Source organism: Heptranchias perlo, chromosome 18 (genome assembly GCF_035084215.1).
Source record: "Heptranchias perlo isolate sHepPer1 chromosome 18, sHepPer1.hap1, whole genome shotgun sequence".
NCBI lineage: Eukaryota > Metazoa > Chordata > Chondrichthyes > Hexanchiformes > Hexanchidae > Heptranchias > Heptranchias perlo.
Genome location: NC_090342.1, coordinates 12,005,297 through 12,149,475, shown reverse-complemented (window position 1 = coordinate 12,149,475; position 144,179 = coordinate 12,005,297). Strand labels below are relative to the sequence as shown.

The following is a 144,179-nucleotide window of genomic DNA, read 5'->3' as shown; positions in this document are numbered from 1 at the left end:
TCAAACCCTTTCATAATCTTAAAGACTTCTATCAGGTCACCCCTCAGTCTTTTCTACAGAAAGGAGCCCCAGCCTGTTCAATCTTTCCTGATAGTTATAACTTCTCAGTTCTGGTAACATCCTTGTAAATCTATCCAGATTTCAATACAATTATTTAGTTGACAGCCACCAAAATGAAGTTGGGAGATGGACATAGGAAGACCGAGGAAGGACTTGGGGTTAAAAACTTCTCTTTTGTGCTTCTGGCACATAGTGTGAAATTGTCCACTCCCAGTCTGTGATAGTCCATTAACGAAGTGCAGAAAAATGGAATTGTCATTCCTTGGTTCTGTAGGCAGAATGGACCAACGAGAAGTGAAGATTTTAATGAGGTTGCAAAAGTGATTGACTTAGAGAGTGAGAAGAGGTGTAACACTTACTGTTGACAGATAGTCATGACTCAAAATTTTGACCTTGGAAATTAAGTGTGAAATGGACAAAAGTACCTGCTATAGACAAAACTAATGTATTATGTAAAGAAATAAATTGCATTTATATAGTGCTTTTCATCCCAAAGAACTTCACAGCTAATATAGTCACTGTTGTTATGTAGGCAAAAGCAACAGCCAATTTGCTCACATCAAGCTCTCACAAACAACAATGAGATAATTTACTAGATAATCTGTTTTGATGATGCATTGTGAGGGATAACTATTGGCCAGGACTCCTCCCCATTGCCTCAAATAGTGCCATAGGATTTTTTTTTACATGTACCTGAACAGGTAGAAAGAGGCTTGGTTTAATATCTCTTGTGAAAGACAACACCTCTGACATTTCAATGCTCCCACAGTACTCCACTGAAGTGAGATTACATGCTCAAATCCTGGAGTGAGACCTGAACCAATGATCATTGGACTCAGAGCTGAGAGTGCTACCTCTAAGTCAAACTTACAGACTTAAGGTATAATAGTGTCAATTTGGCTTAGTTTAAGCACGAGAATACCAGGGGTGAGGGACTTTAGTGATGTGGAGAGACTGAAGAAGTTGGGATTGTTCTCCTTAGAGCAGAGACGGTTAAGGGGAGTTTCAGTAGAGGTGCTCAAAATGATGATGGGTTTAGATAGTATAAATAAGGAGAAACTGTTTCCACTGGCAGGATCATTGGTAACCAGAGGACACAGATTTAAGATAATTGGAAAAAGAACCAGAGGGAAGATGAGGAGAATTTTTTTTACGCAGCGAGTTGTTGTGATCTGCCTGAAAGGGTGGTGGGAGCAGATTCAATAGTAACTTACAAAAGGGAATTGAATAAATACTTGAAAAGGTAAACTTTTGCAGGGCTAGGGGGAAGGAGCAGAGGAGATGGACTAGGAGATGGCTCTTTGAAAGATCCTGCACAGGCATGATGGGCTGAATGGCCTCCTTCTGTGCTCTATGATTCTATGTCCTGCAGGTCTTGAGGGCATATTTGCTGTTTGTGGGATCTTGCTGTGTTGACCTATATAACAAGTGAGGATGCTTGGAAAGTAATTAATCGGATGTGAAGTGTTGTGGGGTGTCTTGAGGATGTGATAAGGCTCTAAATAACAAGTTCTTATATGTTTGTGTATACACACACACTCAACTGTCGTTTAAAGGTAATACATTACGTTTTCCAGTGATGGGTTTGTACACCGAGCTGCCTTGATTAGGCAGGGACTGGGCAGCCTTTGTGTGTTCTGCTTAATCTATGATATTCTTGTACTTAAAACAGTGAAATCCCAGAAAAGGGGGGAGGAGTGGGAGTGGAGGGGACACACAAATAATAATAAAAAAAAGTGCCGGTTGCCGAGGCAGTCATCATCGTAGCGTCACAGCTCCTCTAAGCACTAATCAAATCAATCAGGGAAGGAAAAAAAAAAGAGCACACACGCGGAAAAAGGGACGGCGCCTGACATCACCGGCCATCGACTTTACGTGGCACAGGTAAGGTGTGGGAGTCAGGGGCTGGTTTGGGGAGCAGTGATATGGGGAGGGAGAGAATGGGGGCGACCTCAGGTCTCTGTCAGCCTGCCTGGATCCTTATACTTCAGGTCACCGTGGGGAGGATGTGAGTTTCATCTCCTGCTTGTAATATCAGTGAAGGTGGAGGGGGTTAGCATCAGTCCGGTGGGCTGAGCGGGGGTCTCGCAGCTTTGTTTTAGGAAATATAATTTCCTGATGTTAGGTGCTGAGAAAGGGGCGGGGGGGGGTGGGGGTTGGATGCATTAGATATTGCCAGTGATAAACGACCGATGATTCGGTCTGTGTTACACAAAGGGACCTTGAAACCATCTGCAGTTTAGTATCTCCCCTGCTCCGGATTAATTATTCAATGTGTGATGAGCACAATGTTTATTTCGTTGGGTCGGCTGTGTGGAAGCTCGGGTTATATATAAGAAAGGAAAAGCCCCCTTATCATTGGGAGGATGATAGATTCGAACATGTTACAGTTTCTCCCAGCCGGTGTTTGTGTGTGTGTGTGTGTCTGGGAATGAATGGACGGGGTGGAGCCTGCTGTATGCAAGCATGTGTTTTGCCACTGACTTCACTCAGCTACAGTGTCAGAGTGGGAAGGGCTGCAGGCCAGAGATCTGGTTTGTTGGTTCCAGGATGGGATCATGTGGTTCTATCCCATCGCTGCTCCATCCTCTCGTCTCTCCATGGTTGTGGGGAAGCAGAAACCTAATAAATACACAGACACGAACCTGGCTGTTTGGATGCTTTGTTTTTTTTTCTAGGGGCACCGCGGAGATTTACAAATTATGCCTAAACTATTTTAAATGTGTAATATAAATAGAACAGTTAGCAGTGAAACAAATAAATATCCCCTTCCAGTAAGGACATCTTGCGTGTAGTCTCTTTGCATTTGAGTTATCCTCCCGCGTCACTATAAAGTCACGTTTCATTGTGACTTTATCCCATGCACTTCTCCCTTTGACCCAGTTTTTGTAGTATCATCATTAACAGTATACACGCCGCATGATGACTTTGCTGTACTTTCCCCGTTTGTTTGCTCGTCTCCCACGCAGTAGCTAAATCACAAAACATGTGAACTAAGAACTGTGCTGTATCCCCATTAAGCTATTTCAGTTCAACACAATTTTGACCAATTATATAGTTGCCATTATGTGGAGGTGCCGGTGATGGACTGGGGTGGACAAATGTAAGGAGTCTTACAACACCAGGTTATAGTCCAACAGCTTTATTTGAAATCACAAGCTTTCGGAGGCTTCCTCCTTCGTCAGGTGAGTGTAGGATTCCATAAAGGTACAGCATATATAGTCATATATAGACTATATATGCTGTACCTTTATGGAATCCTACACTCACCTGACGAAGGAGGAAGCCTCCGAAAGCTTGTGATTCCAATAAAGCTGTTGGACTATAACCTGGTGTTGTAAGACTCCTTACATAGTTGCCATTGTACAGTCATTTTTTTTGTTCTCTGGATTGATTTGTGAATGAGTGATTTAATGGTTTTATTATAAAGGTTTGCAGATCGGCTATTTTTATATAAAGTTTATTTATTTTAAAACTCCTTTTCCAAACAATTCTAATTCATGCAAAATATTTTTGAGCAAATCATCTCTGCTTATTGTCAATACTGAACAAAAACTTTACTTGTTGGCTTGTGCTGGTGTTTAATTTTTGTGTAACTGATATATTGATTTGCACTTATCCAGTGTAAATGTTTCAGATAAATAGATAATAATGTTGCGTATATTAAAGCAATGTAAATATCTTTAAAGGAAATGGTCTCTCATCAGGGTGATTGGAAAGATATCTTTAAAGGAACTGGTCTCTCATCAGGGTGATTGGAAGGCTATGGGGCTTTTGATGCCCACAGAAAGAAAGAACGAAAGGCTTGCATTTACATAGCGCCTTTCATGACCTCAGGATGTCCCAAAGCACTTTACAGCCAATGAATTACTTTAGAATAGTTACTGTTGTAATATAAGAAACATAAGAACGTAGAATCAGGAATAGGATATTTAGCTCCTCGAGCCTGTTCCGCCATTCCGCCATGGCTGATCTGTGACCTAACTCCATATACCCACCATAGCCCCATATCCCTTAATACTTTTGGTTAACAAAAATCTATCAATCTCAGATTTAAAATTAACAATTGAGCTAGCATCAACTGCCGTTTTCAGAAGATAGTTCCAAACTTCTACCACCCATTACATGTAGAAGTGTTTCCTAACTTCACTCCTGAATGTCCTGGCTCTAATTTTTAGGCTATGTGCCCTCGTCCTAGTCCAAGACTCCACAACCAGTGGAAATGGTTTCTCTCTATCTTCCCTATTAGTTCCCTTAATATGTTGAAAACTTTGATCAAATCACTCCTTAATCTTCTAAATTCCAGGGAATACAACCCTAGTTTGTGTAATCTCTCCTCGTAATTTAACCCTTGGAGTCCAGGTATCATTCTAATAAATCTATGCTGCACTCCCTCCAAGGCCAATATATCCTTCCTAAGGTGAGGTGCCCAGAACTGAACACAGTACTCCAGGTGTGGTCTAACCAGGGCTTTGTATAGCTGCAGCATAACTTCTACCCCCTTGTATTCTAGTCTTCTAGATATAAAGGCCAGCATTCCATTAGCCTTTTTGATTATTTTCTGTACCTATCCATGACATTTTAAAGATCTATGTATATGGACCCTTAAGTCTCTTTGGATCTCCACTGTTTTGAGCTTTTCACCATTTAGAAAATACTCTGATCTATCCTTTTTAGGTCCAAAGTGGATGACCTCACACTTGCCTACATTGAAATCCATTTGCTACAGTTTTGCCCATTCATTTAATCTATTAATATCTAGCTGTAATTTTATGCTTCCATTTACACTGCTTACAATGCTGCCTATCTTTGTGTCATCGGCAAACTTGGATATGTGGCTCTCTATCCCATCATCTAAGTTGTTAATAAATACAGTGAATAGTTGAGGCCCCAACACAGATGCCTGTGGGATACCACTAGTCACATCCTGCCAATTTGAGTACTTGTCCATTATCCCTACTCCCTGTCTCCTGCAGCTCAGCGAATTTCCTAACCAGATCAATAATTTGCCCTCAATTCCCTGAGCTTCAACTTTAGCTAACAGTCTCTTATGAGGGACTTTATTGAATGCCTTCTGGAAGTCCATATAAACAACATCCGTAGACATTCCCTTGTCCACTACGTTAGTCACCTCTTCAAAAAATTCAATCTGGTTCATCAGACATGACTTACCCTTTTCAAATCCATGCTGGCTCTCTCTGATCAGCTGAAAATTTTCAAGGTGTTCAGTCACTCTATCCTCAATTATAGACTCTAGTAATTTCCTGACAACAGTTGCTAGGCTAACTGGTTTATAAGTCCCTGGTTTCCAGGCAAATGGTATGTTGGCCTTTATTGCAAGGGGTTTGGAGAACAAGAGTAATGAAGTCTTGCTACAATTGTACAGGGCTTTGGTGAGACCACACCTGGAGTACAGTGTACAGTTGTGGTCTCCTTACCTAAGGAAGGATATACTTGCCTTAGAGGCAGTGCAGCAAAGTTTCACTGGGTTGATGAGAGAGTTGTCCTGTGAGGAGAGATTGAGTACAATGGGCCTATACTCTCTGGAGTTTAGAAGAATGAGAGGTGATCTCATTGAAACGTATAAGATTCTGAGAAGGCATGACAGGGTAGATGTTGAGAGGCTGTTTTCCCTGGCTGGAGAGTCTAGAACTAGGGGGCATAGTCCCAGGATAAGGAGTCGGCCTTTTAGGACTGAGATGAGGAGAAATTTCTTCACTCAGAGGGTTGTGAATCTTTGAAATTCTCTATCTCAGAGGGCTGTAGATGCTCAATCATTGAGAATATTCAAGGCTGAGATAGATAGATTTTTGGACACTAAGGGAATCAAGGGATATGGGGATTGGGCGGGAAAGTGGAGTTGAGGTCAAAGATCAGCCATGATCTTATTGAATGGCGGAGCAGGCTCGAGGGACCATATGGCCTATTCCTGCTCCTATTTCTTATGTTCATTCTTTCACCTTTCTTGAATGGCGGAGTGACATGTGCAATTTTCCAATCTAAATGAATGGTTCCAGAATCGAGAGAACTTTGGAAGTTTATAGTTAGGGCATCTGCAATGTTCTCACCTACTTCCTTTAAACCCTGGGATTGAAACCATCTGGTCCTGGGGATTTGTCACTCAAGTGCCATTATTTTCTTCATTACTGTTAATTTGCTTACATTAATTATGGTGAGTCCCTGTCCCTGATTCAAAATTGATTTCCTTGAAGTGTCTGGCATGCTATCCTCTTTACTGTAAATACTGACGCAAAGTAATTATTTAACATGTCTGCCATTTCCTTATTTTCATTTACAATATCACCTTCTTATCAGTTTTTAAGGGGCCCACATTGCTCTTGACCACCGCCTTTTTCCAAATATAATCGTAAAAAAGTTTTGTGTTGAATTTGATATTCCCTGCAAGTTTCTTTTCATACTCCCTTTTCGTAGCTCTTACTATCTGTTTTGTCACCCTTTGCTCTTCTTTGTATCACTTCCAGTCGCCAGGATCAGTGCTATTTTTGTATGCTTTCTCTTTTAGTTTTATGTTGTACCTTACATCATTTGTCGTCCATGGCTATTATTTTTGGCAAGTAGAGCTCTTGCCCCTTCGGGGTATAAACTGGTTCTGTATCACGTTAAATTCTTTTTTGAACACCTCCCACTGATCTTCTGTTGTTTTACCCATTAACAGATTTGCCCAGTTTCTGTTTCATCCCATTGAAGTCAACCATACCTAAATTTAGACTCTTAGTAGCTGATACGGGTTTCTCCCTTTCAAACACAATGTTGAACTCGCTCATATTATGATCTCTACCAGATAAATGTTCACGCACCATTAGGTTGCTAACTAAATTTGGCTCATTACTCATCATTAAATCTAATATGGCCTGCCCCCTTGTTGGTTCTAGGACATACTGTTGCAAAAAGTTGCCCTGAACACACTCAAGAAATTTGCTATCTTTCTGACATGAGCTCGTCTGCTTATCCCAATCTCTATGAAAGTTAAAATCCCCCATTAAAACCACTCTGCCTTTGCTAAATGCTTGTTTAATCTCTGCATTTATACATTCTGCCACTTCACAGCCGCTACCAGGGGGCCTATACACAACTCCCACTACAGTCTTAAATCCTTTTCTGTTTCTCAATTCTACCCATAAAATCTCCTCTGCCTGCTTACCTCTCGTTATATCCTCTCTTATCATTGAAGTAGTTTCATCCTTAATTACTATGGCCACTCCTCCCCCTCTACCAGTTTTCCTATCCTTCCCATAGACCTTACAACCTGGTAGATTCAATTCCCAGTCCTGACCGTCTTGCAACCATGTCTCAGTAATGGCTACCATGTCGTACCCTCTAAATTGAATATGCACCTGCAATTCATTCAATTTGTTCCTTATACTCCGTGCGTTTGTATAAAGAACACTTATTTGGGCCACACACCCGAACCCGTCCTTCTGCTCTAATGTTGTTTTTCTCTCACGTTTCTTATTTCTCTCTCCTGATTTAATTACTTTACATCTTTTAGTTTTCCCTTTACTTATAGTGCCTAAAAATTAATTTCTGACTATTACTCTACTCTCTTCCTTCTCATTTGTTTTAGAATTAATATTTATAATACCTTTTCCACCTGAGCCCCCCTCCCTCCCCACCATTTACTAGTTTAAAGTCCTTGTGACCACCCTATTTACCTTTTCTACTAGGACCCTGGTCCCAGCCGGGTTCAGGTGAAGCCTGCCCCAATGGTACAGTTCCTTCCCATCCCAGGACTGGTACCAATGTCACATGATATGGCACTCCTCTTTCCCACACCACTCCTTCAGCCACGTAATCAGCTTATCTCTACGCCAATTTGCTTGTGACTCGGGTAATAATCCAGAGATTATAACCGTTGAGGTCCTGTTTTTTATAACCTTTAGCTCCTAGTTCCTGGTACTCTCTGAATAGGACCTCTTGTCTACTCTTTCCTATGTTGTTGATCCCAACATGGACCACAACGATTGGATCCTCACCCTCCCTCTCCAATATCCTTTCAATTTTCCTTTAACAATTCCATGCTGGCTTTCATTTATCAGTCCATACTTTTCCGAGTGCCAATGAATTTTGTCCAGCCGCAGCCAATTTACACACAGCAAGGTCCCAGAGGACTGGAGGATTGCAAATGTTACACCCCGTTCAAAAAAGGGGAGAGGGGTAAACCTGGCAATTAAAGGCCAGTCAGCCTAACATCGGTGGTGGGGATCTTTTAGAGACAATAATCTGGAACAAAATTCATTGGCACTTGGAAAAATATAGACTGATAAACTGGTGAACGGTTGTTTTTCAGACTGAAGGAAAGTATACAGTGGTGTTCCCCAGGGGTCAGTTTTAGAGCCACAGCTCTTTTTGATGTATAGTAATGACCTGGACTTGGGTATACAGGGTATAATTTCAAAGTTTGCAGATGACACGAAACATGGAAATGTAGTAAACATTGTGGAGGACAGTAACAGGCTTCAGGAGGACATAGCCTGATGAAATGGGAAGACACATGGCAGATGAAACTTAATGCAGAGAAGTCTGAAGTGATGCATTTTGGCAGGAAGAATGAGCAATATAAAATACATGGTATAATTTTAAAGGGGGTGCAGGAACAGAGCGACCTGGGGGTGCGCATACACAAATCTTTGAAGATGGCAGGATAAATTGAGAAGGCTGTGAGAAAAGCATATGGGATCCCGGGCTTTATTAATAGTGCATAGAATACAAAAGCAAGGAAGCTATGCTAAACTTTGACAAAACACTGGTTAGGCCTCAGTTGGAGTATTGCGTTCAATGATTGTCGAACAGTATAGCAACAGTAACTCTTTCCTCCACTGGGCAAGCTGCATGTTTAGACAAGTGGAAGAGCTCTGGTTGAGGAGCGGATTATGTCGATTGTAATTATCTCTTCTGTGGGCTGGTGCATATGATTTTTGTGATGGTTGCTTTAGTTGTCATGGCGCTTTTGGTGCCAGGAGTGCCTCATGATGCTTCAATTACAGTTGCTGTTTGGAGGCCCAAGGCTAATTTGTGGAGGCAGATAATTAAAACTTGAAAATTGTGTAATGAAATGACATGTTTTTATAGCTATAGAATGTTTGTTACATATGTCATCATATTAGAAAAGAAACATATACAGTATTTTCATTATAAATGTTAAGGAAATGTAATCTTGTATGCTATTTCTTGAATGAAATGCCTTACTTGGTGCTTGTAGATTTAAATGTTATTTGAGGCACTTAACAGTATTAATACTGCTGTCACAAATTTCAGAGCCATTAACCCAACCAGAGGCTCAATGGAAGAATGCTCTGCCAGATTTCCACTCCATTCTTTTTAGGTATTACTGAGCCTTGGGTGTGACTCTCCTCTGGCACCTCTCTCAGTCTAGTGATTAAATGTAACTTTCTCCCTGGCATTTTTCCTGAAGTCATTGAATCACACGCTGTCAGGTTCACTTAGTGCAGAACATCATGTTCAGCTGCTCACATGTCTTCAGTGAAGTCATTAAAAAAGGCTCGGCACTCTGGGAACTCCTTAATAACACATAAAATGGAAGCCTCCACCTCAGCATCCCCATCTGTCCTTGAATATTGTGTCCATGGACTTTTTGGATACATTAATCAATTTCTTCCGTGTTATGCCTAATTTGCAGTCAGTTGCATCACTTAAATCAGATATAAGACCATAAGGATCTTTAGGAATAAGAAAAGACCCAAATATGAATGCCCTTTTTTATTCATAGATCGAGCCACCTGCCAGCCTTTTTACCATATCCCTCAATGTCTCCCCTCTTTGAAAATCAATCCAATTGTCTGTAGAACCCATTATACTAGTTGCTTAATTGGGCTTGTTCTGCACCTTTATTATTCAATGTGCATTCATTCCATCATATGCCAACTCACGGGGAGTAACTTTGACTTTGGGCGATAGTGTAACATGGACAATATCGGATCAGCCGCTCGTTCTACATCTCTCCTGGTTTTGCATTGAAGTCAGTGGAAGTGAAAACTGGGAGAGATGTGTAACGGGCGGCTGATCTCATATTACCCAATTTACACTATCACCCAAAGTCACAATTACCCCCACTGTGTTTGAAGTGTTTTATTTGGGTGAAAAAGTTCTGCCCAACTTCTTCCTTTTGATTTTTTTAAACTCATGTCCTCTGAATAATTCACCATGGTCAATATTGTCCATTTCCCTTATAACCCTTCCAAATGTAATGAATATTACCAAGGTGTTGGTTAAAACTTCACTGCTTTCAGTCTACATTTCCTTTAAAACTCATGGTACAGGTTGGCTGGACCAGGCACTTGATTTTCAAAGCCCCCAACCTTTTCCAACTTTTTTGTGACCATATCCCTTGTTACTTGCATACCTTCTGACTTTCGTCTGCCCTTTCTGAGCATTGGATACCTGACTGTAACAACTTTCAGTTCTCTTCCTGGGTAAAGACAGATGTAAAGTAAATATTTAGTAACTCTGATATTTCTTTATCCCTGGATTTTAGATTGCCACTACCATTTTAAAGTAAACAAATGCTTGGCTTACTGCATATTTATATGTTTGAATACTGACTTGAATATTGTTACTTGAGACATTCTCAGCAATTTTACATTCCATTTCTCTTGGCCTGTTGATACTTTTTACTTGCTTTTGCTCCTCTTTATAATTTTCCCAGTTCTCTTGCCTGAAAGAGACCCTGTAGTTTTGAATACTCTCCGCCTGTCTCCAGTGCTAATCTTGAAATCTCTGGAGACAAGCTTAATACCAGTCTAGCAGATTCACCATCTGCTCTCTTTCTCTTTCTCCCTCTTTCTCTCTCTCTCTTTCTTTCTCTCTCTTTCTCTTTCTCTTTCTCTCCTCTTCCCTCCACCTCAGCAAGTGAACAAAAGCAGTAATTTTATAAAAAATAACAACATTGCCGCTTATTCTTTAATCTGAGTAATTTCTTTCTATTTTACTGCTGGTCATGATGAAGGTGAGACTGGATATTTAGGATTCACAATCTATATACCGATTATTTTTTGGGGGATGGCAGTGTTAGAAATACAAATCCTCATGCCTTGAATCTTTTTATCTTTGTTCCTAAAACTGTAATAAAAATAATCTTTACACACAGTTTCATGGAGCGAAGGGGTTTGGAGAGTGAGTTGAGAAGCACAAAGCTTAAATCAAATTCATTCCTGCAATTTAGATAAGCAGCAATAGGTTCTGACCAAAAAATACATCAAGTTAAAATGTTAGTCTGGTCAGATGTCACTGTGGATGGAGAAATGTTCCTGGCCTCGTCTTAAATCTACTTTATAAATCTAGCTAACATTTGAAATACGTGGACTGTCATTTTTCCAGATGCGGCACAACCAAAAACAAATGCAGAATTTGAAAGCCGCAACTAAAAGGAAACACTCGAAAAGGGTTAAATACAGAAGCTACTCCTAACTTCCATGATGACTGACATTTTCGTGGTTTGGGTTTTAAATCCCATTCTTTGCTTTCAGCCATCATGTAATGATTCAGTTTCCTAGTGTGAGACACTGGGGTAGAAATTCATCTCTAGCCGATAGCGCAAAATAAGTGGTATGGCCTTGACCACCTGTTATACTTCAGTGGAACTGGATATTGACCGGGGAATATAACAGGTGTCCAATGTGATGGCACCCATGTTGCACTGCCGCCTCAGACGGATTTCTACGCCACAATGTTTATATTGTACTGATTCCTGGGTTATTGCTCCCGTTCTATTTCACATCTCGGGTTTTACCCTTGGATATAGAAATGGAGTTTCTTCAAAGTGGAGTTGAGGTAGAAGATCAGCCATGATCTTATTGAATGGAGGAGCAGGATCGAGGGGCCGTATGGCCTACACCTGCTCCTATTTCTTATGTTCTTATGTTCTCATAGTAAAGGTTCTAATTTCATGATAGACTCATTTTACAAAAGGTGTGCTTTCTAAATACAGCAGCATCATTTCAGCACAAGTGATTTACACTAAGTGGGACTAAATTGAATTCGAAATGTCTAAAATATTTACATTACAAAGGAATAAGTGATTCAAAAGGCTGTTATCAGCTGCTATGTGCTCGATTAAATAGAAACATTGTTCACAAATAAGTAGAATGGGAATGCTACAACTAGGCTGATACTAAACAAACACAGTTATGTGTTATTTTACATTAGGACACCGTGGAACGAGTGTTGGCACTGTTATTTGTGATCACACAGTTGTAAAACCTTGATATAGTCTCCAGCGCATTGATTACAGAATTCATGCTACAATCTAATCTATAAAGAAAGAAAGAACTTGCATTTATACAGCAACCTCAGGACGGCCTGAAGCACTTCACAGCCACTGAAGTACTTTTGAAGTGCAGTCATTGTTGTTATGTAGGGAAATGTGGCAGCTCATTAGTGCACAGCAAGGTCCCACAAACAGCAATGGGATAAATGACCAGGTGTTGGTTGAAGGATAAATGTTGGCTAGAACAACGGGGAGAATTCCCCTGCTCTTCTTCAAATAGTGCCTTGGGATCTTTTATGCCCACCTGAGAGGCCAGATGTGGCCTTGATTTAACATCTCATCCTAAAGGCACCTCCGACAGTGCAGTGCTCCCTCAGTACTGCACTGAAGTATCAGCCTGGATTTTGTGCTCAAGCCTCTGGAGTGGGGCTTGAACCTTCTGACTCAGAGGCGAGAGCCCTACAACTGAGCCATGGCTGACGCTGATTACTGGTCAGCATCATCATGCAATGTTTTAGATTCACCGGAACCCCACTATTTAAAAAAAGAGGGAGAGAGAAAACAGGGAATTATAGACCGGTTAGCCTAACATCAGTAGTAGGGAAAATGCTAGAGTCTATTTTAAAGGATGTGATAACAGGACACTTGGAAAATATCAACGGGATTAGACAAAGTCGACATGGATTTATGAAAGGGAAATCGTGTTTGACAAACGTACTGGAGGTTTTTGAGGATGTAACTGGTAGAATAGATAAGGGAGAACCATTGGATTTGGCATATTTGGATTTTCAGAAGGCCTTTGATAAAGTCCCACATAAGAGGATAGTGTGCAAAATTAAAGCACATGGGATTGGGGGTAATATACTGGCATGGATTGAAAATTGGTTAACAGACAGGAAACAGAGAGTAGGAACAAATGGGTCTTTTTCGGGGTGGCAGGCGGTGACTAGTGGGGTACCGCAGGGATCAGTGCTTTGGTCCCAGCTATTCACAATATATATCAATGATTTGGATGAGGGAACCAAATGTACTATTTCCAAGTTTTCTGACAACACAAAACTAGGTGGGATTGTGCATTGTGAGGAGGATGCAAAGAGGCTTCAAGGCGATTTAGACATGTTGACCGAGTGGGCAAATACATGGCAGATGTAGTATAATGTCAATAAATATGAAGTTATCCACTTTGGAAGGAAAAACAGAAAGGCAGAGCATTATTAAATGGTGATAGATTGGGAAATGTTGATGTACAAAGGGACCTGGGTGTCGTTGTACACCAGTCACTGAAAGCAAACATGCAGATGCAGCAAACAGTTAGGAAGGCAAATGGTATGTTGGCCTTTATTGCAAGAGGATTTGAGTATAGGAGCAAGGATGTCTTACTGCAGTTATACAGGGCCTTGGTGAGACCACACCTGGAGTATTGTGTGCAGTTTTGGTCTCCTTACCTAAGAAAGGATATACTTGCCGTAGAGGGAGTGCAGCGAAGGTTCACCAGACCGATTCCTGGGATGGCAGGACTGTCGCAAGAGGAGAGATTGGATCGACTAGGCCTGTATTCACTCGAGTTTAGAAGAATGAGAGGGGATCTCATTGAAATGTATAAAATTCTGACGGGACTAGACAGACTGGATGCAGGGAGGATGTTTCCCCTGGCTGAGGGTTCTAGAACGAGGGGTCACAGTCTCAGGATACGGGGTAGGACATTTAGGACTGAGATGAGGAGAAATTTCTTCACTCAGAGGGTGGTGAACCTGTGGAATTCTCTACCACAGACGGCTGTGAAGGCCAAGTCACTGAATATATTTAAGAAGGAGCTAGATAGATTTCTAGACACAGAAGGCATCAAGGGCTAAGGGGAGAGAGCAGGAATATGGTATTGAGGTAGAGGATCAGCCATGATCATATTGAATGGCAGAGCAGGCTCGAAGGGGCGGCTGGCCTACTCCTGCTCCTATTTTCTATGTTTCTATGGAAGGTACACTTAAGGTTCTGCCAAGAGTTGTGCACAGATAAATAATCAATATCAAATTAGTGATAAGTGCTAAGTGCTCTTTAACTTGTGTGATAAACCATCACGGCTCATTAATGACTTCACCTTTGAGAGTGTTAGACTCGCAAAAGACCTGTTGCAATACATTATCGATGGTATACTATCTGTGACAGATCAGTGATCTGTCTTGTTTAGGATCATAAAAGGCTCTGGGACTGAAAATGCTGGGAGTAAGTGCGATGAAACGGGCAATAGTGACCTCTGCTCCTGATTCCGCTGGAGTGTCCAGGGTTGGGGAGAAGTCACATCATTGCATGGCTTTGGCAGGCACCTGCGGCACTCTGGGCACCTCTTGGGCACTCAGAGAGGAGGGGGAGCATGGAAAATACAGGACCAGATGGCCATGTGGAGTGGCCATTGGAGGATCCCCATCGGAAGTGCAGGCAGGGAGACCAGTCGGCCCCCTTGACGGGAGATGCCAATCTGGGCAGATGCACCCATGGTTTCTGTGGTCTTACAGGCCATGACCTGGGCCTGACGACTCCAGTGGGCCTCACTTATGCCCCTTGGCAGACCTAGCATCTAGATCACTGGGCGGTAGGGAGGCTAGCACCGAGAAAATTGCTGGAGTGGGAATTACCCCCTCCCTCCCCACCCCAATCCTACCCTTTCCGACATTGTGGGCAAAGTTTAGGCCAGAAATAGGTTTGGCCTGCTCAGACCCTTTTGGGAATTGGCGGCAATGGGAATCTAAGTGGAGCTCAGGGGGTTACCGGGTTCCTGTCCTCATTGGGCTTGTTACAACAACTTGCGCCATGAATTCACCTTTTGGGCTGAGGATTTTGGGCCCCTCTATTTCTTTATGGGAATTTATAGAAATTACAGCATAGAGGGAGGCAATTCAACCCATCGGCCTCTGCCAATCTGTGTTGTGATCACTTCATTTTGATTACTGCTTGCTGGAAATAATGTGCCTGTGTGTACATGAGGCACATATTATCTGCCTGATGTGCTGAAGCCACTTCAAAAGGGCAGGCAAATCGCCTTTGTGAAAGTGCGCCACTTAACGGGTGTTAGATGCAAAGTTCACCCAGGTGTTAGGAATGGCTAATATTGATCAGCGGGCCATTAATTGGTTGCATCTGACGATGGCCTTTGCAATTGTCCGAATCAGGGAGTCCTTGGCTATGTAATGACATATTACAATAGGAAAGCCAGTCGGGCCTGCCTTTAAAACCTATCTGTGATTGACAGCATTTTTTAAATTGCAAAGGATAGTCTTTGAACTTTTTTGTCCCAGTTTCAAAGTAAAGGGCGGAATGTAATTGGGTCTGGTAATATTATTTCTATAGTTTCCTTTTCGATCAACTGATGCATGGGCTGCGACACACTGAGGGTTCTCTGAGATTGCCTTTCTCATGCAAGAGTGTTTCGCGAAGGATGCAAGTTGTTTAAAGGATTGCAAAGTCAAAGGATTTTCAACTTCTATTATTTTGAAACAGAATTGTAATCTAGCAAAGTCTGCTTATTTGCTCTTACTTTTATTTTAGAATAAACCTGATTTGTAGTTTGTAGCCTGTGATCTGAGGGTCTGTCATAATGTTATTTTCCCATCAGTTGGAGATCAGGAGCTTATGTTGGTAAGTCCATATTATTTCTGGTGTGTACCTCCATTAGAAAAAGGTTCATTGTTCACCCTGTGGCTTGTTGTCCCAAATTACTTTGAGTATAAAGTCTTGTTTGTTTCAAAGGGAGCTTGAGCTTGGTCTTGCCTGTGGAAACAATTCTTTGCCTTGGACATGATAAAAATATCTAGAAAGCGCATAAATTATAACAATTACCCTCTCTTTCCCAAATGTCATGAAGATGTGATTAGCTAAATTCCCAGTTTATTGTGCTCTGCTAAAAGTAAACAGGAAGTTATCATTTGTGTTTATATGATGCACAGGTCCCAACCTCCCTTTTTTTGTCAGCTGTGGCTCAGTGGTAGCACTTTCACCTCTGAGTCAGAAATTGTGGGTGCAAGCTCCACTCCAACCTGACTCTTAAGTGCAGTACTGTGGGAGTGCTGCACTGTCGGAGGTGCTGCCTTTCAGATGAGACATTAAATCGACGTCCTATCTGCCCTCTCAGGTGGACATAAAAGATCCCACGGCACTATTTATAGAAGAGCAGGGGAGTTCTCCCCGGTGTCCTGGCCAACATTTATCCCTCAACCAACGTCACTTAAACAGATTATCTGATCATTATCACATTGCTGTTTGTGGGACCTTGCTGTCCACAAATTGGCTGCTGCAGTTCGTACATTATTGAACTTCCAAAAAACAAATGTACTTCATTGGCTGTAAAATGCTTTAGGATGTCCTGAGGTTGAGAAAGGCGCTATATAAATGCAAGTTTGGTCTTCTTTGTTTTAATAAACATTTTTTTCCCTGTTTATCACGTGTGCCCACTGTACCACCATGGGCCCACTGTACCGTCGTAGGACCCTGTGCCCTGTACCGTCTGCCCTGTACCATGTGCCCTGTGCCCTGTCTCAATCAGGAGATTATTTCCAGCTGATTGTTTCTCAAGTCGAATCTCCTGATCTTGAGCAGCATAATGCCTTCAGTTTGTTAATTATTTTGCTCAATAACCACACTAAATTACAGGTTAGCGACTAATGAAAAGAGGGAATGATTAATTTATTGTGCATTGTGCCTATGTTTTTTACTACTGGCAGGAGTAGGTGTGGAGGCGTCCTGAGAGACCTGCTTCAGAGCTGCCTGTGATTTAATTGACTGCTTACCTCAAATGTGCGGCAAGCCCATAGGGTCCTGACTGTGTGTCAGGAATAGCATGTCTGACTTTGGAGATCTGCTTACATTCAATCCCTTCTCCTATCATTTATCTTCTTGCAGATTGCGCTGCAAGTAGGTCAGTTACAGCAGCCGACTCTACCAGCCTGGAGAGCACTGTCATGGTGCAAGGGTTCTCTGCCCTGCAGACTGCCGTTCAGCAGCACAGCAAGGTCCAGGGTGCAGTGGTTACTCAGGTGGAACATTTCTCAGCATCGCAACCACTGATGATGTTGAAGTACACTCTCCATGACAAGAAAGAAAGATACATACATTTCTATAGCGCCTTTCACAACCTCGGGATGTCCCAAAGTGCTTTACAGCCAATTAATTACTTTTGACATGTAGTCACTGTTGTAATGTAGGGAGACCTCACGGCAGCCAATTTGGGCACAGCAAGGTCCCACAAACAGCAGTGTGATAATGACTAGATAATCTGTTTTAGTGATGTTGGGTGAGGGATAAATGTTGGCCAGGACACCGGGGAGAACTCCCCTGCCCTTCTTCGAAATAGCGCCATGGTAACTTTTACGTCCACTTGAGAGGGCAGATGCGGTTTAACGTCTCATCCGAAAGATGGCACCTCCAATAGTGCAGCGCTCAACATTACTGGCTGGCTTCAACATGCTGGGAGACGGGCACCAGAGAGGGAGTGAGGGATTCAGAGACATTGCGACAGTGCCGTAATCTACTCACCTGACGAAGGAGATAATCTCCGAAAGCTTGTGATTTTCAAATAAAACTGTTGGACTGTAACCTGGTGTTGTAAGATTCCTTACATTTGTATTAGAACATGACAGTGCACGACATGAGGACGCAGCCTCCAATGGAGGCTTGTGGCCCGAAGCACAGGAACAGGCTGTAACATCACTGCCAGTCCCTTGTTTGGTGCTGTGTCAGGGTACCTCCTGACACCATGAGGCCAAAACAACACAGTTACTTAACAGGGCCTCCATTCAGCAGCAAGAAAGGATTCTTCAGCTTTCATCTCTTGCCCCTTCCACATCTGTGTCAGGTTATTTACCATGTACTTCCTCCCTTCAATCTGCAAAACTCTGTGAAAACCTGTCTCTGGGCTGGTGCCTGCTTTCTGGCAACCAGATTCAATTGGTGATGACACTGAGTGCTGTGATGAGGCTTGTTGGCAAGAGAGCCTGACTTGCTGCTCTTGGCTTAATGGAATATCAGTAACAAAGAGAAAGGGCCACATAAGTCACTGTGCATAGTTAGGAACATAGAAACAGGAGTAGGCCATTCAGCCTCTCGAGCCTGTTCCATCATTGAATTAAATCATGGCTGATCTGTGTCTCAACTTCATTTACCCGCCTTGGTTCCGTAACCCTTAATACCCTTGCCGAACAAAAATCTATCGCTCTCAGTTTTGAAATTTTCAATTGCCCTAGCTTCAAATAGCTTTTCGGGGGAGAGAGTTCCAGATTTCCACTACCCTTCGTGTGAAGAAGTGCTTCCTGACATCACCCCTGAATGGCCTAGCTCTAATTTTAAAGTTATGCCCCCTTGTTCTGGATTCCCCCACCAGAGGAAATAGCTTCTGCCTATCTACCCATTCGCCACCTTAAACATCTCATATCAGGCACATTGTTGCTGCGTTGACAGTACATGGAACATTTTGCAGCATATCTGCAGGACCACATTAGCACAGAGAAGGTATGCAATATTAATGCAGGTTTATACAGAAAACAGAACTCATGACCGAAACTACAGAAAAGTCTCCCAATAGAAGCAGGATTACTTCCCCAGCAAAATGTGGTGAGTGGAGGATAGTTGCATAATACAAATGATGTGCATAAAATCAACCCCAGTCACTTACAGCAGTGCGGTCTCTGGGTAATTCCCCTTCAATCATGCCTGATCACCTTCATTCTGGCCGGGAGCTTATGGTGTCAATCTGTGCAGCCTTATACTTTAACGAAAGTATTGGATGAGAAGGGGAGAGGACTTGCATTGAAGCAAGAGCCAAACCACCGGGAAAAATGTTTTCAGGCACACATGCAGGTTAAAACAAAGTGGAAGTTGAGAAGATTAATGACTTGCTGTTTTCCTGCTTTGTGCATTCAATGCTGATTGTTTAAAATAAAACAGAAGCAGAAATGTGTGAGGTTCAAAACCCCTTTAACAAAAGATATTTGAAGGAAAAGGTTAACTGTACCCCCTTTAAACAAAGACATTTGAAAACACAGTAATGTAGTAAACCGTGTTCTCGCAAATCCTGTTTCTCCCTCACTGATGCTGATGGCATTGGAGGAGTATTAGTTTCGGGATTGAAGACATTGTACTGTGGATAGATAGCTGGATTATTAAATGAATAAGCTAGATGGATAATATTGAGCTTAAAGTGTTGTCAGGCTTTCAAAACACACAGGCTTTTGGAAGCCCAAGCTTTTCAACACAGCAGGGGGTAATGCAAGAAAAGGCAACAAAGACATACATCAAAGGCTTCTGATCAGGAAAGCAATGATAGGTGTGAAGAAAACATGGGCCTCTCATTCCCATGTAGTAATCTGTTCCAAAGAACTGGGATTTGTAAAACATCAAATAGTATTACACCCAGCATATGGTCAAATGGTATAAGGAATGGATTTGAAGCCACTGAAGCAATCAAAATTGGAGACGTAAGGACCATTAAGAATGTTTGTGCACAGAAATGAAAGGGGCTATCTCTACATGAAAGGCCATAAACAGAGATAGTAAAGGGGCCTTTTACAACACATCATTCGAGCACATGGTCTTTTCTATATCAAAGGGTCTCCAGTCACATGATCAAAGCTTAAACTGTCAATCATTGAAGTATGTTAATGTTCGAAGCATAGCAACAGGGAGCGATTGGACAAAAAGAATGACGCTCTCCAATCCTACATCCTATTGGTAAAAAAACAATATAAAAAGACTTTGAGAGAAGAATGGTCTCTTCTCTTCTTCACCACCCGGCAGTCACAAGGAACGCAGTTGAACTTCACGCAAGAAGAGGACCTCGAGTACTGAAGAGCTGATTAACCTTCAGGCCCGATGAGCAAAAGCCTTGGTTTAAAGGTTTTATATGTATTAATGATTTGCCTGATGTGTGTATGAATTGTTAAGTCATTACATAATAATGTTGCGAATTATTAAGTGTACAATGGGGATTTTATAGAGGAAAGCCATATGTATGGTTTGATTTTGCTTCATGAATGCTCGTATGAATGATAATATCATTAAATAGTTACTTCTGATTAACGAAACTACCGTGAGTGAGGGTGACTTTCTTTGCTCAACAATTCGTCCAGTGTCCATGAATCACAGGAAATAAGGAATTCCCTACAAATGGTGCAAGTTGAATTAGATTCCACAAAAATTTGATGGCAACACTGAAACTGAGCTCAGGCACAGCACATCTCAACTGCCAGAAAAGGGAATAATCAGAACAGGTGACTTCATTTCTCATCAGACAGAATTTGTTTAAAAAGTGAAGCCGTAGTGCTGGAATGTTCAAGGTTCAAGAGAGCTGTGCCTTTTGTTTGTTAACTTTATCAGCGGTGATAGTGAATAACATTGAGATCCCGTGTTTAGAAGTGCATTATTGGTAACCAACAGATCTTACAGTCACAAGTTTGTGGAAATGGTCATGAGGTTTACAATAAAGAAACTTTACAGACAGTAGTATTTAATTACAAGATCACAAGATATTTTGGAAGAAGGAAGGACCTCTGGCCCATTTTACCTCATCCTATCACATGACCAACTCTATCATCTCCCTATTGCAGGACCAAGCTGTTTCTTAAATGAGCCCCACGTGCTGCTCTCAACTATATTGATCACACTCTTTGGAAAAAAAAACTCATGTCTACTTTAAACTTACCCTTCACAGTGCTGAACTTATATCCCCTTATCCAGCTGCCTTTGTGTATCTGAAAGTATTGTTCCTGGTTTACTTTCTCTATCTTGTTAACTATCTTAATTACCTCCAAAAGGACTCCACTGAAAGATCTTATTTCAAGGCTGAAGAGTCCTAGCTTATGTAGGCACTCCTTTTAATTCACCCTTTTAACATCAAGGATAAGCCTAGTTTCTCTCTACACTGCCCTTCATCTCTGGATAGCCCTCCTCCCCTTTTATGCCATAGCAACAAGAACTATCTGCAATTCTTCAGAGCACTGTACAACTTCAGGATAACTTCTGAGGATGCAAACTCAATTGATTTGATAATATAGCCCCCAATCTTGTTCACTGTTTATTGCCAACTTGTATTATGAATGACAAGTCAATCAATGCCTCTAGGCTCTTGAACTTCCCCTTTGGCTTGTTCTATCGCACACAAAGTGTATATGTATTTTTACTTTCCAATATCCAGTACTTTGTACTTGTCTGTATTGGTCTTCATTTGCCGCCGATTAGCCCTCATGCATAGTCTACCAAACTCTTTGTAAAATCCTGGCTGCTTCCTCTGAATATGCAGTCCCCACCCCCAATTTGGTGTCATCTATTTATTTAAAGCACCTTGCGCTGAGACTATGAATACAGACCATTTAGGTCTACCAGGAACAGCATGAATCCCTCAGGCATCCTCTTAATATTCCGCCCCCCCCCCCCCCGCCAGCATCCCACCATCCCATTTTGACAAAGCACCCCTTACAACTACCATCTTCTTCCTTTTGTTCAGCCAGACATTTATTAGATTACATTTATACAGCTGCCCTTTCATCCTACTTGTTGCCCAATTATTGAGGTCCAGCTAATGGGTCTGTACATGGATGGTCCTGTTGCTCTTCCTGAATATGGGAGCTATACTTGTCAATTTCCAGTCTCTTGGAACCTCACCAGTGTTCATTAACTCCCTCAAAATGAATGTCAGTACTTTATAAATCTGCTTTCTTTTCTTCCTCAGTACCCAGGGATATAGTTAACTCGCCCTGGGGAATTTATTGACTTTTAGCCGCTAGAACTTACCTGGAACATCTGCTTTGCTTATATGAAAGTCCTGGATCACACGGCATGAGTTTAATATGGGCTGGTATATCGTAAATGTGATTTTATTCTTGAACATTTTCTCTGCCAAAGTTCTTCCATCAACTATTCTCCTGAAGACATTGAACCCTTGCTAGGGGCACGCAGCTATATGTACCAGGCACCCTCTGGTGCCTCACCTTGGTCATTATTCATTTAGCACATTCTAAATGATCTTTAGAGCAGAATAGCAACATGTGATGCACTATGAATTTATGAGCTGATAGATGTTTGTCAGTGTAAAGTACAAAGTCAGGGTCATCAAGTAGAGGGTCACCTATTTCAGTGCTTGTAGTGCTGATTACAGCAAACCGATATTTGAAGAATTTAAATTCCTTAAAATGGGATGATCAGGCCAGATTGAGAGTTGAGAATTGGGTGAAGAGGGAGGACCAGTTTCTAACTAAAAGTGTAGACCCTTGTATACCTACATTTATTTTTTACATGGAGAATTCAAACAGCAAGGAGTTGAAGAGCGCAATTTCTACTTGTAAATCCTATATATATGTATATATATATACCACCTATTTCTGTGGAAAGCCAAGGTCTCAGATAATACCTTGTTGCTTCCCTGAATATCTAACGTGTAAGCAGAAATGAAAATTGACTTTCCTGTGGACTAATCCTGTTGCGTACATTGATGTGTAGCGTGAAGTTACGATTTTTTTATTGGCTTGTTATTGAATAGCTGGTGCTATTTTATTACAAAATGTAGCAACTAGGACAGAACCATCTGACAGCAATTTAGTTGCATGACACCGCCTCTGTATAAAGGGCTGTTGAAGGTTAGGAATGAATGATTGTGTTAGTTAGTATGTGACTGCATGAGTGTCGCCAAGTGCCAGAAGGAATTTCACCAAGTCAGCCAGGAAAACCGCATCCCTTACTCTTCTAAAAATGTCAAGAGGTCAGGTGCTAGGTTTTTGCTTAAATGTTTCCTTTGGGGTAATGCGATGAAATGACAGTATATTCAAGACTGTGATCGATAGATTTTTGGACACGAAGGGAATCAAGGGATATGGGGATAGGGCGGGAAAATGGAGTTGAGGTAGAAGATCAGTCATAATCCTATTGAATGCAGAGCAGGGTCGAGGGGCCATATGGCCTACTCCTCCTCCCATTTTCTATGTTCTTATGTTAAATTTCAGAGCTTCATATGATTTGCAAAATAGAAAATTAAGTCTTATGGCATGAGATTGTATGTTAAAGCATAAAGTTAGTGTATCATTAACAGATTTAGAAAAGGTTGCAGATGGGAGAGGGATCTGGTAGCAATAACAAAGCCTAAAGATAAAAGAAACCGGAGATGAGTGTAAAGGTCAGACCAGGATAAGGAATAAAGATAACATAAATGCTCAAGGAACAAATACAGTTATAAAACACAAGTATCAAAGGACTGTTAAAAATAAAGTAAAAGGAATAACTATTAAAGGTGAATTAAACTGCTTGTACAGCAATGTACTCAGCATCCAAAATAAAACGGGGGAACTGGACAATAATCCGAGGCGAGGAACCAGATGTAGTAGGAATAACTGAAACATGGCTACATAGAGAACAGGACTGGAACTAAATATTGCAAGTTGTAACATAACCAGAAAGGATAGGGATGGGAGAAGCTGTACTGATTAGAGATAACATAATGGCAGAATAAAAAACTAACAGAAGCATAGAAACAGAATCCATACAGATTGAAATAAAAGACAAGAAGGGATCGATCACGCTAATAGGGGTATACAACAGACCACCTAATAATAGTGGAAAGAAGGTGGAAGAAGAAATATGTAAGCAAACATGTGAAATGAGTAAAGAACATAGAATAATAATCATGGGAGATTTTAACTACCCTCAAATAAACAGGCAAGAAGAGGTAGGTAAAGGGGTACAGGGAATGGAGTATTTCTAATGTGTGCAGGACTTCTTTCTTACCCAGTATGTAAAAAGCCCGCTGCTGGATCTAGTACTAGGAAATGAACCTGAACAGATGAGAGAAGTAAGCATAGGGGAACATCAGACTGATTCCTGTGATGGCGGGATTGTCATATGAGGAGAGATTGAGTAGATTTGGCCTGTATTCTCTAGAGTTTAGAAGAATTAGAGGTGATCTCATTGGGGCTGAGTGGCCGGGTCCTGCTCCTACTTCTTGTGTTCTTTAGATTTGAGGTTAGGATCAGATCAGCCATGATCTTATTGAATGGCGGAGCAGGCTCGAGGGGTCGATTGGCCTACTCCTGCTCCTATTTCTTATGTTCTTGTGTTCTTATGAAACATACAAAATTCTTACAGGGTTCGACAGGGTAGATGCAAGGAGGATGTTTCCCCTGGCTGGGGAATCTAGAATCAGGGGTCACATTCTCAGAATAAGGGGTAGGCCATTTAGGACTGAGAGGAGGTGAAATTTCTTCACTCAGAGGGTGGTGAATCTTTGGAATTTTCTACTCCAGAGGGCTTTGGAGGCTCAGTCATTGAGTACATTCAAAACAGAAATCGATAGATTTCTAGATATTAAAGGCATCAAGGGATATGGGGATGGTGCAGGAAAATGGCTTTGAGGTAGAAGATCAGCCATGATCTTGTTGAATGGCGGAGCAGGCTCGAGGGGCTGGTTGGCCTACTCCGGCTCCTATTTCTTATGTTCTTATCTAGGCAATAGCAATAACAACATAATAAGGTTTCAGATAAAGATTGAGAAGAATATAAATAAGACAAAGACCAAAGTAATAAATTGGAAATAAAAATGATTTGAAGGGGATGTGAATGGAAATAGGAAAAATAAGCTGGAAAAATTTACTGACAAACAATGAAATAGAGCAGCAGTGGGAAACATTTAAAACGGTGATCAATAGCATCCAGGAGAAATATATCCCACTAAAAAGCAAGAACAAACCAGCCAGTAATGACACATCAGGGATGAATTAAAAAAAAGGGCAAAATTGAAACTAAAGAAAAAGGTATACACTAAGTACATAGACAACAAAGAAGAGGATGACAAAAGGGAATACGAAAAGATTAGGAAAGAAGTCAAAAAAACAATGAGGAAGGCAAAGCAAAACTACAAAATTAAATTGTCAAGGAATATAAAAAGAAATAGTAAAGTATTCTACAGGCACATAAATAACAAAAGAAAAATCAGGATAGGGAGAGGGTCACTAAGGGATACACAAGATAAACTCAGGTAATGGCAGTGAAATGGCAGAAATATTAAATAATTACTTTGCCTCAGTATTTACCAGGGAGACTAACAAGGTGGGCATGACATTAGAAGAAGAGATCAAGAAAGATATAAAGAAATTTAAGATAGAAAGGGAGGAGATAATCGATAAACTAATCAAACTTAAAGAGGATAAAACCCCTGGTCCAGATGGATTGCAGAGGCCACTTACATATATTACATATATATAAAAAACTTCATTGGAAAAGGGAATAGTACCAGAGGACTGGCAGACAGCTAATGCTATTCCTATATTTGAAAAGGGAAATAGAACAAGTCCAAGAAACTATAGACCAATTAGCTTAACGTTGGTGGTAGGAAAGATAATGGAATCCTAACTCAAAGATGTAATAGAAAAACATCTAGAAACCAAAAATATAATAAATAGTCAGCACAGATTTCAAAAGAGAAGGTCAGGTAATGCAGTAGATGTAACATATATGGATTTTCAAAAGGCCTTTGATAAGGTACTGCATAGTAGATTCATGACTAAGCTCAGAGCATGTGGAGTCAGGGACTAGCTTAGTGGTATAAACTGGGCGACATGGACATGTTGGGCCGAAGGGCCTGTTTCCATGTTGTAACTTCTATGATTCTATACCAGAATGGATAGCAAGCTGGCTACAAAACAGAAAAGAGAATAGGGGTTAAAGATAGTTGCTCAGACTGGTAAAAGGTGGGAAGTGGTATTCCAAAAGGATTGGTGCTGGGAATACTGTTCACCATTTATATAAACTATTTGGACTCGGGAATCAGAGGTACAATTTCAAAATTTCCAGATGAGAAAAGAAAGATTTGAGTTTATATAATGCTTTTCACAACCTCAGGATGTCCCAAGTTCTTTACAGCCAACGAAGCACTTTTGAAGTATAGTCACTGTTGTAATGTAGGTAACGCAGCAGCCAATTTGGGCAGAGCAAGGTCCCACCAACAGCAATCATAGTATCATAGTACATACAGCTCAGGAGGAGGCCATTAAGCCCATCATGCCTGGGCCGGCTCTTAGAAAGAATTATCCAATTAGTCCCATTCCCCTGCTCTTTCCCCATTGCCTGTAAATTTTTTCCCTTCAAGTATTTATCCAATTCCCTTTTTTGAACGTTACTATTGAATCTGCTCCCACCACCCTTTCAGGCAGTGCATTCCAGATCGTTACAACTCGCTGCATAAAAAAATGTTTCCTCGTGTCGCCTCTGGCTCTTTTACTGATCACCTTAAATCTGTGTCTTCTGGTTACCAACAGATTCTGCCACTGGAAACAGTTTCTCCTTCTTTACTCTATCAAAACCATTCATGATTTTGAACACCTCTATTACATCTCCCCTTAACCTTCTCTGTCCTAAGGAGAACATTCCCAGCTTCTCCAGTCTCTCCACATAACTGAATTCCTCATCCCTGGAACCAATCTAGTAAATCTCTTCTGCACCCTCTCTAAGGCCTTGACATCCTTCCTAAAATGTAGTGCCCAGAATTGAACACAATACTCCAGCTGAGGCCTAACCAGCATTTTATAAAGGTTTAGCATAACTTGCTTGCTTTTGAACTCCATGACTCTATTAATAAAGCCCAGGATCCCATATGGTTTTGTAACAGCCTTCTCAATTTATCCTGCCACCTTAAAAGATTTGTGTATGTGTACCCCCAGATCTCTCTGTTCCTGCACCCCCTTTAAAATTGTACCATTTAGTTTATATTGTGTCTCCTCATTCTTCCTACCAAAATGTATCACTTCATAGTTCTCTGCGTTAAATTTCATCTGCCATGTATCTGCCCTTTTCACCAGTCTGTCTATATCCTCCTGAAGACTGTTACTGTCCTCCACATTGTTTACTACATTTTCAAGTTTCATGTCATCTCCAAACTTTGAAATTATATCCTCTATATCCAAGTCCAGGTCATTAATCAAAAAGAACAGAGGTCCTAATACTGACCCCTGGGGAACACCAATGTATATTTCTCTCCAGTCTAAAAAACAACCGTTCACCACTACTCTTGGCTTTCTGTCCCTTAGCTAATTTTGTATTCATGCTGCCCTTTAATGCCATGGGTTTTAATTTTGCTAACAAGTCTATTATATGGTACTTTATCAACTGCCTTTTGAAAGTCCATATATACAACGTCAATTGCACTACCCTCATCAGCCTTCTTCATTATTTCATCAAAGAACTCAATCAAGTTAGTCAAACACGATTTTCCTTTAACAAATCCATGCTGACTTTCATTTATTGGCCCATACTTTTCCAAGTGCCAATTAATTTTGTCCCTGATTATTAACTCGATAAGTTTCCCCACCACCGATGTTAGGCTGACTGACCTGTAATTGCCAGGTTTATTCCTCTCCTCCTTTTTGAACAGGGGTGTGACATTTGCAATTCTCTGGCATCATCCTCATATTAAGGAGGATTGGAAGATTGTGACCAGAGCCACCCTTACTTCCCTCAGTAACCTAGGATGCATCCCATCTGGACTAGGTCACTTTGCTACTTTGAGTACTGCCAATCTTTTAAGTATCTCCACTTTATCTATTTTTATCCTATCCAATATCACTACTATCTCCCCCTCTACTGATACAATGGCAGCATCCTCTTCTCTATTGAAGACGAATGTGAAGTGTTCATTTAGTACCTCAGCCATGCCCTCTGCCTCCACAAGAAGATCTTTTTTGTCCCTAATCGGTCCCACCCTTCCTTTGACTACCTTTTTACTATTTATATGTTTATAAAATACTTTTTGTTTCCCATTTATTTTCATACTCTCTCTTTGCTCCTCTTGTTCCCTTTTTTTGACCTCCTCTGTACGGTAATATGATAATGACCAGATAATCCTTTTTTAAAATTATGTTGCTTGAGGGATGAATATTGGCCGGGACACCAGAGCGAACTCCCCTGCTCTTCTTCGCAATGGTGCCATGGGATCTTTTATGTCCAGTGAGAGGGCAGACAAGGATTTGGATTAACATCTCATCTGAAAGACGCCATATCTGACAATGCAGCACTCCCTCAGTAAAGCACTGGAGTGTCAGCCTAGATTATGTGATCAAGTCCCTGGAGTGGGACTTAAACCCACAACCTTCTGAACCAGAAGCGAGACTGTTACCAACTGAGCCACGGCTGACACCAAATTGGGGGGTATAGTTAATACTGAGGAGGACTGCGACAAAACACAGGAAGACATTATTAAACTTGCAGAATAGGCATGTGATTAGCAAATAAATTTCAATATAGATAAATGTGAGGTGGTACATTTTGGTAGGAAGAATAAGGAGGCCACATATTTCTTGGAAAATAAGAGTCTAAAGGGGGTAGAGGACTAGAGGGATCTGGAGTTACAGATACACAAATCGCTAAAAGTAGCGAAGCAGGTTAATAAGGCCATAAAAAGAGCAAATAAAGCACTGGGATTCATTTCTAGTGGGACAGAATTGAAAAGCAGGGAAGTTATGTTAAACTTGTACAGCACCTTGGTGAGACCACACTTAGAGTTCTGTGAACAGTTCTGGTCTCCATCTTATAAAATTTATATAGAGGCATTGGAGAAGGTGTAAAAAAGATTTACTAGGATGATACCAGAACTGAGAGGTTACACGTGTCAGGAAAGATTGAACAGGCTGGGGCTTTTTTCTCTAGAAAAGAGAAGACTGAAGGCTGACCTGATGGAGGTCTTTAAGATTATGAAAGGGTTTGATAGGGTAGATATAGAGAAGACGTTTGCACTTGCTGGGGAGACCAGAACTAGGGGCCATAAATATAAGATATTTACTAATAAATCCAATAGGGAATTCAGGAGAAATGTCTTTACCCAGAGATTGGTTAGAATGTGGAACTCACTACCACAAGGAGTAGTTGAGGCGACTAACATAGATGCATTTAAGGGGAAGCTGGATAAACACATGAGTGAGAAAGGAATAGAAGGATATGTTGATGGGGTTAGATGAAGAAGGTTGGGAGGAGGCGCGTTTGGAGCATAAACACCGGCTGGACCTGTTGGGCCGAATGGCCTGTTTCTGTGCTGTACATTTTGTGTGATTCTATGTAAAAATGCTGGAGAAACGCACCAAATCCATTAACATCTAAAAAGTGATGAGACGGGTTAATGTTTTTGGATGTAGATCCTTCAACACCTGAAATATTATCCTAGTTTCTCCTTTCAGGTGCTGACACACCCGCTGTGTAGTTATAGCTTTTTCTGTCTTCATTTCAAATCGGCAGCATTTGTAGTTTATCTTTATTTAGAGGATTCAACTATTTTCAGTAGAAATTGGCTGAGTAAGTCACCATAGGGTGTGATTTTAAACACCAAGAACGGGTTGGTTGGGGGCCGGTGGGAGTTGAAAATAGTTGTTTTTTGGGTTGCGACCGCAACCCGGCTTTATTTCCAGATTTAACGTCGGCGAGAAAAGTACAGGCTTCCCACGGGGAATGCAAAGTCCAAAAATTTTGCAGTTGCGACCCAAAAACTATTTTCAACTCCCACCTGCCCCCAATCCACCCATTCTTGGGGTTTAAAATCACCCCACCATGTGTCTGTGAAGATTGCCGTGCCTGCTCTCAGGCCTGTGGCTTGTAATATTTTTGCAAAGTCACAGTAATTTATATACTGCAACCTTTAATAAATGGTGATGACGACAACTGGCATTTACCTGAAGGCATTGTTAACTGCCAGAAGGGTGATCCTGCTTCTGTCATTATGATCATTGTGGTTGTGATCATCCAGGTTGCACATACAGAAATGAACTGGCTCAGTGTTCTTCCAGTTCTGTGGAGCTGGCCGTTGTAGACATACTGGGGACTAAATTGGGCCACATAGTGCCCGTATTGTAGGTGCTACGCGGATACCTAAGCACCCCACCCCCAAAATGGCGTGCGAGATGCGCGTGCACATATCTGGCATGACGTGCGCAGGACGCCATATTGGTAAAGGCGCTTCTTGCGCACCTAACAAACACCGGAAGTATGTAGAGTAGGGAGATAATGACGTAAATCAGTGTGCAATGCTGATTTGAAGCAGGCGGTGGCATTTCTGAACTCCCCACTCCAGCTTACACACTGTCCTAACCTCACACAGCTGAACAGGACTTAAAGGGCATGAATAACCCCCCACCAGTGCTATTTAAAGGGAGCATGCAGGAGTTACAGGTTAGTTGCTGGATTAATTATTCTGTCTGCTGGTACAATTGTGGGTGTTTGTTGAAATTTCCTATACTTGGAGAAAGTTGCAATATTCTATAGAGAGCGGTCTGGCTGGTCTTACAGTACTGTTAGTGGCATTTAAAATAGTGTGCTCACCAAAGCTGCTTCCAGACATGGGTGACTTGCTAGGGCTTCCTTTGGGAATTGAACATGACTGGGAGCAGGCAGAGAGGCCACGCAGAGCAGGACAAGCTGCCAGAAGAGGGAGGAGGAGGAGGAGGAGGAAGAGTCAGAGGAGGAAGTGGAGGAAGAGACAGGGGGGCAACAAGGTAGACAGGCCCTGTCTGCCAGGGCTCTGCGTGATCAAATGATTAATGAGAAATACCAGTAACATCAACGACACCTCCCCATTCACCAACAGTCTCACACTCCTTACCTTTCCTCTCCCACATGACCATCAAATCTCCCTACATTGCTTCCTCCCTCAGCTCATCGCAGAAAACCAACACCAAATACAAATTCTTAACTACATTTATAGATTTACCCATCAAATGATTCAAACAAACTGATGCAATTCACCCTTGTGCATCCCCTTAGTGCCTGTCATTTGTGTGCCTTTATCTTTCCTAGTGCTGCTACAAGGTGCATCCCCAGTGGCTGGTGCATGGTTGGTGGAAGGCTGCTGGCTTTCAATTGAAGACAGTACAGATGTCCGTGGAGGAAAACCTCGAGCAGCTCTGGGCCGGGATGGCCTTGCTTCAGACTGCACCATCTCGGCCTGGGCTGCAGCACTCTGGCCTGGTTGGCTGACAGGCAATGCCGTGGGCAGTGGCAGAGTGGCAGGAATGCTGTCATCCAGAGAGAGGACAGCAGGTTTGTCTTCCGTGGTGCCTGCCACTCTCCCAGGACGGCGCCTCAGCAATCCTGGTGATCTGCTGGAGAACAGATTGCTGGACTGCTGTGATGCCCTGGAAGCCCCGTTCCACAGTGGAATCCAGAGCCACGATAGCAGCAGTCTGAGCTTCCAAAGCAGCAGTCAGACCTTGGATGGCAGATGTTTGTGCTGCAATGGAAGCTGTGACATCGGTCATCAGAAGCTGCATCATGGTGGGTTTCACAGGTGTGCTGATAGAGGTGACCACCCGTTCCATGCAGGAAAGGTTTTTTTTTTATTCGTTCATGGGATGTGGGCGTCACTGGTGAGGCCAGTATTTATTGCCCATCCTTAATTGCCCTTGAGAAGATGGTGGTGAGCCGCCTTCTTGAACCGCTGCAGTCCATGTGGTGAAGTTTCTCCCACATTGCTGTTAGGAAGAGAGTTCCAGGATTTTGACCCAGAAACGATGAAGGAACGGCGATATATTTCCAAGGCAGGATGGTGTGTGACTTGGAGGGGAACGTGCAGGTGGTGTTGTTCCCATGAGCCTGCTGCCCTTGTCCTTCAAGGTGATAGAGGTCACGGGTTTGGGAGGTGCTGTCGAAGAAGCCTTGGCGAGTTGCTGCAGTGCATCTTGTGGATGGTACACACTGCAGCCACAGTGCGGCGGTGGTGAAGGGAGTGACTCTTTAAGGTGGTGGATGGGGTGCCAATCAAGTGGGCTGCTTTGTCCTGGATGGTGTCAAGCTTCTTGAGTGTTGTTGGAGCTGCACTCATCCAGCCAAGTGGAGAGTATTCCATCAAACTCCTGACTTGTGCCTTGCAGATGGTGGAAAGGCTTTGGGGAGTCAGGAGGTGAGTCACTTGCTGCAGAATACCCAGTCTTTGACCTGCTCTTATAGAATCATAGAATCATAGAAGTTACAACATGGAAACAGGCCCTTTGGCCCAACATGTCCATGTCGCCCAGTTTATACCACTAGGCTAGTCCCAATTGCCTGCACTTGGCCCATATCCCTCTATACCCATCTTACCCATGTAACTGTCCAAATGCTTTTTAAAAGACAAAATTGTACCCGCCTCTACTACTGCCTCTGGCAGCTCATTCCAGACACTCACCACCCTTTGAGTGAAAAAATTGCCCCTCTGGACCCTTTTGTATCTCTCCCCTCTCACCTTAAATCTATGCCCCCTCGTTATAGACTCCCCTACCTTTGGGAAAAGATTTTGACTATCGACCTTATCTATGCCCCTCATTATTTTATAGACTTCTATAAGATCACCCCTTAACCTCCTACTCTCCAGGGAAAAAAGTCCCAGTCTGTCTAACCTCTCCCTGTAAGTCAAACCATCAAGTCCCGGTAGCATCCTAGTAAATCTTTTCTGCACTCTTTCTAGTTTAATAATATCCTTTCTATAGTAGGGTGACCAGAACTGTACACAGTACTCCAAGTGTGGCCTCACCAATGCCCTGTACAACTTCAACAAGACATCCCAACTCCTGCATTCAGTGTTCTGACCAATGAAACCAAGCATGCCGAATGCCTTCTTCACCACCCTATCCACCTGTGACTCCACTTTCAAGGAGCTATGAATCTGTACTCCTAGATCTCTTTGTTCTATAACTCTCCCCAACGCCCTACCATTAACGGAGTAGGTCCTGGCCCGATTCGATCTACCAAAATGCATCACCTCACATTTATCTAAATTAAACTCCATCTGCCATTCATCGGCCCACTGGCCCAATTGATCAAGATCCCGTTGCAATCCCAGATAACCTTCTTCACTGTCCACAATGCCACCAATCTTGGTGTCATCTGCAAACTTACTAACCATGCCTCCTAAATTCTCATCCAAATCATTAATATAAATAACAAATAACAGCAGACCCAGCACCGATCCCTGAGGCACACCGCTGGACACAGGCATCCAGTTTGAAAAACAACCCTCTACAACCACCCTCTGTCTTCTGTCGTCAAGCCAATTTTGTATCCAATTGGCTACCTCACCTTGGATCCCATGAGATTTAACCTTATGTAACAACCTACCATGCGGTACCTTGTCAAATGCTTTGCTGAAGTCCATGTAGACCACGTCTACTGCACAGCCCTCATCTATCTTCTTGGTTACCCCTTCAAAAAACTCAATCAAATTCGTGAGACATGATTTTCCTCTCACAAAACCATGCTGACTGTTCCTAATTAGTCCCTGCCTCTCCAAATGCCTGTAGATTCTGTCCCTCAGAATACCCTCTAACAACTTACCCACTACAGATGTCAGGCTCACTGGTCTGTAGTTCCCAGGCTTTTCCCTGCCGCCCTTCTTAAACAAAGGCACAACATTTGCTACCCTCCAATCTTCAGGCACCTCACCTGTAGCGGTGGATGATTCAAATATCTCTGCTAGGGGACCCGCAATTTCCTCCCTAACCTCCCATAACGTCCTGGGATACATTTCATCAGGTCCCGGAGATTTATCTACCTTGATGCGCGTTAAGACTTCCAGCACCTCCCTCTCTGTAATATGTACACTCTTCAACACATCACTATTTATTTCCCCAAGTTCCCTAACATCCATGCCTTTCTCAACCGTAAATACCGATGTGAAATATTCATTCAGGATCTCACCCATTTCTTGTGGTTCCGCACATAGATGACCTTGTTGATCCTTAAGAGGCCCTACTCTCTCCCTAGTTACTCTTTTGCCCTTTATGTATTTGTAGAAGCTCTTTGGATTCACCTTTGCCTGATCTGCCAAAGCAATCTCATATCCCCTTTTTGCCCTCCTGATTTCTCTCTTAACTCTACTCCGGCAATCTCTATACTCTTCAAGGGATCCACTTGATCCCAGCTGCCTATGCATGTCATATGCCTCCTTCTTCTTTTTGACTAGTGCCTCAATCTCCCGAGTCATCCAAGGTTCCCTACTTCTACCAGCCTTGCCCTTCACTTTATAAGGAATGTGCTTACCCTGAACCCTGGTTAACACACTTTTGAAAGCCTCCCACTTACCAGACGTCCCTTTGCCTGCCAACAGACTCTCCCAATCAACTTCTGAAAGTTCCTGTCTAATACCATCAAAATTGGCCTTTCCCCAATTTAGAATTTTAACTTTTGGGCCAGACCTATCCTTCTCCATAGCTATCTTAAAACTAATGGAATTATGATCACTTGTCCCAAAGTGATCCCTCACTAACACTTCTGTCACCTGCCCTTCCGTATTTCCCAAGAGGAGGTCAAGTTTTGCCCCCTCTCTAGTCGGGCCATCCACATACTGAATGAGAAATTCCTCCTGAATACACTCAACAAATTTCTCTCCATCCAAGCCCCTAATGCTATGGCTGTCCCAGTCAATGTTGGGAAAGTTAAAGTCCCCTACTATTACCACCCTATTTTTCTTGCAGCTGTCTGTAATCTCCTTACATATTTGCTCCTCAATTTCCCATTGACTATTTGGGGGTCTGTAGTACAATCCTATCAAAGTGATCTCTCCCTTCTTATTTTTCAGTTCTACCCATATAGACTCAGTGGGCGAACCCTCGGATATATCCCCTCTCACTACTGCCGTGATGTTCTCCCTAATCAAGAACGCAACTCCCCCTCCTCTCTTACCTCCTGCTCTATCTTTCCTATAGCATCTGTACCCTGGAACATTGAGCTGCCAGTCCTGCCCCTCCCTTATCCATGTTTCAGTAATAGCTATAACATCCCAGTCCCATGTACCCATCCATGCCCTGAGTTCATCTGCCTTGCCCATCAGACTTCTTGCATTGAAATAAATGCAGTTTAATCTAGACTTCCCTTGGTCTTTGCCCTGCTTTCTCAGACCATCTGTCCGGTCATGTTCTGTACACTCTCCCTTACTGCCTTTTGTTTCTGTCACCATTTTATTTCCCACTGACTTCCTGCATCGGTTCCCATCCCCCTGCCACATTAGTTTAAACCCTCCCCAACAGCACTGGCAAACACTCCCCCTAGGACATTGGTGCCAGTCCTGCCCAGATGCAGACCGTCCAATTTGTACTGGTCCCACCTCCCCCAGAACCGGTTCCAATGGCCCAGGAATTTGAATCCCTCCCTCTTGCACCATCTCTCAAGCCACGTATTCATCTTAGCTATCCTGTCATTCCTACTCTGACTTGCCCGTGGCACTGGTAGCAATCCTGAGATTACTACCTTTGAGGTCCTACTCTTTAGTTTAACTCCTAACTCCCTAAATTCAGCTTGTAGGACCTCATCCTGTTTTTTACCTATATCGTTGGTGCCTATATGCACCACGACAACTGGCTGTTCACCCTCCCCCTCCAGAATGTCCTGCAGCCGCTCCGAGACATCCTTGACCCTTGCACCAGGGAGGCAACATACCATCCTGGAGTCTCGGTTGGGTCCGCAGAAACGCCTGTCTATTCCCCTTACAATCGAGTCCCCTATCACTATAGCTCTGCCACTCTTTTTCCTGCCCTCCTGTGCAGCAGAGCCAGCCACGGTGCCATGAACCTGGCCACTGCCACCTTCCCCTGGTGAGCCATCTCCCCCAACAGTATCCAAAACGGTATACCTGTTTTGGAGGGAGATGACCGCAGGGGAGCCCTGCACTGCCTTCCTACTCTTCCTCTGTCTGTTGGTCACCCATTCACTATCTCCCTCAGTAATTTTTATCTGTGGTGTGACCAACTCACTGAACGTGCTATCCACGACTTTCTCAGCATCGCGGATGCTCCAAAGTGAGTCCATCCGCAGCTCCAGAGCCGTCAAGCGGTCAAACAATAGCTGCAGCTGGACACACTTCCCGCAGGTGAAGGAATCAGGGATACAGGAAGGAGCCCTGAATTCCCACATCTCACAAGAGGAACATGACACGGCCCTGGGATCTCCTGCCATGACTTAACCCTTAAGTTAGCTTAACAACAACTGCAATGTCAAGAGAAAAAAAAGGAAAGAAAAACTACTTACCACTCCCTTTAAGGAGTTTACTCCTTTAAATTGTTCTCAATTTAGAGAATGTTAACTACACTAGGGACCTTGATTCACTAAAAAATAAACGCTACTTCCTATAAGACCTGCAGACCTTCCCTTTCCTTTTACTTCAGTTACTGTCGATAAGTAGAAATACTCACCTGAACCTACTCACCAATCAGGTGCCTCCCCTGTGTCGCGTCCCGATCTGATTCCTGACGTCACTTCGAACTCGGTCGCAGCTCGGCTCGGCTCCTCTCAGCTGTTCTCAGCGCTCTGAAATCCCGCCTTTTATCGGACGCTCCCTCCGCTCGGCTCGGCTCCTCTCAGCTGTTCTCAGCGCTCTGAAATCCCGCCTTTTATCGGACGCTCCCTCCGCTCGGCTCGGCTCCTCTCAGCGCTCTGAAATCCCGCCTTTTACCGGACGCTCCCTCCGCTCGGCTCGGCTCCTCTCAGCTGTTCTCAGCGCTCTGAAATCCCGCCTTTTATCGGACGCTCCCTCCGCTCGGCTCGGCTCCTCTCAGCTGTTCTCAGCGCTCTGAAATCCCGCCTTTTATCGGACGCTCCCTCCGCTCGGCTCGGCTCCTCTCAGCTGTTCTCAGCGCTCTGAAATCCCGCCTTTTATCGGACGCTCCCTCCGCTCGGCTCGGCTCGGCTCCTCTCAGCCACAGTATTTGTGTGGCTGGTCCAGTTAAATTTCTGGTCAATGGTGACCCCCAAGATGTTAATGGTGGGGGATTTGGCGATGGTAATGCCGTTGAATGTCAAGGGGAGGTGGTTAGACTCTCTCTTGTTGGAGATGGTCATTGCCTGGCACTTGTCTGGCACAAATGTTACTTGCCACTTATCAGTCCAAGCCTGGATGTTGTCCAGATCTTGCTGCATGTGGGCTCGGATTGCTTCATTATTTGAGGGGTTGCGAATGGAACTGAACACTGTGCAATCATCAGCGAACATCCCCATTTCTGACCTTATGATGGAGGGAAGATCATTGATGAAGCAGCTGAAGATGGTTGGGCCTAGAACACTGCCCTGAGGAACTCCTGCAGCAATGCCCTGGGCTGAGATGATTGACCTCCAACAACCACTACCATCTTCCTTTGTGCTAGGTATGACTTCAGCCACTGGAGAGTTTTCCCCCTGATTCCCATCGACTTCAATTTTACTACGGCTCCTTGGTGCCACACTCGGTCAAATGCTGCCTTGATGTCAAGGGCAGTCACTCTCACCTCACCTCTGGAATTCAGCTCTTTTATCCATTTTTGGACCAAGGCTGAAATGAGGTCTGGAGCCGAGTGGTCCTGGCGGAACCCAAACTGAGCATTGGTGAGCAGGTTATTGGTGAGTAAGTGCCTCTTGATAGCACTGTGGACGACACCTTCCATCACTTTGCTGATGATTGAGAGTAGACTGATGGGGCGGTAATTGGCCGGATTGGATTTGTCCTGCTTTTTGTGGATAGGACACACCTGGGCATTTTCCACATTGTTGGGTAGATGCCAGTGTTGTAGCTGTACTGGAACAGTTTGGCTAGAGGTGCGGCTAGTTCTGCGCAAAGCCCTGTGCCAAGTTGGAGCTGGACTTCTCTATGCCCCTTGACATTGTGCACAGGCTTTCTAGCAGGCTTTCCAGTGCATCAAGCATTTGGTTGTCTCTCCTCGTTCTTCCTACCAAAATGTATCACTTCACACTTCTCGGCATTAAATTTCATCTGCCACGTTTCCACCCATTCCACCAGCCTGTCTACGTCCTCTTGAAGTCAATTACTATCCTCCTCATTGTTCACTACACTTCCAAGTTTTGTGTCATCTGCAAATTTTGAAATTGTGCCCTGTACACTCAATCCAAGTCATTAATATTAATAAGTCATCAAGAAAAGCAGTGGTCCTAGTACCGACCCCTGGGAAACACTACTGTATACCTCCCTCCAGTACGAAAAACAACCATTCACCGCTACTCTATTTCCTGTCACTTAGCCAATTTCATATCCATGCTGCCATTGACCCTTTTAGTCCAAGGGCTTCAGCTTTGATTGCAAGCCTATTATCGGCATTTTATCAAACGCCTTTTCGAAGTCCACATACACTACATCAACCACATTGCCCTCATCGACCCTCTCCATCACCTCATCAAAAAACTCAATCAAGTTAGTTAAACATGATTTGCCTTTAACAAATCCGTGCTGGCTTTCCTTAATTAATCCACACTTGTCCAAGTGACTATTAATTATTGTTTCTAAAAATTTCCCCACCACCGAGGTTAAACTAACTGGCCTGTAGTTGCTGGGTTTATCTTTACACCCTTCTTTGAACAAGGGTGTAACATTTCCAATTCTCCGGTCCTCTGGCACCACCCCCGTATTTAAGGATGATTGGAAGAATGTGGCCAGTTCCTCCGCAATATCCACCCTTACTTCCCTCAGCAACCTAGGATGTATCCTATCCGGACCGGGTGACTTATCTACTTTAAGTATAGCCAGCCTTTCTGGTACCTCCTCTTTATCAATTTTTAGCCCATTCAATATCTCAACTTCCTCTTTTATTGTGACTTTGGCAGCATCTTCTGGTAAAGACAGGTGCAAAATACTCATTTAGTACCTCAGCCATGCCCTCTACCTCAATGCGTAGATCTCCTTTTTGGTCCCTAATCAGTCCCACCCCTCCTCTTACCACCCGTTTACTGTTTATATGGCTATAGAAGACTTTTGGATTCCCTTTTATGTTGGCCGCCAGTCTATTCTCATACTCTCTCTTTGCCCCTCTTATTTCCTATCTCATTTCCCCTCTGAACTTTCTATATTCAGCCTGGTTCTCATGTATTATCAACCTGACAGATTTCCTGCTTCATCTTACTCTCTATCCCTTTCATCATCCAGGGAGCTCTGGCTCTACCTTTTCCCTTCGTGCGAATGTACCTAGACTGTACCTGAACCATCTCCTCTTTAAAGGGCGCCCATTGTTCCATTACAGTTTTGCCTGCCAATCATTGATTCCAATTTACCCGGGCCAGATCTGTTCTCAGCCCACTGAAATTGGCCCTTCTCCACTCTTGAGTATTTTTACTCTAGAGTGCTCCTTGTCCTTTTCCATAGCTAATCTAAACCTTATGCTACTATGATCGCTGTTCCCTAAATGTTCCCCCACTGACACTTGCTCCATGTGGCCCACCTCATTCCCCAGAACTAGATCCAGCAATACATACTTCCTCGTTGGGGCGGAAATGTACTGGTCAAGAAAGTTCTCCTGAACACACTTCAAAAATTCCTCTCCCTCTTTGCCCTACAATCCTATGCACAACTGACATCTAATTATTGCTTTCAGGATAGAATTCTTGTCATTTTACAAAGATGACTGGCATGTTTCCCGAGAATTAAATTGAATGCCCTTCAGGTACAGTGAGACCAGGTAATTGGGAAGGCAAATGGAATATTGGCCTTTATTTCAAGCTGGATGGAGTATAAAAGTAGGGAAGTACAGGGTGCTGGTGAGACCACACCTAGAGTACTGCATACAGTTTTGGTCCCCTTATTTAAGGAAGGATATACTTGCATTGGAGGCGGTTCAGAGAAGGTTCACTCGGTTGATTCTGGGTATGGACGGGTTTTCTTATGAGGAAAGGTTGAGCAGATTGGGCCTGTACTCACTGGAGTTTAGAAGAATGAGAGGAGATCTTATTGAAATGTATAAGATTCTGAGGGGACTTGACAGGGTAAATGCTGAGAGGATGTTTCCCCTCATGGTGGAATCTAGAACTAGGGGGGATAGTCTCAGAATAAGGGGTCACCCATTTAAGACGGAGATGAGGAGAAATTTCTTTTCTCACAGGGTTGTGAACCTTTGGAATTCTTTGCCCCAAAGAGTGGTGGAGGCTGAGTCATTGAACATATTCAAGGCTGAGTTAGACAAATTTTTGATCAGCAAGGGAGTCAAAGGATATGGGGAACAGGCGGGAAAGTGAAGTTGAGGCCAGAATCGGATCAGCCAAGATCTCATTGAATGGCGGAGCAGGCTCGAAGGGCCAAATGGCCTACTCCTGCTCCTATCTCTTATGTTCTTATGACAGATCTGAACAGATTTGAAGGCACATAGCTGCCTCCTCAGATTTTAAGTGACTGCAGATTTCTTTTTGATTCCGGTTATCTTTTCTGTGTATGAAAAAGTAAAATCAGTAACAAGCTGTAATCTAATCTGTGATCACATCATATTGTAGATAGTTACTCAAAGCCTTGATTTACAAAGGAATTGTCTCTCTATGTGCCTCCCCATTACCTCACTCCCACCTTTTAAAAGCTTCCTCTAAAGCTACTTCTGCGACCATGCCTTGGGTCCCCTACCCTCCTAATTCTTCTTCTGCTACCGCGCAGCGCCTGTTCCACCTCTGTCAATCGCATTGGGACATTTACTACATTGAGGCACTGTGTGATGTGGAAGAAGCTGGAGTCAAAACAAACCAGGATCCAGAGTGGTTGGAATCGACAGGTTTTCAAAGAGTCAGTCTGTTCAGATAATCGGAGGGTTTTGTTTTTGCATTAAGAACATAAGAACATAAGAAATAGGAGCAGGAGTAGGCCAATCGGCCCCTCGAGCCTGCTCCGCCATTCAATAAGATCATGGCTGATCTGATCCTAACCTCAAATCTAAATTCATGTCCAATTTCCTGCCCGCTCCCCGTAACCCCTAATTCCCTTTACTTCTAGGAAACTGTCTATTTCTGTTTTAAATTTATTTAATGATGTAGCTTCCACAGCTTCCTGGGGCAGCAAATTCCACAGACCTACTACCCTCTGAGTGAAGAAGTTTCTCCTCATCTCAGTTTTGAAAGAGCAGCCCCTTATTCTAAGATTATGCCCCCTCATTCTAGTTTCACCCATCCTTGGGAACATCCTCACCGCATCCACCCGATCAAGCCCCTTCACAATCTTATATGTTTCAATAAGATCGCCTCTCATTCTTCTGAACTCCAATGAGTAGAGTCCCAATCTACCCAACCTCTCCTCATATGTCCACCCCCTCATCCCCGGGATTAACCGAGTGAACCTTCTTCGTACTGCCTCGAGAGCAAGTATGTCTTTTCTTAAGTATGGAGACCAAAACTGTTTGCAGTATTCCAGGTGCGGTCTCACCAATACCTTATATAACTGCAGCAATACCTCCCTGTTTTTATATTCTATCCTCCTAGCAATAAAAGCCAACATTCCATTGGCCTTCTTGATCACCTGCTGCACCTGCATACTAACTTTTTGATTTTCTTGCACTAGGACCCCCAGATCCCTTTGTACTGCAGTACTTTCCAGTTTCTCGCCATTAAGATAATAACTTGCTCTCTGATTTTTCCTGCCAAAGTGCATAACCTCATATTTTCCAATATTGTATTGCATCTGCCAAATCTCCGCCCACTCACCCAGCCTGTCTATATCCCCTTGTAGGTTTTTTATGTCCTCCTCATTCTCTACTTTCCCTCCCATCTTTGTATCATCTGCAAACTTTGATATGTTACACTCGGTCCCCTCCTCCAAATCGTTAATATAGATTGTAAAGAGTTGGGGACCCAGCACCGACCCCTGCGGAACACCACTGGCTACTGGTTGCCAGTCTGAGAATGAACCATTTATCCCAACTCTCTGCTTCCTGTTAGATAACCAATCCTCCACCCGTGCCAGAATATTACCCCCAATCCAGTGATTCTTTATCTTGAGCAATAATCTTTTACGTGGCACCTTGTCGAATGCCTTCCGGAAGTCTAAATACACTACGTCCACTGGTTCCCCTTTATCCACCCTGTACGTTATGTCCTCAAAGAACTCAAGCAAATTTGTCAGAATTGCGTCATGATTTGGATTGTACTTGTATTTGTAAATGTGGTATATTTCACAATATATAATTTGTATACAGAATAAAAAGCACAAAAAAGATCTGTTGAAAGAATCCGATATGTTATATGTTACGTTCAGATATTTGATATTGTACTGCACTAGCCTCTTGTAGCCATTGTTTGAAGGAGGAAAACTCAGTTTTATCCTAGCTGTAGCGTGATTCAAAATATTTAGCCCACCTTACTAAATGGGGCAAATAAAAGACATTTAATGAAGAAATATTACTGTATGAATTTCTGCTTAGAAATATATGTTCGTCTGCTGAGACAGCTTATTTAGTAATTGGACCATATAATGGTGTATACTAAACCGCAAGGACCAGAAAAGTTCCAGACAGGTCCTCAGTCCAGTTGATCTCAGCTGAGACGGTGGTGGGGATGCTACAATAGTCTTCAGTCCCCTCTGGGCTGGAGGGCAGCGGATTTAACAAACCAGCTCCTGATTGCCATCCACTGACCCCATTCAAAAAAATACGCTGTGTTGGATGGGAGTGTCCCGGGCTGTGATTCCCTCCCTTTTGTTTGGGCTCACAGGTGAAGATTGGATTGAGACGGCAACTGTGGAACTAATACCCTCAACAGGAATCACTAACTTCAGGAAAAGGAGGAGAAATTCAAGCAGAGCAGGGTGAAATGTGATTTATTTGCATTGACAAAATCTTAAATTTTAAATTTTGTGTACAGCGACGGTTTGAGTCATGTAAAATAATTTTTCAAGTCCTTGAGATGGCACGTTTGACTCCGAAGGTGAATTCTGTGTCCTGTAGGATTGTCAGAGAACAAACTGCAGCAAGATCTTGAACGTTACTGAGGAAGGTCACCTCTAGCAGGGCTTGATATCATTTGGCAACATGTAATTTTGTTAATGAGCATGAGCAGACAGCTGGTGACTGTAGAATATTCATAAGTGTGTGTGGGGTAATGAGATCAGCCAGAGCTGTATTGATTGGAGCCTCATGGAAATGAATGTGCTATTGCATTAAAACAAGTGTTGTCTTTTCTCCACTGGGCTTCCTCTCTGGCTGACCTTGCAACTAAGTTAATCTTCTGTCCTATCGGCTGTTAGATCACAGTTTATATTGACTCTCCAGTGCTTGTCACTAGACTATATAAATTTATTTAACTTTGAAGTGAAAACTGCGCGTGTCTAAATGTCTCATCTCGAGCCTCAGTGTTCTAATTTATCTGCAGTTAAAATGGGAGATTAAACAGTTTACCCAAAACACTGATCGGTCCCAACAGGGCTGGTTTAAGTTGGCTGGCAGTGCAGCTTTTCTTCTTGTTGGATTTTCTCTTGCATCTCCTAAAGCCGTGGACACATTTTAATTTTCAGGAGTAATTTCCTCAATGGGACAAGTTGTTGAACATGCTATTACTTCAGTGATTTAAGTCGTGGCACATGCAATCAGATAATCCCTTGACTGACGTTGCACAACTCCTCCTACTCTGTGTGTGTTTATATTGAACCACGCTAAGCAGAAAATACCAGTCTGCTTTTCATGTTGTTACTATACTCCTTGCATTTAAACAGCATCAAATCAAGTGTACTCTTAATAACGCTTAACAAAACAACTACCCCTGAAAAGGCTAACTCAGAGAAACCTCTTGAACTTCTAGAAGTGCACACAGGTTTGACTTATAGATTTGGTAAAAAAAGATTTAGTTTAAAATTTTCTTTAATTGCAACCTCAAAGAAAAATGACCTTGTTTTGTTTCTTCCAGTTAACCAAGAACAAGAAGTCCAAGATGCCACCACCAATATCAAATGCCCAGGAATACATTCCCCCAGATGGTGGTTGGGGATGGGTTGTGGTCTTTGCAGCATTCATCTCAATTGGATTTTCTTATGCGTTACCCAAAGCTATAACTGTGTACTTTAAGGAGATTCAGGAGATCTTTGACACCTCATACAGCCAGATTGCATGGATCTCTTCAATGACACTGGCTGTTATGTATGCTGGAGGTAGGATAATGAACTTCTACTATATTGAATGCTGCAACTAGTTTGCACCAAGTGTTTCTACTGTGAAAGGAAAAAAAACACTTTATATATGTGTAGCCGAAATACATATATGAATGTTCTGAAATTATAGAAAGGATGCACATTCAACAACAACAACTTGCATTTATATAGCACCTTTAACATGGTAATCCATTCAAAAAACACAAAATAATATGGAGTGCATATAGACCAAAGATAGGGCAATTGACACACCCATCTTTGACGTGTATGCAATACATAGGGCAGTATATATAGTTTTAAAGTAATTTTACATTTTAAGCACACTTAGAATTAATGGTTGTAGAATGATACTCCTGTGAGGTCGGGTTAGGTTGTTCTTCTTGCGTTTTCAGTATTGGTTTGAACCTGTTAATTGTCCCAGTAACTAATAATGTTGCCCTCGTTGCGTCTGATCTGATGCGTCTGATCTGATAGGCCTGATATTAATTCTGCTTTTGCTTTACTGCGTTGTCACCAGCAGCAGCCTGGATTCTGGTGGGAGCAATATTGGGTGAATGAAGCAGTGTGGAGAACTAGTTCAAGAGGTGGCATTTATCCTGCCACTGACAACAACAAAGCTGGAGCTGGCATCCCCAACGGCTTGTCCCACTGGTCAGCAGTGACTTGTCCCGCTGGCGTCCCCTGCGGCCTGTCCCGCTGGCGTCCCCTGCGGCCTGTCCCGCTGGCGTCCCCTGCGGCCTGTCCCGCTGGCGTCCCCTGCGGCCTGTCCCGCTGGCGTCCCCTGCGGCCTGTCCCGCTGGCGTCCCCTGCGGCCTGTCCCGCTGGCGTCCCCTGCGGCCTGTCCCACTGTCCGCAATTTTTCCTATCCCCAGCTTGCCTTAATATGCATTATCTATATAACCACACCTCAGGCATTGATTTAATTCAATATATAACTGAACAACTCTCTTGATTATAAAAGCTGGGGTATCTTAAACAAGTCCTTTCCCCAAGGCCAATTTATTATGCTCTCATTACACTTAGCTGCTCTGTGCAAAAATGTTCTTATTTATCAGGCATTCTGTAATCGTAGATGCATTTAAGGGGAAGCTAGATAAACACATGAGGGAGAAAGGAATAGAAAGTTATGCTGATAGGGTGAGATAAAGAGGGGTGGGTGGAGGCTCCTGTGGAGCATAAACACAGGCATGGAACAGTTGGGCCGAATGGCCTGTTTCTGTGCTGTACATTCTGTGTAATTTATTACTTTCCACAACATGAAAAGGAATTTTTTTTCAGCTATCAGTTATATATAACCAGAAGAAATTATTAATTGCTCTGTTTTATTGCTGGTTTATGTGATGTACGTTGGTGGTTTATTTGTTGTACAAGTTACATTTTAACTTAAATGAGGTGTTTGATAAGTCCATTCTTAACTTATCCATTGTGTCCAACTTTACCTGGCCAACTTTAAATTTGTTCTCAAGCCTACGTCTACTGGTTGGAAGCTAGGTAGAAGGCTCTTGTGTATTACATCAAGGTCAAGTAGAGGCAACTGTCTAATTAAACTTGTTTAATTTAGAGCAAAGTATTCTAAATGCGCAGCACAGTTTGAGAGGACAGAAAGGGAATGGAGCACTGCTAAGAGATTTTTTTCTTAGATAACACAGCTGGGAACACAGGGAGGAAAAGGGGTTGATTTGGGATTGCTGGCAGATAATCCGGAGGTCCACTGTTCTTGCAATATTTATATTGAGTAATGAATTTCCCCATGGGTTAAATCCATTGCTATTTGCCCTTTATAACAACATCTCCATAAAATTAAAACAGGCCAGCTGATGGAATTAAAACCAGAGGACCCTCAATTTCTGTGGGTGTTGTTTGATCTCCCACTGTAACTTGGTTGGAAGACTGGTGAAGCCCCCGTAAAAATGGTGTAAACAGCCATTCACACCATGGGCTCAATTTTAAGAGTGGCGGATGGCAGTAGGGGTGGGGGTGGTCAATGGGTGCACGGCAAACCGGAAAAATAAAAACTTACCTTTCCCCATGCGATTGCGAGATCATTGATGCTCATTAATCTTGTTTCCGGGTTTCGTACCCAGCAGCCAGCCTGATTGACAGGCTGGCTGCCGACAGGAGCTACAATGCCAGGTTGGGGGGGCGGAGGAAGAGAGAGAGAGAGAGACGTCATCTGATGCTACAAGAGACAGTGGGGTTGGGGCGAAGATCGGGGCGGGGGGTGTGGGACATCGGAGCAGGGTGGGGGGAGACCTCGGAGAGACATCAGGGGGGAGACATTGGGTGGGGGAGACATCGGTGGGGGGGAGACATCAGGAGGAGAAATCGGGGGGGGGGGAGAGACATCGGAGAGGGAGACATGGTCGGGGGAGGGAGACATTGGAGAGGGAAACATTGCGGGGGGGGGAGATATCGGGGGGAGGGAGACATCGGGGAGACATCGGACATTGGAGCAGGTGGGTGCAGGTGACATTGTTTCAAAGGTAGGTTTATTTATTTTTTTACGTTGTGAAATGTTATTTTATTTCATTTACTTTATTTTTGCCTGATCCGGCCCTTCAATTGGAAGCCGTGAGAAAGCCACCCAGTTAAGTTGAAAATCATTTTAACTACCTCGTGCAAGAAATAAAGTACCTTAAGTACCTCAGAGGTGCATTTGCTTCTTTAAATCTTTAATTGCCGGCGGGACTTCCAGGCTCAGGAATGGCGCGCGCACCCAGATGCGTCTTTGTGAGACGCAGAAGTCGGCATGTTGGAGCCGGGTTTGTTTTCAGCTCCTCATTTCCCCGATTTTCGTAGCCCCCCTGCCCCAATGCACCCGCACTTCCAAATTAAAATTGAGCCAAGATCTCTGAGTTTCTGCTGGTCTTCCGAAGAAGTTAAGTTGGAAGCCCATAAATAGCCCCAAGGAATTTCAGGGCCGAGATGTTTGGGATGTGGGTGAGACTGGCAAGGACGCGTTTATTGCCAATCCCTCGTTATCCAGAGAAAGTGGTGGTGGATCTTTTCCTTGAACTCTTGCAGTCCTTATGCTGGTGCTCCCGTGATGGTGTTAGGCAGTGAATTCCAGGATATTCCAGGATATGTCCCAGTCAGTGTGAGTTGGAGGGGACTTGGAAGGGAACTTGGAGGTGATGGTCTTCTCAAGACATTGCTGCTCTTGTCCTTCTCGGTGAAAGAGATTGCAGGGGAGTGTGCCAGTGATGGAGAGGGTGGATATTGAGTCCAGTAGTAGGGGTGTTGATAAAGTGAACTGCTCTGTCTTGGATGATATTGAGCATCTTGAGTGTTGTTGAGGCTGCACCCATCCAGGTGAGTCATGAGTATTCCATCACAGCCCTGACTTGAGCCTTCTACGTGATGGAGAGGCTTTGAGGTGAGCTACTTATCACAAAGTACTTAGCCTCTGTCCTGCTCTTGTAGCCATTATAGCTTCTGGTCATTAATGACCCCAGCATATTGATGGTGGGGAACTTAATGATGGTGGTGCTGTTGAAGGTCAGGAGGAGATGGCTGGGCTTTCTTTTGTTGGAAATGTCTATTACCTGCCACTTTTGTGCCGAGGATGTTTATTGCTTCTATTAGCCTAAGCTTGGATGTTGTCCAGGTCCTTCTGTTGGCTGGCATGGACTGCTTCATTATCAAAGGAGTTGTGAATGGAGCTGAACTCTTTGGAATTATTGGAATCATCAACAAACAGCCATACCCCTGATCTTATGACAGAAGGAAGGTCGTTCCAGATGCCAGCGTCATAGCTGTACTGGAGCAGCTTGGCTAGGGGAGCGGCTAGCTCTGGTGAACATAGTGGTTATGTCACTGGACTAATAATCCAGAGGCCTGGACTAATAATCCGGAGTCATGAGTTTAAATCCCGCCACGACAGCTGGGGAATTTAAATTCAATTAATTAAATAAAAATCTGGAATTAAATACTCGTATCAGTATCGGTGGCCATGAAACTACCGGATTGTCATAAAAACCCATCTGGTTCACTAATGTCCTTTTGGGAAGGAAACCTGCCGTCCTTACCCAGTCTGGCCTATATGTGACTCCAGACCCACAGCAATGTGGTTGATTCTTAATTGCCCTCTGAAATGGCCCAGCAAGCCACTCAGTTCTAAAATCTCGCAAAAAAAAGTCATAATAAGAATAAAACCGGACAGACCACCCGGTATCGGACCACTAGGCACCGGACACGACAACGGCAAAACAAGCCCAGTCGACCCTGCAAAGTCCTCCTCACTAACATCTGGGGACTTGTGCCAAAATTGGGAGAGCTGTCCCACAGACTAGTCAAGCAACGGCCTGACATAGCCATACTCACAGAATCATACCTTTCAACCAACGTCCCAGACTCTTCCATCACCATCCCTGGGTATGTCCTGTCCCACCGGCAGGACAGACCCACCAGAGGTGGCGGTACAGTGATACACAGTCAGGAGGGAGTGGCCCTGGGAGTCCTCAACATTGACACCGGACCCCATGAAATCTCATGGCATCAGGTCAAACATGGGCAAGGAAACCTCCTGCTGATTACCACCTACCATCCTCCCTCAGCTGATGAATCAGTCCTCCTCCATGTTGAGCACCACTTGGAGGAAGCACTGAGGGTAGCAAGGACACAAAACATACTTCTAGGCGGGGGACTTCAATGTCTATCACCAAGAGTGGCTTGGTAGCACCAATACTGACCGAGCTGGCCATGTCCTGAAGGACTGGGCCTGCGGCAGGTGGTGAGCGAACCAACATGAGGGAAAAACTTACTTGACATCGTCCTCACCAATCTACCTGACGTAAATGCATCTGTCCATGACAGTATTGGTAGGAGTGACCACCGCACAGTCCTCGTGGAGACGAAGTCCTGTCTTCACACTGAGGACACCATCCAACGTATTGTGTGGCACTACCACCGTGCTAAATGAGATAGATTCAGAACTGGTCTAGCAGCTCAAAACTGGGCATCCATGAGGCGCTGTGGGCCATCAGCAGCAGCAGAATTGTATTCCAGCACAATCTGTAACCTCATGGTTCGGCATATTCCTCACTCTACCATTACCAATAAGCCAGGGGATCAACCCTGGTTCAATGAGGAGTGTAGAAGAGCATGCCAGGAGCAGCACCAGGCGTACCTAAAAATGAGGTGCCAAACGGGTGAAGCTACAACTCAGGACTACATGCATGCTAAACAGCGGAAGCAGCATGCTATAGACAGAGCTAAGCGATTCCACAACCAACGGATCAGATCAAAGCTCTGTGGTCCTGCCACATCCAGTCGTGAATGGTGGTGGACAATTAAACAACTAACGGGAGGAGGAGGCTCTGCAAACATCCCCATCCTCAATAATGGCGGAATTCAGCACGTGAGTGCAAAAGACAAGGCTGAAGCGTTTGCAACCATCTTCAGCCAGAAGTGCCGAGTGGATGATCCATCTCGGCCTCCTCCCAATATCCACACCATCACAGAAGCCAGTCTTCAGCCAATTCGATTCACTCCACGTGATATCAAGAAACGGCTGAGTGCACTGGATACAACAAAGGCTATGGGCCCTGACAACATCCCAGCTGTAGTGCTGAAGACTTGTGCTCCAGAACTAGCTGCGCCTCTAGCCAAGCTGTTCCAGTACAGCTACAACACTGGTATCTACCCGACAATGTGGAAAATTGCCCAGGTATGTCCTGTCCACAAAAAGCAGGACAAATCCAATCCGGCCAATTACCGCCCCATCAGTCTACTCTCAATCATCAGCAAAGTGATGGAAGGTGTCGTCGACAGTGCTATCAAGCGGCACTTACTCACCAATAACCTGCTCACTGATGCTCAGTTTGGGTTCCGCCAGGACCACTCGGCTCCAGACCTCATTACAGCCTTGGTCCAAACATGGATAAAAGAGCTGAATTCCAGAGGTGAGGTGAGAGTGACTGCCCTTGACATCAAGGCAGCATTTGACCGAGTGTGGCACCAAGGAGCCCTAGTAAAATTGAAGTCAATGAGAATCAGGGGGAAAACTCTCCAGTGGCTGGAGTCATACCTAGCACAAAGGAAGATGGTAGTGGTTGTTAGAGGCCAATCATCTCAGCCCCTGGGCATTGCTGCAGGAGTTCCTCAGGGCAGTGTCCTAGGCCCAACCATCTTCAGCTGCTTCATCAATGACCTTCTCTCCATCATTAGGTCAGAAATGGGGATGTTCGCTGATGATTGCACAGTGTTCAGTTCCATTCGCAACCCCTCAAATAATGAAGCAGTCCAAGCCCGCATGCAGCAAGACCTGGACAACATCCAGGCTTGGGCTGATAAGTGGCAAGTAACATTCGCGCCAGACAAGTACCAGGCAATGACCATCTCCAACAAGAGAGAGTCTAACCACCTCCCCTTGACATTCAATGGCATTACCATCGCCGAATCCCCCACCATCAACATCCTGGGGGTCACCATTGACCAGAAACTTTACTGGACCAGCCATATAAATACTGTGGCTACAAGAGCAGGTCAGAGGCTGGGTATTGTGCTGTGAGTGACTCACCTCCTGACTCCCCAAAGCCTTTCCACCATCTATAAGGCACAAGTCTGGAGTGTGATGGAATACTCTCCGCTTGCTTGGATGAGTGCAGCTCCAACAACATTCAAGAAGCTCGACACCATCCAGGACAAAGCAGCCCACTTGATTGGCACCCCATCCACCACCCTAAACATTCACTCCCTTCACCACCGGCGCACAGTGGCTGCAGTGTGTACCATCCACAGGATGCACTGCAGCAACGCGCCAAGGCTTCTTCGACAGCACCTCCCAAACCTCTACCACCTAGAAGGACAAGAGCAGCAGGCACATGGGAACAACACCACCTGCACGTTCCCCTCCAAGTCACACACCATCCTGACTTGGAAATATATCGCCGTTCCTTCATTGTCGCTCGGTCAAAATCCTGGAACTCCCTTCCTCACAGCACTGTGGGAGAACCGTCATCACACGGAGTGCAGCGGTTCAAGAAGGCGGCTCACCACCACCTTCTCAAGGCCAATTAGGGATGGGCAATAAATGCCGGCCTCGCCAGCGACGCGCACATCCCATGAACGAATAAAAAAAAAAGGTCTTCAACATTACAGTTCTAATGTTGCTGGGGCTCATAGCCTTTGATGTGTTCAGTGCATCTAGCCACGCCTTAATATGACGTAGACTGTGACATCTCTGATAGGGACCTTGGGAGGAGGCTGCGTACTTTTGGCTGAAGACACTTGCAAACACTTCAGTCTTAACATTTTCACTCACGTGATGGACTCCACCATGGTTAGGATGATGATGTTAATGGAGATTTCTTCTGTTAATTCTCTACTGGATGTGGTAGGGTTATAGAGTTTTGCTCCGATTTATTGGTTGTGGAAATCCATAACTCTGTCTATAGCCTGCTGCTTTTGGTTGTTTTACCTTGCAGGTAGCCCTGTGTAGTAGCTTTGCTAAGCTGGTACTTCATTCTGTTGCTCCAGTCATGCCCTGCTACATTCCCCATTGAAGCAGGGTCAATCTCCCTGCTTGAAGGATGAGGGATGTATCGGACCATAAGGTTACAGATGGCAGTGATACAATTTTTCTGCTAATAGCCCACTGTGCCTCACTGATGTTCAGTTTAGCAGTTGTAATGCCATATTACATGACGGAGGTTGTCCTCACTGTGGAGATGAGATTTTGTCTTCATGAGGACTGTGAAGTGGTCGCTTCTACTGATGCTGTTGTTGGTTGCCCCACCACACAGCCATGCCAGTGGTGGTACTGCAAAGCCATTCTGCGCCTTTATCCACAGGAGGATTTGAAGAAGGAACAATAGATAGTGCTCAGCAGGAGGTCTGCTTGACATTGTTTGATACTTTATGGGATCCAGAGTCAATGTTGAGGACACACAGGACTACACGCACCTAACTATGCACCACTGTGGCAGCACCTCTGGTGGTTTTATCCTGTTGGTGTAACAGGATATACGATGGAGGAGTCTCCAATATTGGCTGATAGATTTGATTCTTTGAGTTACAACTATGTTGGGCTATTGCTTGACTAGCCTGTGATATAGCTCTGCCAAATGGCCACCAGCACCAGAGTTAGTGAGGAGGACTTTGCAGGGTTGGTTGTGCTGAGATTGCCTAAGACTTGTCCTGATCTGTCTGATTTCCTCCCCACCCCCAACCTTATTTTTGAATTTGGTTGTGATTGTTCATAACTGAGAGGTTGCTCGGCCACATCAAAGAGGGAGTGTGGGACTGGAGTCATGTATAGGCCAGACCAGGCCGGTTCCCTTCCCTGAAGGACATTAGTTAGGTTTTTGCAACCATTCATAAGCTTTTGTGCTTATTTATCCTGGTGCTAGCCCAGAAATGACCAGATTTATTGAATTATATTGCACATCCCATGGTGAGACTTGAACTCATGACCTCTACCAAGCCATACATAATAAATTGCATGCTTTTTCCTAAAGCCTAAATGTGCCAAAACATCTGGGAATTCATGTTTTTAAAAATTGCATATGGCTGAAAAAGAGATAATGAAACCTATTCATTGTGAAATCCAAGTAAATGCCTTTTACAGCAGTTCGATTGTAACCTGTTTATGTGTTGCTTACAAAACATCATAAAGACATTTTTAGGATCTTTTCTGCAGGACATAAAGGAGTAGATTTTCAACTTGTCACCCAAGTATGGAAATGAAAAGCAAGCAGTTTCTATACCGGGCGGCTGATCTGCCCGGCCAGTTTTATACTTGGGCGGTCATTTGAAAAGCTATTCCAAAGTATATTTCTCTTGGTATGTCTTGAAGATGCCAGTATAAGTAGCTTTTATTTTGTAGGCTGTATTTTCTTTTTTTCTATGTATAAGCATTATAATGAATTACATGCCTTTTCCCAGAGCGTTTTTCTTCTGGGATTTGACTTTGATTGTTTTAAAGTTGTATACGAATGATATTGTAAGGAATTCATGACATTTTGGAAGAGATTTCAGAACAGAATTTTCTCTTGCCTCTTTACATCCTAGCGGATCTACAAAAAAAGTCCTTTTCCCTCAGTAAGCGATATAGAATACAAACGTTACTTAGTGTTTCCATCGAGCTCCATAGATTGCTTTTCTTTTAGATACTTTTCCAGAGAGCAATTGCAAAGGCAAAAACATCCCAAAGTTCTGCATGAATCAAATCCAGGAGTAAACTGCAGAATTCAATCTGTCAAGCACAAATTAGTCTGGAGACATTTGTCATCTTAATAGTATAGTTGGGAAGCTGGGAGTCCCACATAGTCCTATAGTTTTTCAAATTGTCTTATTAATAGCAGACTTATATTGAAGAAGAAAAGAAAAAAAGTACTTGCATTTATATAGCACCTTTCACAACCTTGGGACGTCCCAATGAAGTACTTTTTGAAGTGTTGTCACTGTTGTAATGTAGGAAACGCGGCAGCCAAATTGCATGCGGCAAGCTCCCATAAACAGCAGTGTGATAATGACCCAGATCATCTGTTTTTTTAGTGATGCTGGTTGAGGGATGAATATTGGCCAGGAGTCCGGGAAGAACTCGCCTGCTAGGGACACTAAGGGTGAAAAAGTACTCCCGTGTTGGCCCACTCTGTTCGCTCTCTGCACACAATTCAGAACTTCCTGTCAGGACCAGTGGCAGGATATGAAAGAGAATTTTATGCTTAAGGTCAAAAGAGGGGGGACAAATGGAGAAATTGGAGAGGGCAGAGAAGAGATTTTATTTGGAAGGTGGTAAGTTAAGAATAGGACACTTGCTTCAATTTGTAGTTTCAGACATGATACCTGCTGGAATGAAAAGCTTGCATTTGCTACAAAACCTGAGGGGTGAAAGATTTAAAAATATCTTAACGCTGTCACCTTCTCATCTATCTATATAACTTTTAGTCTTTTTCTCGTGTGATATTACAAATTTAGGAGCAAAATTTGAAAGTGATCTGGGGGCCCTGATTGACAATAAATTGAGGCTATCGCAACAATGCTCGATGACAGTGAGTGAAGCAAATCAGATGTTGGGATGTATTAAAAAGTCACTATTGAGCTGAATTAATGAGGTAATCCTACCACTTTATAAATTATTGGTGTGCCTGCACTTAGGATAATGTACGCAGTTCTGGTCACCACAGTACAAAAAGCAAATCGCAGCTATTGAAAGGATCCAGAAGAGAGCAACCAGAATGATTGAAGGGATGGAGGGATTGGATTATGAGGAGCGATTATGTTAATTGGGCATGTTCTCACTAGAAAAGAGAAGACTCTGAGTAGTGATACGATTTCTGTTTTTAGGATTCCAAGGGGACTAGATAATGTAGACCATGACAAGCTATTTCACCTTGTCCAGTACAGTAGAACCAGAGGACATGAACTGCACTTGAAGAGGGGTAAATTCAAAACTAATCTGTGGAAACAATATTTCAGTGAGAGAGTGGTCAATCTTTGGAACAGATTCCCTACGGAGATGGTGGAAGCAGTTAGTATTGATTCATTCAAATGCAAATTAGATGCATTTCTTCCTGGGACACAGCATATGAGTAATTTGAGACATGACATGTGGTAAGTGTAGCATACTTGGGAGGAAAAAAGTGACTTTGAAAGACTTGCATTTGTATAGCGCCTTTCGTGACCTCAGGACATCCCAAAGCACTTTACAGCCAATGAAGTACTTTTTTGCAGTGTAGTCACTGCTGTAATGTAGGAAACACAGCAGCCAATTTACAAACAGCCAGCTCCCACAAACAGCAATGTGATAATGACCTGTCTTTTTTTTAGTGATGTTGGTTGAGGGATAAATGTTGGCTAGGATACTGGAGAGAATTCCCCTGATATTCTTCAAAATATGCCACAGGATCTTTTACATCGTTTCTGAGAGGGCACCTTGGTTTTAAGGTCTCATCCAAAGGACGGCACCTCCGACAGTGCAGCACTCCATCAGTACTGCACTGGAGTATCAGCCTGGATTATATGCTTAAGTCCCTGAAGTGGGACTTGAACCCACAAACCTTTGGTGATTCAGAGGCGAGAGTATTACCCACTAAGCCACAGCTGATTTTGGACCTATGATTCTGAAAGCTCTCCACCATTCGATTGATTGTTACGATTAGTCAACAACTCCATTATCATTGCATCTTGCAACTACCAGGGTGGTAGAAGCCGAACTAGATGGACCTTGGTCATTCTCGACTAGCAATTCCTATGTTTCTGTGCCACCAATATTATTTACAACACAACTGTAAAGTAAATGGATTGGGTATTAACCCATCTGTTTATTTGTATAAATGAGGTGGCAGAGCACAAGGTAAACACTATTTCAACATCCACTAGTTTGTATTCTCCCATCTGTGGCATAAACCATTCCATGAGGGTGAAGGGTGTTTAGTACATCTCCCACCTCCCCCCACCTTTAAAATATTACACTTAGGGAAGGAATTGGGAATAGGACACAGAAGCCAAGAGCCTGGTTGTTGCTTATCGTATTCCCCTTCTGCCAGAGACAGCTCATCAGGTGAGGCACTGCCTCACCTAGAGTGTGGTGCGTGTTGTGCAAGGGGGGAGGTGGTGCCACTGTTGGCTAGCAGATCAGGTCCTGGTTGAGCAAGGTGGAGGCAAGCAGTGGGGGCCGTGCTGGCTCGGAGCCAGAACTGGAGGCCGGAGTGGGAGAGAGAGGCCTGGGCTGTGAGATTAGAGGGCTGGAGGTTTACGATATACATATCAGGATGAATGAGTTGGCTTCACCACAGTGATTATTGGCTCCCTCTCCTCCTGTTGGTTTAGTGGTTTCCCTCATACTCTTTTCTTTGACCTTGCTTTATTGTAATGAAAGATCGCTATGGGCAAGAAAATAAAACGCATTGTGTATGCATGAAGGGCCCGTTGCTATGGTAGCATGCTGGTTTGGTTATACATATATAGCTTTGCCTCACCTGTCAAAAAGGTCACCAGCCGCCATTACCTTCTGCATTCCTATGCTTTTAGGGCATCAACCATTTGGGATATAGAGCAGGAGGAAGGAATAATACCAGCCAGAGGTAATGGTGCAAATTCTCCATTCAAAGGAGAAATAGAACCCCTTAGGTAGGACCAAACACAATTCACATGAACTCTCTAAATCACACAGCATAGTTAGAGTTTGTTTTTTGGTTCACTTTTGCCTTGTTTTGCTCCTTCCAATGTTAGCACTGTCCTAACAATGAATTATTCGTGTAATGGTGCAATGGGGGAAAAAAAATAACAAATGGTCATATTATTTCTGTTTCATATTCTCATACAATCTTGTTGCCCATCTCAGTACTGAAGTTTGTGCCAGAAATCACTGTAATATATTGAGATTATGCTGAGGTTTCCAGATTCACTTGAGGTTTCAATAATTGATACTTTAAAGGGCCTTTTTATCTACATGTTGGGGCCTGCATTAAAATCACAGTTTGTATTTCCCTCCTCCTGTTTTAAAAGCATTTAGGTGACTGTCAGACACTGAGTTGGATTTTCACACTGTCTCTATGGATGTGCTCACTTGTGGAATTGCACTAAATTATATTTTACAAGCTGGTTTGATCTCTCTCAGTATATGTGTTGGGATCCTAATTTAAATTATTGTGCTCACAGTTTAAACGCATTCCGCGTCTGCATGAGAAACCTGAATTTTATCCATCTACTTCACACCCTCAAGATAGAGTGTGTTTTCAGCAAATTTACACTTTATATTTTTTTGTCTGGCAAAGTCTGCCTTGTAAGTTAAATTTTTAAATGTCTTCATGAAAAAAAATGTTTGGCAAACCTTTTATTGGTTGGGGAGTGAAAAGAGCCAGTCAAGCGGAATATCATTTGCACACGTTACATAATGATGTGACGGTGTGTTTCAATGTCATTTATATCATTGCATTGTACTTTGTAAGGTTTCTGAAACACTTATTCATGAAGATGGTGTTGTTTAATTAAGCTGTGAAAGCATATCGTCCTTTCACCGTGGTGACCTGTGAGTTATGCTCACTCTGATGAGGTAAAATTCATTGTCCTTTTTATATTATGAATTGCTTCCATTGGAAATGGCTCCCTGATATGCAGTGTTATCCTTGCTGCTGAAATCTGCCCTAATGGCACGTTGCACGCATGAATCCCGTGCTTGCGCAGTTGACGGATAGTTGCATTTGCAGCTTCGTCAGGTCTAGTCGTAGACCATCCCTGATGCCAGGGAAATGTCCTTGCAGGCCAACAATCTTGAGGTTGTTGTTCTTGACCTGTGTAGGCAGCCTGGGTGTTGCTTCTGTTTGTGGGGTAACGTAAAATGGTGGGTCCTACCTTACTGTGAGCCACCTCTGTGGTAAGAAGCGCCTTAGGAAACCCCATCTCCAGGGGCTTCTGATAACACTGGCCTGGCTATATTTATATTGTAGGGTTGCCTCTGATGGAGCTAAATGGCGTCACCAGTGAAATGAGTTGGGGCACTTTCTAGTTGTTGTCTTATGAGTTACAAGTCCACAACACTAAAAATAATAGGGATAAAATAATGTGTCAGCTGTAGCTACACGTTTTGGTAAATTTAAATGGGTGTCAATTTTCCTTGGAGGATTTCTAAATAGATTAAAAATAGCAGTGAATAACACTAAAGACTAACGAGATTTTATTCATTATGAACACCTTCAGAATACATAGCTCTCTGAATCCTGGGAAGCCTGATTGGTTTTGAGAGTTTGGGCATTGAATAAAATCTTGGAGGCAGTACTTATAAAAGGCACTGTCTGCTATTTATAAATAATGGGCCCGATGTTAGCAGGGCTGCGGGTTCTCAGTGGGGGGGCTATCGGGCGCGTGGGTAACGCGCCCGGTGAAATTAGTCAGCTTTCCGCGCGATTGTAGCAGACAATCCACTAATTGGATCCACTTACCTGCTCCTCCGGGTTCCCCACTGCTGATCTGCACGTCGGGTGGGCTGTGCATGCGCAGTAAGATCTGTCAGCTGGAGGAGCTCTATTTAAAGGGGCAGTCCTCCACAGACAGATGCTGCAACAAATAGCAAAAATTACAGCATGGAGCAGCCCAGGGGGAAGGCTGCTCCCAGTTTAATGATGCCTCACTCCAGGTATCAATACATGGGGTGAGGAGGAGGGGGAGGAGAGATCTTCCACCCGGCGGGCGGGAGGAAGCGGCCTGCCTCTGCCACCAGGAAGGCCTGGCTTGAGGTGGCAGAGGAGGTCACCAGCGCAACCAACATATCGCCCACCTGCATACAGTGCAGGAGGCGCTCCAATGACCTCAGTAGGTCAGCCAAAGTGAGTACACTTACTCTTTCCCCGACACTCCGTCTGCCACATTACTGCCCCCACCCCACATCTCCTTCTGCACTGCCAACACTACTCTGTCACATCACCCCTCATACCCACTCAAACCTCATCCTCATCTTACCTGCACCAACTCACCTCGCCAGTACTCATCCCACCACTACCACGCAACCCAATCCTCATACAATCTCATGGCTCTATCTCATACTCACCCTCTCGTGCATCTCTCTCACGGCCAGCCTCACTCAACCTGCCATTACCTGTGCTGCAGCCACAGGGCATGCATCACATATGTGCAGTAGGCAGCGTAAGGCAAACGTGTAGTGAGCATGAAGGGGATGCACAAGGGTGTTTGAGGGTTTGTCATGGGTGTTACTTATATTGAATTTCTGACCAACGCACATTACATATTATATTGGCACCACTACTGCCACGTCTTCGCGAATCCTGTCTGGTTTGTGCAATAATGCCCTCTCCTGAGGATCACTATGAGGACCCACAACTGATGCCACCCATTGTGTCACTGCACTGTGGGTGTAGGTGTATTTGCAGGGCTCTTTTGCGCAGACGACTGAGAGACGTCGGTGATGTCCCCGGTTGCACCCTGGAAGGATGCGGAGAAGTTGTTGAGGGCAGTGGTGACTTTGACAGCGACAGGTAGGAAGATGGTGCACGGGCCAGCCAGGAGCAGCTCGGCATGAAGGAGGCTGCAGATGTCCACGACTACATGTCGAGTGACTCTGAGCCTCCGTGTGCACTGCTGCTCAGAGAGGTCCAGGAGGCTGAGCCTCGGTCTGTGGACCCTGTGGCGAGGGTAGTGCCCTCTGCGATGCATCTCTCTCTGCGTTAACCCTCCCTCCTGCTGTACAGGTGGATGTGTCACAGCACTGTGTTGTGGAGCTCCACGTGTCAGAGGTGGACGGCGTGGATGGCGAGGCTGGTGAGGCTGGTGATGCTGTTCGCCCTCCGAGGAGGTCATGACTGCAGCTACGGTGGCCCCCATCTGCAAGATGTACATCTGAGGGGGTCCGCAAGGTAAGTACATGTCTCCGGACCCCGGGGTACGTGTGCAGGTTGGTGACTTTGACTGTCAGGAGGAGGGTGGTGGAGGCCAAACTTTGTCCCAAGTGACAGAGTGGCCTCCTGCAATGGGCGAGGGTCTCCCCCCGCCACCTGTCAAATGGACCTTTGCAGCTGCCACAGGCTGACAGCTGCAACACGTCCATTTGACCTGGGAGTGTTTCCCCCAGTGTGGGAAACAGTCCCAGTTTGGTCTAAAATCCCACCCCTCCTCACATAATCCCCTAATCAGGTCAGTTAATGACCTGAAATACCTAAATAAATACTTTCAAGTGGCATCCCGCTGGCTTTAACTGCCTGCGGGATTCCCACCAGCGGGGGCTGCGCGCGCACGCCGGCGCGTCAGCGGGGAACCCGGAAGTGCGCCGGTTCGAGGCGGGCTCCGGTCCAGCTCCGGGATTCTCCGATTTTCGGAGCCCCCCCGCCAGGAACGCACCCGATAGCGGGAGCTGAAATGACGCCCAATGTTGCTTTTGTACTGCATTTGGTTACACTAGAACTATTTGATGTAAAACCTGGGAGCACTACAAAAAGTAGATAAGCAATACCGTTACTCCCTATCCTGGAAAAATAATGGCCCAGATTTTCCTGCAACGGTGAGATCGGTGACTTGGACTGTAAATTTCGCTGTCTAGCGTGCCAATCTCAGGAAACAGTGGATGCCATGAAGATTCTATGTAGGAAGAGACTTACCAATCTCCTGGTAGCTATTTCAGCTGTCTCCCTGAAGAATAATGAATTCATCTTTTCAATGTGGTGCCATAAAATATTTCATTTCAGTGTCAGCTTAGTGAATCTTCTTCCCACATGGCTAAGATCATGACAGCACTAATTCTGACATATTTCAGTACCGATGAGCACTAGTTGGATAACGTAAGCATGGAGCTTATTTGCGAGCAATACTCTTCTGAAGCTGGAACTTCGGCATATTTACTAGGGCAGTCTTTGGTCTTTGTTTACCCAATGTGTAGTTGACCAGCGATTGCTTGATCTTGTCATTCAACACAGAGAAAAAATGTTCCTTTACTTCATTTCCATCCTACTTCACCTTGTCCCATCCACAAAGATCAAATTGTGTCAAGTTGTTTCCATAATGAGATGATACTTTTATTACATCAGCAACAGAGGACTAGGACCAGTTACTGGGATAAAGAGTTTAGTAACGATATTTCTCACTTGGGATTTAGTGTCACAGCCAGGAAAATTCTACACTAAATATCTGTTGCTTGGCTTCCTTTAATCAGCAGTTTTAAATCATAGAACACGGGAATGAAAGAGGACCGAGAGGCTATCTTTAGGATTGGCTGTCAATTTAAATCATTACAATTTGAATTTTTGAGGAAGGAGAAAAGTCTGAGTTATTGAAGCACTTGCTTACCAGCAATTTTGGTGTTGGGCTTGGCTCAGTCAGTAGCACTCTTACCCCTGAGTTATGAAGGTTGTGGGTTCAAATCCCACTCCAGCAACTTAAGCACAAAATCTAGGCTGACACTTCAATGCATTACCGAGGGAGTGCTGCACTATCAGAGGTGATATCTTGTTAGATGAGATGTTAAACCGAGGCCCTCCCTACCTGCCCCTCAGGGTGGATGTAAAAGACCCCATAGCACCATTTCAAAGAGGAGCAGGGGTCTTCTCCCTGGTATCCTGGCCAATATTTATCCCTTAAACAGATTATCTGGGTCATTATCTCATTGCTATTTGTATGCAATTGACTGCCACGTTCCCTACGTTACAAAGGTGACTACATTTCAAAAGTATTTCATTGGCTGTAAAGTGCTTTGAGACGTCCTAAGGTCATGAAGGGCGCTATATAAATGCAAGTACTTTTTTATTAATCGCATTAGCTATATTTTTAAAGACCCCCTGCAGACAGTTGCCTTGGCAACTAGTGTATTTGTGCCTGCGGATATATTAAACAATACTTCACATATCTAAATTCTAACTCTTAATTTTCATAAATGCATTGCCTCAAATTGTAGGTACTAAAATGAATTGTAATTGGTCTCAAACAATACACATTGTTTTAAATTGCTTGTACAAATTAAGGATAACATTTTTATTTTTTCAATGGGTCAACTTCACTCTTGAAAATGTAATTGCTTTATATTCTTATGATTATTTTTGCAGTTAAATGAGTAAAACTGCATCAATATTTACTGGAATTCAGATTCTGTTTATAGTACACAGAACTATAATTGCCTCTGATGTTGAAGCAATTTATTTTTCATAGTGTAGCACTTAACTCTATTCATTCCATTTTACAACAAAATTTACTTGACAGAATAATTAGCAATATAGTTCTGCAATCCTTTTTGTTTTCAGCTAATTTTATTTGGTAACTGCACGTGAAAAAGTGAGTACTGTTATTTCTTGACTGTAATGAAGTACGTTGTAACATAGGCACACGCATACAGGACCCACTATTTTATATTGAAAAGCACGTGTCTAATCAGCTAGCTTTATTCCTCAAATTTATATTTACTAATAAATAGTGGATACTGTATACAACAACAACAGCTTGAAATTTATATAGCGCCTTTAACATGGTAAAACGTCCCAAGGCACTTCACAGGAGCGATTATCAAACAAAATTTGACACCGATCCACGTAAAGTGATATTAGAACAGGTGACCAAGGCTTGGTCAAAGAGATAGGTTTTAAGGAACGTCTTCAATGAGGAGAGGTAGAGAGGTTTAGTTAAGGAATTCCAGAGCTAAGGGCCTAGTCAGCTGAAGGCACGGACACGAAAGAAAATTGGGGATGCGCAAGAGGCCAGAATTGGAAGAGTGCAGAGATAGCAGAGGATTGTACACTTATAGCAGCCCTAAGTGCAGTCCATTCAATAGATCGTTTTTCAGAACTCTTCCACATCAAGGCTTTGTCAGGCAATGTATTCTCCCAACTGGTGGCTATTTTAAGAACTTGGTTGGGTTAGTGGAAAAACCAGCAGGTGTCAACCCTAATTATAACTGGCAGTACCTGTTTAGTTTTGTTGCTGCTGACACTTTGGGCCCGATATTAGCAGGACGGCGGGTTCGCGGGGGGTGGGGGGCGATTACGCGCCCGGTGAAATCAGTCGGCCCCGAACGCAATTGCAGGCTAATTGGATCCACTTACCTCTTGTTCCAGGTTCCCCGCTACTGACCTGTGCAGCGGGCGGACTGCGCATGCGCAGTAAGGTCTGTCAGCTGGAGGAGCTCCATTTAAAGGGGCAGTCCTCCACTGACTGATGCTGCAAGAAATAGGAAAAATTACAGCATGGAGCAGCCCAGGGGGAAGGCTGCTCCCAGGTTTAATGATGCCTCACTCCAGCACTTATTGGATGGGGTGAGGAGGAGGGGGAGGACAGAGATCTTCCCCCCGGCGGGTGGGAGGAAGCAGCCTGTCCCTGCCACCAAGAAGGCCTGGCTCGAGGTGGCAGAGGAGGTCACCTGCACCACCAACATATCGCCCACCTGCATACAGTGCAGGAGGCGCTCCAATGACCTCAGTAGGTCAGCCAAAGTGAGTGCACTTACTCATTCCCCTACACTCCGTCTGCCACATCACCGCCCCCACCCCACACCTCCTTCTGCACTGCCAACACTACTCTACCACGTCACTCCTCACACCCACTCAAACCTCATCCTCATCTTACCTGCACTTACTCACCTCACCAGTACTCATCCCACCACTACCACTCAACCCAATCCTCATACAATCTCAGGGCATGCATCACATATGTGCAGTAGGAAGCGTAAGGTAAATGTGTCGTGAGCATGAAGGGGATGCACAAGGGTGTTTGAGGGTTTGTCATGGTTTTTTATTTCTGATCAACTCACATCACATATTGTATTGGCACCACTACTGCCACGCCTTTGCGAATTTTGTCTGGTTTGTGCAAAATGCCCTTTCCTGAGGATTACAATGAAGACCCACACATGATGCCACCCATTGTGTCACTGCAGAGTGGGTGTAGGTGTATTTGCAGGGCTCTTTTGTGCAGACGACTGAGAGACGCGGCGATGTCCCCAGTGGCACCCTGGAAGGATGCGGAGGAGATGTTGTTGAGGGCAGTGGTGACTTTGACAGCGACAGGTAAGAAGATGGTGCTCGGGCCAGACGGGAGCAGCTCGGCATGAAGGAGGCTGCAGATGTCCACGACTACATGTCGAGTGACTCTGAGCCTCCGTGTGCACTGCTGCTTAGAGAGGTCCAGGAGGCTGAGCCCCGGTCTGTGGACCCTGTGGCGAGGGTAGTGCCCTCTGCGAAGCATCTCTCTCTGTCGTTGCCCTCCCTCCTGCTGTGCAGGTGGATGTGTCACAGCACTCTGTTGTGGAGCTCCACGTGTCAGAGGTGGACGGCATGGCTGGCGAGGCTGGTGATGCTGTTCGCCCTCCGAGGAGGTCATGACTGCAGCTACGGCGGCCCCCATCCGGAAGATATACATCTGAGGGGGTCCGCAAGGTAGGTACATGTCTCTGGACCCCGGGGTAAGTGTGCAAGTTGGTGAATTTTGTTGTGAGGAGGAGGGTGGTGGAGGCCAAACTTTGTCCAAAGTGACAGAGCGGCCTCCTGCAATGAGTGAGGGTCTCCCCCCGCCACCTGTCAAATGGACCTTTGCAGCTGCCACAGGCTGATGGCTCCAACACGTCCATTTGAACTGGGACTGTTTCCCCCAGTACGGGAAACAGTCCCAGTTGTTTGTAAAATCCCACCCCTCCTAAAATATCTCGTTAATCAGGTCTGTAAACGACCTGAAATACCAAGATAAATAGCTTAAGTGGCACCCCGCTGGCTTTAATTGTCGGCGGGAGTCCCACATGAGGGGGCTGCGCGCGCATGTCAGCGCGTCTGTGGGAAACCCGGAAGTGGGCGGGTTGGAGCCGGGCTCCCGTCCCGACCCGCCCCGGGAATCCCCGATTTTCGGAGCCCCCCCACCGCCAGGAACGCACCCGATCGCAGGTGCTAAAATAGAACCCTTTCTATCAGACGCCCAGTGAAACTCCCATAAATCTCTCACAATCATGGACAATTAAACTGATTTTATCAATTGATGTTATCTGTATTTTTCAGAGTTTAGGCCCTGTTGAAAATATCCACCTCAATTCGACAGAATATATGTGGGGTGCATTGTAGTTCTGTCACTAGAGAGAGCTCCAACACTTACATACCTGAAAAGGCACCTCTTGTGGCAGAAACCTGGTACTGCAGTATTATAGCCTGTTCTTGAAAGATTCCTTGTAAAATTGCTGGGGACTTTAAAGCTTTGAATGGACTGGTGTACCACAAATGCATTTTCTTGATCGCTGAATGTATTTGGCTGAAATTTAATCACCTGATATAGATTCACTGCTACTTCTTACTGACCCAAGTAGAAAAAGCTATAATAATACAGTAAGCAATTACAAAGAATGTACAACACAGAAACAGGCCATTCGGCCCAACAGGTCCATGCCGGTGTTTATGCTCCACGTGAGCCTCCTCCCACCCTTCTTCATCTAAGCCTGTCAACATATCCTTCTATTCCCTTCTCCCGCATGTGTTTATCTAGCTTTCCCTTAAGTTCAATGGTGTGGAGATGCCGGTGATGGACTGGGGTTGACAAATGTAAACAATCTTACAACACCAAGTTATAGTCCAATTGGACTATAACTTGGTGTTGTAAGATTGTTTACAAGTTCAATGGTGTCACTATATAGTGATCGTTAGCCTCAGATAGGCATGAGTCTAAACTTGCTTCAGATTTTCATGCCTATTTGACAAGAGTTGGATGTAATCCATTCAACTTGAAGGCAGCTCTCACCAGACTGAAGTCAAATATGCTGATGAAACCTTGGCTGAGCTATATGCTTTTATCATTGTTTGATGTGAGTTCATATTTCTTGATGAACAGTGTGGTTAAAACCAAACTAATTGAAGACCTCATTTGCAGGCCTGAACCAACTGAAAGGACTATGTTTGTACGGGTTCTTCATTTCATCCCAATTCACCCTTAATCATTGACATTGCAATAAAGACTATTGCTGGCAGAACTGCTTTATTTTGTCTGACTGAAATACTGGAGCCAACTTTAATTATACAAATCCAGATCCTATGCCCACAGCATTGGTTTCAAAGTGTTTGAACTCCCTTTACAAAATTTATGGAGCAATATCATTATTTTAAGAGGCACACAATGTTGCACTGGTAGAAATAAATCACTGGATTTACTCTCAATGGTGAAATAGGATATCTTTCTCGTGAGTGCAGTAAAATTGGGAATATAGCAAAGCTGGTGTGATACTCTGCTTGTCCTATGGATATGTTTTTTTTTGAGGGACAAATGCCTTTATAATATAAATGTTGTCGACTCAGTGTAAAAGGTAACTAAAGCCCACACTTCCCATGGATGATGTGACCTGAGAACAGCGACACTTACATTGATTGCCTATCATTCTGATCTTGTCTCTGGGGTGTTACATGTGTTAGTTCGTATTTTAACTTGTGTGAAGTATTGTGGGCAACTTTGAAAGAAATATTAAAATTATCCTTTGTAGTACGCGATTGCTAAGTTGCAGTATTTGTAGTTAAGACACAATATACAAATGTGTCAACAGCAAGATTTAGCAGAATTTTGGTGACAATTCACTAAAATGTTAAACACTCATGTAACTTCTATTTATGGAAACAAACTCATGTTCATACACACAGTGCTAACATTGGCACTGATGAGCTGGAGCAGGACTGCCAACTATGCAGAACCAGGACAGACGGCCACATATCGTCGTCTATCACAAGACTAGTTTTTCCTACTTTATGTTTAAGCAAATGCTGCCTCCTGTTAAATTAAATTAGAATGTCCTTGAAACAAAGTTCAAGTTGGAGTAACCATTTCTAAAACAAATAAACAATAGGCCAGTTATACTGTACTGTTCTGAGCTCTTTAGAACTCACTATATTTCAGATTGCTAGTTTGTGTTTTTAAAAGTCACATGACTGTTTTCAATACTCTGTATCTATTTCTTAAATGCTTGAATTTTAAAACATTCCTATTTGTTAATTGTATCATGTGATTTATGTCAATTAGTGTTAATTGTATTCAGGTGGTGCATATCAATTGGGAATTCTCTTGTATCCATTTATGAGAGCTGATCTGGGGTGTGGTGGGGTTGTAAATGTAGAGCTCTGTGAATAAATGCTTGGAAGCAACTGAAGATCACACTAGTATTTGATCCTTCACCACCTGGCTATCCAATTTATAACACTTTTAAATGATCTAGACATCTAAAATGATTTTTAGGCCCAGCTGTTTCAGGTAGAAGCAGCTAATATAGATATTCTGCTGCCTATAACTCTTCCAAAGCATAAACTGAAGGCATATGAAGCATTTTAATCAAGGAGGATGGAATTATTTGTAAATGTCAAACTTAAAAATGAGAGGTACATCTTACAATACTTGGAGATACTCATATAGTGATAATAAAAGCAAAAGAAGGGAAGGATAAATGGGTTAAAAATCACAGAATTCGGTGCAGTGGACAAAAGACTTGCATTTATACAGCGCCTTTAGGATGTCCAAAAGCTCTTTACCACCAATGAAGTACTTTTGAAGTTTAGTTACTGTTGTAATGTCGGAAATGTTGCAGCCTATTTGCGCAATGCAAGGTCCTGTTTTAGGCCTGTCCTAAATTGGACAGCACTGAATGAAGCACGATCCGGGCTTGCTGCGCTCAGGTTTCTTCAGTGGTCGCTGTGGCTTAACCAGCAGCAACCGACAAAACAAAAAGTGTTTTTTTTAAAGTTTGATATGGAGCCCGGAGGAGCAGGTGTGCTCATCCCAGCTTCACAGCACTCCTGAGAGCCACTGCTGGCCTGTGATCAGCCCACCTCTTGTTTTCCCAACAAGGCAAGTGAGCCAAAATTGTTCTCCTTGACGAGCTGCATATGAGATTCAAATTGTTAAAACGAGGCCCGAGGTCCAATTTAGGACTCATTCCAGCCCTCCCAGGCCAGGCGCACGCTGTCTTCCATATGGGCCATAACCAATTTCTACCCCTGTATATAGAGCAACCTGTCTGCATTTCTCAGTAGCATTGTTTGGAGTCTTTTAAGCATGATGATGACTTTTTGTGCATTTTCCTGATTTCCAAAATAAGTTGGAAATGAAATACAGGGAGGTAGTGGGAGCAGTTACAAGGGGAAGAGAGGTTGGTCATGGATCTAGATGATGGTGGAGCAAGCAGAAAGCAACATGTAGGAATAATGTGGCAACATGTGAAATAAGAACCGGTGAAGAGCTTCGGGCAATAATTGCACAATGGAGTCAACAATGCACATGAACAGGGTTGGACATTTTGGCGATGTATATCGTGGAGCCAGCTTTGGATTCTTGTTAGGGGGTGTGTATGATGTATTGCCAACTAGGGCATGTGGGGCAGGGTGGGATTGTCAGGGTGAGTGCTATGAGGGGGTGGCTAATTTGAAACACATCCTTTTGTGCTTTATTGGGGATGTACACATGGTGGCATAAGCAGATATTGGAGGTTGTTAAGAATGCAGTGCAGAATCAAATGCAGCAGATAAACAATGGTAATCCAGAAGGACAGTGTAACTGAACTTGTGAAGGAGAGATGGAAGGGAAGTTGGAGTGTTGATTAACATGAAGAAACTGAAAATTGACATTAGACTTTGGGGACACAATTCTTTCCTGGTTGCAGACAACTAGGACCAATCTAAAATAAAAACCGAAAATGCTGGAAACTCTCAGCAGGTCAGGCAGCATCTGTGGTGAGAGAAACAGAGTTAACGTTTCAGGTCGATGACCTTTCATCAGAACTGAGGTTGAACAGCCATTCTGAGGTTGGATACAGTGTTATGTGTTATAGTTAGAGCATAAACAGGCTGCAGTACAGTGGGAGACCGTGTTAGTGAAGTTATGCAAAAGAAAGCTGCTGAAATATGCAGGGTTGGTGTCTGAATGCAGCGATGTGGAAGTGTGAGGTGCATGTGTTGGGGGCAGGGACTAGCATAATGTACCTGCATAGCCCTTTACCCTTGATTACCTTACAATTGCGAATATATTTGCCTCTTCTGAGATACAGAGTGATTCTCTTTCCTTACTTTAAGATATTTGTCAAAAGGATGGTGAAGATCCTGAATGAAGAAGGTTAATCTTGAGGGAAGTCCAAAACTAGGGGCCATAAATATAAGATAGTTATTAATGAATCCAATAAAGAATTCCGTTTGCTCTACAAGCTGCTTTTCCACCTTCCTTCCTCCCAATATTCATCTAGTGGGAATGGACTCCACCCTCAAGATGAATAATCACTTTTTTTTTCTCTGAATCTGAAGTTTGGACATATAAGAACATAAATAGGAGCAGGAGTAGGCCATACAGCTCCGCCATTCAATAAGATCATGGCTGATCTTCGACCTCAACTCTACTTTCCCGCCCGATCCCCATAACCCTTGATTCCCCTAGAGTCTAAAAATCTATTGATCTCAGTGCCGAGCATCCACAGCCCTCTGGGGTAGAGAATTCCAAATATACCCAACCCTCTGAGTGAAGAAATTCTTCCTCATCTCAGTTCTAACTGTCTGACCCCATATCCTGAGACTGTAACCTCTAGTTCTAGACTCTTCAGCCAGGGGAAACATCCTCTCAGCATCTACCCTGTCAAGCCCTCTTAGAATCTTATATGTTTCAATGAGATCCCCTCTCTTTCTTCTAAACACCAGAGAGTATAGCCCCATTCTACACAATCTTTCCTCAAAGGACAACCCTCTCATCCCAGGAATCAATCTAGTGAACCTATGTTGTACTGCCTCTAAGGCAAGTATATCCTTCCTTGGGTAAGGAGACTCTTGTTCTCCAACCCCCTTGTCATAAAGACCAACATACCATTTGCCTTCCTAATTGCATAGCTTTCTATTGCCGTGGAGGGGGTTGGAATGGCTCATTCTCACATATCTGCCAATGATCAACTGAAGACTGGCTTTGGCAGTTGCTTATATTTTCAGGGCATTCCGCAAGGCCCAAGGAGATGAAAAGAACAGGGGAAGAATTATTTTTTAAAAAGTATTGAGAAAATAAACCTGTGGATTTACCAATTAAGCTGATGAATGGTTTTGGATAGCAGATAACTAGGGTTAAACGATATCTCACTCTGTAAATTGGACTGTTCTGTGAACAGCTTTAGCTGAAATTGCGGTGCTAGTGTTTAATTTGTTGCTGCACAGCAGGGCTGATATATGGGACTTTATAAAGGTTGCTGTAATTGAATTGTATTTCAATAACTGCAATCATTGATTTGTGAGGTGTTACATTACAAGCATTCTAAGTACACTTGCATTTTCATAGAAAGTGATCAAATTAATTGTGGCAGGTATGAAATGTTCTCTCGTCACTTGTTCCTATGAAGCAACAATGGCTAACCAATTTGATTGAACAAGTTGGAGCTCTGTTGTTTCGTAGGTTCTTATACGATGCGACTATATATTCTGCCATAGCAACTGGGGCTAACTGGGGTGTACTTCTCATTAGAGATTTGACTTTGCTTTTGTACTTTGAATCATGTTAACCAGGAAGTATGAGTCTGGTCCATAGCCAAGAGCAATTTATCTAATGGTTATGCTATTTTCTAAAGCAATGTAGCTAATTTTCCTAGTAAGCTTGTTAATCCAAAGGAATTTACACAAAGAATGCTCGATAGTCATAGCTTTGCTTATTTTTCCATATTTTTCTTCTTTTAAAGAATTGGCCTGTCAGCTTAATAATGGTGCAGTGTTCCTTGTTTGGTAATCTTTGATATAGCCATATGGACAATTTTTGAGCTCTAATTAGTCAAAAGACCTGTATAAGATATACTATGGTAAATAACAGTTGTTTTGCATGAAGAACTGGCTAGTCATGAGGTGGTGGTATCATCTATCTATTGTTATAATATATTAAAAATCTTTGCCTCGATGTTTCTTGGGGGTTTCGCTGGATTCCCACCATAACTCTGGCGGAACCCATTGGAATATGCCAGGGTTGAGCCCCCTCTGATGCCAAGATTTCCCAGTCGGCCTTGTAAGGGGTATATTCGCTCCTTACAAGGCCAGTGACAGAGGGAGTAGCGCAGAGGGTGGGAATTCCTTATGCCAGGGGTTCCCACTTCCCTGGCTCAGTTGGGACCCGGTGAGCCAAGTGAGGCAGCTAGACACTGGAATTTCCAACTGCATGGGTCAGGCAGGGACCGGAGATGCCACCCCCTCCATCATGCAAATTAGGTACCCTCCCACAAACTCGAGCAAGGTCAGCCTTGGAGGGCACCATTCGGTGCGATTCAACTTAAGCGCCGGGATCGTGGCCCACAGATTTTTAAATCTTATGTCTGCCTGCACTTCCTGTCAACTTTTTGCATTATAAATTTCTGTGGTCACGTTTATAAAGGAAACTGTCTGCATAAACTAGTACTGCTTTAATTACACCCTCCCACCAGTAGTGGTGCTGTAATGCTCAGTTTCGCTGCTGCCAGCTCCTCAATCTGTACTAGAGAAACTCTTAATGTTCCAACCAACTCTACTTCTCTGCTTCCTAAATTGCCGTACTGTCTTGTTGTTTAATTATAAATAATATAAAATCAAAGCATATAAAAATAAGGATAAAATGATGACTGAATTAGGTCTGCATGTCCAGGTCCAATTACTTCTTGCCCCGCCTTCACCTGAAGACTATACGTAAGGCCCAATTTTAACTCCCCTCCCCATGTCTGACGAGAACAGGGAGATGGGGGTTAAAATTGGGGCAGTATGGTACTCACCTTGTTGACATTGCACTCCCACTCTGTGCCAGAAACCTGAATTAGTTAAGACATTCACTCCTTTGGTTAACAGTAAGCTTTTGACCCATTGATTACCATGATGCTATCAACAGCTGCATTGATCAACCTCAACTGGGCCTGAAATTCCGAATCTGTTCAATTGTCCATCCCAGCACTGCTTGCATATTGTCATTTTTGGGTAATCTTACATTCTCCTTTTGCCTTACTTTGCTTCCAGTGCAGTGTCTTAGGCTCATCTCGGTTCTTCCGTAATCCAACATGGTCCAAACTGGACCCATTACTCAAATAACGAAAGCACAATAGCAGATTTGCCTGCATGTGCTCAGCTCTCTCATGGTACACCTGGAACCTCCCAGTGTGCATGCAGCCTGAGCTGTGTGCACGTAGATAGCTGGTAGCTTATCACACTGCCACTGAATCAAACTTGTGTGGAAAATAATGGACATGTGAGAGTGGTTATGATACAAGGCTGTGATCTCACCGAAGAATTTGAATGATGTCATAATCTTGGGGAACATAGATTGAATTATTTATAACCATCACCTGAACCTTTAAGATAAGATTGCAGGTTTAAAAGCATTCCAGCACCTATTTAAAAAAAAAAATAATGCATGCCTACTCTAAAATTGATAGGGGTGTTACTAGTCTGAAAGAAAGAAAGACTTGCATTTACATAGCACCTTTCATGATCTCAGGACGTCGCAAAGTGCTTTACAGCCAAGGAAGTACTTTTGAAATGTAGTCGCTGTTATAATGTAGGAAACGCAACAGCCAAATTGCACACAGCAAGCTCCCACAGATAGTAATGAAATAAATGAGCAGATCATCTGTTTTAAGTGTTGGTTGAGGGATAAATATTGGGCAGGGCACCGGGAGAAAGTCCCCTGCTCTTCTTCATCTGAAAGACGGCAGCTCTGAGTCCATTATTTTGCCAACAGCAACTTTCATTAGTGATCGCCACATCCAGTGTGTTCTGTCATTGATGTGTGATATTATTTACACTGGAAGATTAACTATCTGATATAATCACTGAGTATCTTGAGAATTAAATATGATCAATGTATGTGTACTGCATTTAGTTATAAATGAATTTCTGTAAGTTTGGGCTCCCTTCCCCATTTCAATGGCTATATTTCTTTCTCATCCTGTTTTCAGACTGTCCAATGATAAGGCGCTTTAGACAGTTCTGTTATGGTAACTGAGCACAGTTATGACTGAGCTAATTGTGCTCCATTTTTGGCTAAATGCGGTTTTGACTTTTATATTCTCAATAATAAACAGGTCCCATGGCTGCCTGCCTGAGCGAGTCTAACTTTCCAAAGTGCTTTACAGCCAACTCAGTACTTTTGAAGTGTAGTCACTATTGTAATGTAGGAAACACAGCAGCCAATTTGTGCACCGCAAACAGGTCCCACGAACAGCAATGAGATAACGATTGGATCATCTGTTTTAGTGACGCTGATTGAGGGATAAACCACCTTTTCAATGAGTAACCATAGTCTTCCTCTAGTCAATTATCCTGTTCAAGTTACTGTGCAAACATTTGACTAATTCTAGCTGACCAAGCCATGCGTTGAGTTTGGATACTTGGCAGTCACCTGAAGAACTATTTTTTTGTGTACGTTGAAGGAATAGAATCTTCATGGTTGATGTATACGATTGAATTGATGGTACCTGTATCTTCACAAGGTAAAGTCCACCATACCTAACACTCAAGTCAGTTCATCTAGTGAGTTACTGAACACCACAGAACAGGAAGGCCCCAAGTTTGATCCCCAGTTTGTGCTGAGTTAGTTGATCACAGCCAGGGCATCATTATGGCCACTAGCATTGACCTCAGTGTCACTGGGTTACAGTGTATAAAATCAGCTAGGATTCTCACTCCTGTTTGCAATCCAATGATCCTGCTGAAAGTGCATATGTATGGAGGTTGGACGAGAACAGGATCAAGGTTAGCTGTGATGCTGCCTGTGGTCGAACAGCTTTCTGGCATTAACTTTGAAGGCTTTGACATGAATAATGGCCATCTGGGTTAGGCACTTAAAGGCAACCAATGACTGTAGACCATGTACCAGCCATCAATAAAGGGAAACAATTGTGACAAAACTGATCGCTTTTAGGGATTCGGGAGGGGTGTATAACGGGTGGCCGATCCGCTACTGCCTGTTTTCTGACACCACCGAAGGTGTAAATCTACCCAAATATCTTTACTATGTGGTCACGTCTATCTGCATTCTGGAACGATATCTCAGTCACCTGCTGAATGCAGATGGATGTGGTACTCTGACATGTTCCACCAAACGACATAATTCATTTTGATGAGCACAAGATCATTTTTTTTTAAAAAAAGGAGTAAAATGACCATTTGGTTTAAAGTACCAAAAGCTTTCTGCCACTAAATGGAGCTGTTCCCTCGCATGGGTTGTCACATATTGAGGGGGGAGGGGGGGGGGTGGAGAAGGTTAATGGAGAAAATCTGAGGGAAAATTGAATGAGCGGGGGAAAACGGTAGGGAAGCATAGAAATCAGGTGTTCAGGCACGAACTGCACTTAAAGCTTGGAGAAATACTAAGCCATTTGTGGAGAAATGACACTTTAAACCTCTCTTTTTGTTAGTGTCCCCTGCCTCTGCCCCTCCGCTCCTCCCACCCATCCCACATACACATGCCTCAGTCATCTGTAGAATGCATACTCAGGAAGTGCACAAGTGAAAAACCCATCCTAGGACAGCACCTCCCGAACCCCCCGACCTCTACCACCCAGAGGAGGGACAAGGGCAGCAGGCGTTTGGGAACACTATCACCTGCACATTCCCCTCCAAGTCACACACCACCCTGACTTGGACGTATATCGCCGTTCCTTCATCGCCGCTGGGTCGCAATGCTGGAACTCCCTAACTAACTGTGGGAAAACCTTCACCACACGGACTGCAGTCGTTCCGTTCAAGAAGAAAGCTCACCACCACCCTCCCAAGGGCAACTAGGGATGGGCAATAAATGCTGGCCTTGCTAGTGATGCCGATATTCCAAGAATTAATATTAAAAAAATATTATATGATTGTGTAAGTTGAAATTTGCTCCTGCCAGACAAACCCCCGGGGGGAGGGGGGGAGCTGCCTTGCCATTAGTTTAATTGGTGCTAAATTACTTAAAAGCGGGATGGCTGCCAGGAGTCTCTGTGCTTTGGCACTTGCTCAGTGTTAATGAGTTCAAATTCTTTCCACAGACACATACGCACGTTGCTTAAATTCTATGAGCTCACAGCCTGCAGAAACTTGCTGTTGAAAGCTCTAAATCACAGCCTCGCTGGAAACAATTTGTTTTTCCAGAATCGCCCCTACTTTTAAATTGGATTTAAAACTTGTACTAGGCTGTAAGTCAGGAGAGGGTGTACAGCACAAAAAGGAATTCACCATTAACCTCTCGTCACATCGCTGAGTGCTCCCATTCTGTCTTTGAGTACGCGGCGAGGAATTGAATGCAAAAATAGAACTCAGAATCTATTCTTTTTATGATCCATGGTATATCTTTGGTATATCTCAGCATTAGGAACTTGTACAAAATAATCGTTTGCCGGTATCAGATGATTTGCAAATAACTGCAGCTTGAAAGCTGCAAAAGGGAATCATAGTGCAGAGTCACTCAGGGAATCTCAAGACCACATTACAAAAACAACAACTTGCCAGGGGGCTGGTGGGCAACTACTTGGGACTTTCCTCAAATGAGGCAAGGGCTGAATTAAACTTCAAGCCAGGCAGGCTTTGCTGTGTTTTATTTCTGCCCTCCTTCACCTTGGTGCATAGTGACTGTCGCAGGTATGGAGCTGGATCTCAGAAAATTTGAAAGAAGAGATAACGTTTTCTGATGATCCATCCTCCAGTGAGCCTATGCCTTACTAAAATACAAAAATGGACTTTAAACTCTGGAAACAATTGACAAAATGCTACAATTTTATTTTGCTGATTCAAAATTTCATGCAAGAATTTGGTACAGAACAAAAAAATAGCCATTTATAGCCAAATGATTTAACATTTATCATATCAGGGTCATCACCATTACCTTATGGACATGGATGTAGACATAGGAATAAATCCAGAGTGACTATCTAAACACAGAGAGAAGGCTGAAGAACCTTTTATCAAATCACAAAAGATTTGAGTCAGTTCCATCCCTTCCCCACACTTGTGAAGGACCAGGTGTTCCATTCCATGCACATCTGGTTGCTTCACTGAAATATACAGAAATGAAAGATTGTAACTCTGGGAGCAGGAAGTGATGTGTCTATCGACAGAATTGGTTTTAATTGTGCACTGCCCCAGGATCTATTGCTAGCACCTGGATCTGTGGCACGCCGGTGTAATTATTTACTTGTACTAGGTGAAAGGAATGATCAAGAAATAAGAGCTACACTATAATTTTTTTTACACAACATTTCCACCCAAGTTCTCAATTTTATTCTTGACGTTTACAGCGTTAAAAGTTATTCAGTTGTGACAACTGATTAAGGGGCTGGTCAGCGTTTGTACGGTCTTTTCTTGTGTACGGTCTTTGTAAGTTTATTTATTTTCGCTCAGTATCAGGCAGGCGATCCATACTGGCTCGTCTGTAATTCCCGTCACCTAGAGCCTGCCGTCCTCACAACCCAGCTACACGGGCAGTCTAGCTTGTAAGGTCATGAGGTGATCAAGGGTTCAGATGAAGTCGCAGATGGCGAGAATGAAGTTGAGGGGGTTTGTAACTGTCGACTGCTAGCTGAACTGAGATCAGATTACTTCAAAGCGCTACCTTCTCCTCTTTTAAAACTAATGATATACATACTAGTTCTGCTTCAGTTAGGCTTCATTCTGTTCCGGGTTTGTTTTTTTGTGCAGGCTTTGACTAATAGTGTCAGCTCTGTACCGTTGGAACAGTGATGTCACTGGAACATTCATAATGCTCACACGTGAATTTTAACGAATTTAGTACCAGGAGCCCAAAGATATCAGGAAATAATCTGAAACTGATTACGGGCAAATTTAATGTCCTACACATCTGAGATGAGATAATATAAAATATGCAATATTTTTCAAATGGTGACCATTTAAAAGAACGCCGTCTTCCATTTAAATGAAACGTATTTGGCAATGTTCTTTGTTTACAAACACGATGACCTGATAATCTTAAATTATGTCCACACACCAAGGCATCACTTGAATGTGATGAAGAAAATGATGTAGGGGCCTCCTGGCTCTTCAAATAAGAATAAAAATGTTCTGAAGCAATATTCAAGAAGAGAATTCCCATCAAATGATAGAGATTTAAACCTCCGGTAACATGACACTTTTCTGTCACCCGCAGTATTAAGTGACACCACTTTAGATTATCTGTGCAAACTAAGGGTATACGAGCATGAATAAATATTATGGTGCTGTTACATTGCAAGTACAGGTTTCAGACCAATTACTGCTTGGAGCAGCTCTGCATTGTTCTCTGGTCAAACAAAGGGAGCTGCTCTAACCTCTGATGTCCAAATACTGGTTGTATTTTAAGAGCTCACAGGATAGTTGTCTTTATGCCAATGTTGAAGAGGTTAAAATGAAGTTTGAGAAGTGCCATGGTCGGTTTTTGAGCTTTTGGAAGTTGACTTTGTGCCTGTTTCAGTTATACCTTCACTATTGTACAACAAGATATCACACAAGCATGATCACAATCTGTCACCAAATTTCATTTTATTCAGCTGGGTCCTGTGAGGTCAGGAGCCTTTCAAGGCAGCTGTTGAAACACATGGTAGGGTAAATTTTCCGATTCCCATGCCAAAGTAGCAGGAGCGTGTGCCTGCCACTTTAACCGCACGCCAACTTTTACAGGATTTCCTTTTGTCGGCCTAGTTAATTTATAAGGCTGTGCTGACAGCCAATATTGGGCCTGGCACTGAGCTTGCTGGGTCCGGAGTGGAGTCAATTGTTATATTGTGGGAAAATTAAATAGCTTAACGCCAAGTGGCTGTACATTTGAGGGATAAGTTGGAATGGCTTTAAAAAGACTTACTGCCAGATACTGGAAAAAGTCTTTCTAAAATCTGTATTGGGAAAAGTAGTGACTACCAACATCTATGTGGAAAGAAAGACCTTGCAGTTACGTAGCGCCATTCATGACCTTAGAAGATCCCAAAGCGTTTTACAACCAATTAAGTACTTTTGAAGTGTAGTCACTGCTGTAATGTAGGAATCGCGGCAGCCAATTTGCACACAGCAAGGTTCCACAAACAGCAATGAAAACAGATAAGTAATCTGTTGAGGGATAAATGTTGGCCAGGACATCAGGGAGAACTCCACTGCTCTTCTTTGAATAGTGCCATGGGATCTATTACGTCCACCTAGAGGGCTGACGTGGCCTCGGTTTAATGTCTCATCCGAAAGACGGCACCACCGACAGTGCAGCACTCCCTCAGTACTGCACTGAAGTGTCAATTTAGATTATATTCTCAAGTCTCTGAGTGGAACTTGAACCCACAACCTACTGACTGAGGTGAGAGTGCTACCACCGAGCCACGGCTAAAAATGGAGTCTCTGGTAAGTGATGGAATAGCACAGCACCTGACCCCCTCATTTACTCCTGAATGAGCAGGAATGGCTAACATGGGTGTACAGATCAAGCCAGCATGACCACAGGGCATGTTTTCATCAAGGACTGGGTGGAACATCCCCCCCTCAAATTCCTAATCCCCTCATGTTTGATTTCCACTGGTGGTAGTGATTTGCCAGTTAGGAAATCGGACCTGATTTTTCTCCAGTGCAGATCCTGACTATATTAACAGTGATTTAGATCAGGCGTGTTTTCATGTTTCCTCATAAAATTGTGTTGATCTATCAGTGTTAATTTTTAAAATTATTATTCATTCTCAGGATGTGGGCATCGTTGACAAGGCCGGCGTTTATTGCCCCTTCCCTAGGCCACTTCTGAGGGGAGTTAAAAGTCAACCACATTGGTGCGAGACTGGAGATTCACTAAAGGACACCAGTGAATCAGTTGGGTTTTTATGACAATCCAACGGCTTCGTGGTCACTTTTACTAATCCCAGCTTTTCGTGTCCAGATTTCTAACTGAATTCAAAGTCTCAAGCTGTCATGGTGGGATTTGAACTCGACGTTTTCTGGATTAGTCCAGGCCTCTGGATTACTAATCCAGTAACATAACCACGACACTACTGTACCCTGTAATATTGAATATTTTATTGTGTGTAGATGGTGTTCCTTATGTCGCTATTTTAATATTTGTATATTGTTTGCATCTACTTTTGTCTTGCTGATACACCACATCAGATCATTTCCAATCACAGCATTAAAGAACAATGATGCTCAAAGTGCAGGCACAAGAAGGCTGTGGGTTCAAGTCCCACTCCAGAGACTTGAGCACAAAATCCAGGCTGACACTCCCAGGGCAGTACTGAGGGAGCGCGGCTCTGTTGGAGGTGATGTCTTTCAGATAAGACATTAAACTGAGGCCCCGTCTGCTCTCTCAGGTGGATGTAAAAGATCTATTTCAAAGAAGGGCAGGGGAGTTCTCCCTGTTGTCCTGGCCAACATTTACCATTCAGCTTAATCACTAAAACAGATTATCTATTCATTATCACATTGCAGTTTGTGGGATCTTGCTGTGCTCAAATTGGCTGCCACGTTTCCTACATTACAACAGTGACTACACTTCATTGACTTTAAAGCGCTTTGGAATGTCTTGAGGTCTTAAAGGCGCTATATATATGCAAGTCTTTCTTTTCTTTTCATCAGATATGCAGTTATCTGGAGTCAACTGTGGTATCAAAAAGCCGTTTTTATTACTTTCATTTTAGGTAATTTTTCATTATAACTTATCCCACATTTTTAGGATTGGCCTACAAACTTCTTCAGCCAATAGACCTAGTGCACAACTTCCTCCTGGTCAGTCTATCATCTCTAGGTGTCTCTCTCCAGGCATGACTTTCACAGTTTTCCTTCTCTCCCTCCCGCCTCCCTCAGGGAGATGTCACAGCCTCTGCTCCGCATGCCCTTCCCTGGTTTGGCTATGACCGGGAAACCGGGTGGAGGGGAAAGACAACCTATGTTCAAATATATTCATTGGGACTGACCAGAGCGCTAGCTCAAAAAGGCAATTTTTAAAGTGCATTTTTCCATCAGTAAGAAGGAGCAAGGGATCTCGCCATTTTATTGGTCTGGACAAAACATTCATACATCGGATACTGGAGGTTACATAGAAATATATATAACATCGAATTACATAGAATGTACAGCATACAAACAGGCCATTTTGCCCAACTGGTCTCTGCCAACGTTCCTGCTCCACACAAGCCTCCTCCCACCCTACTTTCTCTCACCCTCTCAGGATATCCTTCTATTCCTTTCTCCCTCATGTGTTTATCTAGCTTCCCCTTAAATGCACCAATGCCATTCACCTCAACTATTCCTTGTGGTAGCGAGTTCCACATTCTTACCACTCTCTGGGTAAAGAAGTTTTGAACAAAATGTGTGGTCCTTGAACCTGACCTAACTGGATGGAAATATGCCTGGAACACAACTGAATTCAGAGTTGGCCTTCAATCAAATGAGGCAGTGTGCCTGAAATTTAACTGATGACATTCTACATCCAGCCACTTGCAGATTTGTGACGGTGTAAGGAAGACATAAATGCTAGTGACCCACATCCTGCCAGTTTCATGAATAACTCGATTGTGTCTCCTATATCAATGTTGATATCTTAGTAGTTTGGACAATTTAGTAGATCTTGTGACACTCATGCAAAGGTGCACCTTTAAAAACTGGTGACTGAACTCTGTGACCTTTTTTAAAAGATGTATTTTATTCCTTTAATTGTTAGTTTGGAATCAATCTTAAGCCATTTGTAATTGGGGTTTGGTAGCGTAGCGGTTATGTTACTGGACGAGTAATCGAGAGGCCTAGACTAATAATTGACAGAATGTGAGTTTAAATCCCACTATGGAAGATTGAGAATTGGGTTTATAAAAAGCTGGTGTTAGTAAAAGTGATTATGAAGTTATCGGATTAATGCAAAAACCCAACTGGTTTGCTAATGTTCTTTAGGCCGTCATTATCCAGTCTGGCTTTCATGTGGCTCCTGTCCCATACCAAAGTGGTTGACTCTTAACTGCCATCTGAAGGAGCCTAGCAAGCCACTCAGTTGTATCAAACTGCTACCCAGCAAGGAGAAGGCCCATCATCTTCTCAGGGCAGCTAGTGGTGGGCAATAAATGCGTCCTTGCCAGTGACGCCCACATCCCGAGAATTAATTTTTAAAGAAGATGCTATCGTCGCTATGATTACTTCATCCTGCATTTTACTATTTTAAAAAAATTCGTTCATGGGATGTGGGCGTCGCTGGCAAGGCCGCATTTATTGCTCATCCCTAATTGCCCTTGAGAAGGTGGTGGTGAGCCGCCTTCTTGAACCACTGCAGTCTGTGTGGTGAAGGTTCTCCCACAGTGCTGTTAGGTAGGGAGTTTACTAGGTGTAGCATCTCACAGGGCATCAGCTAGGCCCCCTCAATTTTATTCTAGGGTTTGTCACATACTACACCATACCCTTACTGTTCTTCTGTATATAAGAAGCACACTGGGAATGTGGGCCGACTTTAATTGGAGCAGCTTTTTTTTTTCCTGCTTTAAATCCACTTAAGGGAAAAACAATCCAAAAACAGAAAATCTGAGAGAAAGCTATTTTAAGCCTAGATTCTAGCAGTTACACAAATGATGAATGATCATAGTCTAGTCATCAAAAAGATGTTTTCTTTTGAAAGTATTTCCACACATCAGCTAAAATAAGACTTTTGAGATCATTAGTATTCGAATTGCCTCAGCATAAGTTGTTAGTTTTGAATGTAGTAAAAGTGCTCAACACTCCTGAGACGGGGAGGGTGTGTGGGTCACTGCACTGCCAGATTTCACTTTTAAACAATGCAACTTAACTTTCATTCATAACATTAGAGACAGAAGCACAATCTCACTCCTCCTTTAAAGGCCACAGAGTGTGCACAGTTGGGTTAAATCCTTGTTTCCTGCAGTCCTGATACAAGGAGGTTCCTGACAATGTCCCGATGCACACAAATGGCTTCCAGTATCATTGTCCGCAAAGAAAGGACACTCACAGAGCTAGATTTTCCTCACCAGTGCACTAGAACTCTGCTTAAACTCACCGGGGTTGTCCCCAGCCAATTTTCCGCTGTGCCCCTTCATTATATTATCATGGTGGGCTCCAGCCACTACTGGTGCCCTTTGTAGGCAGTCTGCCTCTACGGAGAAGGGAACTCCAATGCGGCTGCAGCAGCTGAAAGTTTTTGTCACACTGTGGCTCAATGCAGTGTCTGAGGCTGGTGCTTCTTTGGGACATCACTCACCCCCACAGATTTAAAGACTCTTCTTTTGAGGTGTAACTATCTGTAATCTGGCAAAGGAGGACCCAGCTTTTAGCCTCTGAGGGATGATCTGAGTCCAGGGAAGGAGGTGGCCTTGGCAGTGAATGCCACCTCATCCCAATTAAGGAACGGCTTTCTGAAACTGGATTGCATTTGATATGGTGGCGCACGTAGTCGTCAGATGGGAAGGTGTGTGTATACCAGTGGGCAGGGGCCAGAGGACCATCTATTATCCCTGTTCATGTCTGGCAACCCTCTGGTCAGCCATAGTCTAACTAAGCGGCGGATCAGGCTCGAGGGGCTGAATGGCCCGCTCCTGTTCCTATGTATGGCAGCTCCCAGGTGGGTAGCCTCCACGTCCCGCTAGCTCTCCGCCTGGAAGTTAAAATGGCCCCTGTAGTGGCGCCTTTTTTGTCCTTCCCGTTGGGCAGGAACGAGATGGTTATGTAATGAAAATGGCAGCACAGCACTTACCACCCCATTCTTGTTGACACCCAGATCTCCATTATTTTGGGGGTAGCCTTGAAACGGGCAGGCACCCACTGGAAACAGGTGGGAGCCTCATTACCCCATACCAATCCGGCTCCTACGATGTCAATAGGACCCTAAGGAGTTTTGAAGTCCCCATGGGCAGAACGTGCGCCTTGCCCGTTGGTACTTGGCATTGAGTGGCCTAACCAGTGATTTCTTAAAGGGGCCCTGCAGGCCACTTGGAATAAAGTTTTTAAATGATGCTTGAGGGGCGAGGGGGAGCACGGCAGGTCTGCGGCCCTCCACCAGGATCAATCTCCTCCCTCCCACCACCCACCTTAACTTACCTGCACGGACCGGGCTACGCGGTGGAAGTGCCAAGATCTCCTGCACCGTCCGACAGGTGAGCGGCTGCGAAAAGCAGGGACGGCTCGCTAATAGAATGCAAATGAGACCCAACCGCCAAAATGGTCCGGGTCTCTGACCACTTCCAATCACATGAGTGGGGAGGGGGGGCTCGCTCTGCCTATGTCACGCCAATGGAAGAACGGTCACTTGATAATCGATCACGTAAGCTTTAATATGCAATGGATATGAATGCAAAAGTACACACAAAAAAAATGCAATAAACTGCATAGGATGGTCTCGTTGATTCCAGTGCTGTAATTCTCTTGTTGATGTGATAGAAAGTCTAACTGTTTTCTCCAGAAAATAAGGTTAAAAGACACGCTATGTTGACACAATGTGCGAAACTATCTGGGAAAGGTGAAAGAGAACTAATTGAAGGCATTTGGTTTGACGCACATTTTTACATTTTCTTGAGCGTTCGTCAAGACTGTGAATGCTTTGAACTGGCTTTGAGCAGCAAAGTAACTTGTTTTGAAATGAAAAATGACGGCCTTTCCCCTTCTCTTTGTCCTTGTAGGGCCTTTAAGCAGCATCTTGGTCAACAAGTACGGATCCCGTCCAGTGATGATGGGGGGAGGCCTACTGTGTTCAATCGGAATGATAGCTGCTTCATTCTGCGAAAATGCTCTTGGGCTTTTTATGTGCGTTGGCTGCATTGCAGGTGAGTATTGTGCCCAGCAACGTTAATTAGAAGATATGCTTTGTGCATTCTAATAATGTTACTGTCTCCACAACCTGCTTACATTGGTAATAGATTGGCACTTGCAATCTGGAGTGTTGGACTAGGAGCCTTGAGTATGAATTGCAGTCTTGATTAATATTTACACTGGGCAGCCTTCAAATTATCTCTGGGAGGGAGAGAGAGAAAGTCTGCTGGGATACCTCTGCCAATACCAAGCATACGTACATACAAAATTTACGGGTAGGAAAAGACCAGCTGGTCCATCAAGCCTGCCCCACACCATGATGGCCGGTCTATCATAGCTAAACATTTCTTACCACCCACCCCTGTAGCCATGTAATCTTCTGGGAGAGGCAAAAGCACAGAGAAAAAACCCAGGGCCAATAAGGGAAAGAAATACTCTGAAAATTCCTCTCCAACCCCCTCAGGCGAGCAGAACCAGTCCGGAAGATCACATGGACCAAGTGTTATCATAGATTCATAGAATGGTTACAGCATGGAAGGAGGCCATTCAGCCCGTCGAGTCCGCGCCGGCTCTCTGAAAGAGTAATCCAGCTAGTCCCACTCCCCTCGCCCTATCCCTGGAGCCTTCCAAATTTTTTCCCTTCAAGTACTTATCGAATTCCCTTTTGAAATCCACGATTGAATCTGCCTCCACCACCCCCTTGGGCAGTGCATTCCAGATCACAACCACTCGCTATGTAAAAAAAGTTTTTCCTCATGTCTCCTTTGATTCTTTTGCCAATCACCTTAAATCTATGTCCTCTGGTTCTTGAACCCTCCGCAAATGGGAACAGTTTCTCTCTATCTACTCTGTGCAAACCCTTCATGATTTTGAATACCTCTATCAAATCTCCTCTCAACCTTCTCTCCCCCAGGGAGAACAACCCTTGCATCTCCAGTCTGTGCACCTAACTGAAGTCCCTCATCTCTGGAATCATTCTAGTAAATCTATAAAGACATTTACTTTCTATATGATGCGATCTTTGCCTCAGTCAAGAACCGGTCCAGCTCCCTCTTGAAGACATGTAGAGAGTCAGCACCCGCCAGACCAGTTGACAATGTATTCCAGAGGCTCACAATTCTCTGGGAAAAGAAGAACCGCCTAACATCAGGTCTATTCCTACTCTTAGGACTCAAGTCCCCTGGTCCTCCCCAATCTGTTAAACTGGAATAATCTATCAATAGGGATGCTATCCAGCTATCATGACTCTTCGCAAGTTAGCTAGTCATTATTGATGACATATAAGGAGTAGCCATGGATTATGTGGTGCTGTCTTTCTGAGCAAAGGATTGTAGCAGTTGTAGAGAGTTAAATTAGTGGGTAGAATTTGAAGAGAATAGGAATAATTTAATAAAACAGTTCATTAAATACAAATGGATAATAAATACAGGAATTAATTTTAACATTGTACTTATCAACATTCCTCGTCAAGACAGGTTGCAATGCCTATTTTTAGTTCGTAGAGGTACCTTGCTGTGAATGAAAGAGTCGCAGTCTCATTCAGACAGACTTTTAATGATAGCCGTTGTGGGAAGAAAAGTGGTGCAATGGGACATCGTTGTTCTGAGTTCAGGGGTTAAAGCGTGGTGTTGGGACAGTGTACATGCAGCATTATTCTGCACCTGCCCTGTGCTTTACCCGACCTGTGCTTGATGCTGACACCGAGTGCAGAAAATGAACAAAACATTTCATTCTGCAAAACTCAATGCAAAAATTTCACCCCCAAAAAAAATCTAAATGTAGAAGCAGTAAAATGCGACAGGGCATGAAGTGACACCAGCAGTGCAATTCTCCACTTGATACTACTTGCAAAGCTGCTATATGCAAAAATCAGATGTTCTTTTCCAGCATTAGAGATGGTCCAAACCCCGCAGAGTTACTTTTTTTGTCATGGACTCGTGCAACCCGGAGCAAATGTTCTGAAAGGCGACCTCTTGGTCAGGACAGAATCCTATTGTATTGAGTTCTGGATGGTTACAACGGGAGGATTGTAATGTTGGCTGAAGAGATGCAGCATTGGAATGTCTTCATAGCTATAAAATATATAATTAACTTTTAAACAATTTAGTCGCAAAAGCAAGCCAAGAGAGTGAAAATTTGAAATAAAATATCACAAATAAACTGATATGTGGTAGATATGGAATATATGGCTTGGAAGTGGTGATTTATGGAATAGACATAGCAATTCCTGGGGGGTGATTTTAAACCCCACCAACAGGTGGGAGTTGAAAATAGTTGTTTTTTTGGGTCGCAACTGCAAAATTTTTGGACGTTGCATTCCCAGTGGGAAGCCTGTACTTTTACACACCGACGTTAAACCCGGAAATAAAGCCAGGTTGCGGTCGCAACCCAAAGAACAACTATTTTCAACTCCCACCCGCCCCCAACCCACTCGTTCTTGGGGTTTAAAATCACCCCCCGATGTCCTGTTCTTTATAACTCACACATACCCGTGTGCATTTTCCATACCAACCTACTCCATATATATTTTACTGATCATTATTCCCAATTTACAGATTAACAGATGTATTGTTCTCCTTAACTTTTTCAGGCCTGGGACTGGCTTTCAACCTGCAACCAGCCTTAACTATGATTGGAAAGTATTTTTACAAGAAGCGCCCCATTGCCAATGGACTGGCCATGGCTGGGAGCCCAGTGTTCCTGAGTACTTTGGCACCTCTGAATCAGTACTTAGTTAATATTTTCGGTTGGAGAGGCAGCTTCCTTATCCTAGGAGGGATCCTGCTGAACTGCTGTGTGGCAGGATCCTTGATGAAGCCAGTACAACCTACAAAACCCACCGTCAAAAAGGATGCGGAAGTTGGAGCTTTACAGTATGATGATATCTGTGATGTGGGGGAGGCTCTGTTGATGAAGAAGAAGAAGAAGAAGAGGCCATCTGTCTTTGAAATAATTCATGAGCACCTAGACCTCAGCCTCTTCCGACATCGAGGATTTCTGGTCTATTTATCAGGAAATGTCATTATGTTTTTTGGCTTCTTTTCCCCTATTGTGTTTTTGGCTCCTTATGCCAAGCACATGGGCATAGATGAGTATTCTGCAGCATTCCTGCTTTCCATTCTAGCTTTTGTAGATATGTTCGCAAGGCCCAGCATGGGTCTTCTTGCAAACTCTAGATGGGTGAGGCCAAGGATCCAGTACTTCTTAAGTTTTGCCGTCTTCTTCAATGGCTTCTGTCACATCATGTGTCCACTTGCAAGCGACTTTACAGGCCTGGTGATCTATGCCAGCTTCTTCGGCTTTGCCTTTGGAATGGTGGGTGCTGTCCTGTTTGAAACGCTGATGGACCTAGTTGGCGCCAAGAGGTTCTCCAATGCATTGGGGCTCGTCACCATTGTAGAGTGTGGTCCTGTACTTCTGGGACCACCACTGGGAGGTAAGAATCATATATTCTGAAGTTTTCTAGAAAGTCACATGTCGTGTAGTACTTGCTGAGTTTGCACAATCTTTCTCAGTAAGAGAAATATTGGGCTATAAATTGGGACGTCTAACGCCCATATTTTGGCCGCTGCAGCCTCCTAAGGTCCCAAAATGGCGTCCGGAATACACACTTCTAGCGTGACGTGCGCCAGATGCCATCTTGGTAAAGGTGTTTGCGCACGCGCAGATAACGAACGCCAGTACCATGTAAAGGAGAATATGCGTTAAATCAGCGTGCAAGACTGATTTAAAGGGATAGCTACCATTTTGGCACTCAGCACTCCAGCCAAAGAATTGTCTTAACCATGAACAGTTGAACTTGTCATAGACGGCCTGGAGAAGCCCCCCCACCAGCTCTATTTAAAGGGACCATGCAGGATTTACAGGTTAGATGCTGGATTACAGCTTCTGGCTGCTGATTTGACCCTGTTTTTGGAGGTCTCCTCTACTTGAATACTAGGACTAGGGGACATAGCCTAACATTTAGAGCCAGGACTTGCAGGAGTGAAGTTAGGAAATGCTTCTACACGCAAAGATGGTAAAAGTTTGGAATCTCTTCTGCAAATGGCAGTTGGTGCTAGCTCAATTGTTAAATTTTAAATCTGAGATTAACAGATTTTTGTTAACCAAGAGTGTTAAAGGATATGGGCCTAAGGCGGGTGTATGGAATTATGTCACAGACCAACCATGATCTCATTGAATGGCGGAACAGGCTTGAGGAGCTAAATGCGACTACCACTTGCTGCCTCCTGTTATGCGCCACCTTCTCCTGCCTGTCATGGTTGAATAGCTGCTAGTGTGTGCGATCTGTGAGTTGTGGGTGTCCCGCTTGTATCAGTGGTAATGCGTGGGTGTGAGAGGAGGAATCTGATTGGAAGAGTTGAGTACTGATTGTAAGAGTTTGTTGGTAGTTGGGTGATGGGGGGTGTAGTGCGTGGAGCAGTGGATGAGGCTGATGGTGCAGTTGGTAGGAGATGCCACTTCACAGTTGACCTCATTCACCTTGACCACTTGTGTCAAAGCATTGAACTTCTTCCTGCACTGCATCCATGTTCGTGGTGCTGTGCGCCTGGCATTGACTTCGTCCCCTACTGCCTCCCACTGCCTCTTGGGCATATGTCTGGAGGGCCTCTTGCCCACCATCCCCCCCCCCCCCCGCGGAGATAGGATATCCCTCCTTCTGTCCACCTCTTGCACCAAGGCCACTAGTGCATCATCAGAGAACCTTGATGTAGGCTCTTTCACAGGCCTGGTACAAACTCAGATCGGCAGATTGGTGAGGTTGCCGTGCAGATTGGAGGATGTGGGATTTAATAGTGCACAACCTTTATTCAATGTTTTAACATAACTCATCAGTTTGTAAGCATAGGGACGGGACCTGCATCTGTATTTTACATGTGTGATATCTGAACTCTGTTCAGATTCTGTGCGGACCCGTATCTTATATTTTGCACATAAGAGTTGCAGGCTGCCTTTAGGAGGTGCAAGCTGCCTTTAAGAGGTGTGAGGCACTCATGCGATATCGGGGCCCAGCTGCTGGTAAGTAGTCACTAAACCACGCAGCTAGGCCTGGCTGCTCACGCAATCAGGTAAATCTTATCAGGTAAATGAGCTGCCTGCATCGGAGCGAATGGATGCAGGTTTAATTGCGCACCGCGATTCCCGCGCCCAGATTCAAGGGCTATCGAATTTAACCCCCATTTATTCTTAGCATAGCCGTTTTAGGAAGTATAAAACTGAAGCGTGAGGGGGAAGAAACAGAAAACAGGATCATACAGATAGAAGAAAAATAAATACAGGAAAAAGGCCAACAGAAATGAAAGGACGAAAAGAAAGTAGGTCCAGAGAACAAAGTGAGACGGAGGGAGGAAGCGGGAAAAACAGGAAGAAATGGACATAGTAACCCTTTTCGACGCCATTATATCAAGATGTTGTGTAAATCTCCAAAGTTGGCTGCCAGCTCGCCTGTGCTATTTCATCCCAGACATACATAGATAGGAAAAGAAAGAATCAAAGGAAGAAAAGATATGCAGAGACAGGCCTTTCCACTCACTTGCAATTGCCTGGCTCATTCTGATGTCTGTTACTGAAATATTTAAAGATACTTAAGTCATTTTCCAAACGGGCCTTCTTGTCAGTTTCACACAGTTTCAAATTGTAAAAATTTATTCCATGTACTGGAAGGTCGCAGAATGGTAAAGTTTGAATGCATTTAGTAATGCTTTCCCATTTCAAGTTGACTGTAGTTTCAAATTCATGTCCTGTGGAAAGTGTTCTGCCTGTAAGTTATGGTATATTACTATCTGCTGCATGAGATGAAGCTTCACTCACTGATCCAGACTGGTCTGTGTTCAAGAAATCCAAAAGGTTTTCTAAAAAATTGCATTCTTTTGGTATGACGTTGCACCCAACCCTTTAAAGTACCAGCCCACCGGGGAACATTTGCGATTTGATCTGCATGGTTTGGAGATAAAGGAGCATTAGCTTTGTGAAAAAATGTTAAAAAACTTCTTTCTTGACAAGCACCTGAGCTAGTGGCAGAAGTGCCATTGAAATTAGGCATCGCATTATTTACGTGATATTGTGGTGAGAATGATGCATGGCTCTCTTCCCTCAGGAGTAGAAAATATTTGATGACAAGTTTTTCATGAAAACGGTGCCCCTTTAAAAAGTCGTGAGAAAGACTGTGTGTAATATTTTTTGAGTATGACAGACATAGAGTTCCACCACTGAGACATTGCTGAGACTCTTGTTGCTAAGGTACCCGCTTTTCAGCTGTTGCTGCAGTCACCCTGCTTCTCACCTGCTCAGTGGAATAACATAAGAAATTTAAGTGCAGCGAATAAGACTGTTTATGCAACAAAGCTTATTCATTTATATTTTAACACAGCAATATTTTGAAGATCACCTTCAGTTCAACGTCTCACCATTTCCAATGCAGCGATGATCCTGATCTCAGCATTTCATTGTACAACCGCTTTTTCTCCAGTAAATTTGAGTGGATGTAGACTTTGGCTGTCAGTTTTGAATGACAATTGTCACAGCTTAGCATTTGCACGCTCAAAGTGATAGCACCAGCTGCTGAATGTTATCAAGTTGAGCATTACATGTGGAACAGTCGTTTAATGGACCCATAAAGCTAAACCTTTAAAAAAATGTTATCCACCTTGTTCAGGCACTGACATCTTATAGTGTTTCCTCTGTGTGTGTTAACAGTCTTGTAGATCATACACTGAATGGGTGATTACTAGTCCCTACCTTAGGACTGCAGGAATAATGGCTCCATTTCCGATTAACATCACCCTCTTGCTAAATGTTTGGGAGCTTTATGCGAGCTATGTGAGATGGGATATTGACCATGCTTGACTCCTGGTTCCACCCAGGTTCAATTTGCACTTTATCCCTCGACTACCCCTTTGGTCTTGCCTAAGATCATCTTGAGTTTACATAAGCACACATAAACATATACATATTGCTTCTAAGTTTCATTTGGTTAATACAGAAACCTACAGTGTATCGTAATATCAAAAAATCATGGATTTAAAAGATTTTTCAACTCTCCTTTTACTAATATCCAACTTGTGGATATTTTTGCTAAGTATTATTTCTCCCTAGCCCAATTTCATTGATAACTGATAGGAACCTAACCCTGAATTTTGGAAATTCAAAATACTATGTCTCTCTTTACTTTAATTTCAATCCTTCTGATTGGTATCAGTGCTTTCTGATTGTTTCATTATTTAGTCAGTTTCTCTATGGAGCATGTGTCAGTGCCTTGTTTAAAAGATCTTCTTACTCTCCTGAGCCACATTAACCGTTTCATGTTGTGCTGTTGTCAAGTAACTGAGCATGTCTGAGACCCATTCTTCAGTGCATCTTCATCACCCATTTCCGCACACGCAACATATCATATTAACTTTCTGCTGGCCAGTTCCTTTTCCCTGATGACATTTCCGAATGTGGTTCCAGGGCACATGTCATATGTGCAGTAAGATTCAATCCTGTAAGAACAACTGCTCTGTTTAAAGAGTGGTTCCAGTGGCACACCAGGCCATAGGCCTTTGTAATCATGTTCCTCATCCTGGTTTCCGTTTCCAATTGATGACAACATACATGTCCACTGTAGCCATTCTTGGGCTCTCAGCTTATCTGAATCAAAAGATCAGGGATTGTCTGGAGGTCTTTGCTTATCTCCCCCTGCCTAGTCCTGATGTCTCAGATAGTGGCCAGACTATCAAATGCAGTTTTCTCATTGTTCAGTGTCGGCAAGGACACAAATATCTCCAAACGAAAGCTATCAATTTACTATTCTCAACTACTCTTTCCTCACTTCACTAGGCTGTATATTTATACCATATTGATATCTTTTGGTAAATCATGCCCAGGTGATTTATTTATCCATAATCACTCAGGGTGATGACTTTAGAGAAATTCCCTTTTGTTGGTGTACTTTCTCTGTTTCTATCTTATATTCTCAATCACTTCCTCTCATCCAATTTTACATAACCCATTATATTACCATTTCATCTCATTCATGAGCCCTGGAGGAATTTTACTGTCCAATGCAATATTTACAGGCTGGTCCAGTAGCCCAATACATTTTTTTTGTTTATTTTACTTAAATTCTTCTTGGACCGCTTTGCATTATCCCAATTCGAGAGCAGTATGTCTGGACTGACAGGACTTGTCAACGTAAAATTTTATTTCCCTCCACAAAATACTTTCTTCCTTGATACACAGCATTGGATAGGAACCATTTAGACTAGACTTCTTTTATTTTAAAATATAATTTCATTATCCCCTTAAACTACAGGTAAATTTCCCCTTCTCGAATGCTTGAATAGCAACTCATATCAATTTATCTTTTCAATTTCAGAAACACATTATGTCCAGGCTTTGTGACTTTACAGTAGAGACAGAAGTGCTTGTAATTACTCTTAGATAGTAACCCTCACCCCTGCTCCTTTAAGCACTCTGTTTCAAGGGGTTAATTTGTCAATTCATGATTTCCTGATTTCATTCTGTCACCGTGGAGCTCTATTCAATTAAATTATGCCAATTATTTCAAAATAAAATGCAAAGGTCATTTCTTGGTGAATTAAAAACAGATGTCAGTGTCCTTGGAAGGAGTTAACTTCTTTGCAGAAACAAAACAACAATATCATCAGATGTACGCAGTGTTCTCAGCGTACCTCAACGTCACTTTTATGTAATTTAAAAAAAAATCTTTCGTGTCGGGAGATAGCATTTCAATTCGTTCATCTTAGTTTTTAGTTAGTCCAACATTTCCAGATTGTTGTCATAGAGACAGAAGATTTAGCCTGAACAAAATTACTTTTGGCAAAATGTTTTCAAACCTTTTTATCTACAAACGTTGCAGATCAAATTCCATTTGCTGTTAAAGCATTTGTAATATTTATTTAAGATAATACTTATTCAAGCTGTCATTGGACCAAGCTTTCTCCTCTCTGATGTTAGCTGGACGGATGTGTCCATTGGACAATCTCTTTTCTGAGTTCGATGGGGATGATCATTCATTTCTAATAACGGACCAATTTATCTATCAAATTTGCCTTTAATTTTACAACAGCTACCAAATGTGTTCGATCTCGGGACGGTTCCAAAGTTTTTTGTAAGAGATCAGCAGTGGGTAATGGTTTTCCACCCACTGAGGTGAACCCTCATTTCTCCCAGATAGCTAAATAATCAATCAGTGACAAGCAAGTAAAATGGCTGTCTGAGAAAATGGTCAGGGCTCGTTCCCTACATCCATCTGGAGGACATAGGCTGTGGCTAATTCAGCCTCCAGTTACATTCTTCAATGCACCTGACAGTAACAACTTGGTGGGGATGTGGGCGGTTATAAGTACGACTTTATTTAATCAGATGACATAGGCAAATTTGTTAGTGGCCCAGTCGACAGTTAAAAGGTGTTTCTCACAGGTGGCGAATGTCTATTCTGCTGATGACAGTGTTTGAGAGGCATATGCCACAGGCATCTGAACACCATGCCATTCTTGGAGCAAAACAGCCAACACTGCAATGTCACTGTTCACTACTTCGAGCGAGTATGGTTTGCCAGCCTTTGGGGTTTAATTTTAATCCACTCACTGTGATCATTTCTAACAGTTCTTTTAACAGATCATAATGATAAATGGAGGGGGAGTTGTGAAATCCCTGTGGTAAACAGATCCAGCTGTACTGTTGCCCCCATGGAGTGAAAACAAATTTTTGACTGGCACTGACTGGTCAATCTGTGCTACTCAATCTATTCTGCCAAACTCATTCTTGTGTTGTGCCCAAGATCTTTAGCAGTTGATCAAATTCTCTCCATTCGTGTCGGAGGCACACTGCTAGGTCATATTGACCTTGTATCTCTATCAGCAGCCGTCCTTGCGGAGAGTCTGCACCCATGTCCACTACCACATTGTTATTTTTCCATCCAGTCTACTCCTAAGATCCCATCATCCGTCTCCTGTCGTTTTTATGTCCACGTTACCGTGTGGTGAGTGTTTACATCCTTTTCTGTGACTTTCATCGCTACCAACTTCCCCGTATCTCCTCCTCCTCCAAATCCCCCGAGCCCTCTTTCATGGGGTGGTGCTGAGCTTTTTATGCTTCCACACTATGGGGGTGGGGGGGATGCTGGGGAAGGGTAGGATCAGAGTGAGCTAAACGCTTCTTCAAGAATTTTATTGCCTGTCTCAGAGTGTCGATCTCGGATTTTAATCTTTCCTCCAGCTCCTGTATTTTCTTTTGACAGTGGGTATGATCTCCCACTCCTGCTACACTATGCTGGTCACCCTGGTTTTTGACTTGGGACTTCTAGTAGGGCACTACTTAACTCATCTACTTTCTTTTATCACATTTCATTCTGACCTTCCTGTCATTGTAGTTCGGCATTACATGCTACTCATTTTCTGGCTCTATTTTGTACCTTCAGTTTTAAGGTAAATTACTGATGCGACCAAAGTCGCTTTGTAAGCAATTGTCTGAGCTAATTGATTTTCAACATCTAATTTTTGTTTCATTAACTTTTTGTTGAAGTCTCTCTCGGTTTCTATTTTAAGTTTTATAATTTGCTGTCCTTGCCATAACACAATTATAGCTTTCCAATTTTTCTTTTCCACATGCTTTTCATGGGTATGATCTTAACCAACTCTCCTAGCTGTTCTAGGTTTTCTGCTTTTTCTAGCAAGGAGATATGAGATATCCTTTATTTAATCTTTTCTGTTTTTCGGTCATTTTTCTAACCACAGCCGATCACAAGATAAAAGGGGTTCTGTCAGTTTTGCTAACAACTATCACATTTTAGTACAACCAAGATGACTATCCCAAAAGTATCAAAATTGATGCCCTGTACTTGGTAACAAGATATCATTCATCGATTTACAGTTACACAATATTAACTCCTTGCACATCAATTCACATTCACCAACACTCAACACAACTTCAATCAGATCAATTCACACTCACCAACACTCAACACAACTTCAATCAGATCAATTCACACTCACCAATACTCAACACAACTTCAATCAGATTAATTTTCATGGTGATGATCTCATGTCCAGAATTTGAGACTCTCACACTTTTGTACAAACCAGAACATACTGGAAATAAAAGTCTGGTTTCCACAGTTTGATAGATTAGTTAACCTCAATAACTCCAGTTTTAATTCAGCAATATCAAAATTAAACACAAGACAAAACAGATAAAATTATCAATATAGCACGTTCCTACTAAAACCCAGTAAATTACATCGTCTTTCATTTTGTTCTTCGACAGGCATATCTTTCCAAAAAATGTGAAAATACTGGAAATAACTGCTTTCACATCTAAACAAAATCGTTGTTACATTACACAAAAGAGGAAAACACATAACAAGCATTAAAAAGGGGCCGTAGCCTTCAACAGCGAAAAGAAAGCACTCACAATGAGGACAGGCTTTTTAAAGAGACAGTACACTGAAAACAGCAGAACACATTCTGTAGCTTGTGATCCTCTTCCTTTCTCCTTCTTGATTCCATCATAGAACTCCATTCTGAACCCACTCAAAGTCTCAAGCTTACAGTTTGTGTCCTCACCCAAGCCTGGTGTGGTGAAGATCCCTCCATCTTTCTTTTCATTCCTCCTTTTTAATTTCCAGTTTACAGAAGTTCTTATTTTAACTCCTCGTCCTCCTGCGCAATTTCTTTCCTGTTCTGTCAAGGGCATGCATGACCCTAACCTTGACTTCTCCATGTACATGTGGACTGTGGAGCTTAGACCATCAGGTGCACTCACCATAGTTCTCCCATGGGTCTGAGGTGTGGCTACCTCATTCGGTCAGAACCATATCCCCTGTCATCTCATCGGAATACAGTCAATTCTCTTAACTCAAGCTACCTCATACCTTTAAAATGCGAGCCCACCCAGGGACGTTTCTATGTTAGCAGATTTCTGTCACAACAATGGGTTGTTAATCCATCAACAATAACCTCCGATTGATTCTAGCCCGAGTAGTTATAAAATAGCAAGTTTAATAGATTGACTTACACAGCATTGTACTACAGCGGTCGTCAACATGACATTCAATGGTATTATAATACAACTGTCTACAGTTTACATTAATGACAAGCAATGAATACAACCTGATATGTCCACCGAACCCAAGTTGTTCAGACATAGCCTTCGCAGACTGCCCATGGCGATGGACTTCCAACCGTCCCCTCTTGAGAGCTCTAACTTTTGAGACGGAGCATGCCCTACCTTTGTATTATTCAGCTGTGTTGTTCTGTGCGTAAGCACCGCTGGTCTTATCTCCTGTTCGTAAACCATTCTACTGTGCTGACTTTCCAAAAGCCACCAAGGATTGTTTAATGTCATAGTGTTAATGTAGCCTTTTACCGTTATCAGGTCTTAGTTTGTTTATACTAGGTTAGGACACCCTGTCTCGTGAAACTTACTGTTTTTACTATTCAATGCCTCAGCACTCTTTCAATGACCACTTGAGTTTCTGTAAGTTATTTTCCTCAGAGATGAGGACCTTTGCCCTCCTATTTTCTATGCTTGTTTTAAACCATATTTTTACACCTTCAAAACTGTGGTATATGAATAGAGGCCAGCCCTCCTTACACTCAAACATGTGAATTCTTTTGCCCACATCTCCCGCAGTAAAGGTGTGCCACTTTGCCCCTCTGGTCACAAATCTCTTATGTCAGGGCGAAGTCTGTGCAGGTAAGCAATGCTGAAAGTGCCAGATTGCAAAATGGTACACCTGACCTAACTGTTGCTGGTGCATGGTGATGTATTTGTCTGACACTGCCCTGGCCAAAGTCATGAATTCTCTTTGACTGTCATCATAATAGACTATCCCTCCTTGTCCTCCTCGGCCTCTCTGCAGCATTATATACGGTTAACTACGCTTCCTTCTCATTGCCTTTGTTCTGCAGCTGCACGGACTGCCCTTGATTGCTTTCACTCTTACCATTCTGAGCAAGACCAGTGCATCTCCAGCAATGGATTTTCTTCCTGTCCACACACTATCACCTCCAGAATCTCCTGAGGGTCTATCCTTGCTCCCTTCGCCCCCCACCCCCATCCCTTTCCTCATCTACATGCTGCTCCTCGATGGCATCATCTACAGGCACAGACTCAGTTTCCAGATATATATGCTGACAACATCCAGCTCTACCTCTGCACCACCTCCCTCGATCCTATGACCACTTCTGGACTGTCAGACTGTTTGTTCTGTTGCCTGTACTACTTCACTAAGTCCAAAGTTCCAATAATTGAACTTCAGAAAGATCAAAGCTATTGTTTTTGGCCCAGCCATATACTCCACTCATGCCACTGACTCCATCTACCTCCCTGGCCAGTTGTTCTGGTTGAAACTAACTATATGAAATATTGGCATCCTGCTCAACTCAAATCTGAGCATCAAATCCACATTCTTTCCATTGTCAAAGCTGTTTGTTTTCATCTCTGCATCTTTGCCCGCCTCTGCCCCTATCTCAGCCTCTGCGCCACTGAAACCCTTAACCATGGTTTTGTCACCTCTAGAAACGTTCTCTCCAGTGTTCTATTTGCTGGCCTTGCACATTCTGCCCTCCATAAGCTCCATTCAGCTGCCTGAATTCTGTCCCACTTGCCTATCCTCGCTGACCTACACTGACTCCCTGTCACCCAACTAATTAAGTTTACAATCCTCATCTTCAGATTCCTCCATGGCCATGCACCATCCTAAGTATGCAACATTCTCCAGCTCTATATTTCAACCAACCGTGGCCTTCCCCCCATCATTCATTCCATCATGGGTGACCTAGCCTTCAGCGGCCTTCACCCTATGTTGTCTGATCCAGCACTCAAGAAAATTTACAGAAAAACCAGCCCTAAAGTCCCTAATAATTCTAATAATTTATCTTAAATGTGTGTATTCATCTGTACATTTTATTAAGTCAGGTATCAAGTGGGACAGCAACTCCTGGTTTACTCCTAAGCTTCCAATTACAGGCTTGTACTCCTGGAAGCATTTAGCCCAGTTTATGTGATCTGCATACCCATGCTATCAATTCACATTTTTAAAACTGTGCAAAAACTAACAATTGCTTATCTGAGGAATGATCTACTTCCTATGCATGTTATTTGCAGCAAAGTTTTAAAGGGTTAAGAACATGTTTACAATATCATGAAGATAATTACCAGAGGAGACACTTCCCTAGATACAAAACTAAAATACGAGTATATTTACATTTAGTTGAGCAAATGTCACATGGGTTCTAAGAATGCCATCTTGTGGTTATATTGTATTAACATGTTCTGTTCCCTGTTGAAATTTTTTTCCCTCAATTTTAATTGATTATTTTCCTCAATTTCAAACCATAAATGGATTTGAGACGACAATAGCAATGACAACTTGCATTGATATAGCACCTTTAACGTAGTAAAACATCCCAAGGCTCTTCACAGGAGCGATTATCAAATAAAATTTGACACCGAGCCACATAAGGCGATATTAGGACAGGTGACCAAAAGCTTGGTCAAAGAGGGAGGTTGTAAGGAGCGTCTTGAAAGAGGAGAGAGAGGTAGAGAGGCGCAGAGGTTTAGGGAGGGAAATCCAGAGCTTAGGGCCGAGGCAGCTGAAGGCACGGTTGCCAGTGGTGGAACGAAGGGAATCGGGGATGCACAAGAGGCAAGAATTGGAGGAGCACAGAGATAGCGTAAGTTTGTAAGGCTGGAGGAGGTTACAGAGATTGGGAGGAGCGAGGCCATGGAGGGATTTGAAAACAAGAATGAGAATTTTAAAATCAAGGCGTTCCTGGATCAGGAGCCAATGTAGGTCATCGAGCATAGGGGTCTTGGGTGAATAGGACTTGATGCGAATTAGGATATGGGCAGCAGAGTTTTGGATGAGCTCAGGTTTATGGAGGGTGGAAGATGGGAGGCCGACCAGGACAGCAGTGGAATAGTCAAGTCTAGAGGTAACAAAGGCATGGATGAGGGCTTCGGCAGCAGATAAGCTGAGGCAGGGGCGGAGACGGGCGATGTTATGGACGTAGAAGTAGGCGGCCTTGGTGATGCAGTGGATATGTGGGTGGAAGCTCATCTCGGGGTCAAATAGGATGCAAGGTTGCGAACGGTTTGGTTCAGCCTCAGACAGTGGCCAGGGAGAGGGATGGAGTCGGTGGCTAGGGAGCGGAGTTTATGGCGGGGACCAAAGACAATGTCTTCAAAAGGTTTCTTTTGCTCATCCAGTGCTGGATATTGGACAAGCAGTATGACAAATCAGAAACAGTGGAAGGGTCAAGGGAGGTGATGGTGAGGTAGAGTTGGTGGTGAGGTATAGACTGCAGATAAAAAGGTTAAATCCACAGAATTATGTATTGTGAACTATATAATTATTAAATATGAAGAAGCAGAGAGTCATTTATGAATTGAAACTATGTGGCCATTTGGTCAAATGTGCTAACACCGTTAAGGTGCCACTTTCAGCTGCTATTGATGTTTTCTCCAAAACACTGCATCACCTCAATAGCAGAGTTATTACAATATGAATTACCAATGTAACAGGTCCTACCATAACTGAGATATGCATTATTACATAAGATAACAAACTGAAAGAAAAAACCCTATCTTCCCGCAAAAAAAATGAACCAACCCTCCGAGAGACACAATCAATATTTTTGCATTTGTTTCTTCGCAATACTTCTGCCTCAATTTTAAAATTCTCATCCTTATTTTCAAATCCCTCCATGGCCTCTCCCCTCCCTATCTCTGTAACCTCCTCCAGCCCTACAACCCTACGAGATCTCTGCACTCCTCCAATTCTGGCCTCTTGCACATCGCCGATTTTCATCGCTCCACCATTGGCAGCCGTGCGTTCAGCTGCCTCGGCCCTAAGCTCTGGAATCCCCTGCCTAAACCTCTCTCTTTCTCTCTCCTCCTTTAAGATGCTCCTTAAAACCCACCCCTTTGACCAAGCTTTTGGTCACCTGACCTAATATCTCCTTATGTGGCTTGGTGTCAAATTTTGTTTGATAACGCTCCTGCAAAAGTGCCTTGGGAGGTTTTACTACGTCAAAGGCGCTATATAAATACAAGTTGTTGTTGTTGTTGTTGTTGAAACCTGCGGTTGCTAATACCTTGTCACCAACATCTATGGTAGCTTTCCGTACAAGTTATTGGGAATTCACAATTGCCGGTAATCAAAACTGTACACGATAGGAAGAGCAGACAGGCAGGAGGGTGCTTAATACATTGGCGGGGCTCACACAGTGTGTAATGTGTAAATCACGTGAACTTCCCTTTCCTGTCCTAAGGCGCCCTCTAAACCCCTCACTTGCTCTACTTTCTGCATCTTATGTTGCTTGGACATGTGATAATTTTGAAGAGCAGCTGAGGTGGGCCAAAGGGAGCTGATCCCTCTACTAATTAAAAGCTCTGTCTTTTCTGGTTGTGCACCAGCAGTTGGTCCAGGTTGTCACGTTGCTCCTGAAACTGATGTGAAGCATAAAGGCTAATAACACTGGTTCAGCTTCCATCTCCAGTCAGTGCTCCACCCCTCCCCCCCCCGCCCCCCCCGTACACCATGTAGTTTAGGCGCTGCACACATCCATACTGAAGAGTTCAGCTGCAGATCATCAGGCTGCTGTTCAATAATTCTGCAACACATTTCAGCTTTTAAAAAATTTGTTCTTTGGGACGGCACTGGCAAGAGGGCATTTATTGCCCATCGCTAGTTGCCCTGAGGGCATCAGGGCTCAACCACGTAATGTGGGATGGGAGTCACGTGTAAGCCAGATTCAATTTCACAACTTACCATGGTGGGATTTGAACTCATGACCTCTGGGTTGTTGGCCCAGTGCCATAACCACCCCCCTACCATCATCATTTTTAAAAATGAGTTGAAGTTTTGATTTTTTTTGTTTGTTTCTTCCCCTCATTGGTATTCAGTCTGCTCCAGCTGGGAAGAGGGAGCACTGTGGATTTTTTTTTTAATGACAGATCAGTAGCTAGACCATATCCTTTCCTTATTCCTTTTCTAATACACTTCACCTCTCAGAAGGAGGATGCAAGTTCTTCCTTCTGTGGCATTCCCCATATGGTGTACTCCCAGCCTCAGTCTTTGGGGAGACACTCAGATGTAACTCTTCCCTAGAGAAATGGAAGAAAAATAATTTGAGCTGTACAATTCCCAGTATCTAACTCAAGAATAAAGCATTTATATTGCAGTACCATGATTCTCCAATGCTTGATGCCGAGTCTGATGCTGTTAAAACCACCTCATTTATATTCAAGTGTGGTTTCTACAGCATCGGATCAACATTTAAACTACAAGTGATTTTTTTTTCTTTGGTCAGCCAGGTGTTTGATATATATGGAACCCATCACCATGTTTGAGTTTCTGAACAAAGCCCCTGAAAAATCTACCAGTAGAATTCTCTTTGCCTGATATGGCGACAGCACTCTCTGCCAATAGGGACATACTCCGCTTACCTAAGTCCAGAGAGTGTAGGCATAGGTAGGTACAGCACCATCAGTAAGTGCAGGAGTGTTGATGGAGTTTAACTAGTTAAAACCATGTAACCTATCAGACAGACCACTAGTAAGTTTCATGCTGCTTATCCAATTATGATCACCCTACCCATTAAGGCAGTGTCTTGCAGGGTTATCCAGCACTGAGTTGGAAGAATCCTAGTTCCTTGTCATTCCACGGTAGGTGGCAGATCGTTGTAAAAACCTAATCGGTTCACTTACGCCATTCAGGAAAGGGAATCTGCCACCCTTACTCAGTCCGGCCTACGCTGCGGTTGACTTAATGTCCTCAGGGATAGGCAATAAATGCCAGCAAGGCCCAGATCCTGAGAACAATTTTTTTTAAATGTGGTAGGGTGTGGGATCAGGCCCCTATTTTGACTCTTCTATCTGGAAGAGATGTTGAGTATAGAACAGCTACTTTCTCAATGACAGAAGAAGGAAAGTCGAGGGCAAGCCAGTTAGACACTGGGTGCCTGAAATGGAGCGAATCATAGAATCTTACAGCATAGGAGGAGGCCATTTGGCCCATCGTGCCTTTGCCGGCTTTTTGAAAGAGCTACCCAATTAGTCCCACTCCCTTTGTTCTCTTCCCGTAGCCCTGCAAATTTTTCCTCTTGTGCACCTCCCAGCAAGAAGCTTAAGACCGATAATTTGGGACAATCATCAGGAGCGGGTACCTCAAAAAAAAAACAATAATCTAGATACACATAGGGAGACATAAAATTTTAAATGGTGGAACTTCTAATTCCTAAATATGCTGGGTTATGAAGTGCCATTCCCTATCTCTGTATTTAACAACACTTTACTGCCCTGTTTATTGAGCGTTAATGTCCCTCACCTCGTTGACCATAAAAATCCCATTTTAAAAAAGAAAAGCCTGTCGGAGGTGCCGTCTTTCGGATGAGATGATAAACCAAGGCCCCATCTGCCCTCTGATATAGACGTGAAAGATCCCATTGCACTATTTCAAAGAAGAGCAGGGGAGTTCTCCCCGTTGTCCTGGTCAATATTTATCCCTTAACCAACATTACTGAAACAGACGATCTGGTCATTGTCACATCGCTGTTTGTGAGACCTTGCTTGTGCGCTGTAGTTGTTGCTGCAGTTTATTTTTTAGTCTAACTGGTGCAGGTAATAGGATTCACACTATGAGACAAGAAGTCCTAGCAAATCCTTTCTGATAAAGTTGCTTGATTTCCTTCAGCATGGTATTTACAGACCCAGTCACTGTATTACATGTTTGAGCAGTTCTTTTGCTCACAGAGTAAAGTATGTCTGTCATTTGAGTATGTGTGAGCACTTGCCAGTCTCTTTGGACTCAGATGAAGTGCCATGCACTCAAAAGCGTCAGGCAATGACCTCGGAATGACTAAGCACTCATGTTGTCACTAGAGGAGAGGTTATAATTTCACAAATTGTCAGCAGTGCTCGTTGTTTGCCAGAATTAGGTTGTTACCTTGACCTCCAAAGATGGTCATGCTACCTGTTGGCACTACTTTTATCCTCTGTATAAAGCATTTTGTTTGAGCCCAATGCAAAAGGCGTATTCTTTTATTTAACAGGAATTGCATGCTCAACGAGGTGAGGGATGTTAGTGATGAGAAATGGAAGACTTTCCATTTCAGGCACCCAGTGTCAGCATCAAGTACTCCCAGGTCAAGTACAGCACAACTAATTGCGGAGCAAAGCTCCATCTACTCTGTCTGAACAATGCATCAATTTAGTGGAAGTTAGTGACAGTTCTGTGCTGCGTACACATACTTACAGAAAAGTGGATTGAGAGTACCCAAGCTCATTCCACATAGGAGTCTTATAGTTCAGAGGTAGCCCTCTTGCCACTGAATCAGGAGGTTGTGAGTTCAAGTCCTATGACAAAGCCTTGAGCACAAAATCTAGGCTGACACTGCAGTGCAGTACTGAGGGAATGCTGCACTATTGGAGTTGCTGTCTTTCGGAAGAGATGTTAAACCGAGGCCCCCAGGTCGATGTAAAAGATCCCATGGCACTATTTTGAAGAAAAGCATGGGTGTTCTCCCTGGTGTCCTAACCAATATTTATCCCTGAACCAACATTACTGAAACAGGTTATCTGGTCATTATCACATTGCTGTTTGTGGAACCTTGTTGTGTGCAAATTGGCTAATGTGTTTCCTACATTACAACAGTGACTACACGTCAAAACAAAAGTACTTAATTGACTGTAAAGTCCTGAGATAATGAAAGACGCTATATAAATGCAAGTCTTTCTTTTCTTTCATACATTGCACCATACACTTCTTCCCAAATGTTTGTAATTTCTCTAGCAACAAAGAAAGCCATAGACAATATTTGTCTTGTGTAGTTTCACTGCATGAAGAGAAGATAGGGGATCTACAAACGATGTGTGTTGCATTTGGAGAGAGGGAGAATGGTATTTCAGAGACTGCTGTGATGAGCGAGTTCCTGTCTTGTAATAAAGCTGCAGTGTCAGCTTTACACTGCACTGAGGTGGAACTCTGAATCAGCTCCTTGTGTTTCAAACGGCAAGTTAGGTGACAACTTCTGGGATTGATTGGCAGCTTTGAGAAAATGTTGGGCTGCTGTTCTACATCTGAGATGACAAACAATGGTGACTCTTCACTTAACTATTTGCAGTGAGATGCTTTCGGATCAGGCAATATCGAGGGTGAGAGAGAGTCTATTGGGCCTGACTGTGCACAGTGAGCTGCCTGGAAAATAGGACCAAGCTGCATCTGAGTTCGAACACCCAATTGTAGTGATCTCAACACGTCCAGTGAGGTGGGACGAGGAGCTAGAGGATGATTCTGACTGAGTGGGAGCAACTCTTCTCAAATTTTCATTTTTGTTTTATAGTTCGAGATTTGTTTTTTAAAGATCACTAGTAACAGGGGGCCTTTGATGTTTTACTGACCAGTTGTTTTTGTTTGTTCACTTTTTCACTCATCCTTTGTTATAGGAAGTGATATATGGGCTGGTTTATGCGCCACTAGTGTAATGTCACAGGAAGAAAGAAAGAACTTGCATTTATATAGCGACTTTCACATCCTTGGGCAATCCCAAAGTGCTTCACAGCCAATAAAGTACTTTTGAAATGTAGTCACCTTTGTAATATAGGTAAACACAGCAGCCAATTTGCACATATCAAGGTCCCACAAACAGCATTAAGATAAACAATCAGAAAATCTGTTTTAACAATGTTGGTTAAGAGCTAATTGTTGGCTAGGACACCGGAACAACTCCCCCACTCTTCTTCGAATAGTGTCATGAGATGGTTTACGTCCATCTGTGAGGGCAAATGGGCCCTCAGTTTAACGTCTTATCTGAAAAGCCACATATCCGACAGTACAGCACTCTCTCAGAATTGCACTGAAATGTCAGCCTATATTGAAAAACTCGCATTTATATGTCACCTTTCATGTCCTCAGTACACCCCAAAACACTTCACATCCTATTAATTACTTTTTGAACGTTAATAAGTATTTTGTAGGCAAACATGGCCGCCAATTCGCACATCACATGGTTCTACAAAACAGCGAGGACTCGAATGACCAATTAATCTCTTTTGCTGGTGTTAGTTGAGGGATGAGATCTTTCACGTCCACCTGAACAGGCAGACGAGGCCTCAGTTCATATCGTATCTGAAAGACAGCTCCTCCGACAATGCAGCACTCTCTCAGTACTGCATTGAAGTAGCAGCCTGGATTATGTGCTCAAATCCTGGAGTCGGCTTGAACCCACAACCTCCTGACCGTGGTGAAAGTGCTACCACTTATCGAAGCTGATACTCAGTGGGAGTTTGAAAACTGCTGCGTTTGGCATCAGCTTTAATGTTACGAAACTATGATATCCTCTAACCAACATTCGAATTTCCCTCTAGTTTAAGTGTCAGTGGAATATGTCAATAAATTATCAAATGATCTTCGCCCACGTTTTAGAATTTCCTCCTCGTGTCAAAATGTAATGATATAACGCAGCTCCCCTCAATGGTACCGATCCAGGGCTGTACAGTAATAGGACTCTGTCTGTATTTCTGCTCACTAAACAGAAAGATTAACTCATCAAAGGTTCATTGTAAAGATGCAAGATCTCTTTAGAAACAGATCGGGATGTTAAAAATAGTGTTTAAAATGGGAATAAAAATTAAATTTAAACTTTAAAATGGTTGCTTGGCTGCTAACAGCCATTCAGCATTTTCTTTGTGACTGGTCTACATTTCCAAACAAAATCAGGTCTGCGGAGAAGTCTGGTTGACTTTGAATTTGGGCAACACAAGGATTTCAGTTTGAACAACAAAAAGGATATTTGTTGTTTAAAGGAACAATGGGCCTGATTTTAGCCTGAGGGCAGGCGGGCGGAATTTCTGTCAGGAAACCCGGAAGTACGGGTTTCCCAGACGTCCTTACAATTTTGGCGTAAGGACGTTGTTTTATTCTTTTTTACCGGTTTCCCATTCGACAGGCTGGCTCTCGGTCAGACGGGAGAAGAGCCAGGAAGAGGATGTGTTCAGGTAAATGCTAGATGGTGGGGGGGGGGGGGAGGGGGGGCGTCGGGGGTCACTGGGAGGGGGGCTGACAGTCATCAGGGGTGGGGGGGTGTCAGTCATTGGGGAGGGGGTCAGTCACCAGGGTGGGTCAGTGGTCACCGGGGTGGGGGGGGGGGGTCAGTCATTGGGAGGTTGTCATCAGAGGGGAGTCAGTCATCGGGGGGTCGGGGGTCACTGTGGGTGGTGGTGGTCAGACATCGGTGGGGGAGGTCAGGATTGCGGGGTTAGAGATCTTGGTGGCGGGTCAGAGATCTTGGTGGGGGGTCGGAGATCGTTGGTGTTGGGGGGTTCAGAGATCGTGGGGGTGGTCGCTGCAGGTAGGCTTGTTGGGCCTGGGGGAAGCACTCCTGATCCTCTAGGCCCACAGGCTGTGCTATAAAAGGTACTTACCTGCAATTTCGGGCCTTCTGACCTCTTCTCACATGGCGTGAAGGAGAAGGCCCAGGAATCCCGGCCCCCAGAGGCTAAAATCAAAAAAGCTTTGAAAATGGAGGCCCACAGACTTCTTAAAAGGTTTTAATGCCCGACCCGCCTCCTAAAAGCGGGTTGGTTGTCCGCCCATCGTCCCGCCCCCGTGAAAACCGGAAATGGGCAGGTTGGAGGGGGGGTTGGGGGCGGGTTTTAGATTTTTGCAATTGTTACTGGCCCCCCCCCCCCCACTGGCCCCCAACCCACCCGGTTTCCCAGGCTAAAATCATGCCCAATGTTTCCATGTGTCTGTGTTTGAGGGGGTGGGGGGTAGGGGTAGAGGGGCAGAGGGAGTGTTGAACAAACCTTTCTTGTTTGGATAAAGCCAAAAAGCCAGAGGAGCTCTGAGGCAATTTTATTGCGATGATACACTCTGATATCATTTACATCAACAGACTATCCGAAGAGAGTTACCACTGACGTTAAATATAACGCCAATCGGAAAAATCAGGCCTGCGTTTGTAAACCAGTTTATCGAGCACTTTCCTCATGAAGTGCCCCTTCAAAGTAGATTCGTTTATAGCCTTGTTTTGGATACTCTGAAGCGGTGACATTTCATTTGTTAAACACAAGATAATCATTTTTGTCTTTCAGGATTGTTGGTGGACTTAACTCAAGATTACAGGTGCATGTACTTTGTCTGTGGAAGCATCGTGATTTTAGCCAGTATCTATTTATTTATTGGAAATTTCATTAACTACCGGCTCCTGGAGAAGGAGAAGAGGATGGAAGAGATGAAGGAGGAGGAGAAGAAGGAGAGCATAAAGGCACCACCAGACGATGCAGATGAGATTATAATCTCTGAACTAAAAGATGCCGTCGATAGTGTGCCAGACAGTTGCACTGATGAAATTGCAGTCAATCCTCAGGAGATGTCAGAAAATCCCTCGGAGAAGGAAACTTATATTTAATGCGACGCCCTGACCTGTTTTTACTCCCAGTGTGCACTTGGAATTGAGTGTCAGAATTTTCAATTCACTTCAGAAGATCATATGTCAGTCTCCAGGTAGATTCCCAGGGCTCCAATAGGGGTCAGTACTTTCAGCTGCATAAACTCCAATGTTATTCATTAAACCGTTGAGTCCTAAGGGTAACCCTTCTAGTCACACGTGTTATCCTAGTTTAAAGTTCTTCAGGGGGATACAGATGATTCTGCTTTTGCCCTGCATCTCTGTATCGGTGCACTGTTAATGAAAGATGCCATTATTTAGCAGGGTGCAGGGGAACGAAGTGTTCAAACGGGTTAATATGCAGGAGGAGAAATTCTCCTTCAACTTTTCCTTCTAATTGCTCACCTCGGTAACCTGCTATTATGCAGACATTTTAAATCCATACCATGATTGTTGTAGCTAAGCAATTTTAATAGTCTGTCAGCAAAACAAATGGAGCCAGTAGTTCTTTCCTGATCGAGCTCAATTTGATGTTACTATGCACTAATTTTTTTAATATATATATATATAAGCGGTTTATGGAATCTGTGCTCGGAACTGCAAAATTATAATAATAGGGTATTGCAACCTCAGCACAATCAGATTACAAACTGCATGCGAAAGAGTCAGCAGTATTTGCTTAGCTCAGAAGAGGGCACCATTCTAAGAACAATCGAAGATTAGCTCCCATTCTTCTTCACAAAGAGATGACCCTTGCTAATCAAGTCTCTACAGACTTGAATGCAACCTTTCATTAAGTTTGACTTTCAGGAAACCTAATGAAGAGCGAAGAGGCCTTGCTTTCACTGTTCTCTTGTTTCTAGATTAAATAGATTAAAGTCTGGTAAATGAACTAAATTGAGCTCTGCCACTCAAAAGGATTTTAACTAGATATAAGAGAGAATTTGAGCCTAGATTTTCTAATCAATGTTGTTTTAGCACCGGCGGTAACCTATTTATTTTCAAAATAATGCCAATCAGAAAATCTAAGCTCTAGTATTCATCTGCAAATGAAATCAATGTTGAATTAACCCTAGAGTTTAAAGTTCCTAAGTGAAATTAATTTGGGCAGTCTCCATCCAATTCTTAGTGGCAATCGGCCCACAGCACAACACTGCCTCCATTTTGGCACCAATTAACACTGCGTCAAATTTTGTCTGATAATCACTCCTGGGATGTTTTACTACGTCAAGGTGCTATATAAAAGCAAGTTGTTGTAAATTGGCTATCTCACTCAAAAAGCCACAGGATGGCTAGTATCAGAATTGGTTAAATAGCACTGATGCGCTCTTCTCTGGTTAGGGCTGAGGCACTCTGTTGGGGTGGGGTAAAGTGAGCATTAAACCACATTTACCTGCACCATTTCTGACCCGGAGGTGCTAATTTGAGACACCGGGCACCTGAAAGCTAAAGTGCTCCATTACCTCGCACCAACGCCTCTCACTTTCAGCAAATAATTCACACAAGAAAAACCTTCGAATTTTTAAAAAGAGATTTGTATTATAATTCTATTAAATCTAGGTCTGTGCCATTAGTTTTGATTTTAATTAAGGTTTTTGGTTTGTATTTAAATAATTATATTATGGTATTTTCATGACACAGCACAATATTTTATGATGCAACAGTTTTTTCTTAATAGAAATCTACTCTGAACAAATAAATTGTGAATGGAGTAAGTGGAAGGCCTCAGTAAGCCTCGCTCATATTGTGATGATATGAAGGGATCTCAGAGGGATTTTTCCAAAGAGGGAGGGGAGGAGAGGGGGAAGGGGAAGGGGTAAGGAGGAGGAGGATGAGAGGGAGGGAGTAAGTGTTTAGACATGATGTTCCAGCCATCATGAGGTGTGGGGCAGGCTTGATGGACCAGCTGGTCAATTCCTGCCCGTCAATTTTGTATGTTCATATGATGTAAATAATTACGAGAGCAATATGGTGCAACTCTCTCTTTGATTTACTTTCCTTCCCAGTGGGGAAGTGTCTAAACCATGCTCAGCACCTCCTCACAGCAACACAACTGGGAATGACCACTCATGACTTGGAGATATGTGGACATGTTCACACAATGCTTATTTCAGTTATTAATGTTATGCATTGATCCATGGTTATAACGAGATTAGGGCTAGGAAGAACCTTAGATACCTCCCAAATTTAACACTGCCTCTTTACTTCTTGGCAACAGTGTTACTGGTGACCAGGAAAGTTCTAGAAGTACCTGCAATATTTGGTATTTAATCTAATTACAGGCAATCTAGTTCTGTTTATAACCACAATATAATGACACACTGTGTATCGGAGATTGATCTTTCCAATCTCAAAATGTTTTTCAAATACAAACACTATCTTAATAATTGAAGCTATGATCAAATAGAGAAAAATGATATCCTGTTCATCTCCTATCAAACAATATTGCAATTCAAAACATCATTCATGCAATATTGTGGCTTGTGACCCTCACTGCTGTTGTCAGGTAATGCAGTCAGTGCCATTCGGTTAAAGAAGGAAATGATTCATGGAGGTAAGTCTAATGAATAGTAAAGAATTTGCTTTTGTTTTTTAAAAAAAACATTCCTACGTACTGGGCTCCAGTGAGCAGCCATGTATGTCCTCTGTTTTTCAGTAACAGAAAGCAGCGAGCATGCTGAAGTGAGTGTGAGCCATGAGGAGTCTCCTGGAGAAGGTCCACTTCCTATCGACTGGTGCTTGCGCCTTTTGCTTTGCTATCACACAAATATAGGGCATCAGCTTGGGATTCCCCTCAATCTTTGGTGAGGTTTTACTGAAATGTAGTACAAACATGTTGAAGTCTGAGAAAAGGAAAAGGCAATTCATGATTGGCCAAAATCAATGGACCATCTTGGCAGTACTCCAGTGCATGTGCTTCAAAATAAAGGACATACCGAGCTCTACTTCTCTGTGTCTTGTAAATTGGATTTTTTAAAGTGTGAAAACAGCTATTGCAGCATATCAAAGGTATAATTTCTTACCTTCTGTAGTACTATCACTTCGACTCATCACTCTTCAAACAAGATCTACTTATTGGTTAAATCTTCTAGTAGTGTATGGTCAATGAAGACTTAAAATGTTGAGTTTTGTGGGGACGGGTTGCTTTGAATTGCATTAGCCTGTCTTCATTTAGAGACATCAATTGCAGAACAGTTTGAAGAGGTAGTCTCATACATTTTTCAATGTTTCCACTCTAAAGCCTGGAGCAGTGGTTATGTGGCAACTTTGTAAGCCTAAAGAAGAGCTGAATGTTGTCATTTAATGTTGTCAGCATTAGAAATGTTTAATATAGATGGACCAATATGTTAACCCCCTTTGCAGGCACAAACCTAGACTTACAAATGAATAGGCTACACCCCGATGCTATTAGCCTCCATTTCTACTTGGGCAGCTGAGGTCATTTTTGTTCGAAGCAGCATTAGTTCACAGCTGGGCTTCATTTTTGGAATGAAATAGATGTGACTTCAATAATAAAAAAAAGACTTCCATTTATACAGCGCCTTTCACGACCTCAGGGTGTCCCAAAGCACTTCACAGCCATGAAATACTTTGAAGTGTAGTCACTGTTGTAATGTAGGAAATAACATGAGTAAAATTATCTTCCCCCTCCTTTATCAATAATTATGAGACAAATGATGAGTTTACTATTACCAGAGCCTGATGTGAATGGTTGGCTAATGGTTGAAATGTCATTCACCCATTGAGTTTGAGAGGACAAAGAGTTGAGGAGGGTGTTAGAGGACTTCATGTGTTAGCCATTCAAAGTGATTTGCACATAGATGTAATGGTTAAGTAACTGTGCAATATATGCAATAGTTATTCCAAAAGTTCAAATTAAAACATAAATACTCTTTTAACATTAACATGCATTGTTTTCTATGATTTTAATTTTTGAAAATGTGTGAATTGTTCATTTGCTGTCCATATACGTTAGATTTACACAAGCCAGCACTTAGTTTTGAACATGTAATGATTTCAGATAGAAGGTGTAAATATGCAATTTATTGTTAACTCCAGCGACTGCACAGTATGTCTGCTGTGTATTAATTAGAACAGTTCAACAGTATTGTCTATGGAAAGGCTCCCTTTCTCTTTATTCACAGAGTTCCCCACCTGAATGCCTAGAAAATGGGGTCAAACTTAGCAAAAGCAAATCAGAGAAGCCCACTTAAGATCAACTCTAACAAAATGACATTTTCCCTTGTACAAATGTATTTCCATTTCCTCAAAAAGTATTAAGATCCAATCAAGCTTAAGGCCACCATTTTAATCCATTGGTTAAGTCCTCTACCACAATAATTTATTGAGCCCTGCTTCCACGCCAGGTCTTCCGACTGCCAGTATAGCCCAACAATGATTCCATCCCAAATCCCGCAGCCAGGGTCATAAGTATAAAGGTAGGTACCTGCCCCGTTTACGGCAATCCCTTGATGTCCACCTTGCTGGAGGCCAAGAATACTGGAGCAGACCTTTGGGCATGAAAACAATTGCAGACTTTCGAATACCTGCCGACTTTAAACTTGCCACTTTCTTAGCGGCAATCCATCGCTCTAGGACTTAGTTGCTGTTAGGAAAATGGCACTGTGGGCCATAAGACCATCGGATTGTTTCATGCGTTTCTGCATCAGAAGTATATACTATCCGTGGGGTGGAAGAGGAGGCACAACTGGTCGTCTGGCCCTTCTTGCCCCTCAGAATTTCTTCTCTCTTGAGAAAATAGGGCAGAAACACAGTAGATTGGGGTCCCACCACCGTCTCACCCTCCCAGCCCCAGGAATTTCAGAGCTAGTGCAGTTCTCTTGATTCTAGATGCTTTTAATACACTTTAGAAAGTGCCTTCCAATATTTGCTAAATGAGCTCGTAGTCGAAAGCAGGTTCTGTAGCAACTGTTGTCCACATTACACCACAGGGTCACCTCTGACAGCAAGAGACAGCCCTGTGACATGGAGGACCATCACTCTTGCCATGAAAGCAGTGAATCCCTCTTTTACAGAAGGTTGCACTGGGTTGCTCTGACCAAAAATGTAGCCAGTAGCAAAGCTAAACAGCTCCTGCCAGCATAAGGTAGCATTAGGTTGCCAGGCAGGTTGACCTTTCAACTCATCAGGACAGCCCAGCAAGGTGCTATTACCATTGCCAGATGGCATAAACCTTCCCCTTCGCGCCCCAATCTTGGGGTAAGGTTGACGCCAGTCTGGTTAAGTTATAAATGCAACTTTGAACAAATATGCTTTAAAGTCGCTTTAGTGACTTTCAAGTAATTGCATATGCAGGAATCCTGCACATCTGAGGGCTGAATCTGCCCTGCAGTATAAAGAGGACAATTTGGCAGTAAAGGAATTAATTCAGTCACCCAGCGAAAGCAGTTCCATAATATAAAGACAGCATCAGTGAATGTGAACTGCTAAAGGAACTTTGTGTGCATTCAAACCTTTTTTTCTGTGTTTGCCAATCATTCTGAAACAATGATGCAAACTACATTGCCCACTAAAAACTTCACTGAGGCATGTATTTACGATGTGCTTGAAATGGCACACGATTACTCCTCGCCCTGTCGTAAAGACCATGGGCAGAACTTGCAGCTTCAGTGGGAAGTATAACGGCAGCCAATTGGCTGACCACTCCCCCCACTGCCCCCCAACTCCACCCCTCCAAGGTTGAATGTTTCGGCTCAAGATCGAATTATGCTCAAGATGTGATCCAGCAACGTGATCTATTAATGCACTTGTCGCAAAAGTTGAAGGCTAGGGTTCTCACCTGTGAGTCTCCCCGCAGTGAATTCCCAACTGCTACTGGGCCACCTGGTTAAGTGTCAAGTGGAGGTGAAGTACTTTCCCTGAGTGAAAGAGGAAGACTCCTAGAATAAGAGGGCATAGATATAAGATTAAATATAAGAGATTTAGGACGTATGAGCAGAAGAAACTTCTTTTACACAGAGGGTTGTGAGGCTGTGGAATGAACTACTGGAGTTAGTGATCGAAGCAGAGACCATGTCAACATTTAAGATTGGGCTCGTTAGATGGTTGATGGAAAAGGGAATAAAGGGATATGGGAACATGGTGGGCACATGGGATTAGGACCAGTGGCCATGTGCAGGATAAACACCAACATGGACTGGTTGGCCTGTCCTTGCTGTTATTTTGATGTAATTCTAAACGTGTCTCAAAGCATGCCTGTCTTCTGTACTGTCCAGCAGCCATTTTAGAGTCGCATCGGTCTCAAAGCAGGGCTTCAGGCTGGCCAAATAACAAAAAGAAAGGCAATTTTTTTTTTAAAACCGTATGTCCTCACCATTAGCTTTCACTGTACCTTAAACTTGAAGAGCTGTTGCCAACTTCTCAGGGCATTTAGGGATGGGCAATAAATGCAGGCTTACCAGCAACTCCCACATCCCAAGAACAAATTTTTTAAAAATGAATTATTTCAAGCACTGTATTGTGGTTCTAATTATTTCTTTTTCATAAATAGCATCTTTTGGAAGTTAAATCTTAACTACCACCTCTATAGAAAGCTACAGGTGCTGTATTATTGTACACAGTGGATTGGTAGAGGCAATTTGTTCAATGATTACTCTTCCAACTTTCAAAACATGCTATTTTTATGCCAATGCTGACATTTTGTGAGAAAAACTGCTGAAAAGCAATCTTTGTAAATAAATTAGTGCTGTGGCTCAGAGAACTTTCCGCAATGTACATTATGCTTACTTCCAAAGACATAGCAAACCGATCTTTGTGTGTGTGTGTGTGTGTGTGTGTTAAAACTATAAAAATCTCCGTGCACATATCTAAACACAAGACCACGTTATGTATTTTTTGCAAGGCTAGTGTCTTTTCGTCCACAACTGTGCATGTAAGATCCATCCTAGTTATCTCTTTGAGTGTGACTCCCCAGGATGATTCTTTCATGCTGTTTATAATTTCTTGTTTAGTGTAAGCACACTTGTGCATTTATTGTATGAGTTTGTAAAAAATCCCACTGTCACACACTCTTAAGATTAAACTCATCCTGCATCACGAGAAGCATCAACATTTGTTTCGATCGTAGCCTAACTTTAACGAGTTAAATGAAATGGAATTCCTTCAGCCATTTTGGGATAGCTGGCAAGAACATCTCTCTGGGCACTCAGGTGCTCAACTCAGTTTGTTGTGAACCTCAGTCCACGGATCAAATGTGGTACAGTTGGCATCAACGTAATAATTGGACTTGGATGGGCCATCAGGATAAACCGTATGGGAAATCCCATCAGGATAAATTATGGGAAATCCCATCAGAATAATGTATGGGGAATCCAATCAGAATGAACAGTATGGGAAATCCCATCAGCATAAATTATGGGAAATCCTGTCAGGATAAAGTATGGGAAATCCAATCAGAATGAACAGTATGGGAAATCCCATCAGCATAAATTATGGGAAATCCTGTCAGGATAAAGTATGGGAAATCCAATCAGAATGAACAGTATGGGAAATCCCATCAGGATAAATAGTATGGTTAATCCCATCAGGATAAACTGTATGTGTAAATCACATCAAAGTAAACTATGTGTAAATCCCATTAGTATAAAGTGTATTGACAAATTACTATCAGGATAAACTGTATGTGTAAATCCCTACAGAATAAACTGTACAGGTAAATGGAAGTGTCATGATGATGCAATTGGTCATGCTGTCCTGAGGTTAGGGTTTAGTCCCATTCTAGTCTGCAGCACACCTTGTGCCACATTCCCATCTGGTGCCAACCTATCTGCTGGGACTAGGAATGTCGTGACCTGTATTTATTTATGAAAGCTAATAGTGAATGTTTGTTTTAATGATTAGTCTAGGAAACCTAAACTAGTTTTGATAGCAAACGCTAGGAGTTGGACATCCCATGTGTGTTTAGCAGGGTTCTGATGACAATATGCATCTGTATAACCTTTTTGATATCGAGGTGTAATTTTCTGACTTCACGTCACCAACAGCAGGTATCGGAAACTGAGCTAGATTAACAGTCGGAAAATCGTGTGCAGCGCACGCCTGCATTTCTAAAACAGTCGACTGGTGGGCAAACAGTAGAGGGGTCAAGAACAAGGGACCATAGACACAAAATTAAATGTAAGAGATTTAGAATCTTCTTCACACAAGAGAGTTGTGAGGCTGTGGAATTCACTTCCAAGGTCAGTGGTTGAGGCAGAAGCTGCATCAACATTTAAGATTAAATTGGATAGATGGATGAAGGAAAAGAAGTTGAAGGGATATGGAAATAGGTTGGGTAAATGTGATTAGAACTATTTTCTCGCATGGAGGATTAAATGCAGGCTCGGACTTGTTGGGCCGAATGGCCTGTTTCCGTGTTGTAACTTTTATGTATTTCTATGATTTTCCCCTGTCAGGAATGTGAAGTCAGGAAATTACCCCTCAGGTGTACATATAAACCTGTTAAAAAGAGATAATTGTAGATGTGCAGTTTCTTGTCAAAGTGAAACTATTAATTCAAACATATTTCTGTGTACTTAGTTGCAGTAGTCAGAGCACATATCTCTACTCAATAATTTATCGATTATGCTGAAGTAGAGGATATTACCAAAAAAAATATATTCTGTAAAAAAAAAGTGTGGTGAAAGAACTGTCCTTGCTATGTGCTGCAAGGGATCTGTGGGAATTTAAGAGTAGAAAGCTGTGTGTTAACAAAACCAATATAAGGAGTCTTACAACACCAGGTTATAGTCCAACAGCTTTATTTGAAATCACAAGCTTTCGGAGCTTTCCTCCTTCGTCACGTGAGTGCAGGATTCCATAAAGGCACAGCATATATAGTCAGAGAACCAAGCCATAGGATGGCCTTATAGTGTAAGCAGTAAAGTCCTTGCCTCCCTGTCAGAAGTCCATAGGTTTTGAGTCGACCCCACCCGGAATTGGCGCTTGACATGGACTGCCTTGATTTGGGGTTGGGGGGGGCGGTGGGGATGGTTTAGACCATTCTCCGTGGCCCACCAGAAAAAGAGTCACACCTCGGGAGGTGGGAGGCGGAGTTAAAGAAAACGGTAAATGCTCTGCTTGAGCTGTTCTTGTTGCTAGATCACTGGGTGGCCTTGATGGCGGTTAGGAAAGAATCTTGCTGCCCAGACTCTGTGGGTGGCGGCAAGTGGTCTGCAAAGCATGGCGAAGAAGGGAGCTTTAAAAGCCATAACATGTATTAATTTGTGAAATCCTTTTGTTCTTTTTGTCTGGTGTATTATTATTGCCGCGACTGTGTCCCAAAACAGTTGGTCTGCATTTGTTAACAGAAATACGAGATATTACAATGCAAGGCTGTGCAGACCATATCATGCTTGTTAATTTGACTTCAAAAAGTGAATTTTGTCTTTGCAAACGTACAATACACGAACATTAGGCCGTTTCTGGCTCAATCTTTTTATTTCCTGGTTTGTTTGCCACTTTCCGCAGCAAATTGTGTTCTGCCCTTTTTAAAATTTTGTATCGCCTTTCACTGTTTTTCCATTTAGCAATACTCTTATGTACGGATTATGTACCAGATCTTGAGAGGAACTGAAAATGTAATTTAAAAAGTGGGCAAAACTATTCTGTAATACGAAAGAACTAATCTGCATTGGTTTGTGATTTTCATTGTTTTATGTATCAATTATATTCCCGTTAGCTTTTATTATTAATGGTTATATACTTCAGTTGTGCTTTTTGTGCATTGAGTGAAACACTATTTGGTTTTCTATATTAAAACATTATCATCTGTTAACTTTTCAATTATAAATAATTTTAGCTCAGGGGCCTCTTGAACAACATGTAAGAATATTCTTGTTATTTGCAAAATTCAATATTTTAATAAAAATTTTGATTTTCTGCTTTATCTTATGCTGCGGTTTTATTTCAAATGATAAAAGAGAGAACTTGTATTGAAATAGCCCCTTTCATATCCTCAGGATGTCCCAAAGCACTTCACGGCCGACAAATTAGTTTCAAAGTAGAGTCACAGTTGTTTGCTTGGCAAAAATGAAGTTGTGATTAAGATGAAAAGAAAAACTGCGAATGCTGGAAATCTGAAATGGAATGTTTCACATTCAGAGATATAGAATATAAAACTCGAGATGTAATGGTGAATCTACACAAAACCTTAGTAAGACCACGCTTGGAGTACTGTGTGCAGTATTTGGGCTCCACGTTATCAGATGTTGAGAAAATAGAGAGGGTACAGCACAGATTCACTAGGATGCTGCCTGGATGAGAAAATACAAATACAATAAAAGACTTGAAAAACTGGGTCTGGTTTCATTACAACAGAGATTATCGGATGATTTGATAATGGTGATCAAAATTATGAATGGATGGGACATAGTAGATAGAAACAGACTGTTTCCAGGGGCTAGAATGAGGGAACATAGGTATAAGATGAAATGTAAGAGATTTAGGACAGAGAGCAGGGGAAGCTTTTGTACACAGAGGGTGTGGAATAGTGACAGAAGCAGAGACCATGTTAACATTTAAAAATTGGTTAGACAGGTGGTTGAAGGAAAGGAGAAATAAAAGGATATGGGAACCGAGCAAGCACAGGGTAAGAACTGCTGCTCATATGGAAGATAAACACCAACATGAACTGATTGAGCTGAGTGTCCTGTTTCGGTTTATAATTTTGATGTAATTCAATGAAAAGAACTGCCCTTTGCTTCATTGGAGAGACCAATCCTCAATCAGAGCACCAAGACATATTAGTATCTGTAATTTGAGATATAAGCCTTGATGAGGCCTTCTTACGTAGCCTTTGAGGCACCATCGTAGGCCCCATGAAGAAAAAAAGCTTGGACACGCTAGTAGATTATGAGTGAAACTACATAATATAATTTGTCTATTGCGCTACCATCTCTCTCCTTTGAGTAAAATGTTAACATGTTCATTGAGTTTAAACCTAACCCTGCTTTAGTTTGGAATGGTTTTGTACCATTAGGAAATCTGCAGTCTCTCACTGAAACCTTCACCACACAAATAAATGATTGCAGTAATAACTCAAAGCAAAATCTTCACACAATCCTGAACAAACAAGCATTCTCTGTTATATAAACCCAAGCTGCCATATGTGATCCACCAGGTTAATGTACAGGTGCAACCCATTTGATGATGTGTTCCACTCAAAACATTTTTTTGAGATACTGATTAATCTCAAAATATTTTTAGTATTTATTTTGGAGCTCCAACAGTCATTTTTTCTTTTTATCTCTATTATTTGATTTAAAACAGATGTGGACAAGAAGTCATGAAGCATCCAAACACACTGAAACACAGAGCTATAACAAAATAATCATATGTAAGGAGTCTTACAACACCAGGTTATAGTCCAACAGCTTTATTTGAAATCACAAGCTTTCGGAGCTTTCCTCCTTCGTCAGGTGACTCACCTGACAAAGGAGGAAAGCTCCGAAAGCTTGTAATTTCAAATAAAGCTGTTGGACTATAACCTGGTGTTGTAAGACTCCTTACATTTGTCCACCCCAGTCCATCACCGGCATCTCCACATCAAAATAATCATATCCTTTGTCCAAGCACATCTAAGTTTCTGATTTCACCCAGCTTTCTATATTCACGCAGCAATTTTTTTTCAGGAGAAATGTTCCTGAAGTTTTCATGTAAGTTTCCACCTCATTAACAATTCCAACTCAGCTCCCCAGTGATTTTGTATTCAGATTGGAAAGAGATTTACTGATGGCCTAGTGTGAAACCATTACTGTGTAATAGGGGCTTTAGTTTTAATATACAATATATAGTGAACAAAGAGGAAGTAAACTACTGAAAAAAAAACTTACAATACCTCATTCCCTGTCACAGGACACCTTCTCCTGAGGTAGCAACCTGCTGTAATGCCTCCTGTACTACATCAATCGGCAGGACTTCAGAAGACAATGACAAACTTGTACACCAAACATAGTTGTGGCAACTCAAAGGTACAAACATAATCAGTAAAAAAAATAGATTATATGTTAGATATAAAATACCAAAGAGCTGGGAGAGAGGTAAAGGCTATAATTCCATCTCCACTTTCTGACACAATCTTTGTAACTTGCTCCCATGTATCCATCATTGAACAATGACTTTGCACCTTATGCCTGACCTGCTTTGCTTTCTAATTGGGTAACTTTCATTTGAGTAGGGGAAGAGGGATTTTTTCAAGTGCTAGATAGATGTGAGTTTGTTTAAAGGATGGGGACAGAAGATCAATCTGGATTATGTTTCGTGGAACTTGATTAAAGTGATAACCTCACTATAACGACTCTTTCAAAAATTCAATGGTCACGAAGAATTCATAGAATCATAGAATGGTTACAGCACAGAGGAGGGGCCATTAGGCCCATTGAGCCCATGCCAGCTCTTGGTAAGAGCAATCCAGTTAATCCCATTCCCCCGCTCTTTCCCTGTAGCCCTTCAAATTGTTTCCCTTCAAGTATTTATCCAATTCCTTTTTGAAAGCCACTATTGAATCTGCTTCCACTAACCTTTCAGGCAGCGCCTTCCAGATCATAACTACTCGCTGCGTAAAAAAGTTGTTCCTCATGTCGCCTTTGATTCTTTTGCCAATCACCTTAAATCTGTGTCCTCTGGTTCTCGACCCTTCCGCCAATGGGAACAGTTTCTCTTTATTTACTTTATCTAAACCCTTCATGATTTTGAACACGTCTATCAAATTTCTTCTCAATCTTCTCTGATCGAAGGAGAACAACCCCAGCTTCTCCAGTCTATCCACGTAACTGAAGTCCCTCGTCCCTGGAACCATGCAAGTAAATCTTTTCTGCACCCTCTCTAAGGCCTTCACATCCTTCCTAAGGTGCTATTTATATTTTATTTCTTATTTTAAAATAGAAAATATGAACATGTTAAAAAATGTCCTCCCCTTCTCTTTGTATGGTGTCTCCCACACGGTATCTTCCCTGTTCCTCGGTTTCTGCCAGTACAACGCTGCAGCCAGACACCAGAAATCGGAGAGTGGACTGAGGTGAATGGCCCTCTGATTTTTCCCTACTCCTCTACAAGGAAGCAACTATCTTTCACAGCACCTTGCAATAGTGGCATAGAATCATAGAGCCGTACAGCACAGAAGGAGGCCATTCGGCCCATCGAGCCTGTGCCGGTTCTCTGAAAGAGCTATCCAATTAGTCCCATTTCCCTGCTCTTACCCCATCGCCCAGTAATTTTTTTCTTTTTAAGTATTTATCCAATTCCCTTTTGGAACTTACTATTGAATCTGCTTCCACCACCCTTTCAGGCAGTGCATTCCAGATCATAACAACTCGCTGAGTAAAAAAATGTCTCCTCATCCCCACCCCACCCCACCCCCAGCTTTCTTGCCAATTATCTTAAATCTATGTTCTCTAGTTACCAACGCTCCTGCCAATGGAAACAGTTTCTACCTGTCTACTATCAAAACCCCTCATAATGTTGAAAACGTCTATTAAATCACAATAAAATTGTGTGGGGAAATCACAAGCACAATCTAGGAGAAGAATTGTTTTGGCCATGCATCATAAACATATTCTTTTTAAATGCATTTACGATGTCCCTTCACATAGAGCCAGATCAATTTTTCCTTCTCCCTCCCATTTGTTCTATCACCCAAGGGACAACATGTTAAAGAAAGAACTTGGATTTGTATAGTGCCTTATCAGACTTTCAGGACTTCCCAAAGCACTTCACATACAATGAGTTACTTTGAAGTGCATTTATTGTTGCTATGTGGACACCATTTTTTGCAAAGCAAAATTGCACAAACAGCAGAAAGTTGATTCATGAGTTAATCTCATTTTGCTGTTTGAGGGAAGAATGTTAGCCAAGAACATTAGGACTATGGAATCTTCGACATCCACCTTAAGAGGCCTCATCTGCCTGAGGTTAACATCTCATCCGACTCTCTCAGTACTGTACCGAAATGTCAACCCAGGTTATGTGCTCAACTCAACCCACAACCGCCTGGAGTATTGACAATTGAGTTAAGCTTACACACGTTGCAGTTCTGACGTGCTGTGCCATCATGGCGTACCTTTCATTTGACTCTGCGAGTGTGTTGAATATTTTTGTTTAAACAATGAATACCGATGACATCATCAAAGGGAACTAGCCTGGACTAGTTACTGAGCCCAACAACATAAGGAAGTTTAATTAACATCAAAGTAGAAATGATCTATTCACTGAAGTACCTTGTGTTGCACGTGTTTTGTTTTGCTAGCTGGGAGCTATCCCATCACCTTCTGAGGGTACGAGTTTTCAATCAAATGGCTACATTCCTTGCTCATTGCCATGTTCTCACTATAACATTCTGTTTTCCACAGGTCTTCATTGACTGGTAGATTTTTATTAGGCGAGGGTATTAAGGGTTATGGAGTTAAGATCCAGATCAGCCACAATCTAATTGAATGGATCAAGGGGCTGAATGGCCTATTCCTGTCCCTATGTTCATGTTTTATTGGGTGGAAGACTAAAACTGAGATGGTGGCACTATATACAGGAGGACCTAAATAGAAGAGTGACATAAGATGGCAGAGAGGAGAGTGCAATGCCGAGGTCTTAAAACATTGATGATTAGGTGATGACTGATTCTGGGTTAATGGCTGTCTCTCGGTACCTTTATTTTGTAGTTCCAGTTTCAGGAGGTGAGGGCAACATTGGGCACAAGTTCAGGTCTAACTTTCCGGTTGCAACCAAGGAGGAAACTCCAGACCAACATGTTCATTACTGCAGACATTTAAAAAAAATACAAGGGTTTCCAGTGGTTTGGAAAATGACCTTTAAATGAGTCAGTACTTAACAGAGTCTGAGCAACAATGGAACTTGCTTACTATATGTTTGATTATGTTGCGTTACACAACCTGAAAATCAAATTCAAAGATGATATGGCCAGTGCTGATTGTTTGTAGTGGAGTGAAAATAACAAATGCACTTGTGAAACTGAAACTCTTTAATTACTTGTTGGTCTGCTACATTGATAGCATCGAGCAGGGAGCTGATTGATCTTGTGTCAGCCTATTTACAACTATGATGTGGAGATGCCGGTGATGGACTGGGGTTGACAATTGTAAACAATTTTACAACACCAAGTTATAGTCCAACAAATTTTTTTTATATTCCACAAGCTTTCGGAGGCTCCGAAAGCTTGTCGAAAGCTTGTGGAATTTAAAATAAATTTGTTGGACTATAACTTGGTGTTGTAAAATTATTTACAACTAATCACAGGACAATGGGATTCACTTGCTCCTGTCTGTGATGCTGATGCCTCGATTAAACTAATTACCAGTTCTGGAATTTGGTTTTATTCCCTTCCTGAGCTCATAAACGTGGTTTTCAAAAATGTGAGAGTTATTTTGGTTAAGAAGGAACAAACTTGCAATTATAGTGATATCAGGGCTCAAGGTTGTGAGTTCAAACCGTACTGCAGAATTTGAACACGTAATCCAGGCCAATAAACTTGTTTTGCATAGTGATATCTACCTAGTTTTTCATAAAAGAAAGAAAGCCTTGCATTTTATAGTGGCTTTCACAACCTCAGAATGTCCCAAAGCACAACACAGCCAATTAAGTACTTTTGAAGTATTGTAATGTAGGGAAACACAGCTGCAAATTTTCAATCACCTGATGTGCAGACCATGCAAGTTGGAAGATCTCCTAGTGGGTTTGCTCCTGGGCCTGTTAAGTCAACTGTTCACAACTTCAGTTTAGACCATAAGAGACCATAAGAGATAGCAGCAGGAGTAGGCCATTTGGCTCTTCAAGCCTGCTCTGCCATTTAATGAGATCATGGCTGATCTGATTTTTACCTCAACTCCACTTTCCCGCCTTTTCCCCATATCATTTGACTCTCTTGCTGATCAAAAATTTGTCTAACTCAGCCTTGGTTTGCGAAAGATCACCATGTTTCGAGCTTCAGTTCTTACCTAAATGACCATGGAATATGACCATGGGGTTTCTATTGGTTTCTAAGGTTTCCGCAACCCTTGGGAACCGCACAGGATTGACTGTGCTATTAATTTGAATTATTTAATATTGATTTGAGGTACTCATCAATATAAAGTCTGCCATTCCCTTTGTTAAATCGTAACAGCCTAAACTAGTTACTGGAACATGTGTGGACACCCACCAGCTGCAGTTTGTATGTTGTTGTTCTTCTTCTTTGACCCCCGCAAGTTCACCTTGTCCATATATGGATAAGCGATTAACTTCTACTGTTTTTTACTATGAATAATGCTGTTCATTTATTTCATTTGTTTTACCTGTGGGGTTATAACTTTGCTTGCTCTTTATCATTCATATTTATCACTGGCTTATTATCAGGCTTCACAGTAACAATTTTAATCTGTTTAGGTTTGCTATTCAAAAAGCACTTTGTACTAATAGTTTGCCTTGTTTACTTTGGTTATTTATTGCGATCATTCTTTTATGCCTTTGTATTTAGCCGAAGGCTAATTATTCCAAACCAGCCTGTACAGGTTATGAGATGTGGATCGCACTATCATTTCATTGGAGCTTACAATGGCTTTGACCCTATTGCTAAGCAGGGGAATTCTCCCTGGTGTCCTGGCCAACATTAATCCCTCAATCAACATCACAAAAACAGATTCTCTGGTCATTATCACATTGCTGTTTGTGGGACCTCGGTGAGCGCAAATTGACTGCCGCTAAAAGTCTCCCTACATTGCAGCAGTGATTACACTTCAAAAGTGTCTCTTTGGCTGTAAAGCGCATTGGGAAGTCCTGAGGTTATGAAAGATGCTATATAAATGTAAGTGCTTTCTTTCTATGTATTAGGTAATATGTATGGTACTTGCATATTGTTAACTGAACACTAGATGTAATAATGATGTATTTGTTATTCTGTGACAGAATATTCTAGAGGGTCCGGAAATAAAAGCGGCTACTTATTACCACACCAATTTGGGTGTTCATTTGGACATAACACCAGGAAATTGGTTCCTCAAAATAGTGACTTTAGTTTGTATCTCCTCTTTTCCTTGTTTTGTACAAAACTAGAAAATGCTAAAAATGCGCAGCATTTGAACGCTAAAGATGGGTTAAGGTTATGAAGAAACAACCTACCTGAATTGTTTTTACCAATTTTCTTTTTTCAGGTGTGAATTGGTCTGTTGTGCATTTTTTTGTCATTTTTGTTTTTTATTTCAGAATTTTAAAAATTAATTCTTGGGATGTGGGCATCGCTGGCAAGACCAGCATTTTTGTTGTTCATCCTTAGTTGCCCTGAGAAATTGGTGGTGGTGGTGGGCCTTTTTCTTGAACCATTGCATGTAGCAGTTTGATACAAACTGAGTGGCTTGTTAGGTCACTTCAAAGGGCAGTTATGAGTCAACAGCATTGGTGTGGGCCTGGAGTCACATATAAGCTAGACTGGGTAAGGACAGCAGGTTTCCTTCCGTAAAGGATATTAGTGAACCAGTTACATAAGAACATAAGAAATAGGAGCAGGAGTAGGCCAATCGGCCCTTCGAGCCTGCTCCGCCATTTAATAAGATCATGGCTGATCTGATCCTAACCTCAAATCTAAATTCATGTCCAATTTCCTGCCCGCTCCCCGTAACCCCGAAATAGTTGTTTTTTTACAACAATCCAATATCTCGTGGTCACTTTCATCGATACAAGTTTTTCATTTCCAGATTTTGTAACTGAATTCAAATTCTCAATTTGAACAACATAACCACTGCACCACTGTACCCCAATTCTCCAGAAGATCATTCCTCGTATGTGAACGTAGACAGTAGCGGCAGCAGGCTATTCAACAATTGTTTTTGCAAGGGAGGTGGGCGGGGAGGGGAAAGAGGGCCTCATATCTGAGCCTAACAATATTCTCAATTGATATAGACGAAATGTGCACTTCCCCACAGGGGTAACTGGACAATAATCAAGAGCAAGAACCCCGATTGTTTCTCCCTTTCGACAACAACATCTTGCATTTATATAGCATCTTTAATGTAGTAAAAACGTCCCAAGTTTTTTCGGGTAACGCTTACCCGAAAAAACTTGACACTGAGCCACATAAAGTGCAACAATTTTATATTAAAATTCACAAGCTTTCGGAGGCTTCCTCCTTCCTCAGGTGAATGTCAAGAAATCCTCGAACCTCTCGCATTTGTAAATCACAGAACAATACCTGGTGATTACAGATAGTCTTTTCAACTGCCTGTTGCCAAGGCAACCAAAGTGTGCAGACAGATAGGTGTTACCTACAGGGCCACCGAATATACAAACGGCCAGATCAAAAAAAAACAGAGAGAGAGAGGCAGAAACATAGAAACATCTGGTAGGAAAAGACAGCAATTGACCCGTTATATTAAAAACAGTTAACTTTTGTTCACTGGTGGGGTTACGTGTAGCGTGACATGAACCCAAGATCCCGGTTGAGGCCGTCCTCATGGGTGCGGAACTTGGCTATCAATTTCTGCTCGACGCTTTTGCGTTGTCGTGTGTCTCGAAGGTCGCCTTGGAGTACGCTTACCTGATGGTCGGTGGCTGAATGTCTTTGACTGCTGAAGTGTTCCCCGACTGGGAGGGAACCCTCCTGTCTGGCGATTGTTGCGCGGTGTCCGTTCATCCGTTGTCGCAGCATCTGCATGGTCTCGCCAATGTACCATGCTCCGGGGCATCCTTTCCTGCAACGTATGAGGTAGACAACGTTGGCCGAGTCACAGGAGTATGAACCATGCACCTGGTGGGTGGTGTCCTCTCGTGTGATGGTGGTATCTGTGTCGATGATCTGGCATGTCTTGCAGAGGTTACCGTGGCAGGGTTGTGTGGTGTCGTGGACGCTGTTCTCCTGAAGGCTGGGTAATTTGCTGCGAACGATGGTCTGTTTGAGGTTGGGTGGCTGTTTAAAGGTGAGTAGTGGAGGTGTGGGGATGGCCTTAGCGAGGTGTTCGTTGTCATTGATGACATGTTGAAGGCTGCGGAGAACATGGCGTAGTTTCTCCGCTCCGGGGAAGTACTGGACGACGAAGGGTACTCTGTTGGTTGCGTTCCGTGTTAGTCTTCTGAGGAGGTCTATGCGATTTTTCGCTGTGGCCCGTCGGAACTGTCGATCGATGAGTCGAGCGTCATATCCCGTTCTTACTAGGGCGTCTTTCAGCGTCTGTAGGTGTCCATCGCTTTCCTCCTTGTCTGAGCAGACCCTGTGTATTCGCAGGGCCTGTCCATAGGGGATGGCCTCTTTGACGTGGTTAGGGTGGAAGCTGGAAAAGTGGAGCATCGTGAGGTTGTCCGTGGGCTTGCGGTAGAGTGAGGTGCTGAGGTGCCCGTCTTTGATGGAGATTCGTGTGTCCAAGAAAGAAACTGATTCTGAGGAGTAGTCCATGGTGAGCTTGATGGTGGGATGGAACTTGTTGATGTTATCGTGTAGTCTCTTCAGTGATTCTTCGCCGTGGGTCCATAGAAAGAAAATGTCGTCGATGTATCTGGTGTATAGCATTGGTTGGAGGTCCTGTGCAGTGAAGAAGTCCTGCTCGAACTTGTGCATGAAAATGTTGGCGTATTGGGGTGCGAATTTTGCCCCCATGGCTGTTCCGTGTGTTTGGGTAAAGAACTGGTTATCGAAGGTGAAGACATTGTGATCCAGGATGAAGCGGATGAGTTGTAGGATGGCGTCTGGAGATTGGCTGTTGTTGGTGTTGAGTATTGATGTTGTCGCAGCGATGCCGTCATCGTGGGGGATACTGGTGTAGAGTGCCGAGACGTCCATCGTGGTGAGAAGTGTTCCTGGTTCAACTGGTCCGTGGGTACTGAGTTTTTGTAGGAAGTCTGTAGTGTCGCAACAGAAGCTGGGGGTTCCCTGTACGATGGGTTTCAGGATACCCTCGATGTATCCAGAGAGGTTCTCACACAGGGTTCCGTTGCCTGATACGATAGGACGTCCGGGTGTGTTGGCTTTGTGTATCTTTGGGAGGCAGTAGAAGTCTCCCACGTGGGGAGAACGTGGGATGAGAGCGCGTAGGATGCTTTGAAGGTCTGGATCGAAGGTCTTGATCAGTTTGTTGAGCTGGTGGGTGTGTTCTTTGGTCGGATCTGCGGGTAACCGTCTGTAGTGTTCCTGCTTGTCCAGTTGTCGGTATGCTTCTTTGCAATAGTCCGTTCTGTTCTGTACGACGATGGCTCCTCCTTTGTCCGCTGGTTTGATGACGATGTTGCGGTTGGTCTTGAGAGCGTCGATGGCATTGCGTTGTGCTCGGGTGACATTCTGGGCTGTCTTCTGAGTGCAGCTGATGAATCTGGCATTGACGCATTTCCTGACAGCTTGAGCATACATGTCAAGCTTAGGGCAGCGACCCTCCGGAGGAGTCCAGTTTGACTCTTTCCTCTTCGGTTGCTGTACCGCGGATCCCTCTGTCTGCTGTTCCGGATCGTTGATTGTCTCATTGGGTTCGCTGCTGGAATTTTGGGGTTTGTGGAAGAATTCCTGGAGCCTCATTCTCCTGATGAATTCCTCTGTGTCCGCCGCGAGACTAATGGAGTCCATTTTGGTAGTGGGGCAGAAATTGAGCCCTCGGCTGAGAACTTCGATTTCGTCTGGTTGAAGGGTGTGGTCGGACAAATTGACGATAGACTTCCCTGTGGTTGCAACCGTGGTACCAGGGGAAGCTTGGTCGATGCTGGCGGTGATGCCGAGTTTCTCAAGCTTCCTGCTCTTGGTTTTCATGTAGGCAGCGTAGTTCCCGAACGGGATATGACGCTCGGCTCATCGATTGACAGTTCCGATGGGCCACAGCGAAAAATCGCATCGACCTCCTCAGAAGACTAACACAGGACGCAACCAACAGAGTACCCTTCGTCGTCCAGTACTTCCCCGGAGCGGAGAAACTACGCCATGTTCTCCGCAGCCTTCAACATGTCATCAATGACGACGAACACCTCGCTAAGGCCATCCCCACACCTCCACTACTCGCCTTTAAACAGCCACCCAACCTCAAACAGACCATCGTTCGCAGCAAATTACCCAGCTTTCAGGAGAACAGCGTCCACGACACCACACAACCCTGCCACGGTAACCTCTGCAAGACATGCCAGATCATCGACACAGATACCACCATCACACGAGAGGACACCACCCACCAGGTGCATGGTTCATACTCCTGTGACTCGGCCAACGTTGTCTACCTCATACGTTGCAGGAAAGGATGCCCCAAAGCATGCTACATTGGCGAGACCATGCAGACGCTGCGACAACGGATGAACGGACACCGCGCAACAATCGCCAGACAGGAGGGTTCCCTCCCAGTCGGGGAACACTTCAGCAGTCAAGGACATTCAGCCACGGACCTTCAGGTAAGCGTACTCCAAGGCGGCCTTCGAGACACACGACAACGCAAAATCGTTGAGCAGAAATTGATAGCCAAGTTCTGCACCCATGAGGACAGCCTCAACCGGGATCTTGGGTTCATGTCACGCTACACGTTACCCCACCAGCGAACAAAAGTTAACTGTTTTTAATATAACGGGTCAATTGCTGTCTTTTCCTTCCGGATGTTTCTATGTTTCTGCCTCTCTCTCTGTTTTTTTTTGTTCTGGCCGTTTGTATATTTGGTGGCCCTGTAGGTGACACCTATCTGTCTGAACACTTTGGTTGCCTTGGCAACGGGCAGTTGAAAAGACTATCTGTGATCACCAGGTATTGTTCTGTGATTTTTTAATGCGGGAGGTTCGAGGATTTCTTGACATTCACCTGAGGAAGGAGGAAGCCTCCGAAAGCTTGTGAATTTTAAAATAAAATTATTGGACTATAACTTGGTGTTGTAAAATTATTTACAATTGCCTTTTTGTAGGCTTTTTAAAATAGAGTTCTATCAGTGTTAGTGATACTTTGAATTGCCGTGAACAAGTCTGTAACAATGGTGTAACTATATTTTTGAAGATGTTGCATTATCATTTCTAAAGGCAGCTGAGCTGAGAAGTGCATTTCAATCCATCTTAAAATTGAACTATGAGGGACACAGTAAAGGGAATTACAGTAAATGACTGCTCACTGGGAAAATAAGGAAAGTACGACGGCTCTTTTTCTCTCTGAACGAGTGAGACAATTTATCGCATTTGTTTGGCTTTGAGTGGATGCTGTTGCCCTGCAGTCGGTGCTCAGGATGAAACATTGTGTCTTGATTAACTAGAAGAGGCAAACCACTTTGTAAATATGCTCCAATTCTTTCCTGCTGTTTTTCTCCAATATTATTTCTTGCATACAACATATACTGTAAAAATGAATACTTTCTCACTGAGGCTCCTTGCTCCTTGTTGTTGTTGCTCCCTTTTCATACCTTATAGATTAAACTTTCATCTTCTTACTATGAGGGGTCTTGGAGTCTGATCCAGCATTTGCGATTATGAAGTCCAGAGTTCCAAGGTAAGTCTGTTCTTTGGGTTTTGTGTTTGAGAGGATGCTTAGAGGTCAGTCTGCAGCGGGACACGCAGTTCTTTCAATGCCTCCTGAATGAATCAATGCCTCCTTCAGCAGATCACTTTTCATACATCCTTGAGGGAGCGGTGTGGTCAGCAACTCGCGGATCTCCTAGATTTTTTTTCTCCTTTGGTTTTGCCTTATTCTGCAAGCTTCTGTTATTTACCTTTTCCCCTTGCTCCTGTTCTGTCTCCATTACAAGGACATATATGGGAATGGCCTTAGTGAGCCTGACGGTCAGTGTTAATTGTATCATGTGATTTATAGCAATTAGTGTTAATTGTATTCAGGTGATGTGTGTCAATTGGGGATGCTCTTGTATCCTTTTTATGTGAGAGATTATCTGGAGTGTGGTGTGTGTGTGTAAGGGGGATCTCTGAGAATAAAGGCTTGGAAGCAACTGAAGACCAGGCTCTAGTATTCCATCCTTCACCAACTGGCTATCCAGTTTATAACAGTAAGGGCTCCATGATAGAAGGATGGGAAGGAACAGATTTCCCTGCCTGAAGTTGTGGAAAGGCAGTTTGCAGGATCCTTTCCTTGCAGCACAACTGAGAGACATGCTGGCCGCATTGCTCCGTTCAGTGCTGACCAATTTTTCAGGGGGACTTAAATGGGTGTGAGACCCTCGTTAGTGTATGCAAAGGGGCCTAACGCCTGTTTAAGGCAGCCATCCGGTATGCCTGAATATCACCCGAGGATGTATTTCAGATGTCCTCGGGGGGCTTGGGACATAACCCTCACAAAATTGCTCATTTTTGACCCTGTTTTAAGCTTGCAAAACAGGGCCTAATTTCTAGGCCCAGGTGTCCTCAAGACTGATGGTATTCAGTGGGTCTGAGTGCACTTTCACGGTATAAATTTACAGTAAATCATTTCTGACTGGCAGCATGCAAACCTATCTTGAATGGTGCAAAGTAAATTCCTCAGCCGGTCTTTCGCGCACTGCTAAATTTTTGTGGTGTCAATCTATTTAGAAATGAGTTTCTGTGGTTTGGAAGAGAATACTTTTAGATTATGATGCGATTTCAGCTCTGATTTGTGGCCAATAAGCGAACAGATTATTTATTGATCTGCAGCTGACTTGGGTAGATACAGGTGTCAGTTACTAATGATGGTTTTAACAGGAAAACATGTTTATTATATGTATTATACTGATAAATGGAGAACAAATTCAGGTAGTATGTAGGCAGTGAATGACTGTTGTGTGTTTGAGTGACCACCTTCACAGGCTCCAGTTATGTGTGTTATTCAGCATTTGTGGCAGGCCTGTAATGCTGAATTCTGCAGCCTGGAGCAAAACACAGCAGTTGTCTTTAATCTTGTTTTTCATTGTTTTGTTTCACTTCAGCTCAGCGGGGTCTTTAATTACCACGCTGTGAGCAGGAATAAATTAGTCAGGCGGACAGTGAAAGTAGGACTAAACCCGGCCAATATAAGTGTAACTCGGCTCAGTTATATCTCTGACCCTTCACACTAAAGAGGGGGGCGCGGAGAGGGTAAGATATCTCGGAGGTTCCTGTGTGATAACAGGGCTAAACATTGAACAGTCTGCATCACCCTCCACTCCTTTGACACCAAATTGCTTGTTCGCCACTTGGTCTGTTCCACAATGGGGGCTGTTCTTTCAGCCACTATGCTTCCGTTCTCTGGAACTCTCTTCCCAAATTATTTCTCGTTTGCTACCTTACTCCCTGCCATCAAAAACTTCAGTTGTGGCTTCATCCTCCCACACTATTTTTGCCTCCACTTTACTTGCTTAACATCCATCCGCGGTGTAAGCTGTGGTTCAGGTGGTAGTTCCCTCGTTTCTGAGTCAGAAGGTTGTAGGTTTAGGTCCCACTCCAGAGACTTCAGCACAAAATCTAGGCTAACACTCCCACTGCAGTACTGAGGGAGTGCTGCACTGCCGGAGATGCTGTCTTTCAGATGAGATGTTAAACCAAGGCCCTGTCTGCCCTTTCAAAAGGATGTGAAAGATCCCATGGCACTATTTTGAAGTTGAGCAGGAAAGGAATTTTTTTAAGTTCCCGATCAGTGCCGTGAGACTACAACAAAAGCAAATCTAATATTAGGATGTATTGCTAGGACAATCTAATACAAAACAAAAAGCACTATACTGTCCTTGTATAAGACCCTGGTTCGGCCTCATCTGAAATACTGTATCCAGTTTTGGTTCACGCATATGGAGGCCCTGGAAAATGTTCTGAGGAGGGCTTCTAGGCTGATACATAGCTTAGAGGCCCTTAGTTACCACAATAGGCTTAGAAAGCTGGGTCTTTTTACTTTAGTAAAGCATAAATTGCAAGGAGAGTCAATTGAGGTCTTTTGAGTAATGCAAGGACTAGAATCTGTCCATGTGGGCAGAGTATTTTATTTAGAGAGGATAGAGGGAATGGGTCCTCATGCTCTTTTCTAGACATACCAAGAAAACGCCTGGTAAGATGAAACTAGGTATGAAATCTTAAGCTGCATTTTTCACAGTAAATGGTCAGGCGAGTGCCAGAGTTTCAGGAAGGCAGGTCTCAGATGCATGTCCAAAGTGGCACTTCGGCCCCCCTGATCCATGGAAATAAGATGCCTCCCACTGATCCCAGAAACTCCGACAGGTGTTTAGCACATGATGCTGGCACAATCGCTGGGATCACAACACCAGGAACAATATTCTTAACGCTTCCATATCAATTTACATTAGTTATCTTGCTGTTATACTATTCTCACACATCTCACTCAAGCTGAATCTCCTCTGCTGTATTGCTGGAAAAATTGATTCAGAAGGATTCAGGTAAATGTCACTTGCAGTTAACAAACACACTTTTTTTATTATTTATTTTAGTGCCGAAATGCCTCTTGTCCGTTCACACACTTTACTGATGTGATATCTCGATAACTGGGTGAACGAGCGATAGAGATGAATTGAACCACCCGAGGCCAGATTTCGATGTGACAGAAGAGCCTTCTCAATGAATCTTTGTGGCAGCACCAAAAATAGACAATGGCGCAAGGTGCAAAGACCATTGAGAAATAAGTCGCAGGAGTTACATGATTAAGATTTTCCTGAAGGTGATTCTCAACCCAGTACAGAAAAGGATTGATGTTAGAATTAGTTAACAGCCAAATGGTTTTCACAAAGGAAAGAGAACCAGACTAGACATCTGCTTATGAATGTTCTGCGAGCAAACTGTAGAAGTTCAGCACAATATCTGGGTATGCTTCACTGACTGCCCAAAGACATTTGACCTGCGGTATAGAAAGAAAGAAAGGCTTGCATTTATATAGCACCTTTTATAACCCCAAAATGTCCCAAAGCACTTTATAGCCAATTATGTACTTTTGAAGTGTATTCACTGTTGTAATGTAGGAAACGTGGCAGCCAATCCAACAGCAATGTGACAATGACCAGACAATCTGTTTTTAGGTGTTGGTTGAAGGATAAATATTGGTCAGGCCACCATAGAGAACTCCACTGCTTTTCTTCGAAAGAGTGCCATGGGATCTTTTAAGTCCGCATGAGAGGGCAGACGGGGCCTTGGTTTAACATCTCATCTGAAAGACGGCACCTCCAATAATTTAGGCTGATACTTCAGTGCAGCACTCCCTCAGTGCTGCACTGAAGTATCAGCCTAAATTATCTGCTTAAGTCCTCAGAGTAGGACTATGAACCCACAACCTCCTGACTCAGAGGTGAGAGTCTTACTACTGAGCCATGGCTGAATCTTATCATGGTTGTCATTATCGTGCTGATACCATGGTATCAACAATTGATTGCCATTCTTCAACCTATTGGCCTTAAAGAAAAAAATCTGAATCATTCTGAAGCCAAACTGATCAAGAGGCATGTGTACAAATTGATAATTCAACCGTAAAATGGATAAGAGTCAAACATGGGATGCAATAAGGGTTTGTATAACATCTATTTGGGAAAATCGTTATATCTGAGGCACTGACAGACACCGATGATGGCACTAAGGTGAACAACATCCGATACACTGACAATGCAGTGATGATTGCAGAGTCAGTAAAAGGCTTACAATGCATGTTACAATCAATAAGGACGAGAGGTTAGGATATGAGCAAAAAAGACGACATCAAGAAAATTTATATAATGATGGTTGGCAAAAAAAAGCTAAAGTATTTTAAAGTAATTGGCAAACGAACCAGAGGCATGATGAAGGAAAAAAAAACCTACGCTGCAAGTCGTTATGATCTGGAATGCACTGTCTGAAAAGGCATTGGAAGCAGATTCAATGATAACTTTCAAAAGGGAATTGGATAAATACTTGAAGGGGAAAAATATGCAATGCTATGAGGAAAGGGCAGTGGAATGGGACTAATTGAATAGCTCTTTTAAAGAGCCGTCACAGGCACGATGGGCCGAATGGCCTCCTTCTGTACTGTATCATTCTATGATTCTTTGGAGATAAAAGGTCGAAAGCTGTCATTACAGTTGATGGCACTCCAATTGAAGACGGTGACCGACTCATATATGTGTTGCTAGCTTTTTATTGCTCTGTTATTCTTTTGCCTTATGTTAAAGTCTGCGATGAGGCCAAGCACTGAACAATTACACGCATTTTGTTTAGCTGAATAATATATATTTTTTTAAAAAGTGTCATGGAATTTTTCATTTACTTTTTTGTTTTTGGCTGAAGAAAACTTTTCTTTGGCTTTTTTATTAACATAATTTAATTTTTGACGTGATCTGATTTTGATTCGAACCAAACTAAGACAGTACGTATCTGTCTTATTTAGTTCTGAAATGGGCTAGTGTACGAACATTTTAGTGTGGTGGATTCTGTGAATCAACATCACACACTGTAAGTAGGCATTTCAATGCTTCTGAGTTACAGGTCATGGAGGTAAAAAAAGTATGCACACCAGCGGATGTCGTTTTACTGTGAATCTTGTTAACTGTAACTCAAAATGGAAAGTGTAAGAACAGTGACGCTTAATATTTTGGCAACCAAGCTACAAAGTATATTGTATATGTCGTTTGCATAGGAGAATTGGATATATACTTAAAAAGAAAAAAAATATGCAGGGCTATGGGGAAAGAGCAGGGTGAGTGAAACTAATTGGATAGCTCTTGCAAGAGAGATGGCACAGGCACGATGGACCGAATGGCCTCCTTCTGTGCTGTATCATTCTACGGTTCTATGATTTTAAGTACGGAATAATAAGAACCGTACAAAACAAGCCTTACTGCCAGTATTAAAGAGCTGGGGCTTGCTTCTTGGGATAATTGGGCATTGTGGGCAAATTACAATGTTTCTCTATTTCCATTCTGCCATTACAGAAAAGCTTTGCTGGTTGGACAAAATATTAAGCATTCACGCAGATTACTCAGCCAGCTAAATTGCCACTTCATGCGAAAGGACCTTAATAACAGGTGCATCGTGATTGCTTGGTTCACTTTCGCTGTCGGCAACGGGTTCAGATTGCATGCAAACTTCAGCAGCGAGATCGGATTAGCCGATTTTCTACAATATAGGGGCAATTACCCTCAAATCAGAAAAAGAGGAAACATGTCCCTAAATAGCCAATTACCAACTATAACTAATGTAAAATTCTGCAATCCAGCTGTGCAGTACACAACATCAGTGCCTATTGGCTCCATGAAATGTAAAAAATATTGCCTTAGTCACAACCCTCAGCCGACAAGAAATTGATATAGAGGGAGAAAATTGAATATGAGAGTAAACTAGCAAGAAATATAAAAACAGATTGTAAGAGCTTCTACAAGTATATAAAAAGGAAGAGAATAGTGAAAGTAAATGTGGGTCCCTTAGAGGCAGACACAGGAGAAATTTTAATGGGGAATAAGGAAATGGCAGAGATATTAAACAAATATTTTATATCTGTCTTCACAGAAGAAGACACAAAAAAATACCGGAAATAATGGGGAACCAAGGGACTAACGAGAGGGAGGAACTTAAAGTAATTAAGATTAGTAAAGAAAAAGTTTTAGAAAAATTAATGGTACTAAAAGCCAACAAAGCCCCTGGACCCGGTGCCTACATCCTAGGGTTCTAAAAGAGGTGGCTGCAGAGATAGTGGATGCATTGGTTCTGATCTTCTAGAATTCCCTAGATTCTAGAACGGTCCCAGTGGATTAGAAGGTCGCAAATGTAACACTGCTATTCAAGAAAGGAAGGAGAGAGAAAACAGGAAACCATAGGCCAGTTAGCCTGACATCAGTAGTAGGGAAAATGCTAGAACCTATTATTAAGGACGTAGTAACAGGGCACTTAGAAAATCATAATATGATTAGGCAGAGTCAACATGGCTTCATGAAAGGTAAATCGTGTTTGACAAATTTATTAGAGTTTTTTGAGGATGTAACTAGCAGGGTAGATAAGGGGGAACCAGTGGATGTAGTATCTTTGGATTTTCAAAAGGCATTTGATAAGGTGCCACATAAAAGGTTGTTAGACAAGATTAGGGCTCATGAGATTGGAGATAATATTATTGTGGATTGAGGATTGGTTAATAGACAGAAAACAGATTAGGAATAAACGGGTCATTTTCAAGTTGGCAGGCTGTAACTAGTGGAGTGCCGCCTGGATTAGTGATTGGGCCTCAGCTATTTACAATCTATATTAATGACTTAGATGAAGGGACCGAGTGTAATGTATCCAAGTTCTCTGATGACACAAAGGTAGGTGGGAAAGTAAGCTGTGAGGAGGCCACAAAGAGTCTGCAGAGGGATATTGACAGGTTAAGTGAGTGGGCAAGAAGGTGGCAAATGGAGTATAATGCGGGAAAATGTGAGGTTATTCACTTTGGTAGGAAGAATAGATAAACAGAATATTTTTTAAATGTTGAGGAACTATTAAATGTTGGTGTTCAGAGGGATTTGGGTGTCCTTGTACATGAAACCCAGGAAGTTAATATGTAGGAACAGCAAGTAATTAGGAAGGCAAATAGTATGTTGTCCTTTACTGCAAGGGGGTTGGAGTACCAGACTAAGCAAGTATTGCTGCAATTGTACAGGGCTTTGGTGAGACCAGTTTTGGTCTCCTTACCTAAGGAGGGATATACTTCCCTTTGAGGTGGTGCAACGAAGGTTCACTTGATTGATTCCTGGGATGAGAGGGTTGTCCTCTGAGGAAAGATTGGGTAAAATGGGCCTATACTCTCTGGAGTTTAGAAGAATATAAGGTGATCTCATTGAAACATATAAGATTCTAAGAGGGCTTGACATGGTAGATGCTGAGAGAATGTTTCCCCTGGCTGGAGAGTCTAGAACTAGCGGACATAGTCTCAGAATGAGGGGTCGGCCATTTAGGACTGAGATGAGGAGGAATTTCTTCACTCAGAGGGTCGTGAATATTTGGAATTTTCTACCCCAGAGGACTGTGGATGCTCAGTCATTGAGTATATTCAAGACTGAGATCGATAGATTTTTGAACTCCAAGGGAATCAAGGGATATGGGGATCGGGTGGGAAAGTGGAGTTGAGGTCAAAGATCAGCCATGATCTTATTGAATGGTGGAGCAGGCTTGAGGGGCCAAATGGCCTACTCCTGCTCCTATTTCTTATGTTCTTATGTTCTTACAAGGAAAAGAAGTCCCAGATCTAAAAGAGATTGCGTATTCCAAGCTTTGAAATATCCTGCATCCATTTTCACATGCCGACTCCCGCACACACGCTTTCCCCTTCTAAGTCCATGCTTAGATTCTTTTGTCAATGTATTTAAAGTGAGATTCCATAATTTAATGTTAAATGTGAGTGTTATAAAGAAATTAGTATCAGCACCAACCTGCTTCAGGGAGTGACAGCGCGCCAACTCTCACAATATAGTTTTCCTTGTGTTCAGGATTGTTTATCATAACCCCAGTGTCCAAAGCTTTTAATAGAATACCTCTCTTCAACATGCTAGAGATGGAGTGAGATGAATGCTGTCGTTGTACTGAATGATTGAGACTGTGTTCCTCTAAGCTCTTGACCGAACTTCCTGAACAAAATCCGGATTCAAAGCAACAACCCTCACCTGTCTCCGTCCACTGCTTGCCGAAGAAGAGCTAGACTTGGAGACAGGGGGGAAAAGACCCTGATAGCAAAGGGTCTTAAGAGAGGTAGCATGCTTTCAGTCAGCAGAGCATCCTCGCTAAAGTTGGTCCCGATGATAATTCATTTATAATACCCATATTTAATATCAAATCATTGATGCTCACTTTGGATTCTGGCAACATTCCTTCAAGACATGATTGAAAGTGGAGCTATATAAAAAAATATTGATGAGTGTGTTCATGGCAGCTGTGACTCGCTTAAATCTCTCGGGAGGCCCCATAGCATGCTCCCGTATGTCTATTTTATTCCACATAAATATTTAAAGATTATAAATTCACTAAAGCTCTAAAGGTTGAGCTACAACAACTTTCTAAAGTGCTGGCACTGTTTAAAATGTGTTATTTATTTATAAGGAATAATGGTTTCAAAATATCTCTTAAGTTCTGTCCCAGTTTGGTGAGATCAGTCCTTTGCTAAATCATATCACTGCATTTATTGTTAGTATGACACACTGGAACAATTGTTTCATTTATCCATTTCCTTCAAACTGTAAATGGACTTTTACAATGCATCAGGGAACGAAAAGTGTATGATTAATAAATTATTGCCATTAAAGTATTTTGGCTGTATAATGAATTTTTATAAAACACATATGAATTATTTATCGTATTTTTGTACTGTTGTTGGATGATGCTATATCTATTCACATTGGGGTACATTTTCATCTGTACTGACTGGGCACAAAGCATGTTCTGAGCAGAGGGCTGAGAGGAAAATTGTGTGGGGAAGATTGGATGTCCATAATGGAGTCTGCACAGTTTTCCTTCCATTAATTTAAATAGAAGGAAAATCAAGAAGGTTTCATAATAGGTGCAGTGCTGGTACAGATGAAAATCTATCCATTATTTTTAAACTACGCTGGTACTTTGGGCTCGATTTTAGGGTCGGGTTTCCTGCGGGTTTCCAGCGGGGGGGCCCCGAAAATCCCGATATGAGGTCACGTGACCGGATCGCCCCGATGACGTGCGGGGCTGCGTGCGTGGCCCCCGCTGGTGGGAATCCCGCAGGCAATTAAAGCCTGCTGAATGTTAATGAGCTGAATCAGCTGTCAAAAGAGGAAGTGTGGGATTTTACCTGCATCGCAGACTGTTTCACACACTGGGGGAAACAGTCTCTCTCCAACCAGGCGTGTTGCAGCCAGCAGCCTGTGGCAGCTGCCAAGGTGCACTCCACGGGGGAGAGCCCTCACCCACGCAGGAGGCCACCGTGTCACATAGGGCAACCCCTGCCCCCCACCACCCCCCGCCAAGCCAGAGGACAGACCGACACGAAACCGCAGCCCCAGTCCGAGGAACCACCCACCTACCCTGCACAACCCCTCAGACCAACACCTGCCAGATGGGTGGTGCGTGGACACCCTCGGCGGACGAACAGCATGACCAGCCCCAGCAGCCTCGCAGTCCACGCCGTCCACCGCAGAGACGTGGAGCCCCCCAACACGGTGTTGTTGCATGCCCACCTGCACAGCAGGAGGGAGGGCTACCGCAGAGAGAGACGCATCGCAGAGGGCACTACCCTCGCCACATGGTCCACAGACCGAGGCGAAGCTCCCCGGACCTCTCCGAGCAGCAGTGCACACGGAGGCTCAGAGTCACTCGACATGTAGTCGTGGACATCTGCAGCCTCCTTCACGCCGAGCTGCACCTGGCTGGCCTGAGCACCATCTTCTTACCTGTCGCTGTCAAAGTCACCACTGCCCTCAACAACTTCTCCTCCGCATCCTTCCAGGGTGCAACCGGGGACATCGCCGACGTCTCTCAGCTGTCTGCACAAAAGAGCCCTGAAAATACACCTACACCCACTCTGCAGTGACACAATGGGTGGCATCAGTTGTGGGTCTTCATTGTGATCCTCAGGAAAGGGCATTATTGCACAGACCAGACAAGATTCGCGAAGACGTGGCAGTAGTGGTGCCAATATAATATGTAATGTGAATTGGTCAGAAATTAAATATAAGTAACAACCATGACAAACCCTCAAACACCCTTGTGCATCCCCTTCATGCTCACGACACGTTTGCCTTACGCTGCCTACTGCACATATGTGATGCATGCCCTGTGGCTGCAGCACAGGTAGTGGCAGGTTGAGTGAGGCTGGCCGTGAGAGAGATGCATGAGAGGGTGAGTACGAGATAGAGCCATGAGATTGTATGAGGATTGGGTTGAGTGGTAGTGGCGGGATGAGTACTGGCGAGGTGAGTAAGTGCAGGTACAATGAGGATGAGGTTTGAGTGGGCATGAGGGGTGATGTGACAGAGTAGTGTTGGCAGTGCAGAAGGAGATGTGGGTTGGGGGCGGTGATGTGGCAGACGGAGTGTAGGGGAAAGAGTAAGTGTACTCACTTTGGCTGACCTAATTAGGTCATTGGAGCGCCTCCTGCACTGTATGCAGGTGGGCGATATGTTGGTGGTTCTGGTGACCTCCTCTGCCACCTCGAGCCAGGCCTTCCTGGTGGCAGAGGCAGGCCGCTTCCTCCCACCCGCCAGGAGGAAGATCTCTGTCCTCCCCCTCCTCCTCACCCCATGTATTGATACCTGGAGTGAGGCATCATTAAACTGGGAGCACCTTCCCCCTGGGCTGCTCCATGCTGTGATTTTTTCTGTTTGTTGCAGCACCAGTCAGTGGAGGACTGCCCCTTTAAATAGAGCTCCTCCAGCTGACAGATCTTACTGCGCATGCGCAGTCCGCCCGACGCGAAGATCAGCAGTGGGGAACCCAGAGGAGCAGGTAAGTGGATCCAATTATCCTACGATCGCGCGGGGAGCTGACTGATTTCACCGGGCACGTGGGCCCCTCCGCCGAGAACCCGCAGCCCTGCTAACATCGGACCCATAGGGCCCAAAATTAGCACCCCCTATCGGGTGCGTTCCTGGTGGGGGGGCTCCGAAAATCGGGGAATCCCGGAGCGGGTCGGGAGCCCGGCTCCAACCCGCCCACTTCCGGGTTCCCCACAGACGCGCTGACGTGCGCACGCAGCCCCCGCATGTGGGACTCCCGCAGGCAATTAAAGCCAACGGGGTGCCACTTAACAGTATTTATTCTGGTATTTCAGGTCATTAACAGACCTGATTGAGGGATTATGTCAGGAGGGGTGGGATTTTACAAACAACTGGGACTGTTTCCCGTACTGGGGGAAACACTCCCAGTTCAAATGGACGTGTTGCAGCCATCAGCCTGTGCAGCTGCAAAGGTCCATTTGACAGGTGTGGGGGGAGACCCTCACTCATTGCAGGAGGCCACTCTGTCACCTTGGACAAAGTTTGGCCTCCACCACCCTCCTCCTAACAATCAAATTCATCAACTTGCACACTTACCCCGGGGTCCAGAGACATGTACCTACCTTGCGGACCCCCTCAGATGTACATCTTCCGGATGGGGGCCGCCGTAGCTGCAGTCATGACCTCCTCGGAGGGCGAACAGCCTCACCAGCCTCGCCGGCCAAGCCGTCCACCTCTGACAGGTGGAGCTCCACAACAGCATGCTGTGACACATCCACCTGCACAGCAGGAGGGAGGGCAACTGCAGAGAGAGATGCGTCGCAGAGGGCACTACCCTCGCCACAGGGTTCACAGACCGAGGCTCAGCTTCCTGGACCTCTCTGAGCAGCAGTGCACACGGAGGCTCAGAGTCACTTGACATGTAGTCGTGGACATCTGCAGCCTCCTTCATGCCGATCTGCTCTCGGCTGGCCCGAGCACCATCTTCTTACCTGTCGCTGTCAAAGTCACCACTGCCCTCAACAACTTCTCCTCCGCATCCTTCCAGGGTGCCACCGGGGTCATCGCCGATGTTTCTCAGTCGTCTGCACAAAAGAGCCCTCCAAATACACCCACCCACTCTGCAGTGACACAATGACTGGCATCAGTTGTGGGTCTTCATTGTGATCCTCAGGAAAGGGCATTATTGCACAAACCAGACAAGATTCGCAAAGACGTGACAGTAGTGGTGCCAATATAATATGTAATGTGAGTTGCTCAGAAATTAAATCGCAGTAAAAACCATGACAAACCCTCAAACACCCTTGTGCATCCCCTTCATGCTCACAACAGGTTTGCCTTACGCTTCCTACTGCACATATGTGATGCATGCCCTGTGGCTGCAGCACAGGTAGTGGCAGGTTGAGTGAGGCTGACCGTGAAAGAGATGCACGAGAGGGTGAGTATGAGATAGAGCCACGAGATTGTATGAGGATTGGGTTGAGTGGTAGTGGCGGGTTGAGTACTGGCGAGGTGAGTAAGTGCAGGTAAGATGAGGATGAGCTTTGAGTGTGTGTGAGGGCTGATGTGACAGAGTAGTGTTGGCAGTGCAGAAGGAGGTGTGGGGTGGGGGCGGTGATGTGGCAGACGGAGTTTTTTTTTATTCGTTCATGGGATGTGGGCGTCGCTGGCAAGGCCGGCATTTATTGCCCATCCCTAATTGCCCTCGAGAAGGTGGTGGTGAGCCGCCTTCTTGAACCGCTGCAGTGTAGGGGAATGAGTAAGTGTACTCACTTTGGCTGACCTACTTAGGTCATTGCAGCGCCTCCTGCACTGTATGCAGGTGGGCGATATGTTGGTGGTGCAGGTGACCTCCTCTGCCATCTCGAGCCAGGCATTCTTGGTGGCAGAGGCAGGCCGCTTCCTCCCGCCCGCCGGGGGGAAGATCTCTGTCCTCCCCCTCCTCCTCACCCCATCCAATGATACCTGGAGTGAGGCATCATTAAACCTGGGAGCAGCCTTCCCCCTGGGCTGCTCCATGCTGTAATATTTCCTATTTCTTGCAGCATCAGTCAGTGGAGGACTGCCCCTTTAAATAGAGCTCCTCCAGCTGACAGACCTTACTGCGCATGCGCAGTCCGCCCGCTGCACAGCTCAGCAGTGGGGAACCCGGGAGACCAGGTAAGTGGATCCAATTACCCTGCGATCACGCTCGGGGCAGACTGATTTCACCGGGCGCGTTACCCATGCGCCCAATAGACCCCCTGCCGCGAACCCGCCGCCCTGCTAATATCGAGCCCATAAGCACAAAATCTGGGCTGATACTTCAGTGCAGTCCTGAGGGGGTGCCGTCTTTCAGATGAGACATTAAACCGAGACACTGTCTGCCCTTTCAGGTGGGTGTAAAAGATGCCAGGGCACTACTTAAAGACGAGCTGGGCAGTTCTCCCTGGTGTCCTGGTCAATATTTGTCCCTCAATCAACATCACTTAAAAAAAAACTGAAACCTAATCATTATTACCTTACTGTTTGTGGGACCTTGCTGTGCGCAAATTGGCTGCCACATTTCCTACATTATAACAGTGACTACATTTCAAAAGTACCTCATTGGCGGTAAAGCGCTTTGGGACATTCTGAGGTCCTGAAAGGCGTAATAGAAATACAAGTTCTTTCTTCTTCATATAAATATCACAGGCCTGAATGTGAGTTTATAAATCAATTTTCATCCTCACCCTCCAGCAATTCTGTTATAGTTTCTCATAATTGTTTTAGCATTTCTTAACAAGCAAATTTTGATGGCCAATTTTTGTTAGCACATTTTAGCATGGGAGCAAGAATCATTTATTATTACTTACTACCGATCTTGCTCCACTGTTTACTCACATTTACTTTTGTTAAAGTTGACACCCAGACGAAAATATGGTCCTTTGAAGAGCTTTATGAATCGAGAGTACTGGCCTGCCTTGATCTATGATGCCCCTCTGCCGCTCTTAGCAAGCTAACTAGTAGAAAATCAGCGACCAGATTTCCAAGAGTAATGAGAATTTGATTATTAGGATTCCGTTCCATTTCAGTCACTGCAATGTGAACTGGGGCATGGAACTTAGTCACCACAAATGGAGATCCACTGTCAAACTTCAGACTACAAGCAGGTTATATAGTGCTGGCTGAATAAGTATTTTAACAGAGAGAGTACTGCAATTTTTCATACTGGTCTAAAGTAGAATGGGTTATAACTGAAAGGTTAACGCGAGTGAATTCTGCACCAGACACAGCAATGCAAAAAAGTTAGTCTACAATTCCCTGGGATGCTCAGGTAGGTCATTCCAATGTTTACTATACGTGCTCCCATACTTTGTTACCACAGAGAAATCTGTTTATAATGATCACCCTTGGGACTGTATTCGGGGTTGTCACGGAGGCCAGACTGAATAACTGTGGAATGTTGAATATTTATTTCACACTTATGCAATTTGCTTCAATAATTGAAGTAAGACACCAACAGCGACGAACAATTTATATGGCACCTTTAACAAAAGGGGACGTCCCAAGGCACTTCACTAACTGACCTGAGATGTCCAGCCAGGGAACGAAATAGAGCGTGAGGTTTTTTTTTTAAAAGGTGGAGAGAGAGGTGGAGAGGTAGAAGGAATGGGTTCCACAAAGTACAGCTGAGCTAAAAAGTTCTACCAATGGTGGAGCACGGTGTAAAACAAAGCGAACTATGGGTATACTTCCTAACGCTGAACTAAGGATCTCGTGAAGGATTTTGAGACATTTCAATGACATTATAAGGGGTTATTTGAATATAATGGACTGAATCAGTGGTCAGTACAATTCAGGCAAATTTTAACATCGTGTGGGCGAAATCGGAGCTTGCCATGCCCGTTTTTCAGGTATAAAATGGGTGGAAACTGACCAATATTGGGCCGCAATCACATACCCGACATAGACTGAAAGTGCGTTGTGTGCCCATATTGGTTTGGGCGACCCTTATTCGTCCTGGGTGCCTGCTTAAAATAAGCATTTAAGCTATTAAAATATTTAAATCAGAGCCTTCTTCTGCAAGCTGGGCCCTCAAAGTCTTTATCCATGCCCTCCGCAGTAGGGCTAGGATGCAAACTCTCCTCTAGCGAACTGCTTCCTGGGCCGTCATATCCCCCTACTACCCTCCAGCCCTTGCTCCTGCGCACTTGTGTAGGTGAATTTCCCAGTGCAGACCCCTCTAGCTGATCCTTTAAAGTATGTCGACTGCCAGTCTCGGAGCTGGTGCTTGCTAGTTTATGGTAGAGTGAAGCTTCATCTTCTGGAAGGCTGTCGCCCAATGTGTCCCAGTGGTTCCAAAATAAT

At 43.4% G+C, this 144,179-nt stretch overlaps 1 protein-coding gene across 1 annotated transcript; it reads left to right on the top strand.

Annotated features, from left to right (window-relative positions):
* The first annotated feature begins 43,682 nt into the window (after positions 1–43,682).
* LOC137334943 (monocarboxylate transporter 2-like) lies at positions 43,683–108,372 on the top strand. Its single transcript, XM_068000036.1, has 5 exons — positions 43,683–43,801; positions 43,895–44,135; positions 83,080–83,223; positions 85,800–86,645; positions 106,313–108,372. Exons 2-5 carry the CDS (start codon positions 43,919–43,921, stop codon positions 106,627–106,629), a joined length of 1,524 nt encoding a protein of 507 aa, XP_067856137.1. The 5' UTR covers positions 43,683–43,801; positions 43,895–43,918; the 3' UTR covers positions 106,630–108,372.
* Positions 108,373–144,179: the final 35,807 nt, after the last annotated feature.

Coding starts and splice junctions, on each gene's coding strand:
- LOC137334943 (XM_068000036.1), top strand. CDS start 43,919: ATGCCACCACCAATATCAAATGCCCAGGAATACATTCCCCCAGATGGT. Junction 44,136..83,079: donor GGCTGTTATGTATGCTGGAG/GTAGGATAATGA, acceptor TTGTCCTTGTAG/GGCCTTTAAGCAGCATCTTG. Junction 83,224..85,799: donor GTGCGTTGGCTGCATTGCAG/GTGAGTATTGTG, acceptor TAACTTTTTCAG/GCCTGGGACTGGCTTTCAAC.